The 123,859-nt window shown below is 36.6% G+C and overlaps 4 protein-coding genes and 1 long non-coding RNA gene across 6 annotated transcripts; 4 read left to right on the forward strand and 1 right to left on the reverse strand.

Annotated features, from left to right (window-relative positions):
* The first annotated feature begins 255 nt into the window (after positions 1-255).
* Positions 256-1,707, forward strand: LOC121430501. Its single transcript, XM_041627783.1, has 2 exons — positions 256-526; positions 964-1,707. The coding sequence occupies exons 1-2, from the start codon at positions 412-414 to the stop codon at positions 1,263-1,265; spliced, it is 417 nt and encodes a 138-aa protein (XP_041483717.1). The 5' UTR covers positions 256-411; the 3' UTR covers positions 1,266-1,707.
* Positions 1,708-2,613: 906 nt separating this feature from the next.
* LOC121431335 lies at positions 2,614-4,525 on the forward strand. Its single transcript, XM_041628872.1, has 2 exons — positions 2,614-2,770; positions 3,274-4,525. Exon 2 carries the CDS (start codon positions 3,704-3,706, stop codon positions 4,397-4,399), a length of 696 nt encoding a protein of 231 aa, XP_041484806.1. The 5' UTR covers positions 2,614-2,770; positions 3,274-3,703; the 3' UTR covers positions 4,400-4,525.
* Positions 4,526-17,186: 12,661 nt separating this feature from the next.
* LOC121431400 (von Willebrand factor A domain-containing protein 8-like) lies at positions 17,187-81,159 on the forward strand. Of its 2 annotated transcripts, XM_041628965.1 has the most exons (46): positions 17,187-17,278; positions 21,783-21,959; positions 22,605-22,685; positions 23,246-23,301; positions 26,066-26,140; positions 32,003-32,113; positions 33,080-33,247; positions 33,977-34,141; positions 34,817-34,866; positions 35,379-35,487; positions 36,640-36,744; positions 37,902-38,039; positions 39,093-39,227; positions 40,842-40,919; positions 42,183-42,343; positions 43,045-43,158; positions 44,733-44,901; positions 45,709-45,786; positions 46,269-46,384; positions 47,387-47,499; positions 49,364-49,470; positions 50,658-50,806; positions 51,625-51,700; positions 53,003-53,138; positions 53,429-53,548; positions 54,111-54,316; positions 54,888-55,039; positions 58,684-58,792; positions 59,225-59,363; positions 60,383-60,570; positions 62,032-62,216; positions 64,471-64,596; positions 65,185-65,267; positions 65,809-65,984; positions 66,548-66,743; positions 68,350-68,428; positions 69,061-69,256; positions 70,795-70,903; positions 71,902-72,011; positions 73,359-73,514; positions 75,290-75,415; positions 76,117-76,275; positions 77,903-78,001; positions 78,906-79,144; positions 80,483-80,508; positions 80,731-81,159. In XM_041628965.1, the coding sequence occupies exons 2-46, from the start codon at positions 21,821-21,823 to the stop codon at positions 80,805-80,807; spliced, it is 5,685 nt and encodes a 1,894-aa protein (XP_041484899.1). In that variant the 5' UTR covers positions 17,187-17,278; positions 21,783-21,820; the 3' UTR covers positions 80,808-81,159. The 2 variants fall into 2 exon arrangements, with proteins under 2 accessions (XP_041484899.1, XP_041484897.1); XM_041628963.1 differs by lacking the exon at positions 80,731-81,159 and having other exon boundaries at positions 80,483-80,585.
* Positions 81,160-87,523: 6,364 nt separating this feature from the next.
* On the forward strand, positions 87,524-89,422 carry LOC121430661. Its single transcript, XR_005972051.1, has 2 exons — positions 87,524-88,097; positions 88,139-89,422. It is a non-coding gene; the product is annotated as an uncharacterized LOC121430661 (long non-coding RNA).
* LOC121430660 lies at positions 88,799-97,190 on the reverse strand. The gene is made up of 5 exons (XM_041627991.1): positions 97,017-97,190; positions 95,178-96,361; positions 94,208-94,436; positions 92,578-92,748; positions 88,799-90,547 (listed from the first exon to the last, which is right to left on the reverse strand). Exons 2-5 carry the CDS (start codon positions 96,261-96,263, stop codon positions 90,000-90,002), a joined length of 2,034 nt encoding a protein of 677 aa, XP_041483925.1. The 5' UTR covers positions 96,264-96,361; positions 97,017-97,190; the 3' UTR covers positions 88,799-89,999.
* Positions 97,191-123,859: the final 26,669 nt, after the last annotated feature.

Genomic DNA, 123,859 nt, shown 5'->3' on the forward strand with positions numbered 1-123,859 from the left:
CTTTGCTCGGTTGCAACTTTAAAGAGCATGTTTCCTCCTCACATTATAGCTGGCCCCTCATTGTCACTTCGTAACCACATCATCAAGTTTCAATCCTACATATAGTTCCAGTTTCATTCTTTAATTCCATAATTAACCAATGGTTAGTAAAATATAAAGGACAGATCTAACATTCACGTGACAATTAAAATGAAGTGTGAAGTAAATTTGTCAAATCTATTTTCGTTTTGTGATCACTTCCTCGAAATGCTGAATGCACGCACAAAAAACAGTATTGATCAGGACTTCCCCCAAGACGAATAGCTAATGTCATTCTTTTGAGGATATTAATTTGAATATCGGACGCAACATCTCCCGTCCTCTTCGAAAAACAACCCAAAACAGACGCAGAGGGTAAAACTCATCTTGGTCATGGCCGTGTTCAGTGGATTGATCGTTGGTGTATTGCTTCTGCCTCTTTCGGCTCCGGATAAAACAACGGATGGCTCTCTGTGCTCTAATAGAGGTGGTAATCGAACATCCAAATGTGAGGGGATTTTGATTATTTTACTTTAATCTTAAATAAAACTATGGTGAAAATCATCATGCCATTTTCTTTTTCAGTAAACTCCAATTGTCTATTGGAATCGATTTTCAGTTCCTTCGGTGCTGCATTATGTTAGGCATTGACTGGGAGATATTAATTCTCCTTACTTGGATTCAAGATTCAAAGATTCTGAGACTTTTATTTCATTTCCATATAAAACATTTTAAAATCCAAATCCAAATGATAGGGCCTACTGCTGACATAATCCAATACACGTAATACGTTATAGTAAATTAAACCAAAATCTATTAATAAAACGGGCTAGCTTGTAGAATCTGGTTACCCTTTATAATTACAGACAAATTTAAATTGCATACTTAGTTAAGAAAATAATTTTAAAAAACAGTGATAACCATTTTATCAACTTTTTTCTGCAGATATGACATATCTTGGTTGCTACGGGTCATTTTGTTTTGAATCGATGACAACATCAACTGTCAGTCATGTTAGTGATATTGACCAGTGTACCAACCGATGCAAGAATGGAGGCCATTCCTTCGCAGCTTTGGCAGAACAAACCAATTGTTCTTGTGGAAATTTCATCTGCGAACGAAAGAAGGTCTGTGATTCACATTGCGGTTTACCTTGTCTCAATGCGGACGATACTGGTAACAAAATTTGTGGCGGCAAAGGATTTCATCAAGTATACAAAGGTAATTGTTTCAACTTTGCTACCTAAATTTCATTTCGTAATTTTCATTCAACTTAAATATCATTTAGTTTTAACTCTTAAATGTCTTTGTACAGGGGACTGAACACGTACCGGGTCAGCATACAGATTGCTTTTTAATATACAATGTTTGTTATAGTAATGGCGAGGGAGGCGAAGAATGTAGATGTTTGCATCATGTTGATGATGTGAGAAGCAGAGAGAGTTTTTAATAATTTCAGATTTTTTTAAAGATGATATTGGTCATGAGAAAGCGGCAACCCCCTCCCCCCGCCCCATGAAATAATCCTTTAACAGTGTTTAAGAAACGAAGCAACGGAATAAAACGGTGAGCCTTATGATGAGCCTTGTGACATTCCTTGTAGGGCATATTTAAATTTGGATTTGATACGAAAATTAACCTCCATCTCAACATATTCTACGTTAAGGGACGCACCATTAGATATCCAGGACATGCAGGTGGGGCTAGAAGTTTTTCACAAAAAATGACTTGCTATATGAGCAACAAAAAAAAGATTCACTCACTATCAGAGTAAAAAAAATAAATGGTCCACTGGCAAATCATCTGAAAGGGGCAAAAAAACTTGTCTCAATGGAATAAGGAAAAATACATACGCAAAGAGGAAAGGAATTTTTTTTTGCATCAACTCAAACTTCCAGCCCCCCCCCCACGGGTATCTAATTGTGCGTCCCTATAACCCGAAACTCCAATCATTCACGACACAGACGTGACAAGGCGTGACAAACGTGTCCTTTTTATTTAATTTGGTATTCAAAAGTCAGATCGTACTTTTAGCACAATGAATATTCATATAACTGTTTCTTTCTGTTTTCGCGCTGAAATTATGCCTCCTTGATTTTTTTTTTCCATTTCAGACACCTCATCTTCGGACAAGCATGGCAAGTATAGGGCAGTGATTTATAATGATTAAATTTTGTATGGAAAAGTTTAGATATATATTGCTATCATAATTATTTGTATAATCATCGTAATTATTATCATTACCGTTATCATTATTATCATCATTGTTGTTATAATCAATGTTGGGATTAATGTCATTAGGAATATAAAAATAATACTTTAATCAGTATATTTGTCATCATTATCATTGAAAATCCCATGAGAAATTAATGCAAACACAATTTCCGTGGACTATACAATCATCAACATATCAAAATATTTGGGACCCCTATTTGCGTTTGTATATTTTCCTTCAACATAATTGGCAAGTAGATGTTTAAATATCTATAGAATAGATATAGTATAACCACCACTACTTAGTATTACTGATATTAAATCTTGATCAAATTCCCGAATTGAACTATACCCTTACTTATAAAGCCATCATTTCTATCATTTATTATTTCTTCTTCTCTAAGCATAGTCTTCTTTTTCTTTTTCTTTCTCTTCTAGGACCCATTCCTAAACTCGTATACTTGGTATCTGCAGCTGTCTGTTTCGCGATAGTTATTTCAACTTGTTTTATATGCTGCTTTTATGGTATAAATAGAAGGTACAGTATGCTGGTATGTCTGCTTTAAAATCAGTGCTAAAAGTGTGACGGGTGGAGATGGCTATGGTAAACATGATAAGTGATTGTCATTAGTAAAGACCTATCAAACAAAAAGATATTTTCCAGTCCTTAGGTTATCGATAGATTTGGGAAACGTGGCAAAGACAAAACGACAACACTAAAGGGGAAATACCTATTTCAAACAACAGTACTTTCATTGAGAATAATTTAAAGTTAAAATGAAGAAGTGACATCAATCAGAAACCGTCATTATTATTGGTCCTACATTGATTTCATATCAACGTACTACAGTACTGATTATCCTTCTGTGGCATAAATGTTGACACATTATAGGCCTATTTTATCATAAGTTCGTTAACATTTCATATTCAAAATGATATCGCAACATCATTCTTCATAGTATTAAGAAGTTTTGTAGGCCTATAGTATACGAGAATTAAAGTCAACAATTTCATTTTGGGTGATTCTCTTCGTTTAAACAGGAGACATAAGAGAAGACAAGAAAGTCGTCAAATCGAGAACGCCGCCGTACCAACCGACTGTTCATCTCGACGCGCTAGGCATGAAGGAAATGAAAACATCTATTCCGCTGTGAGACCCGGTCTTCATCGTCCCGTTGAATCCACCAACATAACCAATGGGTGTACTGCTTCTGGGTTAGATCTTTCGTCCGAGGACACATATGATCACACAGATTCGTCTGGGCGTATCCAGAGCAGTAGGAACCGCCACCAACGTGACCAAGGATGGCAGTCACTGCCTCGCAATCTTCTATCCGGCTCTAGAGGTTCACAACGAGATCCATCAGACACGCAGAAGGTTACAGAAGCGAGTGAAGGTTGGCAAAGAGGTAACAGGGGGTTTGGTTGCTCAACGAGTAAACACGGCGCGACTGGTAGCTGTCGAGAGGTAATGACTTTGGGACGACCCTGGAGTAATCAGAAAAGCACTCGTGCTAACTGCATGAGGGGAATCCAGAAATGGTCGCCGGAGGCTTCAACCGGTGTTGTAGATGGTGGAAGCCACATTGGCAGAGGTACACCGAGAAACGCGGCGTTGAAGGTAGAACTGGTAGAAGGTCAACGAAACGATGCGTCTCATCAGAGTAGTTTGGAATTGTCAGCCATTGCTTGTAAGAAAAGGGGAATGTTAGCACTTCCTTGTAACAGAGACACTTTCGAAAACACACAGTCTGGGAGAAACGGGAAATACGTTTCCCGAACTGACGACGGACGTCGACACGTAAACCCTAGAGTCGAGAAGCTAGGTGATAGTGACAAGGACATGCCTGGTAGCTATTACCATACACTAGAGTCCGAGCATGAAAAAGAGATACAGATGGACAAGGATCGAGGAGAACCGCCCTCCAGCTCGCAATACTTTGTCAAAGAGCCAACTGACTACTCTGAGGAACCATCGGAAGTCTTAACCATCGGTAGCAATGATCGCAAATACCTGGAAGACACTTCTGCCTGCTCAATGTATTCTGAGCCCCAGTATGATTATGCAGCACTTCCGGAACAAAGTAGCCTAAGATTCTTACTTCAAACAAGTGATTCTCAGCATAATAACCATGACAAAGAGGAGGTGAAACGTACGTTACCGTGACTCTATGACTGACTGCTTTGTGTAGAGTCCCTCTTAGATATCCAGTTTTATCTATTTCAGGTAAACCTATAAATTATCACATGCTATTTTATGATGTTTTTCGTAAAGGAACTTGATAAGAACGCTGATTTTTACCCCCCCCCCCCCGCGCCGCGCGCGCGTTTCCGTTTTACACCTTGGCGAAGGCATTTTCCGGAAAAGTAGCCAAAAAGCGACTAGTGAAGAGTCTACGTCTACGTTTGTTTACATTATCAGCTGGGCGCGCGATCCAAAGTCCGCACCTTGAGTTTTAAAGGAGAAATATATTGATTATGAATGTGGTCTTATTATATATCAATGGAAAGGTAATGATGTGGGGATCATCAGTGGGTCATTCAAAAATACCGAAAATAATACAAAAAGGTGAAAATCGCCGATTAAAAAACGCTAAAATGCCCCTCCGAAATATGCCTCGCATCGGTCTCTGAATTGACTGGAATTTGATGACGTCACTGTCTGTACGAGAGGCGTGATTGGCTCTCCCACGTGAAGCTCCACTTGCATGCAAAACCTGTTGCGTGGGTACGTTTTCTCCACACTGTCACTGAATACTTCTATCACGAAATGAAAGAAAATCCAGAATTTTATCTAGATTTGGATTTTCAAATTGTTGATTTTAAAGATGAAGAGAATGATGATGAAGTGAACAACACAGTGACGTAGTTGGAGGTAAATAATGGGGAACAATGCCGATTATTATGATGAAAATTCAACTTGCCTGACGATCACAAGTAAAGTCATGTACATGCCGATTCGCTACCAACTCATGCAGCTGCTGCTACAAGTGGTAGCTACACCGCGCGGGCCAAATTAAATCCATGAAAATGAATAACCACATCCAGAGAGAGTCTATCATAAGAAGGAAAATAATGATATAACTGTACTTACAAACAAGTGAATAATCCGAATTAACCTGAAAGCAAATCAACTCAACGAATAGCAACAGACGATATGCACCGACGATAAACTTCATGTGGCTGGGATAGATTGTCACTCGTTCTGTTAGATGTAATTTGTAACTCATTAATTTGACAAAGTTACGAAACTCGGGGAATTATTTATATATATAAAAATATAGTAACATCTCTTATTATTTTTTGTATTACGATAAAACCTCTTTTGAAGGAAAACGTTGAGATAAACTAAAATTACTTTTAAATCCCAACCCCCCAACATGCGTAGCTTGTATGTCATTGCAAACAAACCATCGCAAACATGCACGTATTCCTTCCTTGCTGATTGAGAGCTGTGCAAAACGTGCATAGATCTATTCTCTCAGTCTCAGCCAAGGCGAGCAAACAATACGGCATGTGTTGTTGTGATGGTTTGTTTACGATCACATAATGCTACGCATGATGGGATGATCTTTTACATCTAATTTTAATTTACCTCAACGTTTTCCTTCGTAATTCAAAAAATGATAAGAGATGTTACTATATTTTTATATAGAATAATAATTCCCCGAGTTTCGTAATTTTGTCAAATTAATGAGATAAAAGTTACATCTAACAGAACGAGTGACAATCTATCCAGCCTAGCCGGATGAAGTTTATCGGCAGTGCATATGCCATATCGTCTGGTACTATTCGTTGAGTTGATTTGCCTTCAGGTTCGGATTATTCACTTGTTTGTAAGTACAGTTATATAATTTTCCTTCTTATGATAGACTGGATGTGGTTATTCATGTTCAGCATGAATTCAATTTGGCCCGCGCGGTGTAGCTATAGCACTTCCAGCAGCATGAATTGGTAGCGAATAGGTATGTACATGACTTTACTTGTGATTGTGTTGCAAGTTGAATTTTCATCATCATCATCGGCGTAATTCCCCCAATTTACCTCCAACTACGTCACTGTGTTGTTTCACTTCATCATCATTCTCTTCATCTCAAAATCATCAATTTGAAAATCCAAATCTAGATAAAATTCTGGGTTTTCTTTCGATCATTTCGGGATCGAAGTATTCAGTGACAATGTGGAGAAAATGTACCCTTGCAACAGGTTTTGCATGCAAGTGGAGCTTCACGTGGGAGAGCCAATCACGCCTCTCGTACAGACAGTGACGTCATAAAAAAATCCCCAATTTCGCGGACGTAATTCTGCGTGTTTGAAGCATTCAGAGAGAGAACTTTAAACTATCAATTAACTGAGTTTCATCCGTCTCCATGATAAATGATGTACACCATCGTGTTCTCCTTATTTTCTCCTTTATTGTGATATATGATTCTCCAGTTTTACGATTTTCAATATATTTCTACTTTAAGCACCGAAGTTATCCGCAAAACATACCGTATACTTGCAAACTTGTCTATATATCTATCCCTCAAATTCTATCTCAATCTATCTATGTAACTGCAGTATCTATCTATATAATAATCTTCTCTGTCTCTCTCATTCTTTATCTAACATCTATCTATCTCAAATTCTCTATCTCTCTCTATCCATCCATCTGTCTTTCTCTATTTCTCTCTCTCTACCTACCTATGTAACTACAGTATCTATCTGTTAATTTGTCACTCTTCTCTCTCATTCTTGATCTATCTGACATCTATCTATCTCTCAAATTCTCTATCTATCTATCTCTCTATCCATCTATCTATCCACCTGTCTGTCTTTCTCTATTTCTCTCTATCTATTTATCTATTTTTTTAGCTGGAGTATCTATCTATCTGTTAATTTGTTAATAATCTTCTCTGTCTCTCTCATTCTTTAATTATCTATTTAATATCTCTATCTATCTATCCATCTGTCTGTCTTTCTCTTATTCTCTCTATTTATCTATTTTTTAACTTATTTATCTGTTAATTTGTTAATATTCTTTGTCTCTCCCTCTTTATCTATCTAACATCAATCTATCTCTCATCTATCTATCTCTATCTATCCATCTGTCTGTCTTTCTCTAGTCTCTCTATCTATATATTTATCTATCTATGTATCTATCTGTCTATCTTCTCTGTCTCTCTCATTCTGTATCTTTCTATCTATCTAACATCCCGGCTAACATCTATCTATCTGTCTCTCAAATTCTCTCTCTCTCTGCCGCTCTCTCTGTACATGAAGTGCCGAGGAACTCTGTGCTCTGATCAGTAACTGTGCAAATCGCATGCGGTGGTGGACTCGCCTGTGTCGCACGCTGCATGCAACCAGCGACGTGTGTAGACTCTTCACTAGTCGCTTTTTGGCTACTTTTCCGGAAAATGCCTTCGCCAGGGTGTAAAACGGAAACGCGCCCCCCGCGCCCCCCCCCCCCCCCCAAAAAAATATGCCTTTAGTTTATTTTGATGATCCTAGGTTGTGCGGGCTGGAGTTGAAATATGGATTAACATTTTTTTTAAGTATTTGAAAAGTTACTATCATTCGACAACAACCGTTTGGAATACAATACCGTGTTTATACAGAGTGAGTCGGCTCGGGGTTCGACACGCGAGCCGTGCTCAACACGGCAATGTGATGGCGTTTATTGTGTTTATACTGAAAAGGGGGCGAGTTCGACATGGCTTCGGATCCCACTGATTGCGTTTACACAGCATAAAATTGCCGTGTTGAGCAAGACTCGCATGTCGAACCCCCGAGCCGAGTCACTGTGTAAACAAGGTGAAACTTCATGTGAACTTCACTTTTCAGCGATTTATTACAAGGTCTGTCTAAAAGTCAAAGGCCTGGTCACACCGCCCGAGCGTTGTTTGAGCGGTAGGGAGAGGGGGTCGAATTTCGCTCACAACATTGGGGAGAAAAATCAAACACAAAAACCGAAAAGAAAATAAAAACAATCGAAATCGAAAATGGTGAACGGGAGCGAGCGGTGAAGATTTTTTTTTCTCTCCGCTCCACGACCGCTCCAACAACGCTCGGGCGGTGTGACCATGCCTTAACCATGTTAACCGCAACATCATATTGGAAGCTTGTTTTGATCAAAACAAACTCTCATCTGAAATTGCAAAGTAAGTAAAATAAGAATATCTATATACTATTTTATCCTCAGTTATGTTTAAGGACATACCAATTCACATAACAGTAATGATAATAATAACGATGATAGTAATAACGGCATATTTACCCAGGGTAGCCACTTCAGTTATTATTGTCAACATCATGTTGGAAGCTTGTTTTTTATCAAAACAAACACTCACCTGAAATCGCAAAGTAAGTATAGTAAGTAAATATGTATATACTACATGTATTTTAGCCACAGTCATAAGGGCATACCAATTCACATTGAAAGATGTTTAATGCTTTCAAAGGTTGTCAAGAGCCGCCTGCTAACCAAGAATGTAATTGGTAATAATAATAATGATATTAATAGTAATAATAATGGCATATTTACCCACTGTAGCCACTTCAGTTATTATTTTCAACATCATGTTGGAAGCTTGTTTTTGAACAAAAAAAATCTCTCATCTGAAATTGCAAAGTAAGTAAAATAAGAATATCTATATACTATTATATCCTCAGTCATGTTTAAGGACATACCAATTCACATAACAGTAATAATAATGATGATAATAATAACGGCATATTTACCCAGGGTAGCCACTTCAGTTGTTATTGTCAACATCATGTTGGAAGCTTGTTTTTTATCAAAACAAACACTCACCTGAAATCGCAAAGTAAGTATATATCCACAGTCATAAGGGCATACCAATTCACATTGAAAGATGTTTAATGCTTTGAAAGGTTGTCAAGAGCCGCTTGCTAACCAAGAATGTAATTAATAATAATAATATTAATAATAATGGCATATTTACCCACTGTAGCCACTTCAGTTATCATTTTCAACATCATCTTGGAAGCTTGTTTTTGAACCAAAAAATCTCTCATCTGAAATCGCAAAGTAAGTAAAATAAGAATATGTACACTGTTAAAAAAAACCCTGATTTTACAGAAAAATAAAAGAACATAAAAAAAAAGAAAAATAAAAGAAGATTTTGCAGAAAGCAATACCAGAATCATTCTTAAAATTCATGAAACAGGAATTTTTCTGCAATTTAACAGAACAGGTCTGTTAGAAAAAGGGGAAAAGAGTGTTTTATTTAAGGAAATTTGTAAGATTACACACCAAATACCAGTTTCCTGTAAGATTACGCAATCTGGTAAGATTACAGGTGTTCTCGAGACTCTGCTGCAGGAACTTCTTTTAGTTTAAGGATAAATTTTCTAACAGTGTATATACTATTTTATCCACAGTCGTGTTTAAGGGCATACATATTCACATAATCTAGGAATGTATAATTGATAATGATAGTAATAATAATAATAACAATCATAATAACGGCATATTTACCCAAGGTACCCACTTAAGTTATTATTTCAAAAGATTGACATTAACTCTGCCAACATTATGATTTCAAAGAGATATAACTCCATGAGACAGTTTCAGATTTGCGTTTTGTACTATAATTTCGAATCATCGGATACTTTTTTGTTATTTAGTTTTCAATTCATAGACATAAAATGAATGTTCCCAAACAATCTTAAGGAAAAGTGGGGGAAAGTGGACACGTCTATCATGTTGTATAATCATGTCGATAATGAAATTGAAACAAATTGTAGCACGAGAATGGTCCTGTTTATGCCAATGCATCACGATATGCGATGCATATTTATTGTCAAAGTTTCTATGTTTGCGGTAATAAAGAGAATACTTTCAAGATCGCTTACGATCGCATTCAAGAAGATCTTATCTTAATCATGGTAATTACTTTCATTTGTCAATTCGGCTGCGGTCGCACCAGCAAAGTCAATTTGTTTCAATTATTTTCTGGACTCCAGGGAAGAACAGTTTTGTTAAATTAACAAAGCTGAGTGGGTTTATCCAGCCATCTCACTATACTTTCGATTTTTATCATGTACATACATTTACCTTGTATTGTTTTTTTTAACATTGATATGGAAAATAAATACCAATACCAACTATGTAGACCGATAAAGCTGTTGAATAGTTTCCCAATACCATACGAATGATCGGTTTAGTGTTTATGTTGTTAGTGTGACTGAGCCTTTGGTCCATGCCCCCCCCCCCCCCTCCAAATATATGAGAGAAAACAAAAGAAAGCGAAAGAGGGGGAAAGAGTGAAATATCACATCATTATCTATATGTTATATCCCAATATTTTTCTTTGGTTGCTCGGTCGCTCTCATCTTTTCAGAACATTGCTTCATCCGCCGTATCTCGCCCCTCAAGTTTCCCCCTCATTGCGCCATTCGACAAAATCCCGGGACAAAATAGAAGAATATGGAAAGAATTAGCTTGGTCATGTAACTCGAAATACTGTTTTCTTATTTAATCAATAACAATGTCAGTTTTAGGTCGTCCTTCCCCGTAATCCTTTTCTCCAACCATGCCAACTCTGCATGGTTTCGAATATATTAGACTCATCATTTCCGGCGTCTTATAAGTGGATTTCTAAGTTTACTTTTCACCAACCTATTTGAACTGTTTCGATTTCGACTTAATTTCACATGTTATTGCATTTAATCTATAAAAACCCAGAGTAAAATCGAAAGAAAAAAACCATTCAAGAATGTTCAATTTAAACATGTTAAAGGAAAAGAATTGTCATAGCTAGGCTTTAATTCTTTCTTTTATACAGCCCTAGTCGTCATAATTTTTCAAAGGCTTTCACTTGTAAATACTTTATCCAACAAAAAGTTTGTTGTAAAGATATCAGAAGAAAAATGACCAAAAAATATTGTGAAGATTTGAGAAATATCCAATAAAGATTAAGAAAGCTAAGTGTTTTATTATTGTTATTATTTGTGTTGTTACCGAACAGCTGCCACATATGTAATATAACACTCATGCATAAATTCACATTTTTAATGGTTCGTAATGACTCTTCTAATTTTTTAAGGGGGGAGCTTTCCCTTTAATGAAAAGAACGCCCATGACTGATTGTAATGTCTTGTGAGCCCCCCCCCCCCCCCCGTATCGACTCCACTAAGTATTCCACATTTTGGTATATAAACGAGAGGGCGAAGCGACCATCAAACATTATGCAAGTATAAAATTGACCGGCAGAGATTATTTAGAAAAAGGATGTTTTGCTGAAACAGTTATGTGATTTCTTGTATATATAGTTTTAGATATTGGGAATAAAATGAACAAAATTCTTAACAGAATACTCAAGCTCGGCTTGACTTTCAGTAACAGTTACAAGAGTTTAACCTATACGAACACTATGATGTAAAATCTTCCTGAATTCCTAATTTCGGGGACATTTAGGTCATTTTGTTTGATAAAGATTTCTCATTTTTGTTTGTCTGTATGTATGGGCCTTTTGTCTTTTTTTCTCGCAAGCTTAACAAATGCCCTTCTCCTATATATAGCTGCAAGTAAAAACACGATGCCCTCACACTATGTCCACAGTGTGGCCGCACACACCCGGGGGGGCACTTACATTGGCGAGTGGTTTCCATGCGCGACCAAAAAAACACGTAAAAAGGATGTCTTTTTCACGATAGGGCACGTTACGTACGTAACGTGATAAGGGTGTCAAAAACACAAAAATAATGAAAAAGGGGTATCTATTTCGCAAGGAAAGTTACGCGTTTAGGGTCAAATTTTCGGGGATGATAAAACAAATTAAAATGTTTTATAAAGGATGTCCTTTTTGCCCCAACACTACGTGTTTAGAGTCCAATTTGCGCGAGGTGTGGAAGGGGGGGTCGTATAATGATGTGTATTGGTAAAACCGACGAGCGATCGAGGACCCGTGATATATGCCTACTATTGTTTGGGGTTCATATTAGGGAATGTTTGCCAAGGGTATCGTTTTGTTTCCAATACCTGTTAAGGGAAGGGTTTCACACGCCAATACTTGTTAAGGGGTGCATTTTCAGAGTATGGAAATTACGTGTTTAGGGTGCTTTTCGAGACCCCATGGTCGCGCATGGTATCCACTCGTCAATGGAAGTGCCCCCCCCCCGGCCGGTTCCACTCATCAGTATGAATCACATCGTCATGTAGCAGTTCTGGATCTACGGAAGGGGGGGGGGGCTGACGAGTCAAAAAATAACTCATTTTGGAGCCAACCCCAAATCACCTTCATTTTGTAATGAACCCTTTTCCTTCTTTAATTTCTCTTCACAGAAATGACCTTCGTAGTGAAGCCCATTTTTCCCCTTTTTTTTAATTCTCAAATTCCTCGGTAGAAAAAAAACCCTGTAGCCTTCAATGTGTGAGTATGCATATAATTGTGTGTGTCAAAGAGATATGTATGTATAATACATCTCTACGGTGTGATGGAATGAAATGCCGTAAAAATGCCCCCCCCCCCCTAAAAAAGTGATCGAGCCCCGACATTGGCTCCCATGTAACGTAATAATGATTAATATTGACTGATTTACAGAAAGAAAATCAACATATTACTATTGCATGTTATTAATGTTATCATTGCATGATAGTAAGAGGTGCCTAGCCCGTAAGACGCAAGTCATGAATATTCATAATGTTAGTAGAACTGTGGTGGAAAAAATAATTTCACGCCCCGGCCACCACCCCTCGCCCTTTTTTACCCACCTCGTGCAGCTGATTCCACCTACCTCACACCATCTTATCCCCAGATTTCTTTGAATTCATATATTTTCAACACTTTTTTCTCATCAAAGAATTTTTGTTATTTTGTTTTCGGTTTTTGTGTTTGATTTTTTTTCCCCAATGTTGTGAGCGAAATTCGACCCCCTCTCCCTACCGCTCAAACAACGCTCGGGCGGTGTGACCAGGCCTTTGACTTATAGACAATGATAATAACAGCATATTTACCCAGGGTTAAGTTATTATTTCAAAAGATTGACATTAACTCTGCCAACATTATGATTTCAAAGAGATATAACTCCATGAGACAGTTTCAGATTTGCGTTTTGTACTATAATTTCGAATCATCGGATACTTTTTTGTTATTTAGTTTTCAATTCATAGACATAAAATGAATAAGAACAAAAAATGTTCCCAAACAATCTTAAGGAAAAGTGGGGGAAAGTGGACACGTCTATCATGTTGTATTATCATGTCGATAATGAAATTGAAACAAATTGTAGCACGAGAATGGTCCTGTTTATGCCAATGCATCACGATATGCGATGCATATTTATTGTCAAAGTTTCTATGTTTGCGGTAATAAAGAGAATACTTTCAAGATCGCTTACGATCGCATTCAAGAAGATCTTATCTTAATCATGGTAATTACTTTCATTTGTCAATTCGGCTGCGGTCGCACCAGCAAAGTCAATTTGTTTCAATTATTTTCTGGACTCCAGGGAAGAACAGTTTTGTTAAATTAACAAAGCTGAGTGGGTTTATCCAGCCATCTCACTATACTTTCGATTTTTATCATGTACATACATTTACCTTGTATTGTTTTTTTTAACATTGATATGGAAAATAAATACCAATACCAACTATGTAGACCGATAAAGCTGTTGAATAGTTTCCCAATACCATACGAATGATCGGTTTAGTGTTTATGTTGTTAGTGTGACTGAGCCTTTGGTCCATGCCCCCCCCCCTCCAAATATATGAGAGAAAACAAAAGAAAGCGAAAGAGGGGGAAAGAGTGAAATATCACATCATTATCTATATGTTATATCCCAATATTTTTCTTTGGTTGCTCGGTCGCTCTCATCTTTTCAGAACATTGCTTCATCTGCCGTATCTCGCCCCTCAAGTTTCCCCCTCATTGCTCCATTCGACAAAATCCCGGGACAAAATAGAAGAATATGGAAAGAATTAGCTTGGTCATGTAACTCGAAATACTGTTTTCTTATTTAATCAATAACAATGTCAGTTTTAGGTCGTCCTTCCCCGTAATCCTTTTCTCCAACCATGCCAACTCTGCATGGTTTCGAATATATTGGACTCATCATTTCCGGCGTCTTATAAGTGGATTTCTAAGTTTACTTTTCACCAACCTATTTGAACTGTTTCGATTTCGACTTAATTTCACATGTTATTGCATTTAATCTATGAAAAACCCAGAGTAAAATCGAGAGAAAAAAATCCCATTCAAGAATGTTCAATTTAAAGGAAAAGAATTGTCATATAGCTAGACTTTAATTCTTTCTTGTATACAGCCCTAGTCGTCATAATTTATCAAAAGCTTTCACTTGTAAATACTTTATCCAACAAAAAGTTTGTTGTAAAGATATCAGAAGAAAAATGACCAAAAAATATTGTGAAGATTTGAGAAATATCCAATAAAGATTAAGAAAGCTAAGTGTTTTATTATTGTTATTATTTGTGTTGTTACCGAACAGCTGCCACATATGTAATATAACACTCATGCATAAATTTCACATTTTTAATGGTTCGTAATGACTCTTCTAATTTTTTAAGGGGGGAGCTTTCCCTTTAATGAAAAGAACGCCCATGACTGATTGTAATGTCTTGTGAGCCCCCCCCCCCCCCCCGTATCGACTCCACTATGTATTCCACATTTTGGTATATAAACGAGAGGGCGAAGCGACCATCAAACATTATGCAAGTATAAAATTGACCGGCAGAGATTATTTAGAAAAAGGTTGTTTTGCTGAAACAGTTATGTGATTTCTTGTATATATAGTTTTAGATATTGGGAATAAAATGAACAAAATTCTTAACAGAATACTCAAGCTCGGCTTGACTTTCAGTAACAGTTACAAGAGTTTAACCTATACGAACACTATGATGTAAAATCTTCCTGAATTCCTAATTTCGGGGACATTTAGGTCATTTTGTTTGATAAAGATTTCTCATTTTTGTTTGTCTGTATGTATGGGCCTTTTGTCTTTTTTTCTCGCAAGCTTAACAAATGCCCTTCTCCTATATATAGCTGCAAGTAAAAACACGATGCCCTCACACTATGTCCACAGTGTGGCCGCACACACCCGGGGGGGCACTTACATTGGCGAGTGGTTTCCATGCGCGACCAAAAAAACACGTAAAAAGGATGTCTTTTTCACGATAGGGCACGTTACGTACGTAACGTGATAAGGGTGTCAAAAACACAAAAATAATGAAAAAGGGGTATCTATTTCGCAAGGAAAGTTACGCGTTTAGGGTCAAATTTGCGGGGATGATAAAACAAAATTAAAATGTTTTATAAAGGATGTCCTTTTTGCCCCAACACTACGTGTTTAGAGTCCGATTTGCGCGAGGTGTGGAAGGGGGGGGTCGTACTAAACCAAATGATGTGTATTGGTAAAACCGACGAGCGATCGAGGACCCGTGATATATGCCTACTATTGTTTGGGGTTCATATTAGGGAATGTTTGCCAAGGGTATCGTTTTGTTTCCAATACCTGTTAAGGGAAGGGTTTCACACGCCAATACTTGTTAAGGGGTGCATTTTCAGAGTATGGAAATTACGTGTTTAGGGTGCTTTTCGAGACCCCATGGTCGCGCATGGTATCCACTCGTCAATGGAAGTGCCCCCCCCCCCCCCGGCCGGTTCCACTCATCAGTATGAATCACATCGTCATGTAGCAGTTCTGGATCTACGGAAGGGGGGGGGGGCTGACGAGTCAAAAAATAACTCATTTTGGAGCCAACCCCAAATCACCTTCATTTTGTAATGAACCCTTTTCCTTCTTTAATTTCTCTTCACAGAAATGACCTTCGTAGTGAAGCCCATTTTTCCCCTTTTTTTTAATTCTCAAATTCCTCGGTAGAAAAAAAAACCCTGTAGCCTTCAATGTGTGAGTATGCATATAATTGTGTTTGTCAAAGAGATAATGTATAATACATCTCTACGGTGTGATGGAATGAAATGCCGTAAAAATGCCCCCCCCCCCCTTAAAAAAGTGATCGAGCCCCGACACTGTACTGGCTCCCATGTAACGTAATAATGATTAATATTGACTGATTTATTGCATGTGAATGTTATCATTGCGTGCCTAGCCCGTATATGAATTAAAAGAAATCTGGGGATACGATGGTGTGAGGTAGGTGGATGTATGAAGGGGGGGGGGATCACGTGCACGAGGTGCATGGGTAATGGAGGGCGAGGGGTGGCCGGGCGCGAAATTATTTTTTCCACCACAGTTCTGTACCAACATTATGAATTCTTATATTTTCAACACTTTTTCTCATCAAGGATTTCATTGAAATGATAAAATCAGGGTAAATAGTTACATCAGATGCCCCCCCCCCCCACACACACACACCCTCGCATTTTTAAACCAAATTCTTGGATTTCACATAAAGGATTCTTATAAACTCAAGATAAATACATCATAATTTATAAATCTTCATTTTTTTTTTTTTTTTTTTTTCATATTGTTTTATTCTGATTCCATGAACAAAAATATATAACATTTCAAATTAACATTTCAAAACACATAATATTTTACATTTCATATTTGGACATTTTTCACTAACTTAATACCAGCATAAATCATATATAACTTAAAGGAGAAACAATGAAATCAGTTATAAAAATGTTTGAAACACCACTCCTCCCCCCCCCCCCCCCCCGCCCCAATCAAAGTCTTCCCTTGCACATTTGTGGAGGGCTATTTATACATGGAATACAAAGAAAGAACAAAACAAAGTAGACCCAAATCCAAAACAAACCAATTAACAAATAGATATACTGACACTAGGATCCCCTTAAAAAAAATACATATAATATGCCTAACACTTTTCCTTTCATGTATCAAATATTCAACAATGATTTGATATCAACAGGAAGATACATAAAACACACCCTCACACGCACACCCTCACCCCACCTACTCACACACACACATACACACACAATCATCATGTTCGCATGCGCTGCTCTACCGTAGATGGCGGAAGACTCAAAGTAGAATTGTGTGTGAGGCTCCAGTCTGTGCTGGGCGTGTTACTTCTTTCGATTTTCGTGTAAGTTGTTTAAATTTTACTTTTGAATAGCTGTAGATGAATGAATTAGTTAGTATTAAGTACTGCTATCTTATTGTGATTCAAACTGACATAAATAATAGCATATTTACCAAGAGAATTAGAAAAAAAAAGTTGGGGGACTAGGGGCGATGGGAACCGGTTCGGTTTAGCTCAGTTTAGCGGACTGGTGCACTCGTTGCACGCCGGGCCTTTGGCGGGGCCTCGCCTTGAATGTCCAGCTGGCTCTCGATGCTGTCTGGGCTCGGCTGTGACTCGACTTTTGTCTTTGTGCGGAGCCGTGACTTGGATCTCTTGTTCACTGCAAACACCTGACCCTGCATGCGCTGAATCAAGTATGGTTGGAGCCACCCCAATATCGACTACCTAATTTTCTAAGCATCGCATCTGCAAAAATATTTATCAGTTAACTAAGTTTTACCTATCTCATTTGTACAGAAAATTGAGCGTTTCAGATTCCCTTGTTTGAATCAACGACTCCGATTGTATTCGCATAGGCCTACATGTATATATCGGCGAACACCGAATGTGACGATTTTTTATTTGCTCATTTGCAACCTTTCTTTTGAAACCGACTACCCACGATACACTAAATCTATGGCCGATTCTTGTCCCGGTGGCGAAATATTTTGACTGTTCCAAATCATTTCTATAACTATGAAGTCAACATGTGTAATGATCATTTCCACTGAGCTCTGGAACATAATTTGATTATTGACGACGGATGTTTGTTCTAAAGCAGTTTCCTATTAGATTTCTTGGTATAAGTTTTTCGGCGGGGTTCGGGCCTGGTCAATACAATTTGATGAATCCTACTATGTTTTTTACATATTCCTTTTTTTTCTTGTAAAATCGATCTTTACTGTTCCTATGGACACTGCGCCTACTCTCCCGCTCCTATCGTATGTAATGTGCAATAATTTTAATGCGCGCAAGGTGGTTAATTTCAAATGAGGTGGTCGATATGTCAGGGCTCCACACTATTTTTTCTACTGATCCAACCTATTCATGCTGGACCAGTAGATACCCAGTGAAGGAATGAAGGACAAAAAGAAAGCAAGACAGAAACGAAGAAAGAAAGAAAGAAGGAAGGAAGGAAGGAAAGAAAGAAAGAAAGAAAGAAAGAAAGGAAGGAAGGAAAAAAAAGAAGGAAAGGAATAAAAAAGGAACAAAATAAAGAAAAAAAAGAAAAAAGAAATGAAGGAGAGAAATGAAGCAAGCAATACAGAAAGAAAGAACAAATTCAGAAAGTAGTAAAGGAAAGAAAGAAGAAGCAATTAAAAAAAGAAAGGATAAAAGGAGAGATGGAAAGAAGGACAAAAGAAAGAAAGAGAGGAAGGAAGGATTGGAAAAGGGAATTAAGGAAGAAATAAAGGAAAGGAAAATGATAGAAGAAAAGAAATAAAGGAAGGGAAGGAAAGAAGCAAGGAATAAAAAAAAGAAAAGGTAAAAGAATAGATGAAAGGAAGAAAAAAAAGAAAGACTGAGAGACAAAGAAAGGAAGGAATGAAAGAATAAAGGAGAGAAAGGAAGCAAGCAGTCAAAAAAAGAAAGGAAAGGTAAAAGGATAGATTTAACAAAGGGAAAAAGGAAAGAACAAGACAGAAGAAGGGAAGGAATGTAAGAAAGAGAGAAAGGGCTGAAAGAAGGAAGAAATAAAAAAAAGAAAGGGTGAATAAATGATGGATGGAAGGAAGAAAGTAACACGGAATGAAGGGAAAAAAAGGGGAAAAAGAAGGAAGGAAAGAAAGGAAGAATAGAAGAGATGAATATAGGATGGATGGACTCAAGAAGTAAAGAAAGAAAAATATCAAAAAAAAAAGAAAGAGAAAAAATAAATAGAGGAAAATATTTTTGAAAAGGATAGAAAGAATGTATTAAAGAAAAAAAAGGGAAATTAAAAGAGAAAGACAGTAACAAAAAATTAAAGAAGAGAGGGAAGAAACAAAGAAAGATTGAAAAGAAAGAAGGAAAGAAAGATAGGAAGAAAGCTAAAGCTTTCATCATAAATAATTTATCAGTTTCTTTTTGGCTCAATTAAAGGGCCCAGCAACTGACAAATCATGGGAAAATTGAAACAATACAAAATTTGCAAAAGGCCAATTGACTTGCATAATATAATCCGTCCGTCATGAGCGCCCATCGGACTAATGCGATAAAAGTTCAGACAGCACGAATTTCACCGAACTCGTGATCGTTATTTACTTCGGATCATCGCAGTTCCAGTTTCCAACAATCCCAATTCCTAGACTCGTAGCAGGTCTCTTGATTGCTAACCCAAAATAAATCACCACTGTGAAGGTACATGTTTCAAAGTGAAAACAAGCAGTTTACTTCTGGTTGGTTAGTCTACGAACTATTGCTCTCTTACAGACCTCCCAGACATGTTGGTGTCTATTACATAATAACCTCAGGCATGCAGCCGAGTGAAAGACTTGAATCCCTTCTCTGTTCCGAGATAAGCCTTGATTTCCCCATGATTTGTCAAAAGGTCGCTTTAAAATAGCTACGAAAGAAAGTCAGAAACCAAGTGTATCAACACACACATAAATGCATATGTGGGGCTAATATGTATTCGGGTCAATCCACATCAAATCAACCAATTTTCAGACAATTTGTCACCCGACCCTCTTCGATTTTCTTTAAACTCGCACCAAATGTTGCCCCAAGTGTCTGACGGAAAAATCTGAAATATTTTGCCCCAAGGTCAAATGGTTGCTAAGATACGGCCTCCCATAGCAACCAATGCGCACTCAAAGAAATTATTTTAAATAAAATTGCCTATTTTTGATTGACTACTGCAGCAAAATTTGATTGATTACAGTCTTCATTTTAAGTAAATTGGAAGAACTTTTTGGTCTAAACATGCAGAGTATACTGTAGCGCGGACCTGTCAACCGGATTTCGCACACGAGGTCACCGAAAATGGCGTTAAGCATCCGTGTCAATGATTTCAGAAGCATATTCAAATCGTGCATGTACATTGTACTTAGCAACACATTTCAATACTTGGAAATAATTTCAAGGTCAAATGATATGGTTTTGAGTTCAGCCCCTAAACATTCCGGTAGCAAAATTTCTCAAGTAACACTTGAAAATATGGGGAAATGTCTATCAAAACACAGAAATTGGTCCCCCTCCTCGATGGGACGGGAGGTGATCCGTGACCTTGAACTTGGCATCTTTTGAAAAAAATCCAACTTTGAGGGCGCCCTAGAGGAAAACCACACACACTCTTGGGTCAATTTTTTGTAATTCTGTTGAGTATATGAAAGTCCATAAATGTGCATAATATTTGGTTCTAAGCTAATTTAGTTTTGGATTTATGAGCCTCCAAACATGCTTCTGAAATCATTGACACGGATGCTTAACGCCATTTTCGGTGACCTCGTGTGCGAAATCCGGTTGACAGGTCTGCGCTACAGTATACTCTGCATGTTTAGACCAAAAAGTTCTTCCAATTTACTTAAAATGAAGACTGTAATCAATCAAACTTTGCTGCAGTAGTCAATCAAAAATAGGCAATTTTATTTAAAATAATTTCTTTGAGTGCGCATTGGTTGCTATGGGAGGCCGTATCTTAGCAACCATTTGACCTTGGGGCAAAATATTTCAGATTTTTCCGTCAGACACTTGGGGCAACATTTGGTGCGAGTTTAAAGAAAATCGAAGAGGGTCGGGTGACAAGCATTGGTTGATTTGACATGGATTGACCCATTCAGACAATATCACCCGAAACCCAATCTCTTTGAACCAAAACAGAAGTGAAAATTTCTCCTTATACTGCTTACAAATGACAGAGTTACCGGTAGTCCAATTTTTAGGAAATATGGACATTATAAGAGCCTTTCATGAGTATGAACCGTGAATTTTGACAGTTCTGTGAGAGATTTCTGCCAGAGTTAAGCCAAGCTTCGTTCTGCAGCCAGTAGAGAATTTACCTTGTGGGTTGTGTGGCTGGCTACATGTACACTGTATCCTACTCTAGAAACATGTGCGATTCATTCTGTGTGTATTCTGTGTGTGAATGACAGAATTTAACGGGGGGAAATGGTTTGCAGTGAATTTCACCATTTCTGGAAAAGCTATTGGCCCAACAATGGTTTTTATTACTGGTCATGTCGGACCCTAAATCTTGCTATTTTTGGAAAAATTACTGGCCCGACAATGATATTTTGTACTGGTCATGTCGCACCAGTAAGTCTTCCTATTTCTGAAAATCTACTGGCCTGACAGCGATTATTACGGGTCTGGGACCGTTGGACAGGCGCTAGTGTTGAGTCATCTAGGGGTCAAGAGCTCACATTGCATCCATTTTATTGATTTAGAAATCAAGCGAGACTTGTATAACCACCTTGTAGTTCTCATTTTTAATTGAACAGTAACAAGACTGTCATTATCACTGAACCCCCTCCCCCCATGCCCTTCTTCAAATTCCAGAGTACTTTGGATTGGTATGAAAATGAATTTGACATTTCACTTTCAGGTAAATTTCATGAGAGTAACAGAGTGCAGTAACTCCCAATGTTTCGGGTGGCAAGGATGTCGTCGGAGCTCCAGTCTGTGCGAAGGCTTCGACAGCTGCACAGCCTTCTGCAGGGACACCAACAGCAAGGGGCCCTAGTCATACCTAATCTCCGCTGTAGAGCTGTCTACTCCACGGGTGAGAAATGAATGAATAAACTAGAAAATCCAGGGAATAAATCCCCCCAACTCATATGAACACTTGTTAGAGCAACAAGACATTTGTATAATGGTATGACTTCATAGCAATAACACGTTTCAGAAACTTCTTACACATACTAAAATAATCAAACCACATGAACCCTTTAATGTGCTTTTTTTTCATTTGCTTCAAAATAGATACATGTATTTACTGCTGTTTAACACAAAGAATTGAAATAACCAGTACACATGTTTACTTTTTCTTTACCTCTTTCAGATGGGGAGTCTATCCACCTTTTTCACATGGTAAAAACATTGTACTTTGAATGATGATTCCAGTGAAAAATAAGGCAAACGACAAATTTTTAGCACGTGCGAAACCAACCTAGAATCACGAACGCTAATCACAATCTTAAATTCTACTCCGGATGTGAATTCCAGTTAAGATTCATTCAAATTACGGTACAAATTTCCGTGAGAAAGGTCCGTTGATTCTTAAGACAAATTGCAATCATTACAATGATGATTCAAGATTCACGTGTGAAATGTCATCACTTTAAATTTGCTTCATAATAGGTGGCAGTGATCATTTAGAACAAAAAATAAGCCATTACCTAGTTCATTTTTTCTCTCTCTGTTTCAGATGGAAAATCTGTATCACTAGGAGGGGTGACTAAAACAATCAAGGAGCCAGCAAGAAAAGAATTAGTACCCATCAAATACTGTAAGTATTTCAGGGTTTTCCCCAGACACTTAATTTTGTAGTCTGAGTTTGAGTTGGAGTCCTCCTGTGGCATTGATATTACAGCATATCAAAGTTTTGGTGAAACCCTCAAGAGTGCATGTCACCACTCAAATTCATAGGATGTTTTTGCCCTTTTAAGCAGTTGTGTTGTGAAGCATACAAAAAACTAGTCTGTTTTACATGATCACTTTTGCGATTTTACATGACAATTTATTTTGATCAGTTCCAGATGCCTGACCGGTAGGCGTTAAAGAGGCTTTCACAATTGCTTGTCCGATCGTTTGCGATCATTTCTTCACAATATTTGTTACACACAGTCGCTACGATTGTACGCAGTCGCATCAAGAACTGTGAAACGGGCTTTAGCTGTCAATGGAACCCAGAAAGAAAGATTTCTGACTTGACTTCATAATAGCCCTAATGTATCTGAAAAAAAATTAATTTGGTATTTAGAGATAATTTTGCATGAAAACTTGACTTGGTGTTGATCTGCATTGATAGATTAAACATTCAAATCTTCATTTCTTTTTGTTTTTCAGTGCCAGAAAATGTACCTCAGTCCGTCCTTAGGCATTTACGGTGGATCATGCAAAAGGTAAAATATCCACAAACATTCTCTTTAGACTTTAAAGCCAAGCTAACTTAGGTGGTTGCAACAGACATTGAAGTCATGAGTAATGCTTTCAAATCAAGGTCAACATTTCCTCCATATCATCTGGAGTTCAATTTGAAATTGTAATTTGATCTAGATCTTGTACATTCAATCTTTCTGATATTGTTTAATGTGAGAGGGGAAAAAAGGTCACACCGAAGATCGCCAACACAGATTAGTATATGTGGGACAGTGTAATACTATTGCTTTGAAAATACATGGCTTGAATACTGAACTTATTTTGCTCCTTTCCCAGCAATTGTACGTTTTCTACAAGGTTCATCTGGCACATTTTTTTATAAATCAGGGAATAATTTTTCTCTTATCACATGGAATTTTGCTCCACATGATTTTGTGATGATCGCTACAGTAAATTTCATTTCATCAGTTTTGACATAAAACTGTTCGGAGCATAGTTGAAAGCTTTTCTTTTAATAATAATCACAATTGCTAATCAAATTTGGGAAGTAGAATTATTCCCTATACATGCAAACACTAGCTGTGGTCATTTTTATGGGCTTTGTTCAACTACATGAATACTCATTTTGAGATTTTGCCACAACTGGCATTCATGTTTCATAATACACCATGAAAATAGCCTACCAGTATGGTTATCCATACCTGTTTTATTTACAGACTTAATCTCTGGTGAATTGTGATGAACAGTTTGATTTCACGAGGGAACCCACCCTGACATTTTATCTTTTTTATCAGTATTCATATTGTGTAATATTGTTAGTCCAGGTATGGATCCTCATTCTTGTCATAGTCTTTTACATGATGGATGCATAAGAAATGTGTGGATGTAAAAATATTGCATGAAGTTAGGACTGGGGTAAGTTGAGCCAGCCAACATGGGGCAAGTTGAGCCATGGTAATTCATATGGTAATGTATAATAAAAAAACGAACAATCTTTAAAAAGCCATTGATATGCAGGCAGAAAGGAGCAAAACCTTGTGACAGTTCTTTTGCTTTTAGAGGATGTTAGTATTTAAAGAGAATTAGCAAGTGAAAAGACTTAAAATAAAAATTGGCATACTGGTTCTTCCCGCATACATTTTGTACATAGTTTTTGTGGCTCAAATTACCCCCAGAAGGAGGCACAACTTACCCCACATATGGGGCAAGTTGAGCCATTTGACATCGTTTTTTTCAAAGGTCACAATGAATATTTGTGTGGGGGTAGAAAGTTATATATAGGTGAAAAATATTTCCCAAGAATCAAATTTAAAGGCAAGGTACTTATTTCTGCATTATTATTATTCATATCAATTCTAACATGCAAAATGCAAAAAGTGTCACAACTTACCCCGCCTTCCCCTACTGATATAAAGGCAAAAAGGATCTGCAAATTATCAAACTTTAATGCAGCTTCAAATTTGGAGTTGTACTAAACATCCCACAGACTATATCTCATGAATTATTTTGACATTTATGTTTATTTTGTTCAAAGGGAAAATCCACCCTCATATTTATTTTATTTTGATAGTGGCACAACATTTGTTCCTGCAACAATTACTTAGGGCTTTATTTCGTCTAACATGTCACGTCGGGGATAGGTTTTATGGAGTAAGATGTAGTGTTTAATCCAGTCGAAGTTAGTCTTTAGATTATCGCGTGGAAAATGTCACCATAGCAAATTTTAGGGAACCATTTTGACAGAATGAGGATACCGAGATCTAAGGTGCTTATCTTTATAGTTTGCATAACTGCACCAAATTAAAAGTCTATATTCACTTTAAATAGACAAATAATTAAAGTAAAATGATATAGAAATTGTATGGGGACTAACCAGTAGGACTGTGAAATGAAATCATGCATCATTCAAATTTCTGAAGTTGTTATCAAACAGTGTAAGAAATTCATGTGAATAACTATCTGCCAGCTACAGATCTTGTGATTCCCCTTCCCATCCCTTTAAAAAAAAAACCTCAACTTTCTATCAGAAATTGATGTATTTCTACCCTAACCTTGGAATCTTTGCTTAATTGAAGAAGGTAATGAATATCAAATTAAAGGTCAAGTCCACCTTAGAAAAATGTTGATTGGAATCAATAGAGAAAAATCAGACAAGCACATTGCTGAAAACTTCATCAAAAATCAGATGTAAAATAAGAAAGCTATGACATTTCAAAGTTTTGCTTATTTTCAACAAAATAGTTATATGAACGAGCCAGTTACATCCAAATGAGAGTCGATGATGTCACTCGCTCACTATTTCTTTTGTTTTTTACTGTTTGAATTATACAATATTTCAATTTTTACGAATTTGACGATTAGGACCTCCTTGCCTGAAGCACAAAATGTTAAAATAATGGAATTCCATGTGTTTAGGGAGGAATGAAACTTCATTTCACATGACAATGACAAGAAAATAACAATATTTCATATAATAAAATACAAAAGAAATAGTGATGTCATCAGCTCCTCATTTGCATACCGACCAAGATGTGCATATAACTGTTTTGTGAAATGAAGCGAAATTTTAAAATGCCATAACTTTCTTATTTTACATCCAATTTTGATGAAATTTTCAGTGTTGTGCTTGTTGAATTTTTCTCTTTTTATTCAAATCAAGATTTTGTTGGGGTGGACTTGTCCTTTAAGTATGTTGTGTCTGTGTATTCCTTGTCTTTAATTTTCCTTTTACATCCATACACATCTCCAAATGTTTCATTTTTTTGTGCTGAAATGTCCTTGTTTCAGGATTCCCTTGGTCAAGATGTGTTTCTAATAGGAGCACCGGGCCCATTAAGGAGAGCTATCGCCATGCAGTATCTGGTAAGCCCATCGCCTCCTATTTCAGTATCTTTAGACCAAGCCACCGATTGGCTCCCACCGTGAGGTGTTTGGCAGTACACCCGAAGAAGACTAAGAAGAAAGCCACCGACTGTTCTAAATGTCACAGTTCTTTATTGGAACAAAAATGGAGGATGTAAAAAGGCCACAGCATATCTCCAAGGCCATTAGGCCAATTCAAAGGGCATCTGTAGCAAGGGAACGGATCCAGGATATTCGGGGGGTTGGGGCTTTTTTTACAAAAAAAAATTAACAACCCCACCCCCCCAAAAAAAAAAAAAAGATGTCTTCAATCTCAATTAATGGTGATTCTATGTCCAGAAAAATGTGACAAGCCAAAAAAAGCGTCCTCACGTCAAGTTCCCCTAACAAATATTTGTCATGGTTATCAAGGAAGAGGGGGGCATGGGCCTGGATGTGCCCCCATCTGGATCCGCCACTGTCCATGGCCATGTCCTTCAATGGTCTTGCACTAATGTCACCCCTCAATAAAAAAAATGTCAAGGCACTGACTAATCCTAAAGGCCAATGAGAGATTATTGGCACCAGTGAAAAGGGCGTCCTTCTATGGCCTTGGATCAATATGAGCCATGCAAAAAAAAAGGGGACCACAACTAATCCCACAAGGCAAATTAAAATGTCATCCCTGGTCTTGGCCTTCAGTGACCTTGAGATTAATGTAAGCCATGTATGTCAATATCTCTTTTTTATCTTGAAACATCTGAAAATTCTTAGAAGAAATGCTGATTCATCCTGCAACCTTTCCCTCATATTTTCAGCAGCATATTTTGGTTATGTTAACCTCTCTCACCATTTGGCTTTTAAAGGGGAAGTTCACCCTGAAGAAAAGTTTGTTGTAAAAATAGCAGAAAAAATAATAAAAAATATTGGTGAAGGTTTGAGGAAAATCCGTTAAAGATTAAGAAAGTTATTAGAATTCAAAGTTTTGGATTTGTGACGTCATATGCGAGCAGCATTCCTACATAGCGAATGGTAAAAAATCAATGAATTTCAAATTTTGTACGGTTCCTGATAACTTTATTTTGTTTTCTATTTATGATAGGGTGTGAAATGATTTGTCTATTGATATACAAAAGGCACAGTAAAAAACATTTTCAATTTTCTGAGAAAATGACATTTCATATTTTTTTTACCATTCGCCTTGTAGGAATGCTGCTCGCATATGACGTCACAAATTCAAAACTTTGAATTCTAATAACTTTCTTAATCATTGACGGATTTTCCTCAAACCTTCACCAATATTTTTTATTATTTTTTCTGCTATTTTTACAACAAACTTTTCTTCAGGGTGAACTTCCCCTTTAAAAGGAATCTCAGTACACTCCAAAGTCCAAAGGTCAATTGTATTCCAATTGATAAAGGAGTACAATCAACAATGCAAGCTATATTTCTTAAACACAGCAAAGTATGGCATTGCACAGAAAAGATTTTTCTGTAGGTCATTCAAGGACTTGTATGTGTTTCTAGTGTGTACATATGTTGATGAATGTATTATCTTTATATTGACTTTTCTATATACCAGACCTTCATTTTTGAGGAGCGCGATCGCGCCGGCGCTCTTACCGCGCTCCTAAAAAAAAATAAGGAGAGCAAAAAATCGCGCTCCTAAAGAAAAAAAAAAAAAAAAATTGAAAAAATTTCACATTTTACATCTTTAAATCCATAAAATGGCCTTCTTTTTTCCATAATTTCTTGAAATATTCATCTCTTTCCCGACTCTGATTGTAATTTAAAACTCGGTAAATATTGCAGTCCCATGTAGTCCCATATGTAGATTTTCATGGCAACACCACGGAAGTCTACATGTGAGACTATACGGAGGTAAGTTCAAATCAGAGTCGGGAAAGAGGTGAATATTCTTCATTTTCTGATAGTTTTCAACTAAATCAAAGTAATTTCAAGGAATTATGGAAAAAAGAAGGTCATTTCATGGATTTAAAGATGTAAAATGTGAAATTTTAGCAATTTTTTTTTTTTTTTTTTTTTTTTTAGGAGTGTGATTTTTTGCTCTCCTTATTTTTTTTAGGAGCGCGTGCGACATCTTGTAAATGTATTGACCCAGGCCTAGTTTCACCACAGATTAATTAATAGCTAACACAGCTATTGCATGTACCGGTATACAATGTTAAGAAAAATCTACAATTTATCATACATGTATTGTAATGAATTTATTTGACCTCCTCACGGAGAGCGATTCTAAGGAGCTCAATTGAGCTCCTCAAAAAAATAAGGGGGAGAGCGATTTATTGAGCTCCACGAAATTATAAACGTGAAGGTCTGATATACATGCATACCCTCACCCTCCTTGAGATCATGTAATATTGGCATGAATTGAAATCAATAAATGCGTCTGTGCTTTCATGTATTTTATTGATAGCATTCATGTACAATAATCAAAATACATGTAGAATGAATGTAGCAAATCTTTCAGATTCATCCCAAGTTTGTTTACATGTGCTCATTGTTATGAATTACAATTATAAAATGATGATTCACATTGCTGTTAAACATTGAAAAAAAATTGTAACGTGTATAAATTTGTGTGCAATCATGCACAGATACGATTCCACACAATGGGTGATTTCAAGTTCAGTGTTGACCTTTTGGTGTTGGTGTTGGGTCAATTTTTACACAATTATAACACCAAAAATAAAATGAGGATGGTCCCGAAAAGTCGCTCTTGAACTAGTTGTTGAGATGTCAATAATGTGATCTGGATCAGTTTTACAAACTCTGAATAAGTTCTGGAGCTAGGGGAAGCAATCAAAATTTCAACACTAACACCGACACCAAGGCCAACACCGAACTTGAAATCACCCAATGAGATTTTGTTTGCAGCATGTGAATTATTAAGAGGGGTACCACATTTAAAAAACAAAAGCAAAGAAAAATAGTAAGTTTTTATAAGAGCCCCTTTATATGAAATATGATTTTAATCGCCTGGTAGAGAGTATTCTCTTATTTTTATGTGTTTTTGTTTGTGAGAATGTACCATATTTGATGATTATGATAATGAGAAAAAAAATAGATGTATACGATGATACAACAATTGCTCCTGCTACGATTGCTCGAGGCGTAATTTTGTCTAAGATGTAAGTTTAGGATAGAAAAACAGGTTTGGGGTAGGAAATAATGCTAAACCCAGAATTAAACTCTTTATTCAATTTAGTGTGTGGAATAGAGTGGAGCAATTGTCGCTGGAGCAAATGTCGTGGACTCGTTATAGCCATATAGGCATGTATTCTAAAGTCAGGTTTAACCCTAATTCTCCCGGGGGGGCCATAATGGCCCCCCCCCTCAACAATTTTCGCGATATATCTGCTGCGCGAAATTTTTTCACCTCGCAGCTCACTGACTTTTTACATTCAAGTCTCGCGCAAATTTTGAGACATTTTTACGACATTACGCAACATTATGCAAGTGCATGTCAGACCCAAAATTGCTCATAAACGTGATTTCATGTACAAATCCAATGCAAATTGCGTATTTAGCCAAAATTCATAAATGTATCATTATTTCTACTTTTACTGATTAAACTTAATTAATTTTGCCTCTATCAAGACATGAGTGGGTTAAAAACACTTGATTACTAATGAAAATTGTATGATTTATTGATTTTCATGATTATCAGCTGTATTTTCAAGGTCATTGTCATGAGAGAATAGGTACTTAATCTATAGATCCTCCAAGAACCCATTACAGACTACTTATACTGCAAATATCAGCCTGATCAGGTATTCTCTCTATGAGAAAATCCATTTTGAAATGTGTTGCAAAGTACAATGTACACGCGCGATTTGAATATGCTACTTACGAAGCAACAAATAGCTATATTTGGAATAATTTCAAGGTCAAATGATATGGTTTTGAGTTCAAATATTTTATGTAGCTTAAAGTAGACCAAAAGTGGAACATGATTTGCAATTATCAGCATGAACTCACAATCTAAGATGGAATAACACACAATTAAAAGTGGATAAAAACACTTGATTATTAATGAAAATTGTATGATTTATTGATTTTCATGATTTTCAGCTGTATTTTCAAGGTCATTGTCATGAGAGAATAGGTACTTAATCTGTAGATCCTCCAAGAACCCATTACAGACTACTTATACTGCAAATATCAGCCTGATCAGGTATTCTCTCTATGAGAAAATCCATTTTGAAATGTGTTGCAAAGTACAATGTACACGCGCGATTTGAATGATACTTATGAAGCAACAAATAGCTATATTTGGAATAATTTCAAGGTCAAATGATATGGTTTTGAGTTCAAATATTTTATGTTGCTCAAAGTAGACCAAAAGTTGAACATGTCTTTCAAGTTTTGGCTTAAGCTCACCCTTTGTATTGAAATGACACCCATTTGAAAGTCAATGTAAACACCATTTGAATGCCATTTGATTCTGGAAAATTAGCCAATTTACTGTTTTTATTGAATTTTAGGTGTGTTTTCAAGGTCATTACCAACAATAAAAACTATTTCTGAAGATATATTCTTTTAATACTAATTACAGACTATCATCACAGAAGATATCAATGTCTTTGGGCTCTTCATCTTTGAGTTATCACAATTTGAAAAGTGTTGAAAAGCATGTATGTGTCATTAACGTCAATTTTAGGGTGTTTACGACCATTTTGGAATGCGCAAATCAGCCCCTAAACATTCCGGTAGCAAAATTTCTCAAGTAACACTTGAAAATATGGGTAAATGTCTATCAAAACACAGAAATTGGTCCCCCTCCTCGATGGGACAGGAGGTGATCCGTGACCTTGAACTTGGCATCTTTTGAAAAAAATCCAACTTTGAGGGCGCCCTACAGGAAAATGACACATACTCTTGGGTCAATTTTTTGTAATTCTGTTGAGTATCTGAAAGTCCACGAATGTGCATAATATTTGGTTCTAAAATAAATTAGTTTTGGATTTATGAGCCTCCAAACATGCTTCTGAAATCATTGACACGGATGCTTAAAGCCATTTTCGGTGACCTCGTGTGCGAAATCCGGTTGACAGGTCTGCGCTACAGTATACTCTGCATGTTTAGACCAAAAAGTTCTTCGAATTTACTTAAAATGAAGACTGTAATCAATCAAACTTTGCTGCAGTAGTCAATCAAAAATAGGCAATTTTATTTAAAATAATTTTGTTGTGTGCGCATTGGTTGCTATGGGTGGCCGTATCTTAGCAACCATTTGACCTTGGGGCAAAATATTTCAGATTTTTCCGCCAGACACTTGGGGCAACATTTGGTGCGAGTTTAAAGAAAATCGAAGGGGGTCGGGTGACAAATTGTCTGAAAATTGGTTGATTTGACGTGGATTTCTCAGCAATTACACAATTTCTTCCAGAATCCTTCGGCACATATTTTTTATTCATATAAACAGACACTTGGGTGGTCATTCTATTGGATTCTGTAAAAAGTCAGTTTGAGATCGTTACCAAAACTGGCATTTACCTTTAAGTTAAACCTACTTCAGAATACGGGCCGTAGAGTGCATGTATTCTCTCTGTAAACTGGGTGCTATAGGCGATTTTATCACCTGTTTCATTATTGCCCAGGTTTTAGCCTGCCATAGCAGCCAAGCGTTCGGGGAGCGTTTCATGAAAGGACTTGTCGGACGTTTTATCCGACAAGTCCCATTTTATCCGACAGTTACCATAGTAACAGTGCCTCACAGCCAATCAGAGTCAGAGAAAGATGTCAGATCTGACAACTTGTCTGACAAAATGTTGATGAAACAGTCCCCTGATGTTGGATGAACCATTGGGTGCTAGTAATTAGCACAATCTTATCATTTCTTTTTTTTCTTGGTTTCAGGAACTAACGAAGCGAGAAGTTGAGTACATGGCTCTGTCAAGAGACACCACAGAATCAGATCTAAAACAAAGAAGAGAAATCAAATCTAGTACAGCATTTTATATTGATCAGGTTAGGTTCATATATTCATTACTAGGATTGGGATGATTCTTTATTTTAATTTCATTAAACAGTGTTTATTTGATGTTTTAAAATGTTATAAATTGTTTTTGAAATGTTTCAAATAGTTGTAGAAATCTTCAAATCATGTTTTGAAATACATGTAAAAACCAAAGATTTATAGTATGTTATATTTATAGTATATATTTTTTTGGGGTCCACAATTACAAACTGCATGCATACCATCTTAATTTACAGTAAATTAGTAGCATGTCTGTCTTGATACTTTCACCCCCCCCCCCCCATACACACACTCATACAAATGTATGCCATATCTTGTTCAAATGTCACAGGATTTTATTGTTTACTTGTGATTAGTATTTGATGTATAATCTTTTGATGTATTCATAAATTAAATATTTCAAACAGGTTTACCCCATAATAGAGCCAGTTCGTAGTTCCTTTCTGCGCATGATCAAAAGATTCTACGCATGATCAGAGGAAGGTCATTTGTACTAAAGTGACATGGTGGTCTAAAATCTAATGAGAAAAGCACCAACTTTGGTGTCTTGAATTGTGGTTTTCATTCACATGATGACATCCACAAAAAACAACAATGCATCCGCGAATGACTGGTATTTCACAGTTTGCCAATTACATTGTGCAACATGCTCTGATATGCATTCAAAGTAGGAATGCAACAAATACCTTCATAAAGTGTTCGTTGGTGTGCTATTCTAGTCACCTGGTCTATTCAATTTCTTCATCCTGCTATGTAAGGCAAGCTTATGTAATATCTTGCTTTAAAATCTGCCTATCATAATGAAAGAAATGAAAGGTCATTTGACCAAAATTGTCCATGAAGTAACTACGAACTGGTCTAGTGATTTGACTAAATTATGTTATGATACTGACCAAAATCTTATTGAATATCCTCAATCATATGGCTTGACAAACATTCTCTCTATCACTTCTCAGTGTGCAGTCAGGGCAGCCACAGAAGGCAGGGTACTTGTTTTAGAAGGTATAGAGAAGGCAGAAAGGAACGTGTTACCAGTCTTAAACAACCTTTTAGAGAACAGAGAAATGCAACTAGAAGATGGTCGGTTTCTGGTTGCCAGTGAACGATATGACAAACTATTAAAGGTATCTGTTTTTCCTAACTCTTCAAGAATGTAAAATTGATGAATTCTATTGTGTTTTGCCAACAATTTCAATGCTGTATATTACGTGTTTTGGACAGTTTAACCTGAAAGTTTTTATAACCTTCATGGAAAGCCACTCATTTAATTTCTTATTTACTATGTTCATATTATACATTTTCTTCTTTGAGTTGTTTGTAAATTAACCTTTTCAGCTTGTAATGCTGGTCAATCTACATGTATATAAACCAATGAATACCTGTAATTACAATGAATAATTTGTCATCTTTATTCATCTTTATCTTTATTTATTATTTGTTTCTCTTGTAGCACAAATCGAATGATAAAACCATAGATAGTTATACTTGCTTATATAGCGCTTAATACTTACTTTGTCAGAAGTCTCTAAGCGTTCTACAGTCTATGCAGCATAATTACCCTGGCTTTAGCAGTGCAGCTGTTACGCGGGCTGCGTTTCAAGGAATAAATTCCTGTCAGGTACCCATTTACCTCACCTGGGTTGAGTGCAGCACATTGTGGATCAATTTCTTGCTGAAGGAAATTACACCATGGCTGGATTCGAACCCACGACCCTCTGTTTCAGAGACTAATCCACTGGGCCACAACACTCCACATGTTAAAGATAAGATATCTGTAACTTGGTAATAATATTCAAATTGCATATTCATTGATCCATCTTGTAATAATTTCCACTCTTTGTTTCAATCTATAGGATCACACAAAGGAAGAACTAGAAAGATGGAAGCTAGTAAGAGTGAATGAGGATTTCAGAGTTATTGCTTTAGGCTTGCCAGTACCTAAATACAGGGGGAATCCCCTAGACCCGCCCCTTCGATCTCGCTTCCAAGCAAGGGACGTCAATCCATTAGCATTCAGGGTAAGACAATGATGTCAAATCTGTACTTTTCTTTCTATTTTTTTTCGAGATAATAATACCTACAGAATTTCCATTTATTTCAGTGAGTTAAGTGGAGGGAGAATTTGGGGTAAGACAAATTTTTCACATTTATTTCTTTAAATCTTTTATAAATTTTTTCACATTGGTACCATTAGTGCTATGTACAGTATTTCCATTTGTTATAACAAAGAATAAAAGAGCAATGTTGGTTGATGGCCTTGCTCAAGTGCATAGATCTTTAGTTTGAATGAAAAGTTGTCATGCTGTCAATTTAATCCTTTAGTCCTGAAATGATTGGTTTCACTTTTTTTTTTCATCTGGAAAGTCATTAAGCTCTGAAATCATCATGTCTTGAGCAGTTCATGAAGTGAAATAATAATGAAAGTGAAAGTTTTATGCACGAAAAGGTTGATTGTTTTCATGGAATTGCCCTAAAATTGTTTTCCCGTAGAGCACTTCTCCCTCTTCTCTCATGTTTTTTGGTATGCACCTCTTTTTTTTCATCAGTCTAATCATTTTGTACTTTATTACTGGTTTCTGATTGGCTTTCAAAATGAAAAATCTCTATTTAACATTACGTGATTATCAAATCACTTCTTACAAGATTCTTTTCATAGTTTTGCTTTATGTAGCATATCATATATTTCTCAACAGGATCACTTACAAGTATTATCAGAAGAGGGGAGTGCTGTTCCTTCAGAAAGGTAAATATTGATTAAAGGGGAATGAAACATTTAGGATTGTATGGAAACAGAAAAATCAAAGAATAAGATCAAAGAAAGTTTGAGAAAACTCAGACAATAATGAAAAAGTATGAGCATTTGAATGTTGCAATCACTAATGATATAGTGATCCTGCCATTGGCAATGCAACAAAGGGTTGTGATGTCACTTGTGAACTACTTTCCCTTTGATGGACTATAAAATACCCCCAAAATGTCTCTTTTGGCTCTTTCTTTATTTTACAAACTCTGCATTCAAAATTCATCCTTTGAAAATCTGCATTACTTGCCCTCTTGTAGAGAGAATACATAGTCTACTGATGTAGATGTGATAAAAGAGGCAGATTAAGTGAAATATCTACAAAAGTTTTTTTCACTGTTTTCCTTTTTTTCTACTTCTCCTCTGAAATCTTTCACAGCTCCCTGTTTCTCTTTGTAGTTCTTTACATATTGCATTAAATAATGTACTTGATGGCATTTCATATTTTCTCACAGACTATCTCAGTTGTTATCATTTGCAACAACGTTAAGATCAGAGGAGATATCGTCCCTAGGTTTGCCAGACTTCCCTCTTGATAATTTATCCAACATTGTCCAAATTCTGGTGAGTCTATTATGATGTTGATGATTATATGACACCTAGATAGATGCTTATTATTTTATTTGTTGTTTGATATCGTTCATTCAGCCCATTTTGCAATGATGTCATCAACCGTTTTTTTTGTCCATTGCACGCGCGCACCGAGATTGCAGCTTCAGCTAATGTAGGCATCAGCAGTGCGCATGTTGTAATGATATAAAAATCAACAGACCGAACTCCCACTGCATGAGCATGTTTTGCATCGAAATTCACAAATTTCATATGAAAAAAAAGAAATCAATTTTTAGGTGTCATATAATCCAAATAATGATTTTTTTTCATTTGTGCAATGGACAGGATACTTCATTCGGTGAAAGATGAAATAATGATCCATTATCCAATGGATCATTTCATCTTTCGCCTCATGAAGTATTCTGTCCATTGCACTCGTAACATTCATTATTTGTATACTGTTGATTTGATCACCCTTACCCCATCTGCACGTTCAGGGCATCCTCTATCCTCAACCCAACCCTCTCATCTTACTCTTGCTTCTTCCATGTCTTCTTCAAACCTGCCTCCTATTCCTCTTAAGCATATTACCCATACAAACAACATTTATTTTACCTCATACAACTCCCAAGAATGTTCTGTAATCTGATTGGTCCAAATCGGGTCACATGATGTTCAGCGAATTGCACTATGGCATGCAGAATGCACTATACTGCACTCCGACGTCAGAGTGCAGGATAGTGCGAGGTCTGGTATTATGAAGAATTTAGATCAAATATAGCATTAGGGGCAACTCAGTAACATGGGGGAGAAGGGGGTTGTATAAAACAAAAAATGTACCGGTACTCGCATTCTTGTGCATAGAGGACCTAAATAATCAACTCTGTGCTCGATTCGCCAAATGGATATACCGCGCTCAGTCCTGCGGACCTCGGTGCGGTATATCCAAATTAGCTCTTCTCACACATCGTTCATTATTTTTATATTAATTGTTGACACCAATACTATAAAGACTTTGCATTGAATGAATATGTAGACTTTGCATTGAATGAATACGTAATATTCATGCGACCAGATCGAGACTAAATTGCTCAAGGAAGAACAAATATCCGCTTTTTAGTTTCCCTTTATTTTCATCCTTTGTTTTTGTCATATCCCCTACAGAATAAGGTACCTTCCGCATCTGTGCATGGTTTGATCCATCAACTCTACCCTTATGAGGTCTTCCTAAACAAAGAGGGCCAGGAATCTGTCCTAGATGCTTTACAGGTAAGACACCCTACCAACTGTCAGAGCCATATCTTTCCTGCAAGATTCCGCAAACATCCATTCATCGCTGATATCACATTCATCATAGACACAAAAGTGGGGAAAATGGAGAAAGCCATTGTGAAGACAACCAGAGCACTGTTCAAGGGGGATTCCTCATTAAGGATGCTTATACCGCTTTCATAGTGAAGGCGAAGTGGAGTTACTCCGGAGTAACTCCGGGTTGAGTTGATCCGCTTGTACTGCGGACGGACTTTAAACCCCCTTTCATATTGGCAAGCACTGCAGCGGTGTATCCGCAGTCGTTGCCATGGTTTCCTAGCGAGTTCACGCCATACGTGTGGCGAGATCAAGCGATAAGCGCATACCGCATTTCCGGGTGCGGAGTAACTCCGTTTGTAACCCTCTTCTCGAAGTGGGTTGAGTACTCCGCTTTGAATCCGGATCGAACTAATCTCAGAATTTTCATATTGCCCTCCAACGTGGAGTAACTCCTCCTGGACTCCGGACTAACTCCACTTCGGCTCTCACAATGAAAGGGGTATTAGATATTTGGTAGAATGTCTTAAAGATGAATTATAGCAGTTGGGTGAGAGTAATTAGACAAAATATAGCAAATGAAGTATACTCAAGGGAGAAAAAGATGGATGAAAATGCAAGTGGTCTTTATGAACAGATGTCTCCAGTACATTCACCAAAAAGGGAATTCTAATATATTTTCAAAGTCGTGTGAGAAAGATATTTTAATTTCTTCTAATGATAGCTTTTTCCTCAGTCCCTGCGACTTTTGGCTAAGTCAATGTTTGCCTGTTTGATAGAAACTAAAATGATTTCATTCATATCCTTTGAATAATTTACAGTGGTTCAAGTGACCCAAGACAAGATGGATATGGACTTCTCTAGACTTTGGATGTATCTTGTGATTTTTTTTATTCCACATTTAACCATTAGTGCTGTAGTACTATTTTGGAACATGCTCTAGAGAAACATGGCTTTGCCCCCCCCCCCAAAAAAAAAAGAAATAATAGTAGATTATAAATAAATGAAAGGCCTTTTTGGAGAATCAAAATTTTATTTGAATTTCTGAGCAGAATCCCTGAAAATGTCAAAATCGAATGCCTGCATTAAAAAAAAAAAATTATTTCAATTTCTACTAGAAATTTGAGCTGAGACCAGAGAAGTTTGAGAAGCCACCAAAGCAGAGGATATCAGATGTTGTCCAACGAACCAATCAGGATGGTGGATTCACTGCAGCTGTTAATGTAGAGGTCGAAGGTCATATTAGTCAAATACAGGTAAACAATGTATTTGTGCACAGGGAGATTTCAAGTGTGCTGTTTGAACATGGGGGGGTGTTTTACAAAGTTGTGCTCGACAGTCAACGCTCGCATGATATAGAATATGTATTTCCTTTAAAAACATAGCATGTCGAATACATATCTATGATCTGACCAATATAGTGACCATTGTAAGGCGACCGCACTCCTTACGATTGGTCTGCGACTCAATTTTGGAATAAAACGTACATGTAGTAGAATTTGATGCTAATATTGAGACTTGAAATATCTTACTGTGTAATGTTTGATTTCATCGTACGAATACCTATGTTCAAATCTGTGACTATGCTATCATCCTTCGTAGAATAAAAGCAAATTTAATATCTAGTCGTAATGACGTCATAGCAGTCGTACAATTAGCTACGATTTGAAACTAATTAGGCCTTTACTACAAAACAAAGGCTGAAAATCTTGCAAAACTGTTATATTAGTATTCTTTCCATTAATTTTAACCTCAAATAAAATTATATGTTCCATTCACATTTTCAGAAAATGAGCATAATCCGATTTGTTCAAAAACCGGATTGCAAACAGTTGTAAGGTGTGCGGTGGCCGTTACAAAACCCACAAAATTTTTAGGTGTGACTTTTATTCACACTCCCCTCTTTGTTGATGTTGGGCCATCACCTACCTTGGCTCTTAACTTAAAATCTGGCATTTTGCTTGCTGAAATTCATCCTTGCATCTGCTTCAAATGTAAACATTCCTTTGAAATTCCTTAAAATGTTTGGGGTTTTCAGCAGTCACTAAATTTTCAGAAGTGCGTTAGGCTGGTTTTCATGAAATTGGTGCCAAAAGATTTTCCATAATTTTATGGAAAAACCTTGTTTAAGCATGAATTTCTTGCAGAGGGGTCATTGATTTTGTGAAATTCTAGGATGTCAAAACTTTCTTAGTTTTTATGCGATTTTGATGAAATGTCAGTGTTATGCTTGTTTTATTTGTATCTATTTATTGACATCAACTCTTTATTTTGGGTGTACTTGATCCGTATGCTATCTCTCCCTCTAGGTTCCAACTGGTGTAAATGCTGAGAAGCAACATGATGTGTTACATAAATACATCTCAACATCAACTCATGATGGTCTATTGGCTGATATGGTCATGTCTCATTCTGTTGGAGATTTCTGCTTAGTGGGACCAAAGGTAAGTCATCCCATCTATCTGTCTGTCCGTCTGTTTGTCTATCTATCTTTCTATCTATCTGTCTTTTTGTCTGTCTATCTATCCATCTGTCTGTCTCTGTCTCTGTCTCTCTATCTATCTATATCTATCTATCTGTCTGTCTGTCTGTCTATCTATGCATCTATCTATACATCTATCTGTCTGTCTAGGTATCTATCTGTTTGCCCGTCTGTGTATCTATGGCCTGTATTCTGAAGTCGGCTTTAACTTAAACTCAGGTTTAAAGTTGTGGTTTAAGTATGGATAGCCAATTGTTACATAAATCACTAACAGTAAAGATATCATATTTCAGCTCATTTGGCTCTCAAAACATTCATAATTATTTAGGAAGTATAAATAGATGATTGTCTTCACCATCGATGAAACAAGAAAGAGCACAGTAAACATAAGAAACATACAGCTTAATAAAAAATTTTGACCTTTTTGGCCTCCCATAATTTTAGCACAGAGTTAGACCAAGGTCTAAGTTAACCCTAAAAAGACGGGGCAATTTCGACGCCTAAGAAGACGGGGGGGGGGCTGATTCAGCCCCCCTTATGATCTCGGCCGTCGATCGCGACGAAAATTGGCACACGCATTACCCATGGCATTACCTACAAAACTATAACATCAAATTCTGCAAAAAAATCTCATGTCTCATTAATTATGCTAATTTATGCGTAAAATCATAAGTTTGCTCTAATTAATAAAATAATGCCCCTGAAATGCTAATTTTTGTTTCACATACTCTAGATAGGCATCTGATCAAATTTATTTTAAAAAATTTTCAACATCACACTTATTTTCTTATGTATTCTATTGTTTTCTAAATTTCTTATGTATTTCTTTGTTTTTCGACTTTTTGTTTTTTATTGTTTTTTCAATGGAAATTGTCGGGGACTTTATTTTGACCATAAAAAAGATAAATTTAATTCATTTCAAGCAGTAAAAGGAAAAATAATGATACATTTATGAATTTTAGCTAAAAACACTATTTGCATTCGATTTGTACACAAATTCACATTTTTGAGTAATTTCGGGTCTGCATGCACTTACGAAATGTTGCGTTATTCCGGAACCGCGTACCCGGGGATCACAATTTTGGTCTTTCAAGTTGCACGAGACTTGAAAGTAAAAAGTCAGCGAGCGACGCGGTCAAAAAAATTTGCGCGGCGGATTTATCGCGAAAAATGTCGAGGGGGGCTGATTCAGCCCCCCCCCCCCCAGTCTTTTTAGGGTTAAACCTGACTTCAGAATACGGGCCTATGTGTCCATTCCTATTTCAGCCCTGTAGACTTACATGTAGTTCAGTGTTTGTAGTGTTGTACCGAGTATGTTATTTGTTTTCATATGTTTATGATGTCATCTGAAATGACAGTGGTTCTGTATTTTTTCCTCAGTGCTAAAATTTAACAAATGAATAGCCCTATAACCTTGATAGACTATTGATTACTTGAGCCACAAAGCAATTTTCCATACCTCTATACTTGATTGTATGCATTGACTGTCATCTTATTCTTATTTGTATATTTTATACATGTACCTTTGAATTTCACTCTATGGGACAATAAATCAAATCACTTCTATTTTGTGTAGGGTTGTGGGAAGAGTGTTTTAGCAAGAGAGTTTGCAGAGAAGCTTGGATACAACTCAGAGATTGTCATGCTGTATCAGGTAAATTCACTATCTATCTCTTACTTCCAGTGTGTAGTATTACAATTTGTGCTTTAATGTTAACAAAATTTTGCTTGTTGTAATTGAAAGTAGTCACGTTTTCATTAATTTGGGCTTGAAACAGAATTGCGTAGGAATGTAAATGAGATTTTTTTTTGTGCAATTTTTGGTCTCAAGTTTATTTTTATAATTGGTAACGGCTAAGTTGGGAATGGCTCTATTTAAACTTGGCTGTATTTATTATTTATATGCCTTGACATCAAGGGATATTGTATGATTTGTTGCATTCTGAATTACTTTCGTCTGATAAGTGATTTCATGTTGAAAGTTTTTTCAACCCCCCCCCCCAAAAAAAAATGATAATAATGTGTACCAGAGTAAAGTACTAAGTCACTTTTTTTTTAATATTTCATACTTAGTGAGTACTCTCGCATCCAAACATTGGCTTCTTCAGACTGCCGTAGATGGCCGTATCAGAGCTGCCAAGTAGTACGGATTTTCAGTACTAAGTACTGAAAAATGAGAAGAATACTGATGGTTTCATGCAAAATACTGATTTCTCAAGTTTCAGTTTATGTGTTGTCCTATGGTATTTCTTTGAAAATACTGATTTCCTCGCCAAAATACTGATTTTCAGCTTTAAAAATACTGAAATGTCCCTGTTCAGGTTGGCAGCGCGGTACGACACTGAATATTACTAATAAAGGAAAGTCATGTCTTTAACATGCTAAGAGTGGTTTAGTTTTAAAGTAGAGATTAACAACCGTAAAGGACATCACTTAATAGATTTAATAGCTAGTCATTAAAACAAAAAAGTGATTATCCTGCCATTTGAAAAAGAGTCATTATCACTGCAGAAATGCCATATGTGTAAGATGAATTGAAAGCAGTACAGTTCGATTTTAAAGGCAGAGCTGCCAAGTAGTACGGATTTTCAATATTTAGTACTGAAAAATGAGAAGAATACTGATGGTTTCATGCAAAATACTGATTTCTCAAGTTTCATTTTTATGTGTTGTCCTATGGTATTTCTTTGAAAATACTGATTTCCTCGCCAAAATACTGATTTTCAGCTTTAAAAATACTGAAATGTTCTTGTTCAGGTTGGCAGCTCTGTAAAGGGCGATAGCTGCAAGTGAGGGGCGAATTTGGCCTCCCCCATTCACGAGGGCAAATTCTGATTTTAAAGTTTTTATTGATGATGATGATGACATTGCATTATTCTAAAGGTGCTCTTCGTTACTGTAATCTGTTGTTTTCCAGGACATGACCTCACGTGACCTACTCCAGCAGCGAATCACAGAGCTTAACGGTGACACGGCATGGAGATTGTCACCTCTAGTCAAGGCGGCACTAGAGGGCAGCATTGCTTTGCTTGACGGCTTACACAGAGTGAATCCTAGTACATTAGCTGTTCTCCATAGGTGAGTGTTTCATGATCTCATCTTTATTTATTCCAGCACCAATTCTTTTGTCTATTATAAAGTGTGAGAATTGGTAGTGAAAGGTCGCTTGCAGGAATCCTGCGCCAAATATGCTGTTCTGACCTTAGACCGGGCTCCGTCTTACAAAGAGTTGCGATTGATCCAATCAGTCGTAGCTCTATTGAAATCCATCAGTGTCATAATTTTTTTCTGCAGGAAGTTTGCAAAATGTCCTTGTCAAATTATCCAGAAAACAATGAACTTATGAATATACATTATATCTAGAAAATATTTTGAACAAACATGTATTTATAAGATGCTGATGTTGCTGGCTTTCCATAGTTACGATTGATCGGATCAATCATAAATCTTTGTAAGATAGGGCCCGGATGCCTTACATATCATTTTAACACTTTTTCTGACTTTTTCAGTTTTTGAAAATAATATTAAGCAGGCAAGAGTGCTCCTAAAAGTGATTTATACACCTTTTCTTTAGTTTCTAAAGACTGCTTTGTTATAAATATTAATTAATGAAAAGAATTGAAGCAGAAAAAATAGTGAAAATGGAAAAATATGAAAAATGAAAAACAATACTACTATGGTGCATATAGCTTATTCAAATCCCCATATTTCTGTTCTCACAACCAACATTATTGCTCTCTTTTATCATAAGTTTTCATTTTCTGTCTATATCAATATAGATTAGTGCATGATAGAGAGGTGACCCTATTTGATGGTACCAGACTGCTTCGTCATGATAGATATGATCAGGTGAAACAGGATACCAGTCTCTCAGATGCTGAGCTGGCAGAAAGGTATGTAATTTATTTAGTATAATAGTTGTGTAAAGGCGACCGGACACCTTACAATTGGTCTGAGACCCGATTTTGGAATAAAACGTAGTAGAATTATATGCTATTATTAAAACATGGAATATCTAACTGTGTAATGTTCTAAATCATCGCACGAATACCTATGTTCAAATCTGTGACAATGCTATCATCCTTCTTTGATTAAAAAGCAAATTCAATATCTAGTCGAAATGATGTCATTTACTCCAAATAAAGGCTTGCAATCTTTATTAAGATTATATTCCTATTCTTTCAATTAATTTTAACCTCAAATAAAATGATATTTTCCATTTACATTGTCAGAAAATGAGCAACATGCGATCTGTTGCAAAAGCGGATCGCAAACAGTCGTAAGGTGTGCGGTGGCCTTAAGACATGTAAAGTCTTAATATTATTTATGTCAAGCAAAGTTTGATTCCTTCCTGAACATGTAGAAATGCTGTTGGTGTAAATATTGAGCACTTTCTCAGAACATGGACCTATCACAAATGGACATTCAACAAGAGCATTTTATGGCCACCCGGGGCGGTTGTTTACTCAATCCCTTCTCGTACATTGACAGTCACCGCCCGATCTCTGGCCCTCATTCGACTAGATGCGGTCATGTAAGCTTGATTGCTGTAATCTGGGAAAGTCCCTGCATTACCTATAATGCAATGCACAATTTATTTCCGGTTTTCAATACAGTCCAATTGTCGTCTGATCATCACAAAAAATCCTATTAAATTTTGCCAATCCTCTGGAATTTTACACCCAATTGAAAATCAACTTCTGACTGAAGGTAAGCGCTACTATCGACAACAATATTGTCTGAAAAAGATGCATTTTTTACGGTTTTTCGCACATTTCTCCGTCGAATTTCAACTGCTTTTTTGCTGTAAATATAGTGATCTGCAAGGTGATGTCAATGCATTTCATGTGCGATTATTTGCGATGTACGTAAAAATATGTTTATGCACGATTTTCATAGCACTAACGTTCGCTGCTGTGCGTTGCTTTTTATAAAGTGAACGAACAACATCACAATGGGTAGGAGCAGCGTACAATTGATTTCCGCTGTCCATCAGTGATAGCGTGTTTTTACGACTGGCTTGATGGGTGTCAGCTGCCAGCGCTCTGTTTATAAAAGGATTAGCAGTGACGGTCTTTGACCGAAAAGAAGGGATTTGTTGAATGTCTATTTCATGCTCAGAGTCAGTGCATAGGAATAACTTCATGATATGGGCTCAAATCGCATACATGTTTGACGAAGTGCATTATTTTTTTTTACTGGCCAAGTAATGTTTTATTTCATTGAGAGAATACCAAATTTCTTTGAAAGCCTTCCAAGTATTCATGAGCCAGAATTTCCTTATATTCAGTCAGGTTTGTCATGAAGACAACTGTTTTGTTTCATGCAATTACAATTTAGATTGTACTCCTGGGTATACCAGCTAATGAACAGTGTGTTGCTGTTAAATCCGTTTGGAGGTTGGTTCATGTCCGTAAATTCTGTATAGCATTTCAGGTTTGCATTGTCCTCTCTTCCTCCCCACAAGGTCTATAATGAGAATACATCCATCATTCCGCATCATTGCATTAGCCGAGCCCCCTCAAGTTGGGAGCAGTAGTCAGCAATGGCTTAATCCAGAACTACTCACGCTCTTCATGTATCATCATATTAAGCCTTTGACTATGGCAGAAGAAATGACTGTTATACAAGGAATGGTGAGTCCTTGGTCCTGTAACGCAAATGGTACTATTGATCGTACCCTTGAATTTCAGGATTGATAGTACATTGTAGTCAATGGAATCAATCATAGAAAAATGTTCTACGATCATTGCTAAGTTATGTGAAACACCTTCAAGGAGTGTTTCATTAAGACTTAAGTATGACTAAGGGGGTGTTGCAAGAAAATTTTTGCAATCAATCGCAAATATTCTGTTGCAATGTTACAATTGATTGATCACTTTTAGCTACAGCAAATCAGATTACTCTCCTTGTTTCATGCAGCATATTAGTAATCAATCGCAAACTTGCAATTAATTGCGTGGCATATGCTTGATGTCGGGACCGAGAATGGACTTGCAATTGATCACAAGTTTCTTGCAAAGCCCCACAAGAGTCATGCTTAAATACGGAATGCAATTAATTACCTGTTCGCTATTAGTTGTTTTATTTTTTTCAATCTCTTCATTGTTTCCCTTCTTTAATATCACTCAACTATCTCCTACTGTATTACATCCTTTCCGTTTCCTTGTCTTACCTACATACACTTTGCATCTTTCCTCCCATTTCTTCTTCTTACCAGCTCTTTCAAATTGTCTCTTTCCCACCTCTCCACTAGTTTTCATGTGCAACTTTAAATCACGCTTAAATCTTTCTGAACCCCCCCCCCCCCAGACTTGATATGGTGTTGAGCTATCAATAATGTGTTTCGGATTATGCTTCCCAGCTGGGGTGATGATTTCAAGATGATCCATGTTTCTACAGTTGTATTTCCATTCCTCTTTCATTTTTTATCTATCTAATAGGTTCCTAATGCTCCTACAGATAGCCTTGACTCCATACTCCAATTGACTCATAGATTGAGGCATGCAGCTGATCCTAATGTAAGTAGCAAAGGCCAACTCATTTACATCCAACCTGGAATAGAATGATAATATTTGAATTGTATATTGGGTATGAATATCAAAGAAAACCTTGTATTTTAGACTCTCTTCGTGAGTAAAAGAGAGATTTAAAAGAAAATTCTGAATGGTTGTTATTCTTCTTCATCAACATTGTTAATGTTGCTTGCAATTATTTGTGTTCGTATGTTTTTTTTCTGTTTTTCATTTCAATTGCAATCTTTAGCGTCTTCTCTTTTGACTATTTTTTACTATAATGTCATCTGCATTGCTTATTGTGTAACCCGCTTTCAACAATATCACAATCTAGTGAATTGTTTTTATTTTCTCATTGTTTTTCATTTCAGTTGCAATCTGTAGCGTCTTCTCTATCGACCCGTAATCTTGTCCGCATTGCTCATCGTCTGGCTCGCTGTCACTAATATCACAACCTAGTTGTTTTATTTTCTCATTTCTCATTTCAGTTGCAATCTGTAGCGTCTTCTCTATCGACCCGTAATCTTATCCGCATCGCTCATCGTCTAGCTCACTATCAAGACCAAGGTCTCCATGATGCTGTACACAAAGCCTGTTTATCAAGGTACAATAGAACCCAGGGATGTAGTTAAGACCGGCTGTAGTATTGGCCTCGGCCCGAGTCACGAGTACAAAGTCTAAAGTCTATGGGAGAATATTTTCTCCAGTGGCCTCTTGACTCAGAACTGCCGGCCTTGACTACATTCTGTAGTAGGACATTTCCATTGAATTTCTAATTAATTTCTGTATTATGGGCTTTATTCTTAATATTTGTAATGTAGTTTATGTGAAGGCTTTGGACTTCATTCTACATGTATAGTTATGCATAATGTTGTACAGTCAGGTTAATTACATTTCAATTCAGAGCCCTTAGAGAAAGCATGAATGATTTGGGAAATAATTATTATACCACTTTCTTACTTGAGCTCCCATATGATAGTCTAATAATCATTGCCCAAGCTGTATTGATTGAAGACTGAATAAATTGATTAATTTTGCAAGAAAATGAATAAATGGATAACTAGATAATATTAAGAGATACAGTAGTAAGTGATGTTTATGGTTCAAGTAGATCACCATGTTGTGGTGGACTTGGCCGTTATATGTCACTCCTCCAAATAATTCTTTCCTATGGGCATGCCATCATTCAATGTTATTCAATTCGTCGCACGCACCACGAACCGTCCTCTCTGCGCAGATACAGTGCGATATCGCGCCTCGTGATTTCACCACGAACCGTCCTCTCTGATACGATGCCCATTGTGGCGTAAACAATTCACTTCAAGAAAATGTAAAGATACAGGATGAAACTTTGGAACCTGAACTATCGAACAAAGACACTGGTAAATAATTTGCTCTCCTTGTAGGTGCATTTATTGCTGGTTTTAAAAAACTTTTTTAATGCGTTCTCTGCAAAACTAACTTTCGCATCGAAGTGCGCAGAGAGGACGGTTCGTGATGCGTGCGACGAATTGTGAACTCACATTGTTTGTCTTTTACACTTCTTGATGAATATTTTGTAATAAAACCTAATTGAATTTGACTTTGAATTTAAAAATCATTTCAGATTCCTGCCCTCGCTTGCCAGACAGTCGTTGGAGCAAGCACTGGAGGATGCTGGGATAGTACCTCCTCCGAAAGAATCACAGAGCATTGATGATATAGAGAAAGCTACTTCATGTATGTATAGGATCATGTGACATTCCAGGCCCCATTTCATACGATGATGATAATAATAGTTGATTTATACATTGTATCAGCTATTGAACTTCAGTATTTACTCTTATGTACTATATCGCATCTCTTCAGTTATTGCTTTGGGCTCAATAATAAATTCAATTCAATTAATTTAATTTATTTCACTCGATGAAAATAACATATATACAGGTAAATAAGAAATGCATAATGACAGATAGAACAGAACAAAGTAAGAAAAATTATAAATACAGTAAATTGTGTACAAAGCAGGCTTCAAGTGTAGACTGGCATTAAAGATCTAATGGATCTTAGAAATTCCAGCCCATTAAAGACAGAAGAAGAAAGAAAAGGAAAAGAAATGAACTACTATTATTTTATATCAGAGTGGTTTTAACCAAAACTCTTAATCATTAAGCAGGAGGAAAGGGGGAAAATAAAAAAATGTGACTATGTCATTTCATGCGGGCAATAAAAAAAGATCAGTCCATTTTTGTCTCACCTGCGAAGCAAAGTGAGACTATAGGCGCCGCTTTTCCGACGGCGACGGCGGCGGCGGCGTCAACATCAAATCTTAACCTGAGGTTAAGTTTTTGAAATGACATCATAACTTAGAAAGTATATGGACCTAGTTAATAAAACTTGGCCATAATGTTAATCAAGTATTACTGAACATCCTATTAGAGTTTCATGTCACATGACCAAGGTCAAAGGTCATTTAGGGTCAATGAACTTAGACCATGTTGGAGGAATCAACATCGAAATCTTAACCTGAGGTTAAGTTTTTGAAATGTCATCATAACTTAGAAAATATATGGACCTAGTTCATGAAACTTAGACATAAGGTTAATCAAGTATCACTGAACATCCTGCATGAGTTTCACGTCACATGACCAAGGTCAAAGGTCATTTAGGGTCAATGAACTTTGGCCGAATTGGGGATATCTGTTGAATTCCCATCATAACTTTGAAAGTTTATGGATCTGATTCATGAAACTTGGACATAATAGTAATCAAGCATCACTGAACATTTTGTGCAAGTTTCAGGTCTCATGATTAAGGTCATTTATGGTCGATGAACTTTGGCCGAATCGGGGGTATCTGTTGAATTACCATCATAACTTTGAAAGTTTATTGGTCTAGTTCATTAAACTTGGACATTAGAGTAATCAAGTATCACTGACCATCCTGTGCGCGTTTCAGGTCACATGACCAAGGTCAAAGGTCAATGAACTTTAGCCGAATTGGGTGTATCTGTTGAATTACCATCATAACTTTGAAAGTTTATGGATCTGATTCATGAAACTTGTACATAAGAGTAATCAAGTATCACTGAACATCCTGTTCCAGTTTCAGGTCACGTGATCAAGGTCAAAGGTCATGTAAGGTCAATGAACTTTGGCCATGTTGGGTTTTTTTGTTGAATAACCATCATATCTCTGTAAGTTTATTGGTCTAGTTCATAAAAAGTGGACATAAGAGTAACCATGTATCACTGAACATCTTGTGCGAGTTAGAGTAGTATTCAAAGTCAGCACTGCTGCTATATTGAACCGCGTGATGCAGGTGAGACAGCCAGAGGCATTCCACTTGTTTATTATCTTGACAGTTTATTTGAACCAGTCTGCTAGTTTTATGGGATTTCCAAAGTGATATGAGGGTTGAGTCAACAAGTAATTTTTGGGAGTAAAACATTATGGTAAGGTGTGATGTATGCATACCAGTTACCCTTCCCATAGTTTCATCAGTTTAATGTATACTGGCAAAATCTTCAATTACTGCAGAAACCAAGATGAATATGTATCATGACATTTTGGCAATTTATTCTCTTTCTACTGTGCTTTCACAGGTGAAATCAAGGATAATGTACTACGCGTTGGTAGGACAGAGATGGCGCTCTACAACCCAGAGAACCGCATGATGGTTCCAGATACACTCTTTTATGAGAATCCACAGGTATGCAATTAACTATTAATAGAAGAGTTCATCTTGGATTACAATGTACCGATCTCAAAGGCAATCAAGGGGAGGGGCTTAATAAGCAAGTTCGTAGTTCCACTCTGCTCATGATCAGAGGAGGGTCACTTGTACTACATCCACAAAAAACAATGCGTCCACGAACGACTGGTATTTCACAGTTTGCCAAGTACATTGTACAACATGCTATGATATGCATTCAAAGTAGAAATGCAACAAATACCTTCATTGAGCATTTAATGGTGTGCTATTTTAGTCACCTGGTCTTTTCAATTTCTTCATCCTGCTATGTAAGGCAAGCTTACGTAATATCTTGCTTTGAAATCTGCCTATCTCATTGAAAGAAATGAAAGGTCATTTGACCAAAATTGTCCATGAAGTAACTACGAAATGGTCTATTCCTCCCCGCACAGAATTTCTGAATACTGCACAGCTACTCTGTGTATTTTATGAATCTCAGCTACACCATTCAGACAAGCCATTCCTGCATTCTTTTTATTCACCCAAACTATTTTGTAATCTGTATTTATACATTGCTTGTTATATATTTTATATCAAACAAATTAGACACCAACCAAGATTAGATAGTTGTTTTCTTACAAGTCTCTCACATTAATGGATACCAAGTTTATGAGAATCGGAGAAGGATATCGGGTCATCAATATTTTTGCACAACATTTAAGACAAGCAGTGTTGATTAAAAATGTGTCAAACTAAGTATTCAATATGCAATGAGATAATTAATTTACATATCTATGATAACGAAATACTGGAATTTAAACAAATTATTAATCTGAATTAGCTGATGAGGCAGCCATCCATTTCTAGCTAATCCACTTACGATGGCAGTCTTCTTTATTCATTCATTCATTGATGATTACATGTTTCTTTAAAGAAGAGCTATACAATACATTGTTGTTTTGTATTCCTTATATATCATGACTGTACATTGTTAGTATTATTCATAATATTGTACATGTATTGTATTATTTGAACAGAAAATAAAAATGAAATCAAAGAGAAAAGCCTTAAAAACCTTTGGAATAATAAATTTTCATGACAGTATATTTTTTTTCATATTTTACTGCAGCATCTATCTAAGTAAGTCGTAAAATTGGCAACTCTTGAATAATAAAATCCAACATACGTTCTATTTTTTCCTGCAGCATTTATCGATCATGGAGGACATGCTTAAAGACTTTACTCTAGGAGAGCATCTCTTATTGGTCGGTAACCAGGGTGTCGGCAAGAACAAACTAGTAGACAGGTTCCTTCATCTTCTTAACAGACCAAGGCAGTATATTCAGTTACACAGGTTGGTATTCACTTAGCAATTAAAACAATGTTTTTTTTGTGAGAACCATCTCCCATTTGAATTAGTAAAAAGTCCATGACTAGAGGTGTTCAAGTCAAAGATTGATAACAGCCACCGACGATACGATTAGGCATTCATACCAATCGGTCCAGCAGTGTACCTAACCAGATCCTGATCTAAGCTTCAGTGGCATTGGTGTGTTCATGCTTAGTAAAGGCAGAGTGAGCATTTTGAAATGCTCACCGTAAATGCAGCTCCAATCAAGGGGAGGGGCTCAGTTCCTCCTGCACAGACTCTGCGATTGCCGCACAACTACTCTCTGTATTTTTATGAATCTCAACTACACCATTCACACAAGCCTTTCCTTCATTTTGTTAATTCACCCAAATTATTTTGTATTCTGTATTTGTGTACATCGCTTTTTGTCTCGCCGGCATAGCAGAGCGAGACTATAGGCGCCTCTTTTCCGACGGCGGCAGCGTCAACACTGAAATCGTAAGCTGCACTGCTATTCTGTTGACTCGGGAGTGAAGGTACTTTCTTTGTCAAGGATTGTGCCACATTTACAGGAAGACATATGATGTAGGAAACTTCTATTGGGAGTGAGCCTAATAATACTATGGAGAGCTGTCTCAATATTCTTGATTTTCTCTTTGGAATTGTGCATAAAGCAGCACTGGCAAACTTCATCTCTAAATTCCTTTGGTTGCGATACAAAAATGCAAAATATGAGTAGTTATAATGATTTAGATGATTTTGAGACCATAAATAGTTTGTCTTGATATCTTGTTCTGTATGTTGATGTTTGTTTCTTTCAGGGATACCACTGTTCAGACTCTCACCCTTCAGCCCAATGTTCAAGATGGTGTTATAGTGTATGAGGATTCCCCTTTGGTAGGTGATCAACTTGTTACTTGTTGACATGATATCTGCTACGATACCTAGATGCTATTCTGGGATATTAAAAGAGTTTCTACAATATACCTGAGAGTATTTAAAGGTATTGTTTAACTTTGTGAGCAGCAGATTAAAAAAATTCCCAAACCAAGATGAAACATGTGTACAAGTGCATGTATTAGAACTAATAAACCCTGAAAACAACCATTATTAAGAATGAAAAGCTAAAACTAAAAGGCTAACCCCGATTTTGTAAATAGGCATCTTATAGACGCCTAAATAGTACACATAAGTGTATGGGATGAAATTAAGATGGTGTTTACGGTCACTTTATACTTCAATTTTTGAAGCACTAAATGATTATTTTCAAACGCAATTTTTTCTGGGCTTCATTTTTGTAACATATCACAGACACAGGTGACAAGTGTGACCTTCTAGCTCAGATTTTTTAAAATTCAAACCAATGTTAACCTATCACTTTAATCAATATTTCTCAGCTGACAACCATCATCACTGACTACATTTCAAGATTGGCCTCTGATTGGCAAACGTCAGTGAAATGCTTAGGATTATGCGAGTGTGGCTGCCTCAGATTTCATTTTGGCAGGTCCCCTTGTGGATACGTGTTTTTTACCTTATTATCTAAGTGGTAAGCAATTTTGCTTTAAGTCTGTTTACTACTGATTCTTTCAATAATGAAAATAATTCCTTGTTTGAACATTATTGAAATTGTTAATGGAACAAATCATATCATAATTCTTGTGTATGATAGTATTTTTCTATCTTTTCCAAAACTTTTTCCGGTCTAACGTGCCAATGCTTTTTCTTGATTTTTTTCTGATATTAATGCGCGCAAAGTGCTATGACAACCCAAAATAACTATGTCCTTGATTTTGTCATTTTACTGTTATTTGACCTAGAAGGAGACCTTCGTTCATGGCTCCTCTTCTTTGTAACATTATTGAAAGAATCAGTAGTAAAAAGACTTAGAGCTAATTGGCACAGATAATAAGGTAAAAAACATGTATCCACAAGGGGAGCGGGAAGCTGATAAAATGAAATCTGAGGCAGCCACACTGACAACTTCCATGAAACAATAATACATATAAATACTGTAGACAATATGAAGCAAACATTTTTACTTGGAGTTGGAGTTATAGGCAGTGTGTTCAGGATTGAAAATAGAATTCTCTGATTCACTTGCGAATTCAGTAATTGGAATTTTAGGTCGGATAGAAATAAACAAAGTTAAATGCAATATTTGCAGTGCTGCATACATGTACATTTTATCGTCTGCAGGTAAAAGCTGTCAAATATGGTCATATTCTGGTCGTAGATGAAGCTGACAAGGCCCCTACCCACGTGACCTGCGTTCTTAAAGCATTGGTAGAGAGTGGAGAGATGATGTTAGCTGATGGGAGGCGTATCGTATCCGGTGAGTATGAACTAATAACCTGTGATCTTAACAAGTGAGTGCAAACTGATGGGCTTAGGGTTCAAGGTAAATGAGTGGTCATTCTATTTGTAAAATAAAAACTGTACTTTAACATTTGTTAACTTATGTTTGTATATTGTAAATCCTCTTGTAGGATCATCTAGGAAATTCAAGATTGTCTTATTATTTTCGTCTGTACCACAAACTAGTTTATCTTTTACATGTAAATACTATCCTTTTCTTTTATGTGAAGCATGATGATATTTTTTTCTCTCTCTATTTCTCTTTAGCCCAATCTGGAATGCCTCCCTCCGATGACATCATCATCACTCATCCTGATTTTAGTATGATGGTTCTAGCAAACAGACCTGGCTTCCCATTCCTTGGAAATGACTTCTTTGGCTCATTAGGTAAGCTATCTATATCAATGTATGTGGAATTTCCATCACTTATTTTTATAATTCTACGCATCTGGTCCCGTATCACAGAGACATGTTGTAATATCAAATGCACAATTTCCATCAGTTATGAATGTAGAAAGGGAGTAGCGTAGATAGGCCAATGGCTTTTTGTTTCTCCCTTACATCCTTACATTATATTTTACAATTAATTGATCTAATTGAGATACATGTAAATGAGATGATGTGCATCGTGGTCTAGTGGATCCGACTCTTGCCTTTCAAACAGAGGGTCGCGGGTTTGAATCCTAGCCATGGCGTGTTTTCCTTTTGCAAGAAATTTATCCACACTGTGCTGCACTCGACCCAGGTGAAGTAAATGGGTAGCGGCAGGAAGTAATTCCTCAAAAAGCTGTGTGCACCAGAATTGGTAGACTAGCTTAGCCGGGGTGATATAGGAGCGCCTTGAGGACCTAGCAAGGTGGATACATGCGCTATACAAATCCTATATTATTTATTTTTATTAAATCAAGATCTAATTATGTTAGTGTTGTATTTCTTCCATTGTACACAGGTGATATATTCAGCTGCCATGCCATAGATAACCCTGACATAGAATCAGAGATGGCTATGTTACAACGCTACGGTCCTGATGTACCTAAGCCTATCCTACGTAAGCTGGTCCTAGCCTTCAGTGAGCTCAGGTCCTTGGCAGACCAGGGTCTTATCGCCTATCCTTACTCAACCAGGGAGGTGGTTAACATGGTCAAACATCTGCAGGTTTGTTGAAATTAGAAAAAAAATTGATGTTTATTCCTTGATTTCAGTTCAAATAAACAGTTATTTATTTCCATCTGAAGCCTATATTAAGATATGATAAATCTATGAACAATTTCCTAGTTCAATTTTTCAGTTAAAATGGAATATTACATCATGTAGCACATTTTAATGAAACGTGATCTAAAATTTACAATCGACGTTTTAAGAAGAAAAAATGCTGGGACCCCGATAATTCTGCTTAGTTTTCTTTATGGTTTAAAACCATTTCTCAACCATGGATGGAAGGTATCAGATATCTTTATGATGACTGTTCAGGTTTATTTAGAAACAATGATAACATAACCAAGAGTTATTATCAAGTTTGATAAATCAGTAAGTCAAAGTCAAAGTTTGACGAAAGTTAATTGAAATTGATATAATGCTCACTGCACAAGTGTATGATTAAAATGTAATTACTAAAAGAAAAATCAAATACACTGCTTTTTTCTGATAAGTACCAATCCCTTTGTTTAATTATTTTTCTTGGGCTTTTCATGTTTATTTTGTGTCATATATTCTTTTCCTGATACAGAGGTATCCAGATGAAGGGCTCCCTCAGGTGGTGAAGAATGTCTTTGATTTTGATGCATACAATAATGAGATGAGAGAACAGGTTGTTGAGACTCTTCATAAACATGGCATTCCTATAGGAGCAAGTACAGCTAATGTGCAGCTAGCCAAAGAGTAAGCACTCTCATGTAATAGATCTTATGCATATGACATCATAATCTTATAGCGCCCTCCCTCAGAGGATATAGGAATAAGTGTAAATGGAGTTCTCAGAGACATGCCAGCTACAGGTCACCAATGCATGCAAGGCAGTGGCACTGAACTCTAAGATAGCGGCGCGATGACATCAATGCATAAGGTCTATTGTATTGATAAGAATGAAATGATGCATTGAATATTGTGATGATTGTTGTTATTCTTCTATGTAAGATGATACTGTAGAAGAGAAGTCAAAAGAGAGGAATGACCTAAGGAAGCAATTGATATGTTGACCAAATTGAGTAATATTTACCTTTTATCTAATGTGCTCTTCTTGGCCTAATCTAGCCTAATTTCCATATGATTATCCTACTAAAGAGAAGTGTGTTTGTCACTTGATTTGTGGCATTGCATTCTTCTCTAATGTTTCATCTCAATTGCTAAAAATAGGGGGATTCATTTAAAGGTCTATTAATTCTAAAGGTCCTAGGTACAACTTCATGTTTGACCTGTTCAATTTTTTTTATGCAAAGTTGTATTCCTTTCAGGACTTCAGGAATGTTTGTCTCCAAATTATATTTTGAACACATTGCTTGCTGATTATCTGTCGATCTGAAATACATGAATGCTGCTTAAATGTAATACTGATATTCATTTCTTCAATAGGAGTTATGCAATATAAATTGTTTGTATTTGTGTCAGAGGGGGGATATGGAATTGAAAGCTGGTACTTCTTAAAAATGTAGGATTGTAGCACAGATATCAGCCTAGAACTCATCAAACCGTCTCTCAAAACTCACTTATTTCAGCAGATGTGTAGTAATTAACTTATTGGATGAGCCTACGCCTTTAAATACTGTGGATCATCATTATATGAATCAGTCAAAGTAATTCATCTTGTATCTTTAGGAAGCTTGTTTCCATATATTTGGTGCCTTTGCCCCCCCCCCAAGCTCTACCATGGGTAATATGATTGATAGGCAACATGTGCAGGATGTTGATGGTAATTCATCATATTTTGCCAAAGAACAAATATATTTAAACTGTTTACTTGTCTATTATATCTTGTGCAATGAGGTAGCAAACGTCATTTGATGTGTAGATGCATAAGTCTATATATGGACGTGTCTAATATGAATCAGTTGTCATGTCAGTTTCAATCAGTGCATTATTTTAAGAATATTGATTATTCTATCTGTACCTTTGTCGCTGACAGGGTTGTTGTTTTTTTATCTCAGGACATATTTTAGCCTATCTTGTATGATAATCATATTTTCTAAGCACAAAATTCATGTTAATGTATGTTCATAAATTATGAATTATGTAGAATAGAAACTTTGACATGATGAGATGTGAAAGAGTTTGTTGTGTGTCATTGCAAGAAAGCCCCTAACAATGCCCTTATGCATGCTGATATGGGCTTTTCTTTTTGCTAGCATGGTATGCGCAACAGTATAGTGTTAAAGGCGTTCTTGCACCGGCACAACAAGTTGTACCCACAAGATGGCCTTGTCCGAGGATAAATATTGAACAGGATGATATTAGACGCAGGAATATTCTATGGTTTTGTTAGGAAAATTGGAATCGGATCTTTTTAAAGAAACGTTCATTGTAATTAGCTTTATGACAGCATTACAATATAAGCAACAAAATTCAGGACTTTTGTCTGTACTCTTGTGAGGACAATTGTGAAATTTGTACTATTATGTGCTGTATTTTTCTTCAGTAAGCAATATAATAGGATTATGAATGAATTTGATAATAGTGGAAAAAAATTATGACCTATTGTGAGATACAGATAGGCCGATATGATAATGATATAATTTTTTGAAAGAAAAATTATATTTTGGAAAGAGTATTGTATATACCAATTTGATATTCATAACTGCCTTTGTTTCGAGTTGATGTCAAGAAAGTTGTCAAATGAATAATAAATCAATAAAATTACACTTTTTCAACATTTTTCTGAGTGAAATGTCTTTTATTGTTGTTACCATCTGTCTGTATTTTAGAACAAATATCAATTTTATAGATTCAATTCAGTGCAAATAATTTCATTGACTTGCTTTTTAATTGGCAAAACATAAAGACAGAGAGAAACATTAGCAGTTATGACCAAAAAACTATAGATTTAAGTATTAACATTCTAAAGTGAGAAATAAATATACTTTGAAATAATACTAAGCAACTGTGAATGACAAGTGTTAAGGTTGACTGTGAGCTACAAATCAAATAATATAAAGAAATGGGGAGAAAAATAAAAAGTGTAGGGAGAGAGAGGAAAATGACTGTTTTATGTACTTTAACTCATAAGGACTGTCATGTTTGGAAGAGATATGATAAAGTATGAAAGCTTCTAAAGGAATGAAGTCTTCATGGGTGTTTTATTAAGCTGTTCATGACCTTATGCATGACTCCCAACTTCTATTTTAGTATAACGTATGAATTTCCTACATGTCCATGCCTGATCAAATTTATCATCAGCCAATCAGAAGTATTTCAGTAGCTTTTAACTGTTATTGCAAATTTGTTATTATAACAAGTTTTATGAAACTGGCTCCTGATTTAACTCCCAAGAAATGGTCACCAGTCATGCATAATGTCAATCTAACCCACAAACAGCTCTCTGAAACGCAAATCCAAAAATGGACTACCGGTTTAAGGGAAGGGGGGGGTTCATGATGCCATTTGTCATTTTCACAATCACAATTCCACTCCACAATTGTGGAGTGGAAGCGTCTTGGTGTAGCAGCTCTGACTCGTAATAGAGAGAGTTGTCTGTTGGTAATATACGCTGTTGTGCTTGATTTTTTTCCATATTATTCAAATCATGTTTTTGATTGGATGGACATAATCTTTGCATGATCAATGAGCACGAGCTGCAATGGCCATTGTCTGTAAGATAACAAGTAATACTGGTAAAAGATGAATTCAGCCATTTTTGGACCTCAGAAATCTGTTTAAACCATGTGGAAGAAATTGAACTTAGGAGAGGCGTGTAACACATGTTAAGCATAATCTTTGGCATGTGGCAAGAAGAATTTCATTTGAACACAAACTTGAAAACTCAAGCACATGTCTCTAATTTGGGCATTTCATTTGTTGAAAATCAAAATGTGTTTTATTTTTGGAGTTGTGTTTGATCACATCTCTTTCTTTTGATCACATCTCTTTCTTTTGATCACATCTCTTTCTACTATGGGACCTCAAAATATAAACTTGCTTTGACCTCTGTGATTATTTGGCTTATCTGAGGTCAACTTATCTAAGTTAACCTTATGATCTAGATTCTGTTTTATATTTTTGTTAAAGTTTCCTCTTACTTGTGCTTCCAATGATGACCCTACCAAATAAACATTAAGTAATAAATAAGGGCAATTCCATAAAATATGTATGTCTGACCCCATGTACAGTGTAGCCTATGTAAGACCTTCATGAATCTTATATCTTAGATTCTTGTTCTTTCGACAGTCTGTAATGTTCTCAAAGGACCATGACTTGGTCAGTTTATGAAATGAAGTAAGAATTAAGAAGAATGGGGTCGAACGTTACAAAATGGTTGAATATTTTGTGGAATTGTCCATATATGAATTAGTAAATTTGTATTTCCATGGTTACAGGTTTCCCTTGCCACCAGCCAGCCTATCTGGACGATGGTTGTTTGGTGATAGAGGAGCAAGCAAGAGGAAGATGATGTGTCCTGTGGAAGAAAAGAAGCTCAGAGTCAAGGTAATATCCTACTCTCCATCTCGGTTATCATCGCTTTTAAAACCTTTTATCCCAAATTGTGACATTTGAGGAACGTTTAGAAAAAGCCATGATATCCATATTATATTGATGATGGGAACTTCATGTAGTCTGAAAACAGTCGCTTACAGTAATTCCTGTACAGAAATCTTACTTTCTCGTTAAAATAGGGCTGGCACTTAAAGTGGCATAACCTATATGCTTTTGTCCTTGAGAGACTGATTTTGAGATTTAAACAGCAGGAAGTTTCAAGCAGTACACTGACAATATGGCTCTCGATCATCATTTTTTTTAATGAAAATTACCCCTCCCCTTTATAAATCTGGAATCTGGCCTGGATAGTTTATTTTTGTTTGTCTACAATTTTCTATTCCTATGAATTTTATTCAAAATTTATTTTGATTGTACTTTCAGGGGCCAGCACATATCCAGGTTAGGGAGCATAAGCTAGATAGAGTAGATTCCCGAGCTTCAAGCTTCAACGAGCAGATGGCATCATGGCAACTACCAATGAATGAGATGAATATACCGACTGATGTTGCTGTTACTAAAGGTATGTAATGTCATGGTATCTGTAAATGACATTTTTCTTGTAATGGTTGTTTTTTCTGACCACTTCGGATGTATCAATGAATGTTAGTAAGAAACTAGACTAACAATTTTATTGTTTTTTCATCTTCTTACATCATTAGTTTGGGGGATATCAAAGTTGAAGGTCAAAGTTCACAGGGTGCATTATTATTTAAATAATTCATTCTCAAGAAAACCATAGATTCACTTGACTTATCAAGTTCAAACTTGGTTCATATCAGAGAGAATACTGCATCCAATTGGACTTGGAGGTCACAAAAGTTGTTATACCTGAAAAAAATTATCTTATACCAATAACTTCAAACCATTTCAAGGATCATCCTCAAACTTGCTTCATGTAGCTCAGGAGTCATGAACATTTTAATAAGCTAAGTGTGTATAACTGATTTGGTAATGGCGGGGGCACTATTTTTTTTATCAGGAGGACATTTTAGAATCTATATGTACATGGATCTAGTTTTATGAGAAATCAATGTAGATCCATTTTTGTTGAGTATGTGCTTTTCCACAAGCCTTCTCATGGCTTCTTAGTGCATGCCCCATTTCCGTACATTTCCTTTATTAGTGGCATAGATATGCACCAACTCTTATTTGATCTCATGTTTTTATTGCTCATGTTCTATTGATATATTTTAAGTGTTTTATGTTTTCTTTGTTTTCCTAATTTTGCTCTCATGTTCTGTTTAATCGCAGATGAATGTCTATAGGCTTTTGACTCATTTCAAGCCCTGACAAATTCTCATTTTAGGCCTTTTCAGGCTATATTTATTCATTTATTTACCACTCGCGGGATGGAACACCCTATCAGCAAATGAAGTTTCTCGTAGGGGTCCATAGAACATGTGTAGAACACATGTGGTCTGGCTTCTTTTGACCTCTAGCTAGTGAAATTGACCGGAATCCTTGTTTAATGAAATTGGAATTACTGATTTGTTTTTTCTTTAATTCAAATGACATGTAATATATCTTGTATTTCTATAGAGAAGTCATCTGAGATGGTCCATGTCTGTGTTGGGAACCCAATCAGTCTGTACAGTATGAAGCCTCTGGGCCAGTCTATTCAGTTCCTGGACCTGTACGATGTATTCCCCTATCTAGGCTACAGACCAGCCCAGCTTGCAGCCCTCGGTGGCCCACTCCAGGGACAGGTTGTTCTCAACGATCCAAAGGTATGTTCAACTCCACTGATTTCTAATGAATTTATTTATTCGTCACTGTTTGGGTAGTTCAAGAGAGCCACAGAAGCCAATTCGCCAATGATATTTTTCTTCTTTGTGAAATTGGTTGAATTATAGTCACTGCAAGTTATATTTTTTATCAGTTATATTTTATGCTTTTGAATGTGAACTCACATTGTTAATCTTTGGAGTTTTTGACAAGTATATTTTGAAAACACTAAATTGAATTTTAATTTTTTTAGTGATCTCTTTATTTTTACTTGCACTGCTGAACCAGTTGGTATAAATGCTCAATCATGAAACAGGCTATTTAGGAGTTAACTGATGTTATGTTTTATAGCCTACATTACGAAAATTTGTGTTTAAAAATGGATCTCATCTGACACCCCAATTTCAAATTCCAACTTCCAAGCTACTTTCACTCGCCCCCCCCCCCCATCCCCGATATCAACAAGGAATGTTTATCCTTAAGTAAACAACCACGCACTCTCCCAGATAATCCACCTTCCCCCAAGGAGAAGTGACCTTCATAAGGCCTGGCAGAGAGAGAGGGAGAGAGCAAGAGAGAGAGAGGGTGATTTTTTAAAACTTATTGTTATTTCGGCAATTGTGGGTCATTTTGCATCGTTCAAAATTTCATGTCAATCTTCATCTAAATTCCGAATCGTTTTTAGATATGCTAATGTCCTAAAACAAATAGAATACAAATTCATTCTTTCAAGATTAATGTCAGCCAGGAAGCTCTGAAGAGTTTGTTTATATTATTACGTAACAAGGACAGCTGCAATCCCACTCCATGCTGTTCATCAGCCTGTTGTGGTGGCAGGCATCGGTGTTATCGGCTCTTATCAGCAGCAGCAGTCACTAAATCGACCCCACCCCAGTTTAAACGCGAGAAATGCAACTTTCCCCAAAAACTGAAATTGGGGTGTCAATACCCCACTTGAGATCCCATTGACTAACACGCAAGGCATTATCAGCAGTCAGATGAACCCCACCCCAGTTTAAACGAGAGCTCTCCCAAAATCTGAAATTGGGGTTTCAAATACCCCACCTGATCTCCCATTGACACAACACGCAAGGCAATGGAGTTCCTGTGTTATAAGCTGGTGGGGTATTTTTTAAACACAGGATTCGCGTAATGTATGTGGAAGGAAATGTCAAGATTACAAAATCAGATTTTTTGCATGTGTGTCGTTGAAGATTGAATCAGGCACAACCATGATTTTTTTTTAATTAGTATGTATATAAGTCTAATAATAGACGTTGCCTGGGGACTAGATCGAGAGAAGAGTAGCTCAAGGGCCTCTTTGGAGGGGATCAAAAAAGTGTGTAAAAATATGATTAAGGAAAAGGGCCTTCTAATAGATCTAAATGGGTCCTTACAGTGGGAGGGGATGTCATATTCCATTATCATATCTTTACAAGATTCTTCTTTCTATTCCTTGATAGTCCCACACCAGTCTCCTCATTGACCCATCCAATGGCTCCGTCTGGAGACTCTACACCACAGGGCTCCTGGAGGAGACAGTTACCAACATCAGACGTACCGTAACCAGCGGCAACCAGCAGGACCAATACAAGATGTGCTCCGAGTTTGCCCATGAGAACTGGCTGGTCTTCTACGTAGATGGAGGGTGAGTCTTGACTAAGTTCCTTAAGGCCACCGCTCACCATATGACCCGTCTGGTCTGTGACTGGTTGCAACTGAGTGAAGGGAGATGAATCGCAAGGTAGTCATAAGCCTCGACACGCACACCTTGCAATCCAACTATGCTAGTCTGCGACTCTCGAATGCACTTTTTGCCATAGCAACAGAGATAATGATTCTTAGTACTGCGTATGCACCTTGCATATCATGTATACGTCCGTATTTAAGTGTGACTCTACTGTCTGATTGGCTGGAGTTTGGACTGAGCTTGCGATGCAGTTGTAAGGATTCGACATGTCAAATCTCTATGATTTTCATTGCGATTTTTCTCTGACCAGTCAGCGACACTCAAGCTGACAAGAGCTATGACGTCACATTTCCCCTCACTCGGTCGCAGATCAGTCGGGTCATAAGGCGTGTGGTGGCCTTTAGATAGGACTTATGCATATGATGTCATCAACTCAGCAGAAGAAAACGAGTAGTCCCAATTAAGTTGACATTGGAAAGCATTTACATGATGAAAGAGAAGATTAAGATGTGCAGAATGATGTTTATGACAAAGAGGAAGAAAAGGAAAGAGAGGGGATCAAAGATGAGTGTTCTTTGTTTCAATGTTTACATCAAAACATTTAAATCTATTGAAGCATATGAAGCAATTCATAATAAGTTATTGTATTGTTACATTGAAATTTAAATGGGAACAGTTACAACAATAGTGGTCTTGGTCATTATTCAAATTACAATTAGTTTGATCATTCATAATATTGATTTTTTTGTCTCACCTGCGAAGCAAAGTGAGACTATAGGCGCCGCTTTTCCGACGGCGGCGGCGGCGTCAACATCAAATCTTAACCTGAGGTTAAGTTTTTGAAATGACGTCATAACTTAGAAAGTATATGGACCTAGTCAATAAAACTTGGCCATAAGGTTAATCAAGTATTACTGAACATCCTATTAGAGTTTCATGTCACATGACCGAGGTCAAAGGTCATTTAGGGTCAATGAACTTAGACCATGTTGGAGGAATCAACATCGAAATCTTAACCTGAGGTTAAGTTTTTGAAATGTCATAACTTAGAAAATATATGGACCTAGTTCATGAAACTTGGACATAAGGTTAATCAAGTATCACTGAACATCCTGCATGAGTTTCACGTCACATGACCAAGGTCAAAGGTCATTTAGGGTCAATGAACTTTGGCCGAATTGGGGATATCTGTTGAATTCCCATCATAACTTTGCAAGTTTATGGATCTGATTCATGAAACTTGGACATAATAGTAATCAAGCATCACTGAACATTTTGTGCAAGTTTCAGGTCTCATGATTAAGGTCAAAGGTCATTTAGGGTCAATGAACTTTGGCCAAATCGGGGGTATCTGTTGAATTACCATCATAACTTTGAAAGTTTATTGGTCTAGTTCATTAAACTTGGACATTAGAGTAATCAAGTATCACTGAACATCCTGTGCGCGTTTCAGGTCACATGACCAAGGTCAAAGGTCAATGAACTTTGGCCGAATTGGGTGTATCTGTTGAATTACCATCATAACTTTGAAAGTTTATGGATCTGATTCATGAAACTTGTACATAAGAGTAATCAAGTATCACTGAACATCCTGTTCGAATTTCAGGTCACATGATCAAGGTCAAAGGTCATGTAAGGTCAATGAACTTTGGCCATGTTGGGGTTTTTTGTTGAATAACCATCATATCTCTGTAAGTTTATTGGTCTAGTTCATAAAAAGTGGACATAAGAGTAACCATGTATCACTGAACATCTTGTGCGAGTTAGAGTAGTATTCAAAGTCAGCACTGCTGCTATATTGAACCGCGTGATGCAGGTGAGACGGCCAGAGGCATTCCACTTGTTTATATTGTATATGATTTATTAATCTTGTGGATTCTGCACCAACAGTTAAATAACCAGTAATGTGAAATTGTAATCCCATGCTGTTTACAGAGCTGCCAAGTAGTACTGATTTTCAGTATTTAGTACTGAAAAATGAGAAGAATACTGATAGTTTCATGCAAAATACTGATTTCTCAAGTTTCATTTTTATGTGTTGTCCTATGGTATTTCTTTGAACATACTGATTTCCTCACCAAAATACTGAAATGTTCTTGTTCAGGTTGGCAGCTATGTGTTTATTCTTCAGTATGTTTGTCGAGTATGTTTCAGAAAACTGAATGGAATTTTAAGTTGAATGTTTTTTCTCACTCTCTCTCTTGATTGATAGATCCAAAGTTGAATGGATGGATGTGTTGAATGGCGATGCATATACAGTTAATCTCCCAATGAACATCAAGTCACTCAAGCTTGCCTCTCCTGATGCTTGGCTACTGGTAGAAGCCAAGACTGATAGGTTGGTATCCTTTGTATTAAAGATAAATACCACTTGTAACTATCTCAAAATGACTTCAAGCAGAATCCAATAAAATTACCACTTACAAGTTTGTATGTATGAATACAAAATAGGTGCCAAATTGCTCTGAAAGAAAATGTTTAATTGACAAGAAATGAGTGAAATCATCATGGAATTCTTTCAAATATCAGGTATTTTTTCAAGCAAAATTAATACACTGTCCCACATATGCTTTTCTGTGTAAGTGATCATCAGGATTATTGGCTTAAAGCTAAGATTTCATGATCTCAAAAAAAGTTTACATTAATGTACCAGATCAAGATATACATGTATGCTAATATGGTGACAATTAACCTTGATTTCAAACATTTTTTCATGAAATAATATTTTTGCTGCAACGACTTTCTTTTACCATGAATGAAATTATTGATATGATTATTCAGTATGCTTTATATGTATGTTTATATTTTGTATTTTATGTTGATTATGTATTTTCTATGATGTCTTTAATGACTCCAAACAAAATGAATATTTGATATGGACAATCAAACCATCAATATAATTTTCTTTTTTTATGCCATGATACAGGAAATACTTAATGACCCGTCCTTCCCATGATGCACCAGTCAGTCAGCTGCATGCCATCTTTGATGCCAGCCCAGGTGATACAGGTATTTAATCTACCCTTTTTTTATGTATAAAGTCACCCTAGCAACCTTAGGAATGTCTTTCTGCAGAAATCCCAACAGTATTTTACCATCATTGATATAACATTCAAGTTTCCACACAAGCAAACATTTTATCTGTAATTTCCACTCCCTGTGCACCTTGGAGTAGTTTACTAGATAGATGACACATAATAGATGCTGTATTTATTATTATTGCTCATTGATTGCAAATTTGCTATTGGTCAATGGTCTCCTTTTTACATCAACAAAATTTAAAATGATTTGCTATATTAAAAATCGATCAATTACTCCTAAATATGCAGCAGAAATTTGCAATCGATTGCAAATATTTTCTTGTAACACCCCCTGAGAGGTGCCTCGCAGAAATTTATTCTTTGAAATGATTATTGCGCTGTAAAAGGCTGCTATTAAATCTTAAGCCAGAGTAACATTAATATCCTTTGGAAATTCATCAAGACATTTGATGAAAAGCTAGATGCGATTTACAATACAGATTTGCAGTATTATCTTCTTGTTTTCTTAGTTGCAGACAGTGAAAGTTCCGCGTCATCAGGCAGCCTCCCTCTCGCGGTATCACATAAAGGCTTGTCTAAAGACAACCTGAGTTCCGTCATCGGCGAGAATATGGATGCACCAAACAGGCTTATGGCTGATCCTAACAGCTATGGCTCTGTAGCTGTCGGCTTTCCAGACTTGCAGGTGAGCATCTGTTTGTTTTAAGAGTGTTCATAAAACATATGTTTTATTTGAAGCAAGCATTATAATCTGTTATGCCTCAGTCCCCCTGTTGTGCTATTTGTTACGATTGGCCTTCTACCACAGTAATAGAAAACAAGAATAGAATTCCAATTCTCCTGAATAAACACAATATTAAACTGTTAATGGGAGATTAAATAAGTTTTTAGCTGGGACTTGAATGTTTCTGTAGATGAAATTTGACGTAATTGGATAGGCAGTTGATTCCATAGCTTTGGTCCTATAACAGAGAATGCATGGTCCCCCCATTTGTGTTTTGTTCTGGGTGTCTGGAGCAATAGAATAACTCTTTAGTGAGCTTACAACCAACTCGCAAGCTATGCTTTCAACCTAGGCCCTTCCATTCTTCACTGGTTTTGTGTATAAACTCCTATTTGTCTCAAGAACAATTTATTTCATTCCACGATATGTTACAACCCATGTCAACCAATGTAAACTGTTTGTATTTATGTGAATAATGGAAATAAACTGAAACTATATGAAATGTATTGTTTTCATTATGCCAGTCTTCTGTAGACGTGTACAGTGCACCACGTCCTGCCCCACCTTCAGCCCAGCCTTCAGGACGAGACCCCCTAGCATCTCTCATGAAGAAGAGTGGTACAACAGGCACCACCGGTAGCCCTGTGGTACTCCCAGACTCTGCTCAGGTCGTCAGGGTCCTCAACAGCAAACAGGTTCCGAAGGAAGTCTTCCCAGATGGTAAGAGACTTAAGACACCATTCTCAACCACATGCCAGTTTAGTGCAAACCAGTTTAATATGTTATGGGAATGCTCTAAACGATCTTACATGGTCATCCAAACCAGATTGGAACCATCTCGCTGTGTGGTTTTCAATTCGTTAAACTTGTTTAATTAAACAAAGGTGAGAAGTAATTTTTCACACAGAAGTATGAGAGTGTGTGCACGTTGGGCCGGCTACTCAGTACAAACTGTGTTTAGAATGCGTACGCTGTGGTTTGATATATAATGGGAAACATGTGACCCTACTAAGATCATCCCAATGGCAACAAGATCGCATTACGGGAAGTGACTTTGGAAACCCTTTCAAGAGATGGTGATGAGAACAGGGTGTAGTATTCCTTACCCTTGTTCAGACACTCCTTATAGTTTTCAGACATCATGGGGCATTGTAAACACTTTGGCCTATATTCTGAGGTCAGGTTTAACTTAAACTTAGGTTATAGTTGTGGTTTAAGTATGAATAGCCAATTATTACATAAATCACTAACAGTAAAGATATCATATGTCAGCTCATTTGGCTCTCAAAACATTCGTAATTGTTTAGGAAGTATAAATAGATGATTGTCTTCACCATCAATGAATCAGGAAAGAGCACAGTAAACATAAGAAACATACAACTTATTTAAAAAATTTGACACTTTTGGCTTTCCATGATTTTAGCATAGAGTTAGAGCATGGTCTAAGTTAAACCTGACTTAACCCTATCTAGGCCGGGGTATTTTTGGAGTTCATATGGCCGGGGGGGGGGCCTCCCAGGCCCCCCCCTAAGATCTCGGCCGTCGACCGCGCGATTGCGCCGAAAATTGGCACGCGGGTTGCCTGGGACATAATCTACAAGATTGTATAGTAATTTATTTCATGCGAATCGCTATTAAGTGATTATGCTAATTTATGCGTAATTAGTATGCGAAATCATACTTTTTCCTCTAACTCCCTAAATAAAGCTCCAAATGTACTAATTTTTGGTATAGAAACTCTTTGTGGTGTTCTTAGCAAGTGTAAATGAAAAAAATTGCGATATCAAATAATTTTCTTATGTATTTTATTGTTTTTTGTAATTTCTTATGTATTTCTTTGTTTTTTGACCTTTTGTTTTTCATTGTTTTTTCAATGAAATTTGTTGGTGACTCTTCTGTGATCATAAAAAGCATAAAATAAATACATTTAGACCAGCAAAACTAAAAATAATCATACATTTATGAATTTTGGTTGAAAACACAATTTGCATTGACTTTGTACACGAAATCACGTTTTTGAGCAATTTTTGGTCTGACATGCACTTACATAATGTTGCGTAATTTCGGAACCACGTACCCGGGTGACGCAAAGTTGGTCTCAAAAGTTGCGCAAGACTTGAAAGTAAAAAATCAGCGAGCGACGCAGTCAAAAAATTTCGTGCGGCGAAATTATTGCGCGATTCGTTGAGGGGGGGCCTCCGAGGCCCCCCCCCACCGGCCTAGACAGGGTTAAGAATACGGGCTAGAGTATATCAAATTGTCATGGAAACACATTTATTGTTTCTCTTCTTCACTTTGCTTACGTCTTCTTCATTCTACCTTGCAGAGAAAGTTCCTGTGTCCGGTGAATTCCTGGAAATAGCTGACATGTCTTCACAAACTCTCAAATACATCCCCATTCCAAGGTATGTACCATAAATTCAATAGAATTTTCAAATTATCATTCCCGAATCTACATGTGTGTGTGGGATACAGTCTTGCACAACCTGGTCAATCGCCCTGGAATGAAATGCGAGAAAGGGATAGATGGGAGAGGAGAATAATTTTTCATGGAATAAGTTGATGGTTGTCCACTTTTCTGTCATTTTTATGGCAAAAAAAGTACATATTCAGATATTAAAGAGAAAAGCCAGTAGTTGCAGTAAACACTGATTTCATGAGAAAGTCTGTAAAACCAGGCTTAATTGTCAGAATATCATCGAGGATCTAGATCTGGTACAATTACATATACTGAACTTTGTGAAATCTTGAAATTTACGCTGAAAAACGTTCACACTGAAGATTACCAACACAGATAGGCACGCGTGGGACAGTGTATTATTATTGCTGGAATAAAGACCCGACGGAAGTGACCGAATCCGCGCTTATTTTGTTTATTTCTCAGCAATTACACAATTTCTTCCAGAATCCTTTGGCACATATTTTTTATTCATACAAACAGACACTTGGGTGGTCATTATATTGGATTCTGTAAAAAGTCATTTTGAGATCGTTACCAAAACTGGAATTTATCTTTAACATCTATGAATATCTACAGTCCCACAGTACATCGTAACTACACTCCATGGGTATCCGACAGTAAGATTCTTACAGCTCCCACACCAAGCGAGGGCGTTGTCACTGTCGACTCAGGTGGTCATGTGAGGTTGTGGGAGACAGGGCGCCCTCAGTTGTCCAAGTCGCTCACTGACTGGTATAAAATGATCGGAACCGCAGAGGACGCCAAACTGCAAGTAAGTGAAAATATGTTGCTTTTTACAATTCATTTTCAAATTCTTTCAGTCATTCCTGTGTACCCTTTTTGGATATTGTTTTTTGTCTATCTAATCCTTAAGGCTAGGGTTCTAAAGTTTCTTTTCTTGAAGTGCCAAGTTGTTATCGGAAATCTGTACTGCTCATAGCAAGCAAAGTGTTACAGTGTGGGTTCAAAGCATTTCAATGAGAACTTTGAATTGTATTATTTAAAGACTTATGTACCAATTCAACTCAATAGATGAGGTAAAAAAAACTCATAATTTACTTTTTTGAGGCAGCTTGCGTATGCCACTCAACTTGGGCAAATGCGCCACAATTAGGGCTTATGTATTATATACCGGTATTCATAGTTGTGATCCTGTTCCAGATCAAATCCAGAGATGCCAACCCTCCCGATGAAATCGGGAGAAAATTCATCCCAACTCCCGCCCTTACGATTACCATCCTTATCCTCCCGAAATTACGATTTTTTTGAATTGATCAAATTGGATTGGAAGGACATGTATCGTCTGCTAACTTTAGCATGTAGTAACTCCATTACGTTCGCTGCTACTAAATTCTGTGTGTTAAAGGTAGACAAATAAGGAGCAGCGAAAAGCTGGTGCATGTGATATGCCCAACGGGAATCCACTGTGCACCAGGCCGGTAGGCCCGGCTAGCTTCGCGAGGCGTGTGCGCTCGCGGCCACTGGATTTGTCGAGTCGTGCGGTGGAATATCGGTGTGTGATTTTGGCGTATTGATGGGTTGATATTGACACGAAATGGCGGAAAATCAACAAAAGAAGACCAAGAAATGGTCTCAGAACTTATAAGACTGAATACAGTCTCCAGTACCTGTGTATTCGGAAGTCGGAAAGAGGAATTTACCATGCATTTTGCGCAACTTGCAGCGTGGACATTTCAGTTGAGTACGGAGGTCGTGATGATATTCGGAAGCACCGTTCGGGAGCCGGAGCAAACGGCATAGGCCTACGGACATTACGAAGACAAGATCTTCGAGCTCCACTAGTACCCTGTTGACTTTATTTCACCAAGCAAGGGACCAGCGCTGAGCTTTTCTTTACTGGATTTATAGTGGAACATAACCTGCCTATAGCCGATAGTGATAATTCCTCCTTATTAATTATTATTGTTGAACAGGTACTTCTTTTGTCCCCTCATTTTTTTTACATGTAAGAATGCATATTTGATATTTTTTATGTTAAAAAAGTGGGAACAATTTTTATTTGAAAACATGTGAAATGCCCCAAAATAAGGGTCAGATTGCACCAGAGAGCATCTAGAAACCCAGAGCTGGACCCCGGCCGCAAGGGTCGAGCGCTCCGCGCTCGAGATGTGCGCTACGCGCACATAATTTGGTGGCAGTTGCAAATCCTCCCTAATTCTGATTTCCAAAAGTTGGCATCTCTGCAAATTCTGTAATATGTCCAGTGTTATTGAGGGAGCTCACCTATAGCTGAATGAGATGATTTTCTCAATCTTAATGAATGTCTTTTACTATATTTATTCCCATCAGATCACATATGATAAGGATGAAGTAGGTGATATATCAGAGCCTAAGTTTGGAGAGATTGATCAGTCTAATAACCCTCATGTTGGCGGCAACCGCTGGGCCGGAGGAACAGGTAAGGATTCTACCTTTAAGCACCATCTCGGGACGTAAACTGGATGATGCATCCTTATCCTGAATGCAGTACTTTTATATAAAATATTATTGTACATAATGACTATTATGATATATAATAAGCCTTATCTTTATAACTTTCATACCACAATATTTGAAAAGAAAATAGTTGTTGAATTATGCTTCCACCCACTTCTGGTTTTTCGTCATTGTCTAATATTAAACCAACTTTAACATGCCCCTAGCTGGGAAAGATTTTGGAGTAGGGGGTGCTGGTGATTTTGTTCAGGGGAGTATCATCAGTAAAAAAAAACAAGCAAGCAAACAAGAAAAAATATTATTGCTTGCCAACCTGATTTCCAGGGGGTGCTGTCCCCCTGCACCCCCAGCATCCAGGGGGTGCTGTCCCCCTGCATCCCCAGCATCCCCGCTTCCCAGGGCCATATGGTAATGACAAAAAAAAGGAATGCACTTATGAAAATTTGAAAAATAAGTTTACAGAATATTCAATAGTTCTTTTGGTGCTTTAGGTTTACTATGTAAATTTTGAATTAGATACAGGTCATGATGTTCAAGTTCAAACATGTTCACTTATTTTTTTTTTAATTGGGGTATCTTGTTTATTTTGTAGGAGGTAGAGATACTGTTGGTTTGGGTGGTGTCGGAGGACCATTCATATTGGATGTTGGTCATGATGTTCATTTTGATATTATGTTTATTTTTTTGGTGGTCGAGATGCTAAATTAGATTAGATGTTCATCATTTTGATATTTTGTGTATTATGTAGGAGGTCGAGATATCGCTATTTTGGGTGGTATAGGAGGTCCGTTCAGATTGGATGCTGGTCATGATTCACATCATATTGCTATTTTGATATCTTGTTCATTATGTAGGAGGTCGAGATACTGCTGGTTTAGATGGTATAGGAGGTCCATTCAGACTAGATGCAGGTCATGATGCACATCATTTTAATATTTTGATGTCTTGTTTATTATGTAGGAGGTCGAGATACCGCTGGTATGGGTGGTATAGGAGGTCCGTTCAGATTAGATGCGGGTCATGACGTTCATCAAGTATCACAGGCTATGAAGGATGCTGTGCCAGAAGAGGTTAGAACTCATTCATATTAAAAATCTTATCATCATCATCATAATATTAATGATAATAACAATGATAATAATAGTTACATGTACATTTATATAGTATAATATAATGAACGTTTATGAGTGCAATGGACAGAATACTTCATGAGGTGAAAGATGAAATGATCCATTCAACGAGGCGTAGCCGAGTTGAATGGATCATTATTTCATCTTTCACCGAATGAAGTATTCTGTCCATTGCACTCATAAACATTCATTATTTGGTTTATATGACACCTAAAAATCAATTTTCTTTCTTTCATATGAAATTCATTAATTTCGATGCAAAATATGCTCATGCAGTGCGAGTTCGGTCTGTTGATTGGTACATCATTACAACATGCGCACGGCTGGTGCCTGCAGCTGCAGTCTCGGTGAGCGAGTGCAATGGACAAAATCATATGGATCCAAAATTGCACGGTTGATGACATTATTGCAAAATGTGCTGAGTGAACAATAACCAGTCAAATGACAAGGATCAATCTAGGTGTCATATAATGCTCAATAATTAATGTTTCTGAGTGCTTTACATTGTGATTATTAGTACCTCAGTCATCACATTCTGGCATGCCTGCTCACAATGTATACAGTTTCTCCACTCCCTGGGGAGCATTCCACCAAGAGTTCCAAGACTCAATTGCTAAGCATACTACATAAGCTTTGTCAACCCGGCCTGTGCATTTTTAAATTGTAATGAGAAGAATAAATCATGTTACCTATTGCCAATGGGGATAACGTTTGAATGACTTTTTACTGATTACCACGTGTGGTCGTGAGCATTATTCATTGTAAGAGGTGACAACGCCTGATTTGAAGAAGTGCCCATTAATAAATGAATCAGTGATAGATATTTGAATGTACATGTTAATAGGGATTTCATAAGGGTAATATCGATTAGTCCGAAGTTTCATTATTCCAAAGGTTTAATAGTTGGAAAATGAAATATTTCATTACTACTAATAACTTCATTTGGGATTATCAAGCCTTCAGATTGAAGAACCATATTTAGTTTTCAAATCAACAGACATGAACTCATTTTTGGAATAATTCCTCAAATTCAATGAAACTTCAGAATCGTGAACCTTCCCCCAACCAGTTATATCGAGAGGAGAGACCTGCGGGTCACAGTTCTGTGTGCGCGCCCTTCTAGGCGACCAAGATTGGCTGGCTCCTCCAAAAATGTGCCTTTGAATATCTTTGACAGATATATGGCGCTATACAAATGCTGTGCATCATCATCATCACCTTTAGAATTATTACCCTTCAGAGTAATGAACATTTGGAATAGCAAGTTGTAACTATTTATCCACGTAGGTGAGGAAAGCTGCGAGAGAGATGGCTCAGAAGGCATACAAGGCAAGACTCAAGGAGATTGAGATGTCTGAATACGATGCAGAGACCTATGAAAGATTCTCAGATAGTGTCAAGAGACAGGTCACTTCCCTTAGGGTTATTCTAGATAGTCTACAGGTAGGTTAATATGCAATCAAGTATGATACGATTGCAAGCAGGTTTGGATTATGCAATCATAGATTTGCACTGTAATATAGTGAATAAATTCGCAATCAAATATTTGAATCAGCAATCAAATATGAATTCTCAGACTGGGTCAAGAGACAGGTCACTTCCCTTAGGGTTATTCTAGATAGTCTACAGGTAGGTTAATATGCAATCAAGTATGATTTGATTTCACTGTAATACAGTGGAATTAAAATAAATTAAAATAAATATTAAAATAAATCAAATATAAATCTTCACACAGAGTCAAGAGAATAATCACATCCCACTGGGTTATAGTCTAAAGGTATATTAACATACAATCAAGTATGAGTAGTTTGAAATCAAATAAGATAGATTAGGCAATTAAGTATGGATTTGGCAATCAAGTATGGAATTTGCAATCAAGTATGGAATTTGCAATCAAGTGTGGTTTCTCAAATCATGTGATGAAAGCTGCGAGAGAGATGGCTCAGAAGGCGTACAAGGCAAGACTCAAGGAGATTGAGATGTCTGAGTATGATGCAGAGACCTATGAAAGATTCTCAGATAGTGTCAAGAGACAGGTCACTTCCCTTAGGGTTATTCTAGATAGTCTACAGGTAGGTTAATATGCAATCAAGTATGATTTGATTGCACTGTAATATAGTGGAATTAAAATCAAATATGAATGTTCACACAGAGTCAAGAGAATAATCACATCCCACTGGGTTATAGTCTAAAGGTATATTAACATACAATCAAGTATGAGTAGTTTGAAATCAAATAAGATAGATTAGGCAATTAAGTATGGATTTGGCAATCAAGTATGGAATTTGCAATCAAGTATGGAATTTGCAATCAAGTGTGGTTTCTCAAATCATGTGATGAAAGCTGCGAGAGAGATGGCTCAGAAGGCGTACAAGGCAAGACTCAAGGAGATTGAGATGTCTGAGTATGATGCAGAGACCTATGAAAGATTCTCAGATAGTGTCAAGAGACAGGTCACTTCCCTTAGGGTTATTCTAGATAGTCTACAGGTAGGTTAATATGCAATCAAGTATGATTTGATTGCAATCAGGCTTGGATTATGCAATCAAAGTATGATAGATTTGCACTGTAATACAGGGAATAAATTCACAATCAAATATGTGAATCAGCAATCAAATATGAATTCTCAGACTGGGTCAAAAAATATGTCACTTCCCTTAGGGTTATTTCAGATAGTCTACAGGTAGGTTAATATCCAATCAAGTATGATTTGATTGCAATCAGCCTTGGATTATGCAATCAAAGTATGATAGATTTGCACTGTAATACAGGGAATAAATTCACAATCAAATATGTGAGTCAGCAATCAAATATGAATTCTCAGACTGATTCAAGAAACAGTCATTCCAGATAGTCTACAAGATGGTTAACATGCAGTCAAGTATGGATTTGGCAATCAAGTATAGAATTTGCAATCAAGTGTGGATTTTCAAATCATGTACAGTGGTCTAACAATATTACATAATGGCTCTATTCTCAAATATTGTGGATTGGCAATCAAACATGAATATTCATTCAAATATGAATGTGTGATTAAATTTGAATTGTGTTCATTTTGTCAGATTGCATTTTAATATGTTGAAATTTTCAATCAATTATTGTGGCATTACAATCATATGCAGCAGATGTGGTGGATATCCAACAAATAATTTTTCTTTCATTTATTTTCTTGATAATTGATTTGTTTGTTACTTTTTAACTTTTTTTTTTTATATTAGGCTAAAGCCAAAGAAAGACAATGGATCAAGCACCAATCGTCTGGAGATCTTGATGAAGTGAAATTAATTGAAGGACTGACTGGAGAGAAGGCTATCTACAAAAGGAGGGGCGAACAAGATCCAGAAGTAAGAAATGGAATATAGAGACAAAGAGAGGCATTGGTGGAAAATGAGAGACAATGGAAGACATAGTGAAAAAGAGAGGGAAGAAGAGACAAGCTTAGAAAAGGGTAGAGACATTGAGAGACAAAGAGAGCCAAAGGGAAACTTAGATACATTGAGAAAGAGAGAGAGGAGGAAACAATGATAGAAAAGGGAAAAGGGAAGAGACCAAGAAAAAGACATCAAAAGAGACACACAGAGAGGACAGAGAAAGAGATCATACCTTTATCAAATACATTACATGAGGAGAAGAGAAAAGTCTTGTCTAAGTTTTTTTTTCAATTCATTTATTTTACATCCTTCAAAAACATACAAACATATGTACAAGTATACAACAACAAAAGAGTAAAGGAATTTAAATCACAGTATAAGCAATAAAAAAAATTGGTAGTAATATAAAAGAGATGAAGAGAAATTGTAGCGGATGTAGGAAGTCAGAAAGGCTATTGACCTGTCAAAGCCGACTCCCTTGATTACTACATTATGGTAAGATTAAAAGCGCAAATAAAATAGTGGCCAAAAAAAACAACAAAACAACAGACGCGAACATATTGACAAAACAAAAACTAGAAGAGAGAATGATGTGATCAAGTAATGTTTGATTGCATCCCCTGATCGGTTATTATCTGAATCATTTATTTCTTCTTTCATTCTTATTCTTTCAGATGGGAAGTCCCCAGGAGCATCCAAAGCGATTAAGGCTTGTGGTTGATGTGAGTGGTAGTATGTATCGGTTCAATGGACACGATGGACGCCTAGACAGGACTCTACAGGCTATATGCATGGCTATGGAAGCGTTTGAAGGCTATGAAGAAAAGTTTGCTGTAAGTGTGCCCTCTTCCCCTTTGTTCTTGGCTCGTATTCTGAAGTCAGGTTTAACTTAGACCACGGTCTAACTCTGTACTAAAATTATGGGAAGCCAAGAAATCAAAAATTAAGTTTATATCTTATATTTCTTATGTGTAAAATTTTGTTTTCTTTTGCTTTCACAATGAAGAAAATAGTTCAGTTATCATTCCCAGACAATTATGAATAATTTGGGTGTCATATGAGTTAATAAACTGAATGTTTATTGTTAGGGATTTCTGCTCCAATTGGCTCTCCATACTTAAACCACAACTTTAAACTTGAGTTTAAATTGAACCCGACTTCAGAATACTGGCCCTTGTGTTTGAAATTTTCTTGTTCTTTAAATATCACGGCACATATTTGTACCATTGGTGCAAGCCTGTTGAGCTCTTTATTGGTCACCCACTAGCTGTATCCATATATTACTTTGTATATATTTTTCATTGTAGAAATGAATGAAAAATTAAAAACCTGGGTTCATTTGAGTTCTTGTCTGAACTTGTGGTTTATCTTGGTTTAACTGTGTGTGGATAGCCAATAGCGAAACAAATCTCTAACAGTACAGGTTCAATTATTTTACCATTAATGCATGATAAAATCAATGGCACAGTAAAGAGAAGAAACATACAATTGTAACATTGTTTTTTTTAATATATTGTTTCCCATAATTTCAGCATGCAGTTATAACATGGCCTAACTTAAACTCAATTTCAGAATACAGGTGTAAAAGTTCAAAGCTATTGCAAATCAAATGTGTTTCGGGTAAATTTAAGTTTGTAATTTCATTTTTCCCTATTTTCTCATCTCATTTTTTCCTAATTACCTTAACCCTATCTAGGCTGGGGGGGGGGGGCAACGAGTCGCCGATATTTTCGCAGCGCAAAATTTTTTGACCGTGCTGCTTTCTAACTTTTTACTTTTAAATCTTGCGCAACTTTTGAGACCGATTTTTGCATCACCCAGGTATGCGGTTCCAAAATTATGCAACGTTATGTAACTGCATGTCAGACCAAAAATTGCTCAAAAACGTGATTTCGTGTACAAAGTCAATGTAAATTGTGTTTTCAACCATGAATTATAAATGCATGATTATTTTTAGTTTTACTGGTCTAAATGCAAGTATTTTATGTTGTTTATGATCTTAGAAGAGTCCCCAACAAATTTCATTGAAAAAAAACAAAGAAATACATAAGAAATTGCAAAAAACAATATAATACATAAGAAATTGATCTGATATCACAATTTTTTTCATGTAAACTTACTAAGAACTCCACTAAGACTTTCTATGCCAAAAATGAGAACATTTGGAGCTTTATTTAGGGAGTTAGAGGAAAAAATATGATTTTGCATACTAATTACACATAAATTAGCATAATTACTTGATAACAATTCACATGAAATAAATTACTATACAATTGTGCCAATTTTCAGCGCGATCACGCGGTCGACGGCGGAGATCTCAAGGGGGGCCTGGGAGGCCCCACCCCTCCCCCCCCCGGCCATATGAACTCGCAAAATACCCCGGCCTAGATAGGGTTGAATGTGTGCAGCAAAAACGAGATGAAAATAATGCTTCCTCTCTTATTTTGTGTGTGTTTGTAGTATGATATTGTAGGCCACTCTGGAGAGACATGCGATGAAGTCTTCCTGAAATCTGACAAGGTTCCAAAGAACAACAATGAAAGACTCAAAGTCCTAAGGGTGAGTTATTTCCTATACAATCCTCAAGATTGTCCATCCTTATAATTCTTGACTAAAGCTACTCTTGATGATATTTAAATTCAACATCTTACGAATCACATCATTATGACTTCTCTAAGCATTTTATATTGTTACCCTAGTAATTTGATTCTAGATTACCCATATGTATTTGCATGCGTAATCGTAAGATGCTGGTGATAATTCCAGAAAAGCTCTAAGGGCGCTATTATAAGCCACTACATTGATGTTTGCATTCCAACAGGTTCCCTTGTAAAACCTTGAAAGAAAGAAATGCTAGTGCCTAGGTTGCATTTGAAAACAAGACCTTTTGGTTATTAGGCAAGAGTTGGGATAACTACACCATGACACTATTACTTCTCTTATCCAAAAGATGTTTGATAATGTCCCTATCTCAATATATTGAATATGTGTCTCAGTGTTTTCATGACTGAAATCTACTGTATCCATACTTTCCTACAAGATTAGGATCTGTTTTGAGTTCTGCCTTAGATACAAAGTCTTAGGCACCTTCATGCCTTCTTTAGATATGAATGATAAAGCACAGCAATGATTGTCATAGGTTTTAGACATTGTGAGACAAGATGCACCATTCTAGAAATGAAGCAAAATAATTATGTCTTACATCAAGGATATTCATCTAAGAGACTGATTAGTAGTGCGCTAGCAACTTGCAGTCCTCCTAATTCTGAGATTGCTTCTCTTTTCTATCTATCCTACATTGTAGAACCTCCACACTAACACTATCTTGCCTAAGCGGTGGCAACACTGCTGAAGCAGCTACAGCATCCATCCAAGGTATTCCCAAGGAGACTGAAGAGTAGTATTTTATTAACTTAATGATCCTTCAAATCCTTGACATTTCTTCTGCTTTCCCACATTGCAGAACCTCCATGCTCACGCTCAATTCTGCCTCAGCGGCGACAACACCGTTGAAGCGGCGAAGACAGCCATCCAAGACATCGTCAAGGAGGAAGCGGACGAATACTTTGTCATCATCCTGAGTGATGCTAACCTAGATCGGTATGGTATCAGTCCTAAGGTTCTATCACGCGTCATGCAGCAGGATGAAGATGTTAATGCCTATGCCATCTTCATTGGATCTATAGGTGATCAGGCAGGAAGGTAAGGACATCTAATGCATTTTGGGTGATCGACGGGAGAGTAAAGACAAGACATTGGTAGTGTTGCCAACCATTGCGTGTTTTGCCATAATTATTACCGTTTTGCAACCAAATTACGGCATTATGATTTTCCTTCATAAAATACGAATTTCTTTATTATTTTATTGTACAAAATCATATCCTATCGATGGAAATTTTCTCTATATGATGCAGTATTTGGTACCCTGGGGTACCAAATAGTAATCCGCCATTTTGTTGAATTATTTATTTTATTTTTTGCGCTGTACCCTGGGTTACCCAAAAAATGTGTACAAGTATATTTTAATGTTTTGTACAGATTTTTTTCTTTTTAGTGATCTTATGTAACAATTAATGCATGCAAATGATAACTTTATTCTATTTGTTTACTATTATTGGCATTAGATTGTATCAAAGAAAGGAAATAGGGGTTGTGATCATTGTCCCCATTCATTGTCATGATTGTCGCACCGATCGTACGACCGTGATCACCATGACAACAATGTAACTGTACACTATTACAACACGAGATGGCGCTGCACAACGCCGTACCCCGAGGTACTACGGTACCCCGGTGTACGGCGTGGTGCATCATATGCCTCTTTTTCATAAAACTTACACAAGTAAAATAATTTTAATGAATATGATTTCAGGTACGAGAACAAAGGTCTTGAATTTGTCGATATTCAAAAATACAGATCACTGAATTCAATTTCTCATTCCCAGAGATTGGCAGTTCTGGTTGTAATTTTCCTGTTGAGAAATTCTTCTCTTTTTTGGTTGGGAATTTCTATTCTTTGCTATTACTTTTTTTGGGGGGTGGCTCACAAGGTTTGGAGCTCTTCATTGGTAAGTGCATGTCAGTCTAGGAGAGCGTTTCTTTAAAATTTGTCAGACAAACAGACATTTGTCAGATAAAGCTACAGACATTTATGAACACTCCCAGCAACTCTCGGCCAATCAAAATCAAGGAAATTGTATCGTCTGACAATAAATGTTGATGAAATGCTCTCCTGTACTCAGGATGAGAAGAATGATAAAAAGTCGTCAAAAATCTCAAGAATTCTGTGAATACTCTATTGAAACCTCTTATAATGAAAATTGCCATCATGAAAATCACTTCCAAGCACTTTTCTCTTTTTTTTTCTTTTTTCCATCTCTCATGTTATAACAGCAAGGTATTGCTTAGCCTCTGTTCAGAATTTTGTGATTTAGAACAAAAGTAAACATTAGCTATTGCTTTACCCAATTTCATTAGGATTAACTTGAATTTGTTTGCCCTCCTTAACAAGGTTTCTCATTCCGTTTTCTCTCTTTTCAGATTGGTTCGTAATCTTCCCGCTGGACATGGGTTCGTCTGTATGGACACCAAGACTATCCCTCAGATCATGCAACAGATATTCACTTCTACTCTGCTCAAATAGATTCTCTCTCTCATCGGGTCAACCTTCTCACTGGACATGGGTTCGTCTGTATGGACACCAAGACTATCCCTCAGATCTTACAACAGATATTCACTTCTACTCTGCTCAAATAGATTCTCTCATCGGGTCAACCTTCCTGCTGGACATGGGTTCGTCTGTATGGACACCAAGACTATCCCTCAGATCATGCAACAGATATTCACTTCTACTCTGCTCAAATAGATTCTCTCTCTCATCGGGTCAACCTTCCTGCTGGACATGGGTTTGTCTGTATGGACACCAAGACTATCCCTCAGATCTTGCAACAGATATTCACTTCTACTCTGCTCAAATAGATTCTCTCTCTCATCGGGTCAACCTTCCTGCTGGACATGGGTTTGTCTGTATGGACACCAAGACTATCCCTCAGATCTTGCAACAGATATTCACTTCTACTCTGCTCAAATAGATTCTCTCTCTCATCGGGTCAACCTTCCTGCTGGACATGGGTTTGTCTGTATGGACACCAAGACTATCCCTCAGATCTTGCAACAGATATTCACTTCTACTATGCTCAAGTAGATTCTCTCATCGGGTCAACCTTCCTGCTGGACATGGGTTTGTCTGTATGGACACCAAGACTATCCCTCAGATCATGCAACAGATATTTACTTCTACTATGCTCAAATAGATTCTCACTCATTGGGCAGCGATATGTGTTCATGGATGTTAAAGTAGAACTTATCTCAAAACTATATTAATTGCCAAGTTGAAATATGAATTTTCTATTGATTTTTATTATGTGTCTTGCAACACCCGAGGCAACTTTATTTTTATGACATAGTGTAACTTTCAAAATATGATATATGTACATACATGATGTAAATGAGAAAATATTGTATACTATGAAACTATTTTCTTAATCAGCATTGTTTGTTTCATTTGAATTTTGATTTTGTTGGATTTGACAAACTTAAATAATTTCAAGAGTAACCCAGCAGTATTAGAATCATGTATTTCAGATATAGCAGGGTTTACAAGACATAGGAAACTATTGACTCATATGAAGGTTTCCAATTTTCAGGTTCCTACACATGAACTTCTTGGTTCTTCAGTGATACAAGCGAACTATGGTGAAGCAACTGAAAATATGTTGTGAAAATCTTAGCAAAATATCTATTTTCATAAAAATCTTAGAATTAATGTCTTGTTATAGCCCCCTCTAGGGCCGATCAATGCAGAAAGAGTTGTAACGAAGCACACGTCTAAAAAAAAAAATCTTATGCAATTTTAGTTTAAACCAGTCCAAATAAGAATGGGTACATTGCTTGGTTATTATGTTTTTAGTTTTTGAACCTTTGAAAGTTTCTGATTTTTTTTTCAGGATGGTGAGTCTCTTGTCTTATCAAAAGAGAAAAAAAAGCAAACATGCTGTGGTGATTCCACAACATTTGCTCTGGTGAGAATTGCTCCATTTTAAATTCCACACACTAATCAAAATATCAATTCAACCCTTTATTTGATACTCTACCCTACCCTAACCCTAACATAAAACCTAATGGGGTCATTCCATCTGGATTCACCCAGTGGTTGCACCCGACCGTCTCAGAATTCGTTGTAAATTGGTATACATAAAATTCAACATGACCCAAGCACAAAACAGAAAAATTATTCAAATCGGTCCGTCGGTTCTCGCGCTACAGCCCGCCCTTTTCTCCTTGTTTTGACAAAAATGGGCCTGACCTTCAACTTTCAATGGCCATTGCGTCATAACGTGTTGACCAATTTTCACGAAAGTGGTACTATTTAATAGGAAATTCAGAGAGGAATCCAAAACATGCATCAAATAATGTATTGGAGCGATTTATAAGGTCATGACCCTTAACCTATTCTTTGACCTTGAATTTGACCCCCGGACAAATAATTTTTTGACTTGATTTTCGTGTATGTTAATTATTTGTATGATATTGACAAAATATGTCATAACCAATGATGATATTTTATTTCTTCACCTTTAAAATGTTTTGGATGTTTTGGATTCCTCTCTGAATTTCCTATTAAATGGTACCAGTTTCATGAAAATTGGTCAACACGTTACGACACAATGGCCATTGAAAGTTGAAGGTCACACCCAGTTTTGTCAAAACAAGGAGAAAAGGGCGGGCTGTAGCGCGAGAACCGATGGACCGATTTGACTAATTTTTTTTGTTTTGTGCTTGGGCCATGGTGAATTTTATGTATACCAATTTACAACGAATTCCGAGAGGGTCGGGTGCAAAATTGCACTTTCATTGGGTGAATTGGCATGGAATGACCCAATGGCAACTCTAATCCTACATAAATAGATGAAATAAAGCAAAGAGCAATTGATGCAAGGGCAAATCATGTCACGTCACCGCTGTGATATCTATATTTGAATTTTTCTTCTTTGGGGTATTTTTTTTTCTGGGGGGGGAGGATCTTTGTATTTGTTATAATATGCTTTTTAATGAAAATATATGCTGCATCCAGATTTATTATATGACTTTGTTCTTAAATTAGACAATGTTGATTAATTGAAATGTTCATAAGATTAATTATGTTCCTTTAAGAAAATACATGTATATGCTGCATACAGTTTGTGATATGACTTTGTTCTTAAATTAGACAATGTTGATTAATTGAAATGTTGATAAGATTAATTATGTTCCTTTAAGAAGCTCACTTAAATTGATGAAAGATTTATGATTAATTTGTTAATATTTTTATTCTTCTTTTGCTCCTTGAATTCTGAGGAGTTTTGGAGACTTTCTTTGAAAATTAATATTTCTTCAAGTCCATGCGATATAGTCAGGGACGGTTGGATTGCTTTGATATTATTTACTGTGAAATCAGACTCTGACAAAAGTTTAGTCATGAACTTAAATAATGATTCATTCAGAAAGAGGTGGATTTTATTGGATTCATTTGGTGCATTATGTCTACAGGTGTATGTCAGAAAGAATATTTGTCTTAATAATTGTATTTATTGAGTTCGATTGCAAAGTGTATATGTAATGATGAAATGATGAACTTATATGAATATATAAAAAGATATATGTAATATTTGAATGTATGTGTCAAATCTTTTCGTAGAAGTTGATTATATAATCCCTTCTCTTTTTGGGCATCCTTTTCCCCTTCCTGGTGCCCACTCTTCATCTTACACTTTAATTAACCCCCCCCCCCCCCCCCCCGTGAAATAGAGAGAGGAGGAGTGGAAGAGAAGAAATAAAGACAAATGAGGGCCCCATCTTACAGAGAGTTGTGATTGATCCAATCAATCACGGGTTAGTCAAAAACTCCAACATCAAATCCATTTTTGTTCAAACTGTTCTCTTAATACGATGTATATTCATGCGTTCATCATTGTGTTGACAATCAGTATGTTCCTCATTGTTTCCAAAGGGATATTTTCTGAATTTCCTGTATGAAATATTATGACTCTCTTTGATTTCCATAGCTGTTTGATTACATCGATAATAACTCATCGTAATAACGTGCCGGAATTTGTTTGAGAAGATAGAAACATAGTGAGTAAGAGAAGAATACATTGAAATTGAATCAGAAAGTAGGAGAGAAGAAGGGAGGAGGGGGGCTAGGTAACCGGGACCAGGGAAGGGTATGATAGAAGTTATAAAGCTTGATACAAAGAGGGGTAAGCATGGCAATAGGAGAAATAAAGTTGAAGACGGAGAAGTAAGTGAGAAAAGATGAAGACAATGTAGTGTGTAAAGAGAAGAGAGAGGTTTAAAATATATGAAAACAGAGACAAGAAATGGATGTAAGAGAAGAAGAGCTTGAGAAATGGATAGAGAGGGTATAAGAAGTGATGAGACAGAGGGGTGTGGGAGAAAAGGAGGTAGAGAAGTGGGTGTGGTAGAAGAAAAGATGGCTAGAAGGGTGTGAGGGATGGGATAGAGGTAGAGACCGGAGTGGATGTAAGAGAAGAGATAAGAGAAGATATTGATAGAGAGGGAGAGAGGTGTATGAGATAAGAGTGAGAAAGAAGAAGAGACTGATAAAAGGATGTGAGATGCAAATACATTGTAAAGATAGGGCGAGGGGTGTAAGCATGTAATATTAATAGGAGAGATAGTTTGAAGGAAGGGGTGCGAGAGGAAGGAGTGTGTTCAGAGGGGGAGAGACGGGGGAAGGTGACAGAAGTAAAGATGGAGAGGGGTGTGAGAAATAAGAGATGAAGTAAGAGACAGCAAATGGGTGTAAGAAGAGAGAGAGAGAGGTGTATGAGAAAGAGATAAGAGAAGAAGATATTGATAGATGGAGGGGCGTGGGAGAAAAATAAAGATAGGGCGAGGGGATGTTAGTATGTAATGCCATAGGTCCGTGGTAATACTAATAGGAGAGATAGGTTGGAGGAAGGGGTGTCTGAAAGAGGAGAGTGAATAGAAAGAGAGAGACGCGGGAAGTTGACAGGAGAAGTCAAGATGGGCGGGGTGTGAGAGAAGAGACGAAGTAAGACTACAAATGGATGTATAAACATAAGAAGAGAATGAGAAAGAGAGGTGTATGAGATAAGACTAAGAAAGAGATAAGAAATTAAGATATTGATAAAGAGAGGAGCGTGAGGGAAAAATAAAGATAGGGCGGGAGGATGTAAGTATGTAATACCAATAGGAGAGATAGTTTGAAAGCAGGGGTGTCGGAGAGAGGAGAGTGAAAAAGAGAGAGACGAGGGAAGGAGACAGGAGAAGTCAAGATGGAGAGGGGGATATGAGAGAAGAGACGAAGTAAGAGACTACAAATGGATGTATAAACATTAGAAGAGATTGAGAAAGAGAGGTGTATGAGATAAGACTAAGAAAGAGATAAGAAATGAAGATATTGATAAGAGAGAGGAGCGTGAGGGAAATATAAAGATAGGGCGGGAGGATGTAGGAGAGGAAGGGGTGTCGGAGAGAGAAGGGGATTGCAAAGAAAGAGAGACGGGGGTAAGGTGACAGAAGTAAAGATGGAGAGGGGGATATGAGGAAGAGACAAATGGATGTAACATAAGAAGAGATTGAGAAAGAAATGGTTTAAGAGAGAGAAAATATGGATAGAGAGAGAGAGTGCAGGCGTGACAGAAAGGGAAGGAATGCAGTGATAGATAGTCAGTATAAGAATGTAGAAAGAAGAGGGGGCAAGTTAGCGACAGAGAAGAAGAGATGGACGGAGAGACCAGAGATGGCGTAGGAGAAGTAAACACGAAAAAGGGGGATGCACAGAACAGAATGAAGCTAGAGGGGCGTATATTACAGAAGGGAGTGAGGGACGGAGAGGATAAGATTTTAAAACGCAGATGATTTTAGCAGAAGAAATAGAGAGTGAGGCAGAAAGAGATTTTTAAGAAAAAACATGTAAAAAAGTAAGAGGAAATGGTTATGAAGAATGACAGGAAATGGAAAAAAATTAAGAGACGTGTTAAACTAGGTCATAGAGGATCGATATGCGGAGGTTCATATCGTGGAGTACTGAACGCAAGAAAATATTTATTTAAAAAAAAACTAAAATTAAATCGGTAGCATCTGGATTGAAATAAACACCTTACATTGGCCTTGAATTCCTATGGCATATGTTTCGGAGATGTCCATTATTCCTGGGTATACTATATAAAATTAATAAATGCACATTTTCTTTGTTTTACCGCAGCCCATTAGGTTTACCAAAAAGCGATGTATATGTCAATCAAACATTTCTCTTCGAACAAGGCAAACACCAGGATGCTGAAGTATTTAAGTGGAGATTCATTACATAACAAGTGTGCGCTTAAACAAAACCCACCTGGACTCCCAAGCACCGTTTAACTTGACATGTGGGCACCCGGCGGATTGATTTATTAATCATTCATTACAATTCAAAAATAAAGAAACAAGATTGTATCAAATTGTACGATATGTTTTTAGCTTGATTGCCACTGAAAAACAGCTTTCAGAACAACACTTGAAAGGATCATCGAGCAGGATTTGCCGCATCTCTTGTTGGTGTTGATAACGATGTGAGCGGTGAGTTACACTCCGTGCAAGGACACCCTATCCGGGTCGTATGATTAAGGTGATATGTTAATGTTACCGTTACATTGAAGACCACACGGTGGTCAGCGAGTTAGCTCATTGTTTCGGGGACGAAAATAACATATTACAAGCAAAGATCAGACCCGGACTTGACTTCTGTTTATTTTTAGAAGATGACGTAACTGTGAAGTGGACAAATGTTTAATGAAAACAAGAGTTTGGATCATCGCTTGAAGTGAAGGATATAGAGGGGGAAAACATGGATGTGATCATGGGGTTCTGACCCCTGGTTGAACCGAGACTAGTAAACCTCCCCTTAGCACTTTTATGTCCACCGACAACACTATACCATTACCACTGGCTACTTTTTATCAACGGGCATCACCCTCATAACTCTATATGACAATACTAAGCATCAATCAGTGCAGCATTACTACTACCACTATCATATTACAACCATCATCATCACCACTAACATAACCATCACCATTATCACCTATACCACTACCATGGCATGCATCACCACCATTTCACCAACACCAGTACCATCATCACTGCCACCACCATCACCACCATCAAGACCATCATTACCAACATCACAACCATTACCATCATCACAAACAGTACCATCATCACCATCATTAGCTGCCCAAAGACCATCATCATCACAATCACCATCACCTCTCTCTCTCTCTCTCTCTCTTGTATCCTTCCTCCGTTAAGGTCAGAGATCGCTGGTAACAGTAGAAAAATGTAGACACTTCCTAAGAGTTGTTAGCACCATTGAAACAAAATCAAGATCATAATCAATCATCTTCATCATTGAAACAATTTTCCATATCATCTCAAGCAAGAAGCAATTTTCTTGCATCCCATGAGAAATTTTCACAACATCAATGAAAACACAGAAAAAAAACAATATTTCATGCATATTTTTTTCTCATTTTCAATCAAGTTATTTCACTGCTTAACAGCACAGTCCAATTGGCAAAAGATGTAAAACATAGAAGCGTCCATGAAAATTTACTATTTTCTGCATATATGTAAACTTACAAATATTGATTGATGAAGCAATATATATATATACAAAATGATCAAAGTTGCATAACCTATTTACAGTATTATTGGAAAGGCAATATAATGGACGGAATTGATGATTCACAGGATAGCAAAAAATTATGAATACTCTCATATTATCAGATTCGCCTGATGTCCTCTTTGGGGACAGTAATATGGGCGGAATGAATGGAATACATGTATGATGGTATTGATAATTTCTGAGGTTTTAATTAACTTTTTGTGTAGACCTTGGTGATTGTAAATGATTTCAAATTTGCGGAATAAATCCAATTCAATTTCAATTCAATCAAACTTGGGAATAATACTCTTATACATGTATCTGACTTTTAACAAAATGATGTACACATTTTTCCTACATAAATACTTTCCATATATATTTTTGAAGCACATCTAATATAAATTGTATGTGACAGCATAACACGTTTATGGTTATTGGTTAAATAAATTTTGATGAGGATTGAGGATGTACATAAAATGTATAGCACAAGACTTTCTTATATTCAAACTTGATAATTGCAAATTCTAGTTCCCATTTCATAGGCCTATTCTAAACATTATACATGTATACATCATCATTTTTTATCCAAATTCATTCCGTTCTGCTATCAATAAACATATATCAATTCTAAACTCATCACTGAATGATGTACTGTATGAAGATTGATAATAAATTTAAAATAAATTTGTGAAACATATATATGTACTGAAATATCATTTGCATATCAAAACAGTTGTGTTGCATAGTTAACATTTAGCTGCTCATTACATTATCATTATTCACAAATCCAAAATAGCACAAACTGCAAATAAAACATGCACATGCATTATCTACCTAATACGGTAACAATATAAACCAGTAATAAAAATATAGCATGTAGTTTTACTTTAAAAAAAAAACAAATATTACACTGTTAATTTTTTATTAATTAAAATGATAAATCTTAGCACAATTAGTATTATTATTGTTAAATTTGTTAATATGAAGTTTATGCCTTAACAGCAAGTTACATCTCAAATTCTGATATATCTTTGCAGTGTTAATAAAAATATATGCATATAATTATGGTGTATGTAAATGAAACAAAGGAGAACCTACATGTACATCGAACATATATATAGCTCTTCAATATTTATTATCATTTATCAATACTCATGTGAACGAGTACATTATTTAATAAACTAATACACTGGTAACACAGTAGGCCTAATCTAAATACATTCAGATGTATGTGGAATAATTTTTCAGTTATTACTGTAATAAGACTTTTCTTGTTATCCAGCAAAAATGAGAAGTGATCTGTCATTTCACCTCTGAACATACTTTTTTTTAAATCAGCTTGAATTTGTAGTGCATGTGGCAACTTACACAAAGAAGAATTTAAATTTCTTGCCAGTTTAGATGGTCCATACCACAATTTTCTATTCATCACACATAAAAAACAAAAACAAAATAAAAACAATACTCAGTTGAAAACTGCCTCAACAGTCCTGCTACTATGTAAATTCATAATGCATATGTATATGCATATTTGTATGCTCTGACTATCACGTAAAATGTACAGCACACTTTGATTTGAAACAAAGCACAGCCCACTTAATTGCACAATTATCAACTCGTTCACTGAAATGATCTTTTTAATTGCATAAAACCAGATATTTTTTAAGTATTCTGTGCACAAAAATGTATGAAACAAACATGTACAAAATCACCATTACCGGTATATGAATTGTGATATTGGATGTGCTTTACATGACCCAAAATTGACAGTGAGCTTATATTTGCAATTTACATGTCATTGAATCAAACTAAAGTTTGCTTACATAATAAAAGGTGTTATATTATTTAATTCTGCTGTGTCAAATAAATTGCCCTACCTCCCAGCATATCCTGACTCCTGAAATGATATGAAGATAATGTCACTGTAAAAGTTCTACAGTGATCAGCTTCTTCCAAAAGACCAAACTTTATGCTTTCAAAAAATTGAATTATTCTTTGAAGCATGAACCTAAAATTCACGCACTTGCTCGTAAAATTATTATTCAATTCCATTAAACTCTAGACATTAAAAAAAGCTCTGTGGCGATTCTAAATTAAGTACATGTAGTAACTGATCAGAACTTAAAAAAAATGATTGTCCAAGCAATAAGTGATTATCTCGCGAACATTTCATTAATGGAATCTCCTACCCAAAAGGAAAAGTTTTTTAAAGAATGGAATATCAGAGAAGTAGATAGACCTGAAGTGTGAACAAAATTTTAAAAAGGAGAGTTATGAGCAAATGTTCGTTTCCCCTTTAACAAGTCATGAAGCGTAATATATTTCTTACATTCTAAGATTTTGCAAGTGTTTTCTTACCCTTTCAAGTAAGAGATGGAAATTCTGCTTGTAGAGTTTCTCGTTGCTGAAGTCCACTGGGCTTGTCCTGGCAAGAATCTTCTTCACTGCCGACATCCCACAATCAGGCGGCCATGGAACAAACCGTAGCATGACCGGAATGATCAGACGACGCAGCGAGTCGGCCAGAATCAGATCCTTCACACAGTTATCCGACTGGAGGTACCGCGACGTGACGCAGGAGACAATGATCGCAGACGATCGCATGTTGCGGTGGATGTGGTCTTGTGCCGTCTCGTGGGCGGAGGCGGGGTTCTGGGAACCGGACGATTGCTGGCCGGACCCGACGGTGCGATGGCTGCCCCCGCTAGAGCCGCGCGAGTCTTGGGACATCGTCGGGATGGACTCCGCCCAGCAAGGGATGCCATTGCTTTCTAAAAGTCTCTTAATGTCCTGAACCTTATTATGAGCATCCCATTGATATGATATGAACACCCTTGGTTCAACTATGTTACTATTCGCACTCCAAGAAGCATCTGGTTTGGAAAAATAATAGATAAAAGAAAAATGGTTTTGCAATGAACATCCCTGATTAAAATAAATATGTATTTAACTCCACAGAACAGGGCTGTAGTCTACATATGATGCTAATGGCCTACTACCATGATCCAAATGTCCTCTTCCCTCTCTACTGATCATTTATTGATCTTTTCTAACTCTCCTTTATTTCTTTTTTGTATGTACAGTGTACATGCATGATGATTATTACCGTTTCTTTAACAAAGGGTAGTGGTTAAGTTTGCTAGTTCTAGTGGCTACATGTAGTTCTAAATTCATATTCGTATCTGACCAAACCAAAAACAGCTTAATTAGGTAGCTTTAAACATTTGAAATGCCAAGACATACATATATGAACAGTAGCACTTCAAACTAAACCTTCTCATCAAGATATCAAGAGAACAATGCAATCAATTACAATATCTTATAACAACTATTCAATAAATCAAAAGAGTTTATCATATGTGTGAATACATACACTTGAGTGATAACAAATATTTGTGACATTCATCAATACATCATTTGTTTTAACCTACAAAATGAGTTTTCCAGTCTCATTGCTTGGACTTTGGTACACATCATTTCATTGTAAAATGATAATCATGTTGATATTCACACCTCAATAACTGCTTATCAACATCAGATGATGTTTATTTAATAATGTTCTTGTAAGATTAACAGTAATTTGTACTATGAATGAAGACAACATGGATAAGAATGTAACTGAGAATGAGAGTTGTGCAGGTATTTTCATGGTAATTTGAACAAGGGTTGAACTTCAACAGAAATTGGATATCGTTGCTGGGATGTTAAATCTTTGTATCTCAAAATAATAATAGTTTGATAGCAGCTCAGAATACATTGCATTTTAGAAATGTGGCAACTTTTTATTGTCAGAAAACGGTCTCTAAATAATTCCTGTCATTAAATTTTTAGGCAATAAACTGTAATTTACAATTTTTAATAATGGTGGCAACTTAAAATTATCTATTTTGTCGAATAATGCCTACGGATAAATTTTCTTGGGAACATGGTTCCTTCTCGAGTCTAAAATCCAGCTTTCTCTGAGCATTCCTAATATTTTGCTATTTTGAGAAATTGACATACAAGGTATTAGAACCTGTAAAATAGTAGCTTTCACGGTACACCATGTATCTATCTTGGGCAAATGCTGGTCCTTAAAAGGACGAACATATGCCAATGAAAGATACATGTACATGGTGTACCCTGAAACCTACTACACTATTCATGTTCTCCATGGAAACCTTCAGACGATAAAACGCCATTTCAAGGAACAGGTTACTACAGATCACCTGCTCATACGGACCACTTTGTTTCCCTGAGATGGTTTCAACCCAATGTGCCGCAGCTGCCAAGAAAGGCAATAGAGTTTTGGGAATGATCAAGAGGAATTTCACTTACAGAAGCAGAGATGTAATCCTAAAACTCTACAAATCCCTTGTCAGGCCACATTTGGACTATTGTATGCAAGCTTGGTGCCCATATCTATCTAAAGACATTCAAGTCCTTGAAAAGGTGCAGGCTATAGCTACTAAACTCATACCCCAATTCAGAGATCTACCCTATGAATCCAGATTGAAAAGACTAAACCTCACAACATTGGAACATAGGCGGAAGAGGGGTGATCTCATTGAAGCCTACCGTATAATGTCACAGATCGATAACATCAATCCTGACTTCATGTTCCAGAATGCAACGTATCAGGGTACCAGAGGTCATTCTCAAAAGCTAAAAAAAACTCATTCCAGACTGGACATAAGGAAACACTTTTTTAGCAATAGAGTAATCGATAGCTGGAATAAACTCCCTGAAGAAGCCAGCAAATCATCCTCACTCCTCAGCTTTAAACAGAGACTATCCAAATTGGGTTATTAATGGGCTACAAAGCCCCCCAAACCCTGCCACACTAAAATCTACATCTACGTGAAGATGGAAGTGTGGCACTTCAAGGTATGTTTAAGGTAGACAGATTTGACTTGTAACTTACGAGATGTTGTCCCTAGGACCTGGAGAGGTTTGAGTCCATCCATCATACGGTTGAGATAACTCTGTTCCAGGACCACACCCGGTACTCTCTTCAGTGGCTTGATCTGATGTTCTAGGACATCCATAGCCTCTGTGTACATCTTAGTCTCAAAGTCTATAGCACTGCATTCTCCTGTAAAGCAAATGGGAAAGTGATCCATTAGGAATCAATCATAATAATATAGGATTTGTATAGCGCATGTATACCTTGCTAGGTGCTCAAGGCGCTCCTATATTACCCCAGCTAAGCTAGTCTATCGATTCTGGTGTGCACAGCTGTTTGAGGAATTACTTCCTGCCGGTACCTATTTACCTCACCTTGGCTAGGATTCGAACCCATGATCCTGATTAAAAGGTGAGAGTCAGAACCACTAGACCATGACGCCCCCACATTCAAGAGAAGAATACCCCAAATAATTCTATTTTCCAGGGGGAAAAAATAAGATGAGGGCTTGGGTGACTTTGCCCCTGAAACACCATACAGACTACGGAGCCCTGGAAAACTAATAAATAATAATAACAAAGAGCTTTTGACATTCCCAGAGGTTTTAATAAAAACTGTAATATATCAAAATTAGGCTGGTAAGGGGAAAAAGTAGCCACAGAAAAAAAAGTATTAATTTTTCCCCTACTTTTTTTTTATTCTGACCTGGTTGTGGAATCTAGCAAAGGATGACCTGCAGGTAATGGTTATTATGTTGACCCTTGCGGCCAAAGCTGCATCTCCCGCTCTGATCAAGGTGTTATATTCTTAATTATCTTTAATCATTTATTTTTTCTCTCTTTGATTCTTTTTAATGAATGCATAACCACATTTATTCTGTGTTTTGAATGCAAAGTAAGATATTAAAAACAATAATATAAGTGTCAGAAGATAACATTAAATTATCAATTACTGTTTATGCCTGCAACAGGCCTTGACACCTTTTTGACCAGCCACCCCAAAACCATCAAGAAGTCACCTCAAAATGGTTTGAGTTTCATTGAGTTTAAAAGAGCATAATCTGGGCTTTATAATATATCCTTAATAGCTTATGATGTATAACTTGTCAAAATTCCATCAACAATAATCCACACACTTATTTGATTGAATGCAGAAGAATCAAAGCGAGAGCTTCAAAAATAAGAAAACATTTTAGGTCTTAGTTCACTCCAGCATGAGATGCCCACACTGTGAAATCTTAGTGAAACTTCCAAGCAGTCCAAAAAATGGTGTCAAAGAAACTCTTGTATCTTGTTTTCTATTCATCTTCAAAAGCTTGAAATTTTGACAGTACAGAGAATTACTCTATCAGATAAGCTCATCTGTTTCAGTTTGTTTCGTTTTTGCTTCATGAAGGCCAAGTTTACTATTTTGGTTGTTTACAGAAAACCTTCCCTGGGGCCGGTTGCAGAAAGAGTTGCAATCAATCACAACACTAAAAATCATGCGCAACTTGATTTTCAAAAAATCAACAACACGCATTTGGGACTTTCAATTGATTATCTTACTTGCATTTAAACGCAACTCTTTCTACAACGGACCCCAGGCGACTTATTGTTGGTTTTGGGGTGGATGGTGACAGTTAATCTTCAAAAAAATGTACACAAACCTAAGACTGCTTTGAGTGAAGGTCTGAGTTTCTCCCAGGAGTTCTTGAACATGGCCGTCACCAGGTTTTTACCGAGCCAGTCGGCAAAGAGGACTTCATGGAAGACAAACGGGGAGACACTGGAAGCATCCGTCATGATTACTAAGATGTGTTTGGCCGCGGCTAGGCTGGGCCCGTTGATCTGGAGGAACTCGTCTCGTGAGCTTCCCAACTTCTCATGACTCGTTACCTAAAATTGACATCAAGACAAAAGATTTTGCTGCTGTGAATCGGGTTCATTAGATGAGCAAGGTCACCACTGCACGGTAGGCCTACACATATATCCAATATAAATGAAATGTCCCTAACATGCAAGATTTGTAAACTATCAAAGAAAATTATAGATAAGCCAGGGTAATAATATCTAAGTCCTTTGGAAGCACATAGGGACATTATGACATAATGTAATATGCGCTATACAAGAACTGTGTTATTATTATATCATAAGATGATAAAGTGGATCCCATTCAAATGATTAGATGCCAAGCACCCCACCAGGAATTTATTCAGCCCAACACCTAAATTGACTTCATGACTAGTGATGAAGTCATAAGCATTATGAGCAGTTACGGTTTTGATACAAGCATTATCTTTCAAATAACAAGGATCCATAATTCCATATCAATATAACAAACATAGTTCTATTAGGAATATGGCAAACCACATTATTGTCTGAATTTAGGTTGTTAATACAAATTTCAAGGGGAAAAGTACATTTTTACACAATATCAAAATATTGTATGATTTGAAAAAAATGATTAAAATCAATCTATAGGGAAAAATAATTCAACTTTGTTTAGTCTTTTGGTTTTTAGTAGGTCTACAATTTAGTACTTTATACTTGGAGAGTCTATACAAGTCAGTTGTAAATTGATGACTCTATTAAAGATTTCAAACCACTTCCCTTACGTTACCTCATCTTTTTACTTACTGTAAGGCCTTTTCTTTTGAGATCCTGTTTCAGATTATGGGCCAGCTTGACATCAGCTGGGTCATAGATGATATAGATGGTGTCTGTTTTGGGGCGTTGCGTCCGAGCCCTCAGGTGCCAGTTATCTGCCAGCTTGTGTTCCTTCTCCAGGATGGCCACTATGTGCTGTAGTATCTTCCTGCGAACCACCCTGCTATCCACCCCGAGTCGTTCCTGCATATCTTGATCCATGAGAGACATCAGCAGGAAACCGTCAATGTCCATCTCCGCAAAACTCTGACAGTAGAACTCCTTGATTCCGAGGTCATGGAGCCAGCTTTGGAGGTCATTCCTGCTCCACCGACAAAGCTTCTTGTCTTTGTATTCCTTGGTGAACTCTTCAGTGTTTATCACAGGAGCATAAGGAGCGTTGATGCTGATGTAGGGCTCCAACTTGAGCATGAGAGAACCTATGACTCTCGATGCTTTTTCGGCAATACTGGTATTATTGTGATTCGATAGGTTAACAACATCCCGCAACAATGAATTGTATTGCTTCGGAATGTCCACGCTCTCACAGAGTACTGCAAACACCTTAGGGGGATTGCTTGAGTTCTGCCTCTCCAGCAGGCAACGTAATTCATAGATAGACACCGGGCACTGAAAATAACATTCTGTTAGGAAACACACAGCAGCCCTGCACTTTTCAACGGCTTCCATGCGATGTGCAAACCAAGCCGGACTGTCCGTGTTGTGTTCGTCCTTATCAAACCAAATATCTTCATCCAGGTTATTTTCCTTGAATTGTCTTACAGCAGTGCACACAAACAAGCGTTCTAGGAATCCGCCATCGGGCGAGTATGAGATGAAAATGCCCTTCTTGACTTTCTTGACTGAATTCTTTTGCTCTCCTTTACTCTTTTTGGGGCTCTTTTTGGCAACTTTGTTTTCAACTGGGGCTCCATGATCACCACCACTGTGAACATTGGATTGGTCCATCGCGACGTCTTTGCTTCCTGATCCTGTACGCTCCTCACCTTGAGGGCGCCCTTCCTTGTTAGAAACAGGGGTATCGTCCACTTCCATTTCTTTTTCTTCTCCACTCATCTTGGAATCATCAAATCTGTGTCCTTTAATTGCTCAAAGCCATGTGACCAATCACAAAAGATTCAATCTGGTCCATTCCAAGAAGTGTAGCTCAAAACCTGAAGTAGAAAGTAAAATCATAACATAAGGAATCTTAATTTAATTTCATGGAGTAACATTACAATCCAATGCCATAATCGATTGATTTCATTCACTAATTTCTCTAGAATTTACTAAAAACAAGTCTCTAGGGCCTACTAAATTCTGTCCATATGCTATTTATTGGCAAAAGTCAATGGCATTGCATGGAATTGAATTTGTCCAATAATAAAAGAGCAATGCCAAATTCAAGACAAGCAGGAAGGGTGACGAGACTCGAGGGTGAACAGTCAGTGTTTAATATAATTTCATGATCATAACTCACTTCTGATTAAGTTCTGAATTCTTCTTAAACTGACCAACAAATCAGATCACTCGTTCCCTCTATCATTAGTTCATTTATCAATTCCTTCGCATTGATTAGGCCCTAGCTAGGCCTGCCTGACGGCACTGATCCTCATACACTCACAGTCACACTGACACAGTAAAAAATGAGTGATGCAGAGTGAGTGACACTACGGTACCTCATCATAATTCACTGATTAAACTTTATTCTTCCAATTCATGTCATGATTAGATTAACTTGTTCCAATTAATGGCTCCCAATTAATTAATCCCTCTAATACCGTATTTGTTAGATATTGAAAATTAATGCCAGGTAAAAGGTAGACTGACCTGAAGTTAAAAACATCGCGTCGATCAATCGATAGAAGCGCCACCATACATGATTTCCAATGAGTGGTACAACACAATACACATGTTTTCATTCCACACCGCCGCAGCCGCGGGGAACCGCCAGTCAGAAGATCTCCTAAAACTGTGCTGTCTGATTATGCAAGCATGGCAACGAACAAAGCGTTGTGTTGTTAACGTTAGCGAAGCCCCAGACAGGTGTATGAGTAAGTTCGGTAAATTTACTCCCTTCGGAAAAAAAAAATATTCATCAAAATGTACAGTTTTCATGATTTCTTTTGCAATTTTTACCAATTAATCATTTGAGTAAATCACAATATCTATGCAAAATGGAAAAATATTTCTTGACATGCTGTATTTACGTAATTTAGGCTTGATTTTTCTCTGCAGTTATCCAATGTGGGGAGGAGGTAAACTTCAAGAGAGAGCGTCCCGATCGATTTCTTCCCCTTCTCCGATACTTCATTCATACCATTCATCTCTTTTCATTTTTACCCCCTTCAGGGTGTAAACAAGTTTGGCCTTGTGAATAAAGACAAGAAAATTAATACAAGGCCAGAATAAACGTTTGAGTGTTGGCGTTTCTTCATAATCTTGACTTTGGAAAATATTGACAGAATACAAAAATGATTTCTTTCATTTTTTTTTCTTTTAATAAGAAATCAGAGTATATATAATTTCAAGAATTCAAGCGGACTAGCGGATGTTGGCTTCCTTTTTGACATGGAATAGGCCTACTGAGATCGAAGATCAATCTGAGAATCAATCAAGGGGACGAGGCCAGTAGGCTTACTCAGATTTTTATTAGATGCCAGGCGCGTAGACAGGGGGCAGTGGGGCAGTCCCCCCCCAAAAAAAAAAGCATGAAAAGGGGGGAGGAGTGAGAAAGGACAGAAAGAAAAAGCAAAGGGGAAAAGGTAAGAAGGTATACACTTACTGTTTTCTTTCTTATTCTTGTCAAATGAATAAATCCTAAACGGGACGTTCCTCTCTCTCTCTCTTCGATACATGTTTTTACAAAAAGTGTATACGATGAAACTGTATTACACATCACTGCACATCCATCTACTGTCTTTTTTGTGCCATTGATTTGGAATTTCGAATTACCACTCAAGTCTCTTATTCATTCAGCACTTAATATCAGCGAAATGACACCTTTTTTCAAAATAAATCACACAGTTACCGTGTTTCCCTGGCATTAGAATGGATGCATCATTCATTTCCCATTTTAAGCTGTCCTTTTCTTCGAAATAGAGTTTGATAATTTAAGAAAATTCAAATCATTGGGAGCAGGTGATAATGTTTCCTTAAAATTGTGAAATTGCAGTAGGCCTAATTTAACGACAATCGCGGGAAGGAATATCCTTCTTCTCATAGGCGGCGGAAGCGGGGGGACAGGGGACCTGTCCCCCCTAAATTTGAGGTGGGGGAAAGGTCCCCCTTTAAATTTCTCAGTAATAATCTTTTCTTGCTTGTCAATTTTATTTCCTGCGTCCCCCGTGAATTCACGTGGACCCCCCCCCCCCGAAATGTTTGTGGTCCCCCCTAAAATTTAGGTTGATGACCTTTTTTTTGTGTCAAAAAATTTTGGCGATCCCCTACTAATGTAGGTTGATCCACCCAAAAATTTCAGGTGGACCACTCCTAAATATTTTGGCTTCCGCCGCCAATGCTTCTTCTACTCGGTTTTGTAAGTGAAAGGTAAATGATGTGGCTAAATTTTTGCTATCAAATCTGATCCGACGAAGATATGCCGAGGTAGGCGTTTTAAACCACTCAGTGAATGCCCTTTTGTGTTCTAAATAAATCCATGAAACGTATTGCTTCCCCGCTTCGATTGGGAAGAGGATTCATTTCGAATTCCTCAATCTTTTCCCATTTTGGGGCGCTCATACTATCTTTCTTTCGAAAGAACGTTTTTTTATTTTATTATTATTATTTTTAATCACAGCAAGTCAATTGAATTTGAGCTGATAAGAGTATACTAGAAACATCTTCTTTTGAATTGAATTTGATGAGACATCGGGAACCCCCCCCCCCCCCCCCCCCCCCTCCCCTCCTCCCCCTCCCCTCCCTGCACCCAATGCCATAGAGAGCGCTCTTCGCGAGCTGTGTTAAGCGTTGGGCACGATGGGCACGATGATCCTTGCAACGCGGTTGTTCGAGGATATTAAGCTCGTGAACCAATAAGTAATTTGGAGGGTGTCAAAAGTTTGGTTCTCATTGAAAATGACGGTAAAAACCGTGGGGATTAATTAAAAAACGGACACATTTGAGAAGTCTTTAAAAACGTTGTTTCAAATTATGATGTCTATATTTCGGTGTTAATTGGTGATCTGAAGTCTTATTTTGCAATAATGCCATCCAAAAAAAATAGTTTCGTTCATACTTGAGTGAACACACAGTAAAAACGCTGTTTAAAATTTTATACAACGCTGTTTACTATATGAACCTTACAGTAAATTATTGTTTAAACAGTTTAAACAGATGTTTAAAATCTTAAACAACAAAATTTAATTTTCAATATCTAATCTTCAATAAATTCCGAAGGTTCGTATTTCCGAAACACGTAAGTTGCCTATACCTCGATGTTCGTTAATCCGAAAACGAAAAAGGGTTCGTTAATCCGAACATTTGTGGCGTTATTCCGACGGTTCGTTATTCCGAAGGTTCGATAATCCGAAAACGAAATAAGGTTCGTTGTTCCGAAGGTTCGATAATCCGAAAACGAAATAAGGTTCGTTGTTCCGAAGGTTCGTTAATCCGAAAACGAAATAAGGTTCGTTGTTCCGAAGGTTCGTTAATCCGAAAACAAAATAAGGTTCGTTTTTCCGAAGGTTCGTTAATCCGAAAACGAAATAAGGTTCGTTAATCCGAAAACGAAATAAGGTTCGTTAATCCGAAAACGAAATAAGGTTCGTTAATCCGAAAACAAAATAAGGTTCGTTAATCCGAAAAATGAAAACCGGGAAAGCAGAGGCAAGGGGGAGGGGGCGGGGGACACTGTTGCCGTTCAGTTGTTATGAGGATGGGAAGGCAAGGGCGGCCGAACGAATTTTCGTTTGGGGGTAAAGCCAAAAAATGAAACTCATACGTCAAAATGGACACTTTGGTGATATTTTCCCCTTAAGATTATCATCTGCTTGAAGTCATTGTGTTTGATAGTGATTAAGTAGAGAAAAACCTTTTTTGAAGTGATTTCTTATTATGGCAAAACGTATATTTAGGCTTTATTTTTCGAGAGAGAGTGTAATGAGCGAGCGGCTTGGTAAAATAAATTCAAAGGTGAAGTTGTAAAACGTTTTTGGGGGTCAATTATTCTTAAAATGGCATAATTGCGAGCGTGAATCACAAGCTAAAACTTTAGGGTATTTCAATAAAAAATGAAAATAAGTTTTTAAAAATCCGAGCAGATTTCTGCTGTCATTAAAAAGATGTGCATCTAACTAAAAAATTAACACGAGCGCAAAACGCAGCTTAAACATACTGACCAGAAAAGGAACCTGTTAAAGAAAGCATTTAGTGACCTCTTTAGGATGCATATTTCACCAATCGAATGAGAGTGCGAAGCGCAAGCTGAAAATTTGCAATATTCCAGCCTGAAAACTTAACTTGTATACTTTAAAAAGAGTATTTTATTTCGAAAAAACACGAAAAACCGCATATTTATTTTTGAAAAAGGAACTTTCCCATTTTGGAAAATATTCATTTCCCTGTTTTTTATTTCATTTTGGGGGTGCAAGTGCCCCCTGCCTCCCTCCCGGCGGATCCAACTTTCGTCAAATAGGGGGAGGGCAATATTTTTTCAGCCACATTTTCCTCGATCGGCAGCTTAAAGGTGATTTTTGTTTGTTTGTTCTTTGAAAGGGTAGTCCTAACAGTCAATAATTAGCTTTATACTTATAAAATAAAGTAAATATGTAATAACATGATAAACCCTTTTTAAATAATGCGAGCGCGAGCTATATTTTTTTTTTATATGATGGGCAATATGTTTGTGATCTTCAAAACGAAATGTCTATGTAACTAACTTTAGATAATAACTGCGAGCAAGGGCGCAAACAGAAATTTTGAATATATAAGCTCTGACCTGATCTAAAGGGGACATTTAAAGAATTTTTGGCAGTTAGCCATGAAGACGATGCGTGTTTCAACCAGTGGCGGCGGAATATATTTTCCTTTGGGGGGGGCAAAGCCAAAAAGGGACCAATAGGGGCAATTTGGTGCAAACGTATATTTTCACCATGAGATTATCATCTGTGTAAAGAGGTTGTGTGTTTTGTAGAAATTGAATTGAGCAAAAAAATTTAAGTGATCACTGATTGATAAATTATATATTTACGTTTCATTTCTGCGAGCGTAGCGAGCAAGCGGTTTTTTGTGGGGGGGGAGAAATCAAATCTGAAGATGTAAAATTCGCCTTTTTGGTCAATTACTGTTAAAAGGGCATCCTTGTGAGATGTTGCGAGCGAATCACGTGCTCAAACTTTTGGAAATTTCATGTAGGCCTAGAATGATAATAATGATATAGATATTATTTACCCAGGGAAGCCACTTCAGTTCTGAAAACTGTTCTCCCAGCTATTATTTTTTTAACAAGAATGCTTAGAATGTCCAGTTTTCAGGTTGGAAATCGGAAAATTTTGGCTCACGTTTCTCGCTCGCATCAAGTATTGTTTATTGAGGAACTCATTCTATTCCTGGTTACAAAAAAATATAAAATGTCCAGTTTTCAGGTGGAATATCACAAATTTTAAGCTTGCGGTTCGCGCTCTCATTATTTAGTTCGTGAGATATATATTCTATTCATGAGTCACTAAATGCAGTCCTTAAAAGATTACTTAGGTCACTATATAAACAAATTACAGCTCGCCCTCGAGTTAATTCTTTAGAAAGATACACATCTTTCTCACGATTAAAAAAACTGATCAGAATGTTTACATGAAATGTCTACTAGTTTGAGCTTGCGATTCGCGCTTTCAACATCTCACAAGGATCATTATCATAGTATTATTTTTATTTTAATTACCAGCACTAAAAATGACATCCCCTCCAATACAAATCCTATTATCTAGAGTTTACTCGCATGCGACCAACACACTTGATCCCCTGCATCTTTAAACCATTTGCTTAGGCAGCAATTGCTCAGATAAAATCGAAATTAGCCTATGCTTTATCAGGGCGCCTATTCTTAATGAAATACATGCTTTTGGCCACAACACATGCATGTATCATCGATCGTCATTGCATAATATCGTGTAATCTTGTAATGACAACACCGTTTTTGTTACCAAAATGAATAATTTTTCATTTTCGGAAATACGAACCTTATTTAATTTTCGGATTAACGAACCTTATTTCGTTTTCGGATTAACGAACCTTATTTCGTTTTCGGATTAACGAACCTTATTTCGTTTTCGGATTGACGAACCTTCGGAATTACGAACCTCATTTTGTTTTCGGATTAACGAACCTTCGGAATTACGAACCTTATTTCGTTTTCGGATTAACGAACCTTCGGAATTACGAACCTTATATCGTTTTCGGATTGACGAACCTTCGGAATTACGAACCTTATTTCGTTTTCGGATTGACGAACCTTCGGAATTACGAACCTTCGGAATTACGAACCTTCGGAAATACGAACCTTCGGAATAACCGAACCTTCGGAATTACGAAGCTTCGGAATTACGAATGTATGCGGAAAAGGTTATACATGTTTTTAAAGGTATCATAACATTATTCGTTTCACATAGTAAAATAAGATTTGAATAATTACAAGTTCTCCCAATTGATAATGAAAATAGTTTTGCTTGGGTTGACAAAATGTCTTATTTTTCTTATGAAGGAAAATTCAAAGATAAAAGAAGTTTTTAATGAAAAAAAATAATTCAAGTAAATAAATTTGAAAATGTAATTTGACAGCATAAATCGAAAATCATGGCAAAGATAAGAAAGTCTCCTGATTACCAAAAAGTCTGATCATCAAATTTCTCATTTCTGCCATTTTGGCGCAAGCCTCTTTTTGAACCCCCGACAAAAACGTCCCGTGTTCGCTCAAGCATAACAAATTTTATATTTTGAATTGCATTTCAAAGATAAGATTTCAGAGCATTTATTAACATCAAAATATAGATATCATCATTTGAAACATTTTTTATAGACTTTTCAAGACTGTCCCGTTTTTTCATACGCACTTCATATTTTTTACTGTTTCGAGGGGAACAGTCATTTTACAGAAACTCGTAGTACAGCTAGCTTGGAAAGGATAGGACGATAATTACCATGATTACAGCAGTTCGATGCATATGAATTGTGCATTCATTTGGGAAGTACTGGCGCTGCGTTGGACCATATGGTTCCTTTGTATGTTCGCAGAAAGACTCGTAAAATTGAATTAGTTGTGTGGATGAATTTGTGCAATGTAATACTGCAATATGGTTATTATTTATGAATGCTATAAAGTGTAAATATGCACAAAGTGTTTGACTTTTCCATTGTAGTTGATTAGCACAATAAGTTCAGATTTGTTAGAGCAATTAAGTATGACGAAGATGAGGGACGCACGGGGAGTATACACTTTATCTGTTTATTGTCGAGGACAATTTTTATGATCCAAATTATAAGCAAATTTTCAAGAAAAACAAATAGTGTAATGTCAGAGATCGTTTTAGGCCTAGTGGTGAACTACTTTAATTCATATTCATTTTTACTTTTTCACAAATTTTTTTTTCTAAAGAAGACATGTATTTAGCCTCCACAATATTTTTTTCTGTAAAATATATTCGAAACAACACATTTGATCCATTTCGTGAAGAGTTACAACTATATTAACTTTGTCACTTTGTTGGCTACGCTACCATCGTAACATGGCTCAGCAGCGAATCATAAGGTCAACAATGCATAGGTTTCACAGGTCCCAGTATTTGGAATAATCTCCCTATCAACATCCGCTCATGTCCTTCACTGCAATTATTCAAAAACAAACTAAAGACCTATTTATTTTCTTTGTAATATCCATTTGATTAAGATTGTTAGCACTTGGAGAGCAGAATATTAAACATGATTATAATATGATACTGTAAAGCGCTTTGAGCATGTTTACATGGAAAAGCGCTACATAAATATTAAATGTATGTACATTATGTATGTATAACCAATGATTCAATGGAAGCATGGACCTATAGGTCCATGATGGAAGTAATCCACAGTATAATGGCAAAGTTATACTGATGATTGGAAGTCTCGTGAAACGGACTCGTGATATTTTGGTAATGGATTTATTTAAAGGGACATTATCCCATTGAAATTAATACCAATCACGTTGACTTTAAAATGATTATTGCCTATATACTTTTCATTCACCCCCCCCCCTTCTTTAATCGTCTACTTCTCAACTAATTTTCTATATTTTCTCTTACTTCTTCTTTTATATTGTTCTATATTTTTCTTCATTTTCTTCTCCTTCTTATAGTTTTGTTTTCCTTTCTTTTTCATCCCCCTTTCCTTCTTTTGATCCCCTTCATCATTTTTCTCTCACACTCTTGTGATTCGTTTATATTTTCGTTCTTCCGTCAAGGCTCAAGTAAAATCAAGTTAATAATGTTAATCAATGATTTTTAAGCCGTCAGTCATTAGGGAAATTGCGTCTCATTTGGAAACAAATCGAAATATGGTTTACGCATGAAATAAACAAATATGCAACTATAGATATCGTAACAAACTAGGGCAATTCCATGCTCAATTCACCAACTATCAACGTCTCCTTTTCTGAATTTATACTCACCCCCCCCCCGCCCCACCCCCTCTACTTGAAAAAAAAAGAAACATACATACGTTACATAATTACCCTCATTTCTTAACCAAGTTGCATTTGATATGGTGTTATCTTTTTGTTCTAGTATTAAGATACAACTCGCGAACCCAAAAGGCGTCACGGAGAGATGACATTCATCACTCTATTTAGTTTGAAACAGTAATAATGTGCCCGCGTTTTTGGAAGCGCTGCATGGATCAGACGCACCAACGGCGCCGGGTCGTATTTTCGGCACGCGACCGCACGCACCCCATAAACAATTAACGCAAGTATGATAGCATGAAGATTTGTTTATAATACGGGTATTCCTTTTATTTACCCTGTTAATATATCACATAATCCCCTCTCAGTTATTTTTTATATCTTAAACACCCCCCCTAATGGACTAGTCAAGAGTCTATGACGGATATTTATCAAAATACAGGTAAGATTAATTTTGACAGCGCATTGTATAATCCATTCAGAATGATGATCAAAGGTTAAAACATAATGGGAGGAATAACAAAAGAACTGCAATTTGGGGATGTTTATTTCTTTCTTTCTTTTGTATTGCATTTACCGAAATCAAGTTAATGAAGGAATACCGATGACAAGTCACGTGTATTATTAAAGGATCGAAGAAATCGAGGAGGAAGTAGAAGAAGAACAGAAGAAAAATGAAATAAGACGACAAAAATGATGATTAAAAAGGGGAGAAGGGAAGATGGCAACACGTTTGAGGGGGTGGGGTAAAAAGTTCTGAATAACTTTTTTAGAAATAGAATATGACTGATTATTGTTGTCACATTATTAATCAAATTGTAAACAAAATATTTGAAGCTTTTATGGGTCACGTGCAGTAGGCATGCCCTTAATCCCAAATGGTATGTGTGAACCCATCGCTAGTATTCAAAACATTATAATGAAATGAAACCACCAAAAAATCCAAATATTCTCAAGTGCTGTTAATTCAATTCAGTCCAATGATACAGCGCCTTTTCTGTTCGGTTACAAAGCTTCGCAATCGTGAAGAACAGAGGCTCATGCAAATTGTGCTTAAAGTGCACGCTCAAAAGGATGATGGACATGGTCGTAATATTCATTTTGAAAAACAATAGTATATATCAAGAGCACGGCAATTAATATCTATAGTTTGAAAATCTCTAATGTTATAATTTAAAAAATGTAAGGGAAATCTATAATTTTCTCTTTTATGATTTCATTGATCCAATAATGCTTGCTTTAAACATGATAAGCATCATAGAAATACATTAACAAAATAGACTTATTTCTGGATTCTTTCTGAATGAAAGAAAAATCCGGGGACCTTTTTTAAATCTTATATTTTTTTTTAAACTTGTAATTTTTTTATTATATTTCTATGTATTTATTTCATTTATTATTATCATTATCATTTTTTTTTTGGGGGGGGGGGGGTTGGGCGAACAAATGTCTTTGTATCTGTGTTGTTAACTGGCCTTACATTGCAGGAAAATGCAACTTAATTTTACAAATTTTCATGGGGGTTAATTTGGCAACGACCTCTATACCAAAAATAGTGGTGTTTTAGATGCAAGAAAACGCCATTTTCACACACAGATTTTCAAATATTTTCCCTACTTGCCCCCTCCCACACCCTCCCCCTCGCTCGCTCCGCTCGCTTGGGCTCGGTCGCTACGCTCCCTCGCATACCACCCCAACCCCCCTTTATAAAAAGCTGGATCCGCCCCTGTATTATTGTTTAGTATTATGATAAACAGATACAGTTAAGAAAGAGAATACATAAGCAATCATTAGTTCCCCCTTCCATCATTCCCTGAAACGAAATTTATATTAGCTTTCAGTTTTGTTCAAAAGTGGGTCGCTTTCTCTAGCATATATCCCAAATTAGTCAGCAATATCTAACTCATTACGTCTACCAATGATAAACTTCCCTACTGTCTGGAAATATTTTCCATATTGAATGAAATGATGAATGACGTAGTTCATCTTGATAACATGGATCACAATGACATTATCCATATTAAACCCGTTATACGAGGAAAGGTTGCAAAAGGCGCCAGGTCCATTCGGCACGCGACACCGCGCACCCGATGCGTGCCATAAAACAACGTAAATAATCCATAATCATGATAAGATGAAGATTTGTTTATAATACTGGTATTCTCTTTATTCATCTAGTTTTAGTCAGTTTTTTTTTATCTTAAACACCTTCCTAATGGACTAGCCACGAGTCTATGACGGATACTTCAAAGAAAGAGATTATACGATCTTACGTACCGGTATAGGGCAGAATATCATTGAGGTAATCATTTAGGAGTTCAAAGGTTATGAAGATGATGAAAGGAATTTAAAAAAAAAAACAATGCCAATATTTTTTTTTATATTTTAGTTCGTTCGTTAGTTAGTTAGTTAATTAATAAATTAGTTAGTTAGTTAATTAGTTAGTTAGTTAGTTAGTTAGTTAGTTAACTGGTTGGTTGGTTGGTTTGCTTGTTTGTTAATCTGTCTGCCTCTCTCTTTATTTGTATCGAGTACTAAAATTGAAATTAAATTTAGTAGACGGAAAACAGATGAGAAGCATTTTAAAAGAGAGGGATAAGAAAAGAAAATGAAGAACATCCTGTGCATGACTAATGAAGAAGATAACTTTTGGATAGATTTTAGGTGCCGGATGAACGATTATCCATTACCCATTACTAGTAGGGTTTTTTTTTCAGTAATGCCCAAAATACGCGCAATTGGCTCCTCCTCCACCCTTAATTGAATTAAAAAAGAATTTGAAAATTCTTTCATTATCAAAATGGATTTCAACGCTTCCATTGAAATACACAATCGCTCAAGACCGCTGAACATTAACAGAACAAAACATCAAAATACATTGTTTTAATTATCATTCTGTAATGCTGACAGATCGGTATAATTATAAAGCATTATAGAGGCAGTGCCTAAACATCTGGTACTTGAAATAAAATGCGTATCGCATAAAAAAGGTGCTTTGGATGTATTTATGCTATCATGATTATGAAACTCCACTCTGAGGTAATCGCCTCAATTGAAGACATACCATGTAAGTGCTGGGGGTATTTAACATGTTGACAGGATATACAACAAGAATAACTAGATCCCTTGCCAAACATGCCAAAATGAGTAGCTTTTAGATAAATTCCTCGAGTCATTTTGACAAGAAATCATTCATTTATTTGAAAGAAATATTCTATTAGTGTCCATCTGATAAAATATCTATTCATATCTGAATAGAATTGTTCATTTTGAAGGTGTTTTTTTTTCAAAAGTGATCTTTTTAAAGTTTAAACCATATTCCTATTTCCCTATACATGGAAACAAAAATACATTCATAATATATTATGAATATATACCGATAATCGATATATTTCTCCCTTTTTTTTGTTACACTGAAGAACGCACCCACAAACTGTAATTTTAAGTGCTCTTATATCTTGTTGGTTTCAGGCACGTCTATTTAACAGTGTGACCATTCAGCATTAATTTCTAAACTCTGCCTTTAAACTATGCAATGTTAGGATTGTTGATGATCCCCCCCCCCATACAGTGCTATTCATTAGTACTTTCTGACCCAGTTTTGCATGCCCTTTTGGCCCGCACGTTGCCCCCCCCCTCCCCTGTAATTGGTATCTATTCACAAAAACAAACGTACTGACAAGGATAAAATGGATTGGTCATATTTGTTTGTTAATAATGACTTTTGTTCGGCAAAAATAAATTGTCAAAATTGTTAATGTCAACCAAAATGATTGTATATCTTCTAACGAATAGTTTAAACTTAAATTGTCACTTCCCACTCTATATTTTTGGTGTTAATTGTTTCTGATATTAAATAGTTTGTATTTTGAATTTTTGACGTTGATTGTTTTTTTTTATGATATATTTTATAGTTATCTTGACATGTATTTTAAACTGCAGGGCGCCTTTGTAAAGCAGTTTTAAGAACTGAACAGGCCTACTCTGCAGTATGAAATAAATAAAACAACATAAATAAATAAACTTCCCCCAAATACACGCAATGCACAAATAGACAATGAAATCAAAACGAAGGGGGTAAATAGCGACCCATATCACAGGGTCTCACCCCGCTCTCTCACTTCGATTTCATTCAGTTTATAAGTTTTTGAATGTTTTGCAAGTGTCTTTTATCTTTCATTTTTTTGTAGTTCGGACATCGCCTCAAGCAATTTCTTGGAATCTTCTCAGTCACGTGACTTTGGAGCCTATCGTAATCGAAATAGAGGAATTTTATGTCGTGTGAATCGGATCTTTTTTATCATGATCTTCACAATCCACTCATAATTTGAATAATCTTGCTATTATTATGGTCAAAAGGTGCCTGCCCGGCACGCGCGCCTCCACGCACCCAATAAAACATCATAATCCTTTTGTGGTAGTTGCTTAGATTTATGGCGTTTTGGCAAATTTTCGTTGGGCAATCAGAGCATGATTCTATTAGTACGTGGTCACGGTGGTCAGAGCAAGGACGGCGGGTATTTTCTTGCCCTCTCTTTGGCTCTACTCAATAAGCACTGGCCCTTGACGCTGTGTCGGTGAATGAATATCAAAAAGTAAAAATGACATTTTGAATTTGGCGTTGGAGTATTGAAGACATTAGATTTTAAAACTAACTTCAACAGGTGTTCAATAAACGAGCACATTTTAAAAATAGATACAAATGTGCAGGAAATACCTATCGTAGCAATATTACATGCATGCAGAAGAACAACCTCAAGATGATGACGATGATGATGATGATGATGATGACGATGATGATGATGATGAAGTTGAGGGCTCGCATGCCTCTGGGCAATAGTACTGAATTTTACTTTTGCGAGCCCTGGCCCATGGAAAAAACGTTTTCTTACTCTTTTCTTTTTCATTTCTACTTTATCTATATTTAATTATTCAATTTCAAATTGTATTTATGTATTACATTGTACAATTTTTGTATGTTTTTATGGCCAAATAAATAATAAGAACAATAATAATAATGATGATGATGAAGATGATGATGAAGGAGAAAAAGAATGACAATATATGGATAATATCATTTTTTTTGTTTCATTGCATTGATATTCTGTTTCTTATTTTCAACTCATACCATATAAACAATGTTTAAAATTGTTCTAAAATCTCCCTTCCTTACAACTGTGAATAATACCCCTCCAAGCTAAATCCATACGTCGACTCTGTCTATTTCACTCTTCTAATTTCAACTCGTAATCTAGGTCTCCAAAAGTAGTTTGATTTGCCTGATCATGATGAAATACTAATTCGTGTATGTGAGAAAAACGCGCAGCATGTAGACTCAATATCAACGGTTAGTACGATTTCCTTCATCGTAAATCCATGTTCTTCATATTGATTAAAGGTCAAGTCCACCCCAGAAAATGGTTGATTTGACTAAATAGAGAAAAATCAAAGCAGTGAAAAGCTGAAAATTTCATCAAAATTGGATGAAAAATAAGAAAGTTGTGACACTTTAAAATTTTGCTTATTTTTCACAAAACAGTGATATGCACGACTCAAATGAGAAAGTTGATGATGTCCCTCACTCACTATTTCTTTTGTTTTTTATTGTTTGAATTATACAATATTTCATTTTTTACAGGTTTGACAATAAGGACCAACTTTATTGAATCATAGTATTAAACAATGCTCATTCCACATGTTCAGGGAGGAATTAATCGTTATTGCACTTGACAATGAGGAGAAATATAGAATATTCCCTATTTCATATGATAAAATCCAAAATAAATAGTGAGTGGATGACGTCATCAGTCTTCTTATTCGCATACCTACATGTGTGCATATAACTATTTTGTAAAATTAAGCAAAGCTTTAAAATGTCATAATTTTCTTATTTTACATCCGATTTTGATGAAATTTTCAGTGTTATGTTTGTTGGATTTTTCTCTTTTTATTCAAATTAACTTTTTGTTGGGGTGGACTTGTCCTTTAAAATACATAATAATTTATGTAAATATCGAGATCTAACAATAATTTGGGGGTCATCAAGGAGCTTGAGGTTGTTTCGAGTATTTATATGGGATGCAATACAAAGTGACAATTCTTTACATCTTGTAATCAGGAAATAGACTATTCAAGGACTTGGACATCTCGAAGGAAAAAATGACAAAAGTTTAGATCAAAATGGGAAGATTGCAAGAAAAACTTCCGCTATGAAAAATAAAATAACTGGTTGTATTTTCTCCATGGATCGTACAAAATTTAGAGATTTAACGTTTCATTTCAAACAAAGTGATGAATTTGAAAACTCCGATCCCCAAACATGCCAAAATAATTTTGGTTGTTTCATATGAGTGGGTCGTTCAAAATCTAGAGATTTAAATTTCAAGAATTTATTTCAGACAAAGTAAACATAAATTAAAAAAACTAAGATAAAGTATGCATTTCAGTAAGCGCGCCGGAACACTTTCAGTTTTGGGGGGGCAAAATCCCGAAGGAGGCACAATATTTTTGACAGCGTGAGATACCGAAGCGATCGAGCGGGAGAGGGCGTGGGACCCCCCCCCCCCCCCCCACGGTAAGGACTTTGTGTGAAAATGGAGTTTAAAAGTTACGTTTCTAAGAGAATTCAAAAATAAATTTCTTGAGAATTAAACATAGAATTCACTACGAAAGACTACTCGGAGTTTATGAGAACATATGAAATCTACGCGCAAAACGATCGCTTAATTCGGAATGTGGTTTTCGTGTCTGATCAATTAAATTACGTAATACGCTTATATTGACTCAAAATACCAGAAATTACATTTTTCATGCAATATCCTTTCAGAAATATTTATTTATGTACATTTACATACACGGACGACGCGAGAGAGCACAATTATAAGTTTCAAGGAGTGTATTAAGCAGAAGAAGCGTAACAACAGAAACGAAATACATAATGAATGTCTTTTTAAATTCAAAATGTCATGCTGTTCTGACGTGGCAGACGACGATAAGCGCTTAAATACCCATTCTATTTAAATCATTTCTGACCTCAGCATTGGAGCGAGTCCCTGATTATCCATACATAGGCAAAATGTTTCATATTTTGTAACTGGAGGAAAAAGAAATATGACCTGCTTAATTATTGTCTAACAATTTAAAACTTTTCTGAAAATTTAAAACATTACTCGATTTATGTGTTTCCTTTGGCATGTTTTGTATGGCTGGGAAGCACTTTTGGATGACCCCTTCAAAATCTTCTTTTTTCTTTACATACTTTCTGGGGAAAATGTGACCATAACTAGGAAATGATGAATATCAAATTCCTGGAAATGATTGACGGTACACCATTTGGAGTTTTCGAAAAAAAAAAAGTGGATAGAGGAAGAAGTGAAATTGATAGGAGGAAGTAGACAGTTGATAGTCGAGTAATTTTTTGTTCAAATGAGCGTAGTCCTGATAAAGACAGTAAACCAGAAAAGGTTGAAGAAGACGCTTGATTAGTTGATAGATGAGTACTCCTGCTCTGCACTCCATTCGCCGAATCAAGCTAGCATCTTCTCATTTATACTCAATCCTCTATAACTCTTTAAACTTTTCGGTTTTACAGCTATTTTCAGATTCCATATGTTGCTCGAGTAACTAGCGTTCACGCGCGTTGGTGATATCGGGGGGGGGGGGTTCATGAAAGGACTTGTCGGACGTTTTATCCGAAAAGTCCCATTTCATCGACAGTTACCATAGTAACAGTACCTCTCAGCCAATCAACGTCTGAGAAAGATGTCAGATCTGACAACTTGTCGGATGAAAATGTTGATGAAACACTCCCCAGGTCCGGGGAGCGTTTCATGAAAGGACTTGTAGGACGTTTTATCCGACAGTTACTATGGTAACAATGCTTCTCAACCAATCAGAATACAGGAAAGTTGTCAGATCTTACAACTTGTCGGACGAAAATATTGATGAAACACCACCCCGGTCTGAGCGTTTCTGGGCGACCGCGCGTTTGTTAGCCGACACAGCCAGCATGCAAATTTGCCATTCGGTTTTAGTCTGAAATGTATTCATTAATACTAATAGGCCCCCATTCCACAGAACGGAGACCATTGAAAGACCACTGAAAGACTTAAAATTGGTGAGGTCTTACAGCGGTCTTCAAGATCAATGAAATTTGTCGTCTCTGTGGAATGGCTCAGAAAGACCCCTCAAAGAACTCTGAAAGACTGTTTGATATTTCTTGTCGTACTGGTCTTAGACTAGTCCTCTCGAGATCTTTCAATGGTCTTTCAGAGATCTTTTATGCAATAAGTGATCTTTCAGAATTCTTTCCATGGACTTTGCCTGGTCTTTCAATGGTCTTTCAATGATCTTTCAATGATCTCTCATGAGTCTTACAGAGATCTCCGCAAAAATCTTGAGAGACTGCTGAAAGATCAATGAAAGACTATGAAGACCTATGAAAGTTCATCGAAAGACCGCTGAAAGACTGCTGAAAGACCACTGAAAGACGATTTTCCTGTAAGACCGTTGTAAGACTGTTTTGAACCGTTTCAAAAAGTTTTGGAGCCCATGAAGACCACGAAGACCACTGAAAGATTGGTCAGGACTCGTGTAAGACCTCAAAGGCCATTGTAGGTTCATTGAGAGACCTCTGAAAGATCAACCAAATTCATGGTCTTTCAAAGGTCTTTCAGCGGTCTTGTTCTCTGTGGAATGGGGGTTTATCACACCGTAATAAGATGGAAAATGGGCTTATCAAAGGTATGTTTCACAGTGAGGGACATGTTCGTCAAAAGACGCAAGGCACACTATGATGTGTAATTGCCCCGTAAAACCCCTTTTCCACTAGGGCCAGGACAGCGTCAGGACAAGGCGCGGAATGTAATAATTACAATCCGCGACCCTTCCGCAACCTGTCCGGACATTCCTAGGAGTGTCCGCACGCTGTCCTAAACCCTTCCTGGTGTTCGGGAAATCAAAATTTGTCCGCATCCAAATTTTGGTCGAGACCAAAATTTGGACGCGGATAATGAATTCCTGACACCTTCGGGACCCTGTCCTGACGATGTCCTGATGATGTCCTGCCCTTCCTAAACCCTTCCGCGTCTTCCGGAAACCATCCGCAATCAGGTCAGCTTCAAGAAGGAGAGAAGAAGCCATGCGGATTTTATCAGGAACATGCGGATTGGAATAGGAAGGCAAGCGGACAGTTTCAGGAACGTGCGGACAGGAATAAGAAGGCAAGCGGACTGTTTCAGGAACGTTCGGACTGGAATAGGAAGGCAAGCGGAGTGATTCAGGAATGTGTGGATCCAATGCTAATATGTATGGAACGAGTACACAAGTAGCAAAAACCATTTGCAAAAGCACCAGATGGGGCAACGGGATAATACAAGACAAGAAAATTACAAAAAGTAAAGAAATACGTGGTCAAGGGGCCTAATTAGTATATACTAAACAAACCTGAGAACCTAGTATTTCAAGCAGTGTTTTAAACATAATTACGCGAGCGCAAAGCACGAGTTTATTTATTTATTTATTTTTTTTTTTGGGGGGGGGTTACAGACTTGAAGAAGGAATATTTCAAGCATTTTCTACTGATCTGAAAAGTGGACTTTTAAAATATTTCTTGCAATAGTGAAACTGGCAATGATGTGAGCAGATTATTTTATTCTGTACTGAACATAAAAAGATGTTTCATGCAACGTTTGATTATGAACTAGATTATTTTAATGTACTCGACTGAAAAAAGGACCTTATAGGCAGCGCTTGACTTTGCAAATAGGACAAATATCATAACAAAATTAATAATACAGGTGTAGATTCCAAACTGAAATTCAAGTGTATATTCCTATTACATTTTAAGCACTTTGTTCGATCATGAATGAGGTGTCATTAATAAGAAATAATAATAAATGGTAGCAAGTTTATAAATATCGCTTTTATCAGAACGGCTCAAAACGATTTACAGCAGGGGCAAAACGATTTACCCAGGATTCATTTCAATCCCGCATGAAAAGTGCACAATTTCCACACCCTGGGAAGCATTCCTTGCATTTATCCCGGTATAAAAATTGCGCTGGCAAATTCAAGCATACAATAACTTTCGCTTCCAACCGGGTACCCATTTAGCACCTGGGTGGAGAGTGGCAAGGTATGCAATACGTCTTGCCAAAGGACGGTTTAGACCGCGGTGAGAATCGAACACACGACTCTCCGTTTACAAGGCGGGAGTCAGAACCACTACACCACGACTCTTTACAAAAAATAGGCCTTCCTGAAAAAAAGTCGTGCACAGAGCATGTTTCTCATTAACATAAAATATGAGCGCGAAGCGCGAACTCACTTCTTTCAAACATCAAGGACGAAAATAAAAAGACCTAAGTATTTTTCGTAAAAAATGAACAGCGTGCACAATCTTCTTATGATTAAACTATTGAAAGTATGAAGCGTGAAATGGACCATTGTTTTCTACAAATTGAACTAGCTGAAACGCAGATATTCTCCCCGTCTGCAGGTCTGTCAATTTCTTCACTCTTCTTCCTTTTTCCCCTCTTCTTTGGTTACTCCATTTTTCCTATTTTACGCAGTCAATAGGGCGTAGCGTTCGCATTCGGCCTCCTGGAATTGCCCAAAGAGGAGGCAAAGGCGATTAGACACTGGATTCACATTTTCGTCTATAAATTAAAACTGATATTTCTAATCTTACACTTTCATAATCTCGACCAATTATTTTCTGTTCATTATCGCGATTTTTTTCCTCGATTCTATTTCACCTTATTTCATTCATCTCCTTCGTTTATTCCTATTTCTTTTGTGCTGTTTGTATATCTATTTAATACTGGGAGGGGTAAGCCAGCAGCAGGGAGAGGAGGGCCGCATCAGCACGGCACCCCCTTTTTCTTTTCCACCATATCATTTTTTTTAAGTTTCCCTTTCCATTTCACTTATTTTTCTTCTGTTTGTATTTTTTTAAAGGGGGAGCAAGACCACCTCACCCCTTGATCCGCATGTGCCTGTCGAATGCAATTTGCATCCTAACTTCCTGTTTTCTTCCTCTGTTGTAATATATGATTATGTATTAAATTGTAAAAAAATTATAAGAAAGTAATGTTATAAAGAGAGCCCCGACTTTGCTATGAACATATGCAGTCTTTTTAAAGTTACCTTAGTTGAAAAAAATCAAGATCCGAGATAATTTATTGGTATATGTATAAAAATGCACAAAATCTGCTTTCAAAAAGTGAATACTACATTACACCGCTAACACACTTTCCTTTATCCTCCACATTTCAATCAAATAATGCGAGCGCGAAGCGCGAGCTGAACATTTTTTACATTCCTACCTAAATACTGGGCATTCTAAGCACCTTTTAAAAGCATGAACAGGAAAGGAGTATGACTATACACTTGATGTGAGCGCGAAGCGCGAGCCGAAACGAAATTCGACATATCACGTTTTGTAAATCAGAAAAAGGATGGATAATTGGATAGATGGATAATATTCCTACATTAATAATAATATTTGGTAATCTGATCTGAAACTGGCACAAGATTCGTATCTAAATAAACATGCGTGCGTGTGTTTAGATCCGGACCTAGAATCAGGAACTTCCAATTACATTCTTTATTATAATATCACTAATAAGAGCGCGATGATCGAGCTAAATTATATTTGATTTTCAGATCTAAAAAAAAAGAATTTAAGCGCAGTTACGAATTGGATATTGATCTCGCTTAATAAATGATGCGAGTGCGAAGCTCAAGTTTATATTTTTATCATTACATATATTTTGAGTAGCAACCGGGACATTTTAAAGTCATTTTTTGTCTTCAAATGACTATGATGACTATCTTCCTAAGCGAGATATGAAACTTGTCGATATTCCATTCTGAAAAAAAAAAACGGACAATGATTATTAGGAAATCATGAAAATATTGTTACATGACTTATTAATCAAATGAGGGCTCGAAATTGATATTAAGGTCAGATAACTGGACATTTTGTAATCATGAAAAGGATACATGGGTTGATATATTTTTAACAAAAATAATGCGAGCGCAAACTGTGAGCCGAAAATTTTAATAAACTGTCATAAAAGAGGAATTTAAAATAATTTGTTACAATTGATACAGGTATACATAACTCCCCAATCAAAATGCAAGCGAGCAGCTTTAGCTGATACTATTCACAATCAGACCATCCTAAAAAGGGATATTTAAAAAAAAATATGGAATACACGAAGAGAATAGTTTTTTGACAAATCAAATAATGCTAGCGCGCAGCGCGAGCGGAAAATGTTCATATTTAGACCATAAAATATAGTCATTTTATAGAAAACTATAAAATCTATTTGTAAATCAAACAAATTGAAAACTTAATTTCCGAGAAATGTTTTGTATATTTACTTCAAAACTTGATCTTTTAAGCTCAATATAAGTCTATTGAGCAAGTTATACATCTCATAGATTAGGCAATGCGGGCACAAAGCGTGAGCGAAAATTTAACATAGTGACATGAAATCCCCCCCCCCATCTTATATAATTCACTCGTATTTCTCCTCTTGTTTTTCCTCTTCGTTTTCTCTTCTCTTTTCCCTTCTGGTTCTTTTCCCTCTCTTTCCATTTTTTTTCTCGTTCCGAATATTGGGGAGGGGGGGGGCATTTGATATCAAATGCCCCCTTCCAAAAAGTGAGGGGACGCGTCGCCCCTGTCCCCCTGGGATGTCCACCAATGTATGCAATTTGATTTGAAATAAAAGAAAATCCTATATAGTCTTTGTAGTCGAAGAAAACCAAAATAACACCCCTAAATTCATTTAAAAAAATATATGGATGATAATTTTCATGGAGTATTCGCAAGTTGTCCGATTGTCCTAGTCCTTGAATTTACCACTCGTGACGTTGTCCTAAATGTCTCCGGTTCTGTCCTTATACGATCTGCATGCTGTCCGCACCGAACGCCGACACATTTATTTAGATAATCTTGTCCTAGGACAGTCCCAGGAGTGACCTACGACAATAAGCAGACAGTCCTGGTTGTGTCCTAGGACAAGATCATTTGCATAATCTTTTACGGAATTTGGTTGCGGACAGCATGCCGAAATGACAAAAGTAGCTTCCGCAACCCTTCCTGGTCTTGTCCGCGCCCTAGTGGAAAACCGCCTTAAGGGGCGAACTTTTTTTCATTTTTGACAAAAGAAATGACAATTCTTAGGCAGAAAACTGCCTTCATCGTTTACTTTTGTCCTTAAATAATATAATTTTTCTACTTTTAGGGGGGCACATTGGGGGGGCAAAATCTCGTTTTGCCCCCCAAAAATTTTATTTGGGGGGGCAAGTGCCCCCCTGCCCCCCCGCTTCCGGCGCCCTTGCATTTCAGTATCCATAAATTACATTACTCGAATATTCATCGATGTCAATCTACGAAGAAAAAAGTAAAACCTTTGAAAAGTTTTATCCAACCCACTTTAGGGATTCATTTTCACGACAAAAAAATAATCTAGTCATCATTGAAGACTATTTTGGAGGTATTAAACTTTTACACGAATCCATTAACATAAACAGATGAGAATTGGATGGGGGCAACCCCCCACCCCCATGCAAAAATTGGAGGACGCCCCAATAATTTCGCTAACTTGTAAAAAAAAAAGTTCATTGTAATTACATGTTTCAAAAGCACTTGACCGCATGCAGAAATAGGATTAAGTAATAAAAAATGCGAACATGTTGTACATTAATTCTATTTGACCTTGCAGGGTAAAAAATTCGTTCCAGATATAGATTTCCATTTAGAAACAAAGAAATTGAATTATCATTAAAACAACATGAAGCCTGAAAAATAAAGCCTACATGAAGGTCAGCATTCTCGTCAATTTCTCTGGGAATATGAATTTCTAAAGGTCTTCTTAGTGTGTAATAAGGTCGAATTGCTTTATTGAAAATATAGCACTTTGTTATGAATTTTTAAACGGCCAATAAGTTTTGAAGGGCACATTATTTTGAAGCACGGTTCATAGAATGAAATCCAACGGGGCGCGAAAAGCGAAATAATTTTTTATGTTGAATCTGTATATACATTTCCGCCATGTGCTGGGGACAACTGTCTGATTCCCAGTACTATTTCCTGAAATGTGTCACTACGTAATACGTCACAAAGGAACATCTTAAACGTATCAGGATTTGTATCACATCCCTTGAATACGTTTAGTGTGTTAAGTGCGGATTGTAACCAATTCATGCATGTTAATCCCATCCAAAGAGGGGCTCGAAAAGATTCACCGAATCCCATGGTGTCAGATTAATCTAAATAAATATTTACACCTAACATTTTAGAAACCTTCGGAGGGGGTCACATTGTTGACTTTTGGATTTGTTCAAAAACCGAGGCACGCGACGCCCCCTGCATGGAGCTAACTATGAGATGCGCACGATAAAAAATAATCACAAAACATAGGAATGATTTAAACGATTTACGTGCAATGAATTAGGGTATGACCAAATACAATGACGTCAACGAAACCGTCTCCAAACTGACCAATGGTATGGAGAAACATGGGAGAAATATTACACATTTTATGCATCGCTGTTTATACTCTGTAAAAACTGTGGTGTTAAAACTGACACCAATTGGTGTTGATAGAGGACCACACCCTGAGGTGTTAAAATTACACCCTAGAGATTGAACCTAACACCAAAGAGTGTAAATGTAACAACCAAAGGTGTTGTAATAACACCTACAGGTGTAAAACTAGCACCACCAATTTAACACCGGTGTAAAATAACTGGTGTGGTCCTCTATGTACACCGGTTAACACCACAGTTTTTGCTGTGTAAGTATGAACCTAATACGGTAGATATCTAACAGTTTAAACAATTTTAGATTAAACTTTGTTGTATAAGATTTTATACACAAACCGTTTCAACGACTACTGTAAGGTTCCTATGTAAGCAGCGCCTTGTATAACATTTTTAACAGCAACTGCCTGTCTTTTAAAGGACATGTTCGCTTCTACAATAATAGAAATATCCAACAAGCACAACACTGAGAAAATCATCAAAATCGGATGTGAAATAAGTAAGTTATGACATTTTTAAGTTTCGCTAAATTTCACATCCTGGTCGGTATGCAAAATTAATGAGGGGAATGATGACATAACACACTCACTTTTGTATTTATTATATGAAATATGAAATATTCTAATTTCATCCTCATTTTCCTGTAAAACAGAGTTTTACTCTCCCCTGAACATGTGGCATTACCATTGTTATAACATTTTATGGTTCAGTCAAGTTGGTCCTGAATGTCAAATTGATAAAAATTGAAATATTGTACAATTCAAACAATAAAAAACAAAAGAAACAGTCCGTGATGGACATCATCGACTCTCCCATTTGCATGTCACCGAGTTGTGCCTATAACTGTCGTGTGAAAATAAGCGAAACGTTAACATTCATAACTAAATTTACATTAGATTTTGATCAAAATTTTCGGCATTATGCATGTTAGATTTTACTCTATTTTTTCAAATCAACGTTTGTATTGGGTGGACTTGACCTTTAACGTCCCGAGTTTGATGTGGCCATGGTTTTAACTCTCGACCTCCCGATTGTGAGACTGACCATCAGCCGAGCCAACACACAGGTAAAATATCAATAAAAAGACGGGGAAAAAATCTGTGTCATTATAAAGAGAGAAGATTTTGATCGGTAAAATTGCAATGAAATGAGACAGTTAAAAATGGCATGCATTGTGATGAGAAGAAATTTGAAATATGATCACGTGAAATCTTTCCTGCTATTTCTCAAATTTTGTCAATTATATTGTTTTTTCTTCTTGGAATATTACATTCTATCACTCTTTGTCTTATACCACCACCTTTCATTTTATTTTATAGCTATTTCGACCAATATATATACGGGTATCTCAAGCCCCATCAAACTCATCTATTATGCCCGCTAAAGAAACAAATAAGATTGTTAGGTCAGTTCTAGTTAATTATGATCAATGGATTGAGTTCGGAAGTGAATCCGAATGAAAAGGTATGGTATTTATTTAGCAATGTGTTTATTAGGTGATAGCTTTTAATGAACAGACATTCAGTATCCAGGAAAGGACCTAGCCTTTTTTTCCAAGAGGGGGTTTGACCAAGAAATTTGAAAAGCAAAAAGAAAAGAAAAAGAAAATGTTTCAATACCAAAAAAGCAGGTCATTTTGTTACCGGGAATTTTGAATAGCACAAAAACGGGTTGGTTTCGAAATGTAGGTCTTTCTTTTTTTTTAATTGGCAGCCCATGGGAGGGGGGCTAAGCCCCCCCCCCCTCCCCCTCCCCCTCCCCCCGTAGATCCACCACTGGTATCAAACTCGTGGAAAGTTAAAGGGTTATTCTAGCAATAGTGATAAAGTTAGCCAACCTGTTATGTGCGTATATACGTATATATACGTATGTATGTATATGCATGTATGTGTAAGTTAATCATGGTGTTCTCGCCATGCTTGCACTGTGTTTAGTTAGTTGTTTATTTTTAGCATGATACACATCATGTTGCTGACGAATGAATATGCTTATACAGACATGACAGATTGCCTGAACTCTACAACAAAAATGAGTACTCTATTAGTCTTCATTAGTGAACGTCAATCTAATGATCTACTTATTTCTCTATTTATATGATATTATGTCTTAAATAATTTTCTATTGATTGTAAATTAATTCATTAATTACATGACTGTCAATCTACTATTCTTTTAACCATTATTTTTTTGTTATTTCTTCAATAATTTGTTTGTCTCACTTCCATCGACACATTTTTTTATTCACTTACTGATCTATGGGGAGGGCATTAATTCACGCCGGATGAGACTCATTTCATTTATTCATTATATCTTTGCATTTTCTTCATACTTCTCTATCGTTATTTATATATCTTTTAATACTCGATATTTGATTTCATTATTTTGTTTTTCTATGAATATATACCGGTATGTATTATAATTATTTACCTTCAAAGGTAGCGGAAATATACGTGGACAAAACAATCATGACCCAGTCATAGTGCTCTTTACCTGAACTTGAACTCACTCATGACCATTGTATGATAAGTTACAATAAATCTTATTTATTCATTTATTTATTATTTATTTATTTATCTATTTATTTCTTATTTAATCATTTTATTTATCTATTTATATATTCATTTATCTATTTAATATTTAGGCTATTTATTAACTTCATTATGTATTCATCTAGTTATTTACTTAGTTATTCATTCATTCATTTACTTATTTATTCATTTGTTTATTTTTGATGTAATTTGTTTATTCATTCATTTTTTGTTTATTCATTTGTTTATTTGTTTATCATTTATTCTTCATTTATTCATTACACTGTAAAAAAAATGAAGTGCTAATTTAGCACTTACGGTGCTTGTATAGTGACTGTGGAGCGTTGTGGCCCAGTGGATTAGTCTTCGGACTTTGAAACAGGGGGTTGTGGGTTCGAATTCCAGCCATGGCGTAATTTCCTTCAGCAAGAAATTTATCCACATTGTGCTGCACTCAACCCAGGTGAGGTGAATGGGTACCTGGCAGGAATTTATTCCTTGAAACGCGTGTGCGCTGTAATCATAGTAATTACGGCAGCCAAGCTACAGCTGGGGTAATAATATCCAAGTCCTTTGGAAGCGCATAGAGACATTATTCATAATTGTGATATGCGCTATACAAGAACTGTTTATTATTATTATTATTATTATTGCACTACTGATTTTCTAGTTTAAATTTGAACTAGACAATCAGCACTCGTAGGGCAGTCATTATACAAGCACTGTAAGTGTTAAATTAGCACTTTTTCAGTGTATATTTAAATAGATACATTTGAATAAACGCATGCATTGGTGAAAACGGTGTCAATCATTGTACTTAATGAAGCATTTTGTTTTGTTTTTGGTTGCTCTACATTACTCCCTTCCTAGCCTGCCAGCACAGACTCACGATTGGACACTTTTAACCAATTATACCGTGTCTAGAGGGAAAGACTATAGACGCCAAAGGCTCTGTTTGTGTCCTTGGTAGCCAGAATACATAGTGAATCTAGTCTCATCACTTCAGACTCTACCATGCATATTGCGACAACTAACTTCTTTATGCTGCATTTCCCCTACTCTGTCTATAGGAATCTGTTCAACTTTAAGTAGATTGTATTCAGTGTTGCGCCCTCTGCTGCTACTGTTTCATTTTAGTTTTAACAAGTTCTTGGAACATTGTATCTCACAAAAGATCTTTCATTACATATCAGAAAGCTTCACAGATATATTATATTCTGAAAATACAAAACAAAATATCTTGTATCTTTTAAAAGACAAAACATATTAAAATGACTGTATTTTGTTTGTTTGTTTGCTTGAAATTTATTTCTGCGTTCCACATGTTCAACATAATACAACATAATCAATTATTACATAGATTTTACATATATATACATTTTAGACACACGTATCATTTACAATCTCTTGCTGAATATAAAAAAAATTATTGAAAATATTATTTAACTAAATTTCAGAACGCAGGAGACCGTCGTCATGAGCGATCTGCTTGATGTTGACGACGGCCTTTGTTCGGGATAGAAGAGACTAGGGGCATGTCGTGAAATATTAAGATATTCTGCTCCTTTCAAGTACGGTGTTGAAGTTTGGTGTTGGTGCTGCGAGAACACAAACACCAGCCACAACACCAAACTTAAAAATCACCAATGGTAATGTGAAGAGAAAGGAAAAATTATGGTCCCTTCATTATTAGATAGAAGACGTGCTTTGTATAACCCTGCGTGTAGATATATTTTTATGAATTATTATTCACTTTTCTATTCATCAGGTCTATTCATCAGTAATCTCTAGGGATTATTTCCGGTGCTTAGCATTAAACAAACAACGAAATCTACCGTTCTTCCCTCCTTTTAAAAACCACCATTCTTGAAAACCGCAATCCACATTGTCGTCAAACTTGGCGTTTTCCGTGATTGCAGGAGAATATGTAATCAAGTATTT

Source organism: Lytechinus variegatus, chromosome 17 (genome assembly GCF_018143015.1).
Source record: "Lytechinus variegatus isolate NC3 chromosome 17, Lvar_3.0, whole genome shotgun sequence".
Taxonomy (NCBI): domain Eukaryota; kingdom Metazoa; phylum Echinodermata; class Echinoidea; order Temnopleuroida; family Toxopneustidae; genus Lytechinus; species Lytechinus variegatus.

Bases quoted from the DNA above. Each gene is read 5' to 3' on its own strand.
- LOC121431400 (XM_041628965.1), top strand. From the start codon at position 21,821: ATGTTTCGGGTGGCAAGGATGTCGTCGGAGCTCCAGTCTGTGCGAAGG. The intron at 22,686-23,245 runs GTAAGTATTTCA...TTTGTTTTTCAG, and splicing joins ATTAGTACCCATCAAATACT to TGCCAGAAAATGTACCTCAG. The intron at 34,867-35,378 runs GTAAATATTGAT...ATTTTCTCACAG, and splicing joins AGTGCTGTTCCTTCAGAAAG to ACTATCTCAGTTGTTATCAT.
- LOC121431335 (XM_041628872.1), top strand. From the start codon at position 3,704: ATGACTTTGGGACGACCCTGGAGTAATCAGAAAAGCACTCGTGCTAAC.
- LOC121430660 (XM_041627991.1), bottom strand. From the start codon at position 96,263: ATGAGTGGAGAAGAAAAAGAAATGGAAGTGGACGATACCCCTGTTTCT. The intron at 92,749-94,207 runs GTTTGTGTACAT...TTTGCTTTACAG, and splicing joins TTCACTCAAAGCAGTCTTAG to GAGAATGCAGTGCTATAGAC. The intron at 90,548-92,577 runs GTAAGTTACAAG...TTTCCAAACCAG, and splicing joins GGTCCTAGGGACAACATCTC to ATGCTTCTTGGAGTGCGAAT.
- LOC121430501 (XM_041627783.1), top strand. From the start codon at position 412: ATGGCCGTGTTCAGTGGATTGATCGTTGGTGTATTGCTTCTGCCTCTT. The intron at 527-963 runs GTGAGGGGATTT...TTTTTTCTGCAG, and splicing joins TGGTAATCGAACATCCAAAT to ATATGACATATCTTGGTTGC.